Source organism: Macaca mulatta, chromosome 7 (assembly GCF_049350105.2).
Source record: "Macaca mulatta isolate MMU2019108-1 chromosome 7, T2T-MMU8v2.0, whole genome shotgun sequence".
NCBI classification, from domain to species: domain Eukaryota; kingdom Metazoa; phylum Chordata; class Mammalia; order Primates; family Cercopithecidae; genus Macaca; species Macaca mulatta.
Window position 1 is genome coordinate 143,868,933 of NC_133412.1, and position 144,179 is coordinate 144,013,111.

General features: G+C 44.2%; 2 protein-coding genes, 1 long non-coding RNA gene and 1 pseudogene across 7 annotated transcripts; 2 read left to right on the top strand and 2 right to left on the bottom strand.

Annotated features, from left to right (window-relative positions):
• Positions 1-3,254: 3,254 nt before the first annotated feature.
• Positions 3,255-89,253, bottom strand: MAP3K9 (mitogen-activated protein kinase kinase kinase 9). 5 transcript variants are annotated; one of them, XM_028851636.2, is made up of 13 exons: positions 88,231-88,687; positions 80,110-80,523; positions 38,635-38,815; positions 27,591-27,739; positions 26,486-26,661; positions 20,325-20,565; positions 18,030-18,152; positions 16,225-16,378; positions 14,301-14,369; positions 12,737-12,849; positions 11,604-11,645; positions 10,387-11,190; positions 3,255-8,421 (listed from the first exon to the last, which is right to left on the bottom strand). In XM_028851636.2, the coding sequence occupies exons 1-13, from the start codon at positions 88,631-88,633 to the stop codon at positions 7,937-7,939; spliced, it is 3,354 nt and encodes a 1,117-aa protein (XP_028707469.2). In that variant the 5' UTR covers positions 88,634-88,687; the 3' UTR covers positions 3,255-7,936. The 5 variants fall into 5 exon arrangements, with proteins under 5 accessions (XP_028707469.2, XP_077797457.1, XP_077797456.1 ...); XM_077941331.1 differs by lacking the exons at positions 14,301-14,369; positions 88,231-88,687 and adding an exon at positions 89,194-89,253; XM_077941330.1 differs by lacking the exon at positions 14,301-14,369.
• A 156-nt stretch (positions 89,254-89,409) lies between these two features.
• On the top strand, positions 89,410-94,939 carry LOC144330357 (uncharacterized). The gene is made up of 2 exons (XR_013396426.1): positions 89,410-92,915; positions 93,975-94,939. It is a non-coding gene; the product is annotated as an uncharacterized LOC144330357 (long non-coding RNA).
• A 4,554-nt stretch (positions 94,940-99,493) lies between these two features.
• Positions 99,494-104,055, top strand: LOC144329789 (uncharacterized). The gene is made up of 3 exons (XM_077938820.1): positions 99,494-99,728; positions 101,433-101,642; positions 101,806-104,055. The coding sequence occupies exons 1-3, from the start codon at positions 99,494-99,496 to the stop codon at positions 102,759-102,761; spliced, it is 1,401 nt and encodes a 466-aa protein (XP_077794946.1). The 3' UTR covers positions 102,762-104,055.
• Positions 104,056-135,712: 31,657 nt separating this feature from the next.
• LOC114679681 (transmembrane protein 183 pseudogene) lies at positions 135,713-138,453 on the bottom strand (annotated as a pseudogene).
• Between the last annotated feature and the right edge of the window lie 5,726 nt (positions 138,454-144,179).

Consider the following 144,179-nt stretch of genomic DNA (forward strand, 5'->3'; position numbering starts at 1 on the left):
GTGCCTGTAATCCCAGCTACTTGAGAGGCTGAGGCAGGATAACTGCTGGAACCTGGGAGGTGGAGGTTGCGGTGAGCTGAGATAGCACCACTGCACTCCAACCTGGGCAACAGAGAGAGACTCCGTCTCCAAAAAACAAAACAAAACAGGAAAGGATGCGTTTACAAAGAACCACAACAAACCAGAGGTAATTGTTATAACAGTTTTATTCAAGTCTCTGTGTGCTCTGGCGTTGAGACCAGGCTGAGATCAGCATTACACTGTAATACAATAAGAGGTTTAGCCATTGAACCAAGCCTGCTTGGCATCCCTAGTTAACAATTTACAGTACCTCGAAAGAAAAAAAAAGCCAAAGGAAAGAACCTGATAAGTTTCCTTCAGAACTTTTTCATCTTTAAATATTGTTGACAACATACAATAACTTAAATCCCAAAGCAAAGTGGGAATTCAAGGACACAGGGTCAGGACACATGGACAAGACATTGGAGCAGAGAAGGTCTAGGGATAAAAACTAGTAGCTAATTACAGAGGAACCAAACAAACACATACGTGAACTTTCACTTCACCTAGACTTAAAAGCCCTAAGGGGGAGGAAAAATCCCAAAGAAAGCTTTTCTGTGAACTAAGTAAAACCCACCTCCAACTCCTTTCCTTAATCCTCTAAAAGCCTTAGACTATAACATATCTGGGTTTCGGTGGGGAGTGGTTGTGGGCGAATGTGCAGGATGTATAGGGAGGGACATCAGAGAAGAAAGTAAGCAAGTTCATCACCTCCCTTCTTTGCTACAACTGGGTATCAAGGGCATGTGGCTCAATGCGACAAAGAGGCAAAAGCCTGACCTCAAGCGCCCAGGGAGGAGACACAAGCTATAGTAAGGCTTCCAAGCTTCAGAGACTGACAGAAAAGTGAGGAGAAGCTGGAATGAAGAGCAGCAACAGGGCACCTGCGGGCTGGAAACAGAGGAGAGAGGCTCATGGCCTTCAGTGGTGTTGGGAGAAGAGCTACAGAATTGACATGTCCAGCTCTTGTGTGCTTCAAACCCCTGGAGTCATGGAGAGGAAACAGGGAGAGGAAGGCAGCCAGCAGCATTGAGGATGTCAGCTGAGACCTGTGAGGGTGCAAGTCCGGTCACAGGCAGATGACAGGCGAGCCAAGGACACAGCTCCTCCTTGGCCAAAGGGCAATCTCAAAACCTAGGTGGACCTGAGCTAGGCCAACTTTATCTCAAGAGCTTCTAAGCAGTGGCTTAGAAATGTGCTCAGAGGAAAAAGACAGGTGACTTTGCAACCCAGCAGATTAGCAACTTGCTTCCTAGCAGTGTGACCCTGGGCAAATTACAGAGTCATCAGAGCCTTGGTTTCCACATCCTTAGATGGGGGTAACACCCACATCCCAGAATTATTGTAAGGAGTCAAAAATTACACATATATGTGAATCACTAGGACAGCACCACCCCTCCACATGGAAAAAAATTATCATGTATTATCAGTCTTCATAAGCAGGTCGGGATACATCTACGTCTCAGTCTGATGGTGATGAACAGCCACAGCCAGCATGGCATCTGAACTGGAGGTAGAGATAAACGATAAGAATGAAATAAAGACGACAGAAGATGAGGAGGGTGGTGGAAATGATACTAGCAGAGGATGCGATGGCCAAATTCTGAAGACTCACTGGGCAGGCACAGAGCTAGGGATCGTGGCTCTTGGCATGCCAGGGAGTGAAAAAGCCTCCATTCACTTCAGTCCCTTCTGAAATCTGGAGGAGAGAATGAATGAAGTTCATTCACTTCTGGAATTCAAACATGTTCCAAAGAGGTTTAAGATGAGAATCTAAAGGAGCCTCTCTGCCGTAATCACTTCCCTTCTCCAGGGAACATACACACACACAAGTGCCCTCAGGGCTGCAGACAGCCAGAAAGGCAGCCAGAGAACACCAAGGAACTGTCACACCCAGGTGTAGATCCAAAGTTAAAAGCTCCTAGATGTTTCATTGCTGTAAGTCTACACACTCCTATTTAAATGAGAGCACCCCCCAGAGAGCTGCTGCCTCACTCAGGACTTGAGGGGAAGGGCAAGAAAAAAAACATAAAACCTATTTCACAGTGGTACCTAAGCCCCCTCACAGAGGGCAGGCAGGGCTGCGTCTAGAGTGGAGTGAGGCCCTCGCCTTGGGTTAAAATTTAAGGGGGCGCCAAAAAACAAAGAACCTCAGTAATCAAGATAAATCATATTCCAATGCAATATTTTTTAAAAATCAGAGTTACTGAAAAATTCCACGATGAATACAGTATCAAAATTTTAAGTCAGGTTTTGTCTGGGTTGGTGTCCAGGTGTGAAGGATCTCAGGAACGGGCAGCATACTACTTCTGAAACCTGGCCTTGGACTTCAGTGAGTGTAGGGCAAGGAACACGACGTCCCCGGGGCCCTCGCTCCCCAAGGCTCTGCTTGTGACTACTCTGACCTCTAGGTTCAGAATGCCCAGACGTCTATCCCTCATGTCCCGGTAGGAGAGGCCTGTCTGTGCACCCCTGGAATTGTATTCTGCTGTCCAATCCTGAGACACCTAGTTAGACACCTATCTCGATAGACTCCTATAATGTCCACACCTGCCAATCAGCCTAGTAAAACTAGGAGGGCAGGTCAGACCAGACAGGTAGGAAGATGGGTTAGGGCAAAGGTGGGTCTGTTTCCAAGGGTTAACAAAGAGTGGTGTGGAAAAACTCAGCTCCCACAACCAGCTGGACCCCAAGGCTCTTCTCCCTTTCCACCTCAAGGCCCAAAGCAGGCTCCCTGTAGGGGATGGGGAACCACAGGCAGTAAGAATCAGGGAGGACCAGTCCTACTGGCTCCTGATCATGGAGTGAGCCCAAAATGCTGAAGAGCAAAGCCAGGGTTCCCTAGGTAGCTTACGGAGGCCATGGTACTTCCAGGGCCCAAGACAGGAAATGGATGAGGAAGCGGGTGTACATGACTGTCAATATCTCATCAGGACAAAATGAGAAACAGCATTCTGAGAGGAAGTCCATAAGAGACTCACCTGGCCTGCACAGCTAACCAGAAGTCCCGGGCTGAGTCACACTAATTAGGCACCTAAGCCCTGTTCATTAGCCTTAATCGACAGGATTTCAGCTTCCTCCTCCTGCCTTCCAACATCAGCACCTGAAGTGGTGAGCACCCACCCAGGTAGCAATGCCAGGGAAAAGCCCAGCAATAGCAATGGATTTTCCTTTCACATGTGAATTTTCATTAATTTGAATTCCTAATCTAGGAATATGCTGATCCGAAAGAAGAGATGCATTTGGTAATGTCTTTCTAACAGTAGTATACCTTGACAAAGACAAGTCATTCTCAGACCTAAGGCCAAAGAGAGAGGCAGGTACATTAGGGTGAACCATATGTAACAGCTGACATTCGACTGTTTTTCACATAAAACCGTACATATATTTCATACACACGCACACTTTTCTGTACCAAGGGAAGTGATCTGGCAAGGCTGCAGTTTCTGTGCAGGACTCATGGTTCCAGGACCATACATTTTAAAGTTAGAAGGGCTTCAGGAGGGAAAGTAGATAGCATCGTTCCCAGTTCACAGTAGGCTTCTGAAGTCCAGATAGGGGAAAAGATGTGTGCAAATTCACACACCCAGGAAGTAGGCAGCTTGGATCACCAGGTTCCTGCCAACATGGTTTCAACCCCAAGGTGTGCCATTCACAGCCATCCAGTCTTCAGTGTCCTCTGCTCTTTGCTTTGTTGAAAGTGAGCTGGATGAGTTAGGATTGCTCAGGAGGTGTCTCCTTCACACAACGGAAGGAAGAGAGAGGGAGGACTATAATGTGAGGACCACAGAGGCAAAAGAGTTCATGAAAAGTCAGGTCTAGATGTCCTAGGGGTATCTCATTGTGTCCCTGAGCAACAGCAGCCTGAGGGAAAGGGGGCTTAGTGACCATGACACATATCCCAAGGGTAAGGGGACCCTTTTCCAAAGATTCTTCCAAGAACTGGGATGATTCCAGGCTCTAAACAAATCAGACTGATGACCCCAAGAAATGAGAGACAACCAACCGTCACTCCGATGTTGCTACCAACCTCCCTCTCCCATTTCCTTCTCTGTAAGACACAAATGGTGAGGATGACATTGGCAGACAGCGTCCAACAAGTTAAGTGGGGGAATTAGGAAAGAATGCTTGTCAATACCAGGTGCTACATAAATGTGGCAGAAGGGCATGGGCCTGACGGGGGCTCCCATTAGTCATGCTCAGCCACCTCCAAATCACTCCTCTTCCAGAAGCCAGAGGACGAAAGAAAAGGCAAGTTCCCTCAAGGCAAAGGTGACGAGAGCCACACTCTCAGCGATTCATCCTGTAGAGATGAAGGAGCTGGCAAGGAGCTACGGAGCTTCACTGACCTTCTGATACATACACCCAACCCCCTTGAGAGGAAAGCATGTGATGATTGCTTTTAAAGGAAGGAAATCTGAAAGGGGCTAAAGAGACAAGCCTATGACCACACAGCAAAAGCAGAATGGTGAATGCAGCCATTCTGCATTTTGTTCAGTTCTGAGCCCGGTGGCCTCACTCAGCAATTAGTCCAAGCCACTTTTTCATTTCTCTTCATTTGAATTTTCATCTTTAAGCATTTCCCCTTCTCTACTAGCAAGTGTATCAAATGTACAAGGAAAATGATGTCATTTTGCAAAGGTCAGGAGGAAAAGTTAGCACTGTTCTGAGTTGTCCAAATGTAAGGTATCATCGTGGCTATTGTTACCACCAGACCCTAGGGATGCCACAGGATGCCAAGTGAAGAAGATCTGCCAAAGCCTCTCAGAAATAACATACACATAACTGAGGTATCTACTCAGCCTCCTGGCAGCAGTCTGGATTCCCAAGGGGGTCAACAGGGGCTAATCCGAATCAGCGGAAGGAGCTGAAGAACCCAAGGAGCAGGGGCAGAGAACAGTAACTGCTCCTATTATCATCTTCCATGAAGTTGAGCACCTGCCAGGAGTAGAAGGAATGTGTCTTTGTGCAAAGGGAAGGCAGGGGAAAGGGGGACCGGCTACAGCCATTCAAGTGGCTTCATTCACAGCTTCAGGGCCTGCTCCTGACCAGGACCACAGAACAAGGGAACCCGAGTGAAGAGAAAGCCACTGAGACCTGCCACTACTATACAGATCCTTAGCCCATCTCCAGCCTTGCCCCACAGAGAGAGTGCAGCAGTCAGGGCCCATCAGAGACCAGGTGTGTAGGAGTTGAGAGATGGTAACTGTTCCTTCTTCATGGATGCTCACAGTAGCACCTTTAGATAACCCTGCTTTTGGCTTCTTTCAGGTACAATTATTTCCTCAGCAAAGACCTAGCCTTCCTTTATCTTTCCCCACAGTGGACAAGTAAGGATGGCATTCAACCTGTCACTCAATGGCAGGTGACCATCATTCAGTTTACACTACATCAGTTACACTACATCTAGAAAGATGGCCGCAACCTAACACAATGGCAAACGTTAAAAATGAGCAAAGGAAAAATCTCTGCCTCATACCACAGAGCATTGTGTACAGGCAGCATGGTTTGGAGGGCCATAAGAGTGCCATTTAGTGAAGCCAAGGATATACAGATGTGTTCATGGCTTAGCCTGAGGTGATGGAGGGCCCGGGGGAAGGAAGGCACAGAACAGACCTTTTTTTTTGAGATGGAGTTTCGCTTTTGTTGCCCAGGCTGGAGTGCAATGGCGCAATCTTGGCTCACTGCAACCTCTGCCTCCCAGGTTCAAGCGATTCTCCTGCCTCAGCCTACCGAGTAGCTGGGATTACAGGCATGTACCACCACGCTTGGGTAATTTTTTTGTATTTTTAGTAGAGACGGGGTATCTCCATGTTGGTCAGACTGGTCTTGAACTTCTGACCTCAGGTGATCCACCCGCCTCTGCCTCCCAAAGTGCTGGGATTACAGGCGTGAGCCACCGCGCCCGGTCAGAACAGACTTCGTATGTACTTCTCCCCATCAAGAATGAAGAACAATCATTTGGTTGCCTGGAACTGCTGGTAAGATTCACATTTTTTCCTCCTAGCCCAGGAGTAGGGGAATGGGGACAAAAACAGTATCTTACATACTGGCTTCACTGAACAAACAGGAGGACACAGAAGAAAAGCAATAACAAAATCTTGGGCAACAAAACCAGTAGTGCCTTCCTGTCCAAGACTTGGTGGGCCCCTTGAACCACAGTGCTAATGGGCTCACAAAGCAAGGAACAACTTGAAAACCAAGGTCACCCCTTTAGTGATCACCAAGGCAGGACATCTATCCTAGTTATGGAGAAAGAGCAGTGACCAACTCATCACTGTTGCCAGCTGCACATCCAGGCAGCAAATGCAAGGAACCTGCTGAGTGACCTCCAAGACAAAAGACAGTGGAGCAGCATTCAGAGAGTATCGAGGGAAAAGGGGAATGACCTCGAGACTACTCCCAATCAAGTCGCCATTCCCACATAAAGACAACTGTTCACACAGAACACAGGAGGCCTCAGAGTAGTGGCATGGAGAAGACATACATGAGAAAGCTTTAGACGAAGCTCAACATTCAAGCTAAGGAAATAACTTCCAGAAAGGTCAGGGTTGGCCTCTGCTATCCTTCCTACTCCACTCATGGTCCAGAGCCCAGCATGAGGGGCTCCCTGTGCATAGGCCTTGGTCAGTTTCCAGTATGGGGAACCTAAAGGTTATTGTACATCAGGGGCTCCCTGGGCACCCTATAAATAGCACTTTGCCACATGCATTTACAGAAGGTACTCCTGCTGGCTCCATTTTACTTCAAGGGCATCACAACATGGATGGCCCAGTTGAGAGTGAATTCCCAAGTCCCAGTGTTTAGGTGGCCATATGGTATTCTACTTCATATGCTGTTCTAGGGCATTGCGGTGATATCTACTAACTAAACATAACCAAAAGCCCACAAATTCCAGGGATTAGAGTGAAGACCAAACGAAGGGAGTAACACATAAAGTTCAGACAACAAAACGAACAGACAGTGGAATTTTGTTTCTGACTTAGAACTGGCACCAGTGAATGAGTCTCCCAAGAAACTATTCCTGGGATGAGCATATGATGTATCCAAACCTGGTCTGATGAGGTCCTGACCCCAAGTAGCTAGATGGGTACCCTCAACAGTTGCTGGTTTGCCCTTTGCCGAGTTTCCAAAAAGAACAAGGACATACTTCATGAACCTCTTCACTGCAACTTTACTATATTTTTCCTAACACCCCCGTCCCCCTGTTCTCACTGAGGCAGTTCCCCTTTCCACCTGTGGGCTCAAATAAATAGGTGGGGCACCTGGAAGTGCAGATAGGTAGTGCCAGGTCTATCAAGCCCTATGACCCCACACTGGGCCACCTTGCTTTCAGTCTTCCTGCTAGCATGAAAGGGCTTAGGACACAGAAAAGCTCCTATCTCGAACCAAGCCAGATTCCCATTCCTGGGTGTTGGGGTACAGTGGAGGAGGAGCAAAATCAATCACAGAATATCCAATACTGGTGTTTGGGAAGCTGAACTCGGGGCTGACAAAGGGACCCCAGGACAGCTCTGCACACACCCAATTGGCTGAGGAGAGGGAGCAGCAGACAGATTTGGCTGAGTGACTCTGCAGGGTCACTCTAAAGGCAAGGAAGACTGTGGAGGGTGGGGGACATGCATGCACCCCTCCCTCCCCTATACAGCCAGAGCTGATGGCCACAGCCCTTCCAGTGGACATGGGTAGAAAGGCCCTGCAGGGCAGGAGACCCTCTGAAGTGGCCCTGTTTCCATCCCTTCCATCTTCAAAGTGCATTATCAGTGCAAGAAGTAGGGCTGGATCTCAGGGGGTCCAACCCTGAGAAAGGGCTGTGCCCGCCAGCTCCCCTCATCTCCGCCAGCTGTCCCCCTTGCCCACCCCAATCCTTTTCATGTTAAGACCAGAACTCCTGCTGGATCTCATAAGGGGCAGGCCTGTGCGTGTTCAGTTCCGCTCTGCACAGCGGCACGGTGCTGTCCTGACTCTGCCCCTCTGCGTCCAGGTCCAGGAGCGTCCGCTCGGTGGGGGGCAGTGGCCCCGCCTGGAAGGGGAGCAGGGCTGGAAGTCCAGGCCGCTCCTCTACAGTGCTGCTACTGCTAGCGAAGCAGGAGTCCAGGTTGCTGGGCGTCTCTGTGCTAGAGCTGTTGGCTGGGGAGGTGCTGCGGGCATGGCTGGGGGACACAAACCACCAAGGGTCCAGTCGTTGCCGGTTGGCAGAAGGGCGTGGCCGAGGCAGAAACTCCAGGGTCTTGGGTCTCTCCAAGGTAGAGTCCTGCTGAGTGTTCCAGCGCCTTGGGGTTGGGGGGAAGACCACATTGGGGTCAGGGAGACGGGGGAATTCACCTGGGTCTCGGCTGGGACTGGGGGTTTTCAACATTCCTGGTCAAAAAGACAAAGGGAGAAGCATCAGATGATGTGCCATATTTCGGGGTTAGATATCCACTACTCTCCCACAACACTACCATATCCCTATGCACTCAGGAGAACATGAATCACCAAACGTTTGTGGAGCACCTACTGGGAGGCACTGGGGATACAGTAGTGAACTAGAAGGCCATGATCCCTGTATCTGGTAAGAATAATAGGACATATGGGGGTCATATCTGTAATGAAATAACTTAAGGCAGATGTTGGCAAATGACACACAAGCTAGCCACCTGTGTTTATAAACAAGGTTTTAGGTGGAGTGCAGTGGCTCATGCCTATAATCCCAGCACTTTGGGAGGACAAGGCAGGAGGATCACTTAACCCCAGGAGTTCAAGACCAGGCTGGGCAACATGATGAAACCCCATCTCTACAAAATTTTTTTGGGAAATTAGCCAGGCATGGTGGTCCATGCCTGTAGTCCCAGCTACTTGGGAAGCTGAGGCAAGAGGATCACTTGAACCCAGGAGGCTTCAGTGAGCTGTAATTACACCACTCCACTCCAGCCTGGGTGACAGAGTGAGACTCTGTCTCAAAAAAAAGAAAAAAAGGAATACGACAAAATTTTATTGAAACACAGCCACATCCAGTGTCTGCTTTCCCACTACGGCAGCGTAGCTGAGTAGTTACAACACAAACTGCACGGCCTACAAAGCCTAAAATATTTACCATCTGGCCCTTCACCAAAAAAGCTTGCTGCCTCCTGACTTAAGGGCATGTCTGTTCATTTACTGTTCATTCATGTAATAAACACGTGACAGGAACAGAGCTAGGTATCAGAAGTCCAAAGGTGAGTAATGTAGGGTTTCTGTTCCCAAATAGGTCACATATCTGAGTATAACAAAAAACGGGACGGCAGGTCACGTCAAACATTTAAATACAATTGTTGTTGACATTTAAATCTCATTGAAAGGGCATTACCATCCCCCCTTTCCCTATTGGATTAGAGGCTGTTTCCAAGTCAGACTTAGGTCTTCCAGGGAGCGAGAGACGGTGACAGGAAAGAGACAGGACAGGAAGAGTGTGTGCCCCCAGGTGTGTCAGGTGTTGAGGGCAGTCATATGCACAGGGATAGCAGTTTACCTGGACTCATCTCCATGCCTGAGGAGGCAAGTATGAGTCAGGGGTGAGTGACGAAGGGTGCGATGAATGGGTGGAAGCCTGCCTTCTGAGTGCGTGTGAACTAATGCTATAATGAGAGGCAAAATCCCAGCTATGTGGCAGAAAATACCCCTCCCACGTGCAGTGCAAGATTCCTGCCTGGAAAATGCATCCTCCTCCTCAGGGAATAACTAGAAGCCAGACTCCTTCCCTTCCTGTGCCCCGAAAACTACCCTAAGACTCAGGGCCGGACATTCCAAAGGAGTCCCAGGTGTTCTGATTCTTCCTAGAACCTGCCTGTCTTCTTTCAATCCTCAGGGAAGATCCCTGAGGCACAGGTCGGAGAGAAGTCGGCCAGCCCTGGCTGCCTCCCAGATACCAAATCTGTATTTCTTTTTTTTTTTTTTTTGAGACGGAGTCTTGCTCTGTCGCCCAGGCTGGAGTACAGTGGCGCGATCTCGGCTCACTGCAAGCTCCGCCTCCCGGGTTCACGCCATTCTCCTGCCTCAGCCTCCCGAGTAGCTGGGACTACAGGCGCCCACAACCGCGCCTGGCTAATTTTTTTTGTATTTTTAGTAGAGACGGGGTTTCACCGTGGTCTCGATCTCCTGACCTTGTGATCCGCCCGCCTTGGCCTCCCAAAGTGCTGGGATTACAGGCGTGAGCCACCGCGCCCGGCCAAATCTGTATTTCTTGATTGGCTAAGAGGAGGAATGATGTTCACGCAAGTCCAGAAGTGCAAAGAGAAAATGAGGCCTGCAAACATCTTCACTCCCTGAGGAGGCACAAAGGAAAGAGAAAAGAGGAAGAAGACTCACCTGCTCCAGGACTGGGGCTCAACCCATTGCTGGAGGGGCTCCTGCTGGCTAGGAGAGTCTCTGGCTTAAGGGCCCCATCAGAAGGAGTCCGCCGGTGACTGCTGGGCTGCGAGGGGGCGGTGAGGGTGACGTGGGTGGGAGTCAGAGATTGGTTAGGATCCCGTTTGAAGCGCTCCACTCGGACATTGACCAGGGGGTTGTGGGTACAAGGGGTCAGGGGAGGGGCCTCAATTGGGCTGACTGGCATCTCATACACGACAATTTCATCGCTGTCAGAGCGCAGCAGGGAGCGTGTGGAGTTGCACTCGGAGATGGAGGAGAGGGAGAGCAGTGTCAGGGAGGCAGCGGGGTCTCCTAGCAACAGCATGGGCTCTTCCTTCTTGAAGAGCTTTCGGGATGGGGGGCTGGTGCTCCGACGAGGACGGCTGGACCTCTGAAAAAGACCCTCCCGTCTTTTCTTCTCTTCCCGAGCTGGTGGCTCAGGCTCCTCCAGGGGAAGCAGCTGGCACTTGCCAGCTTCCAGCAAGTCAAACCCTAGGCCTGTGGCTGCCAGAACAGCCCCACAGCCGAGTAGAGCCACCTCGCAGCGGCGGTGGTGAGCACTGCCCCGCTTGAGGCTGTTGGTTGGCGTCAGCTGAGGGGTACTGGTGGCTGAGTTGACTGGGGTGGGCTCCTCATGGATTCCATCACTGGAGGGGCCATCCCCATCCTCTCCACGAGGGAATGGGATACAGAGGTAGGACTGGCTGGGTGAATGCTGTAGGCGACTCTCTCCACTCCCTGGGCCTTCACTGTCCTCATCTTCTGTGAAGATGACAAGAGCGGAAGAGAAAAAGGAAATGGAAGTGAGGTGACAGTAATAAGAATCTGGCCCTTTCCCCTAAACCCAGGCCTCCTGTCTCAGTCTCACGGACACAAAGGTTAAATGGTATGATGACCAGGACATGGAATTGAACACTGAACCAAGGGGGCTTTATCCAACCCCCAACACAGGGAAACCACTCTCTATTCCAGAGCCCATTTCCTTATAGCAGAAGAAAAGATCCGCTAATTTGCCATTTCTTTCATAAGGGACCTGTGATGGTGACTTGGGTATCCACTTGACTGGACTGAGGGATGCTTGCATGGCTGGTGAAGCACAGCTGCTGGGGGTGTCTGTGAGGCTGTTTCCAGGGGAGACTGAGATGGGAGTCGGGGGCAGGGAGAGGAAGACCCACCTTCAATGTCGGTGGGCACCACCCAATTGGCTGCCAGCAAGGCTAGAACAAAGCAGGCAGAAAAAGGGGGATGCTCAGCTTGCTTAGCTTGCTCTCTCTGTTTCTCCCTTCCGGACAGGGACACGTTTTCTCCTCTTGCCCTTGGAAATCAGAGTCCAGGTTCTTCATCCTTCGGACTCTCAGACCTATAACAGAGGCCTTTTGGGGGCTCTCAGGCCTCAGACTGGGGGCTGCACTGCTGGTTTCCCTGGTGTTAAGGCTTTCAAACTGGGACTGAGCCACTCTCCTGTCTTCCCTGGGAGCCACACTACAGGCTTTTCTCATTCTCCAGCTTGCAGACGGCCTATCATGAGGCTTTGCCTTTGTAATTGTGTGAGCCAATTCTCCCTAATAAGCTTCTTTTTGGTTCCTATTGGTTCTCTCCCTCTGGAGAACCCTGACTAATAACGGCCCCTTAACACAAAGTGCAGTATGAGTTTCTAGAACACTGAACATTCTAGAACAAAAACATTCCCAATGTTTTTGTACCTTAAAATTAAAAGGCCCTCTGGATTTCTAGGACAATGGCCTAGCAGCTTGTCTTAGGATCAGTCTCCCGCTAAGGATTGGAATCCCTAGTGCAGGACAGCCAATCTACTCTGTTGACTGATGTATTACGACCCTGGACATCTACAGAGACAGCATTATCTGAGAGACAGTGTGGAGAAGCACCTCCCTGTTCAGTCATTACTGGGTAACACGGGAAAAGCTTCCTGGGAGGAAGGCTGCAGTGTCCTTACTGCCATCCCCCACTTTGTGGACTCGCCACACTGGGGAACTAGATCCAGATAAGGTAAATGAATGATATAATGCCTCACCCATCTGCACTGCCCTAAGAAGACTATGACTGGTCCCTCGGGATAGAATTCCAAGGGCAGGCTCCATGGCAACAGCAGGAGGAAATGATAATTTGGGGAGACTCAATGAAACGGGAGTGGAGCAAACTAAGAAGGGATAGGGTGGGGGGCAGGAGTTGAGTAGAAGGGGAGATGGCCTCCATGAAGCAGTGATAGGGGTCCTTAAACAGTCCTAGAAGCTTCGGCAAGAATGCCCCAAGGGAGCAGGGAGAGAGCCAAGACAGGAGCTATGCTTACCCATCTCCATAAGGCTGGTGAACCCTGGCAGGGCCGGGCTACTCCTCGGGCCCTTCACCAGGTTGGGGGCACTGGACGACCACTGCTTATATCCATCTACCAGGGACTTGAGGCTGAATCAGACGAAAAGAGGAAACTGTCAGAACTGGTTACCTTCCTTACTCGACCCTCAGCTCCATGGGGCTATGGAGATGTCTCTCCCTGCCTGCTTTATTCTACCCAAGAGCCTTGGAGTACATACAGGCAATGACCCTGACCAAGCCCACCTGCTTCACAAACAGAAATGCACATGCTCCAGGGAAGAAAAGGGCAATGACATGACCCACCCCCCTCACATGCTGCTGTGGAACTGTAGAAAGAACTAGTGGGCAGGCTGGCAAGCAGACAGAAAGAATAAGGATGGCCCTGCTGGCGGGGGTCTTGCCTGAGCCCATCTTAAGAGAGAAGCACTCAAAGCAGACACTGGACACAACACATTCATGGCATTACAGTTACTGTGATGCAAAGACCTGCGAAGCCAGGCAAGCACCGGGCAGCCGAGCTAGCAGAGGTGGATCAGGCTACTCCACACACAGCGTTTCTCAGGCTCTTTCCACGCTTTATGGCATGCTTAGGCAACTTTCAAAGCCATCCCCTTTTCAAAAGGAAAGATCAACCAACAAAGCTGCACCAACCCAGTGCACTGTGGGACAGACCTATGTGGGTAGAGCACAGTGCTGAAGCAGAGCCCTTGGTTTGTCTGGGGGTGGAGAGACAGAGGACAGGGGCTCGCTTTCAAATCCCTGTAATCAGCTCATATGGAAAGCCAGAAACTCTCCGAGGATATAGCCTGGGCACCCCGCCAACCACTTTGTGGGAGGGGGGAACCAGAGGCCTAGAAGCACTGGTCTTTTCCCTAGAGGACAGCAAAAGGGAGGACTGAGGAATCTGTGGGATATGGTTGCCCTGGAAATATTGGGATTATGACCAGAGTTGCTCTTTTTTTTTTGGTTGTTTAAGGCTAGAAAGAATCATTAAACTAAAGACCACTTTCCCCAAAGTCCCAGCCATCTTGAGAGAGACAGAGGATCAACTTTTTCCCTGTTCAGAATTCTGTTTCAAGTGCTATCAGAAATACCAGCAAATTAAAGTACATCCCAACCACCACTGGTTTCAACCAAAATACAGAGACAGAGATAAGCCTGCTGCCAAACCCACAGCCTGGGGCTTCCAACTGAGACTCTCGTAACATTACTTCCAGCTCTGGATCCAGGAAAATCCAGACTAGTAAAGTCAAAACCAGTGCTGAAGACCAAAGGATAAATAGCCACATATCTAAGCCTCTCTAAAATCAAGCAGGAGTATCCTAATTGGAGTGGTCAGTGGAGTGAAGAATATGGTAAAATTAGATCAACACAGGAATTTTCCCAAGGTGCACAATGGTACTGCTTAAAACAAAAACAAAAAAGTCAGTTCAGCCCTGGCAATAATGAGGCTTGATTCTATGGGGTATGCTGTGAGAACAAGGAAATGGAAGGGACATTGTTACCAGGACAGTTGGTGAAAGGGTGAAGATGAGACTCACCCCAAGTGGAAATGTGGAGATTCTGACGGGGTACTTAAACCATTAGCTTTCTCACGTCTCTGAGGGGATCTTCAATGAATAAAGAGAATCAGTAGCAGGCAATGGAGGGCACATCCAGCTCAGCCTCTCCCACATCAAAGATGGACTCACACTACATCGCCAGCTGCCTTCCCACTGTGCAGCCGCAAAGTCCACACCATGAAAGAATCTTAACAAGATGATCCTGTTTAAGCCACCACAGGCCCAGGACAAAGATCCCTGGGCACCTGCAGCACAGTTGCAGGGGGCCTGTGAATCCATAGATACCCAGTCTATAGAGAGGTATGCATGTTTTGGACAAATACGTATTATTTTTTAAAAGGATGAGGATGCAAAACTCACTTAACATTACTGAATTCGAAATGGCTTTTGTTCATCACGTTTTCTTTAGTTAAAAGGTACTAAACCCAGAAATATTATCACATAGAAGTTCTCAAAATTTCTGACATTAAAGAGGTCTTCACTCAAGCCTGGATAGAATATACTTTTATTCCTTCAATAGGAACTGAGAATCATGAAAAAATTCAGTCATGTATTTTTTAATTCCTTCAAAAGTTTGAGAGGAAGAAGAAAATTCCAAAGTTAATATTTTGCAATGTGAAATAAAGTTAGTTTACTACCAAGACCAAAAAAAATTCTTTAAATGAAGCAGAACCATAGGAACTACTAAAATCCATAGCCAGTCTGGTAAACTCTATCTGGAATCACATTAATGGCAAGAAATATCAAGAGACTCAGGATGACTGAGTTTCTCAGTACCAGTTCAACCCTACTCTAGCTGAGAGCTCAAAGGACAAACTGGAGAGCTCTCGCCCCTACAAAACTTAGTAGAAGAATCTGCCATCCCCCAAGGATTCCATCGCTGGCTTCTTACCTAGCTGAGGTAGTTTGCGCTACATATCTAAACTTTCTGCTCAAAGGTATCTGGTGATTTCCAAAGCCTAGCCTCAGAGAGTCAATCCTTTATGAATCAAACTGTGATTTTTACCTTCAGCTCAGATCTGACATGGGAAAATCATAGATTTTGGACATGGAATCTTAGTATTTAAAGGATTACCAAGGCCATTTGCAGGTTCAGGGCACTTGTAAGCCTGATCCCATTTATAAATGAGAAAACATAAGGTTACACAGCTAGGTGTGGTGGTGCCAGGGTTCGTGCCCAGGCAGTTTGGTGCCAAAGTCAAAGATCTTCACTACTACGCTGTGAGTGCCTGGCCTGGGAAGAACCTAGGCTCAGGGGAGAATTTGAACCCCAGGCCTCAAGCCCATGAGTAAGAATACAAGCACACTCAAGGCTCTCAGCCCCCTTGTGCCCTGCCCAGAGGAGGCCATCATACATGGCAGCATGGCTATGGGGTGAGATGTGAAATCTGCTCTTTCTTCTCTTTCCTCTGCATGAATGCTTTAAGGACGAAGAGCCAGGTATAAGCAGAACAGTCTGGCAGAACTTTTTCCATTTGGTTAATGCTTGGGCTACTTGCTACTCTGAGAAGAATGCCTTCAGGGGTTGGCAAACTATAACTGGTGGGTTAAACCCTGCCTGCCACTTGCTTTTATAAGGTTTTACTGGAACACAGTCACGTTCGCTCATTTACATGTCGTCCATGGTCTCTGGCAGCTTCTATGTTCTAACAGTGGAGCTCAAGAGCCATAGGAATCACTAAAATATGTATTATCTGGCTCTTTATGGAAAAAGTTTTCCATGTCTGTCCTAGGAGGTTCCAGGAACATGGAGGTCGAAAAACTGTTGTAAAGATCAAGAAGCTTGCAATTTCTCAGAAAGCAATCAAACACACGACAGAGAAAAAAAGGTATTTCATATCCCATGTTTAAATGGTGCATCCATCTTCAAGTGAGAAAGAATTTCATGTCATCTGGCACTTACCCTTCATCTCCCGAGGCAAGCTCCTTCTGACCAAGCGTCCCTGGCCCCCACGTTCGCCCCTTCTTCTTTGGGGCCCTCTTCTCCTCCTCCTCCCCTTCCTCCTTTGGGACGACTGAGCTCCTGCCCCAAGTTTTGCTGCTTTCACCTGGTGTCACTGTGAATAACAAGGGTTGGACAGGATCTAGAACATGGACAGACAGGGCTCCCCCAAACTAGCCTCTACACCGCCAGACACACACACATACATTTGGAGCTGCAAGGAAGTTAGACCTTATCAAAAACTCTGTGCCCAAGTGGACCCTTCCAGGAAAGTAATGGAGTTCTCAGCCACCAATCATTTAGCTCTCTCAAAGTACTAAACGTGGAAACACTTCTTCAATTTTCACAAATCCAATGTAAAGCTAGAGCTCAGGCCAGCCAGACATCAGAGTTCCAAACAGATCTGACTTAACTTGTTTTGTTGGGTGGGATTGGGTAGTGAGCAAATAAGGAGGCAGGTGAGGGGGGAAAAAAAGACAAGGGGTAAGGAAGGCATGGAAATGCAGAAATCTTGAAAAGAAAGGGCTGGAAAGGAAGAAAATGAGGAGTTCAAGGTTATGGAAAAGGAAGTCAGGAGTAGGAGAGGGGGAAGGAACAGGCCTAGAGAAAGACAGATAAGAGAGTAGGAATATTTTTCTGACATGAATACCTCGGAGCAAGGGTTGAGACCCAAATGCCCCAGGGATTGTGTTTATATCATAAATGAGCGAAGTGAACTAGTTACCAAAAAACAAGTTGTTGAAGGGGCTGAGGCAAAATATGGAGTATATGGAAGCTGCTATTAGTGCCAGCCAACTGTAGCCACATGAAAAAAGAAACCCACTGATTTCACTTCATTTTTCAAGCTAGAAATCTTTCTCTTTTTTTTTTTTTTTTTTTTTTTTGAGACGGAGTCTTACCCATGCTGGAATGCAGTGGTGCAATCTTGGCTCACTGCAACCTCTGCCTCCCAGGTTCAAGCGATTCTCCTGCCTCAGCCTCCCGAGTAGCTGGGACTACAGGCGGGTGCCACCACACCCAGCTATTTTTTTTTTTTTTTTATTTTTAGTAGAGGTGGGGTTTCAGCATGTTGGTCAGGATGGTCTCCATCTCCTGACCTCATGATCTGCCTGCTTCCGCCTCCCAAAGTGCTGGGATTACAGACATGAGTCACCACGCCCGGCCGAAATCTTGGATTTTTAAATAAAATCTCTCTGTCTTTAAATCAGGGAAACTAATTCATTCACATATAGGTGTATATTCACACACACACTTATATGTACGTGTGAGTATATTTTTTAAAGCAAATACTGCAGCAAAGATAAAACCGGTCCAGATTTGGCTTATTATAAAGTATATGGCAAGTTTCTTTAGGACCTATACTTTGAAAAAAAACCCTTCCTTGGGACGCGTGGACGAAAGAAAAACAACAATGCCCCAAATATGGCAAAGAGTGTGCGAGGTTCTCAGGCCAGGTAGTAACCTGTATCTACATCACACACCAGTTTTCAAATTGCTTTGCGAACCACTGAAGATCCCATTAGTACCACGAACCCCTTTGCTGATATGTGACTAAAAGGTAGAGGGGGCAGTAGTAAGGTTAATGGAGAGAGACAAGGGAGAGGGCTAAGGGTTTGCGTACATATGTGCATGTATATACACATTGTCGAGGAGAGGTGGCAGAAGTTATGGATGGAGCAAGCCTGGACCAGTCGGTGGCTGGACAGAGCAGGGGACAGGTGCCCCTGGTGTGTTCTGGCCCCAGCTAATTTGGGAAACAGTCTCACACTGGATGGCTCGAAGACGAGGAATGATGGTGGGGCTTGCAGGAGGACTTGAGCGGCTGTTGATAAGACTCTTCCTTTTATCCATGGTGGGGGAGGCCTGCACCGTGAACTTGTGCTGGAAATCTGCTTGGGGAAAGACAAACACATGTATGCATTAACATTTCCCATAATCAAATTCATATAAGAAATCTGACATTTCTCAGCATCCTCGAGGGACAGGCCCCAGTTTCCTGAAAAGCTCTTTGTTCACCTGGGAAATGTTCTCTTTTAGAATCATCTCTTTTTCCCAAGGGACATGGGGAGATGAACGTATAAAAAGATGGGAAATTCACTGTGCAAGGAACTTCATTAGTGAGCTTCATAAAGTTGTCCATATAACGAATATAGTTTGAGCAATTATGTATTAAGAATAGCTGTTTAGCTCATGAGATATTGTTGATTATTCTAGGAAATTTAACTTAAAATTATTGGTTTCACATAATCTATTATCAGATAGATTTGGTCCTTTTTTCTCAGAGACTGAAGCAGGGACACTGATTCTTCTCACTAACTGCAGGCAGAGCAGGGTTTCAACGACTAGCCCTTGTGGGAACCTAGGGCAGTGAGGGAGAGGGAGCAAATGGCTCCAATTCAGACACATTCCAAAGGAAGTTACAGTACAGCATAAAGAATGTAAAACTTACAGCACTGAATTTCTCAGTTTCAGTCTCCTCATCTATCAAAGAGGTATAATAAACAGCTGCTTGCTTGCACCTATGTCTCCCCATTAGACTGTGATCTCCCTGCAGGTGGGAACTACAGCTTTTCTATCTGCATCCCAGCATGCAACAATATGCTGGCACATGCTAGATGCTCAAGGGGTGCTTAAAGACTCCATGCTGTCTGAAAAGGAAAAACAAATGTGCAGCAAGGAAACATGGCTTGCTGAGTTCCCTTATCTGTACTTAATCAAGCCACCATTCTAGTGCTTAACATCATCTACTCCTGCCCCTATTAGACCATTCTTTCTTTGTTCCTTACACTTTTTTTTTGAGACGCCGTTTCACTCTTGTTGCCCAGGCTGGAATGTAAGGGCGCAATCTCAGCTCACCACAACCTCCACCTCCTGGGTTCAAGCAATTCTCCTGCCTCAGCCTCCTGAGTAGCTGGGATTACAGGCATGCACCACCATGCCTGGCTAATTTTATACTTTTAGTAGAGACAGGGTATCTCCATGTTAGTCAGGCTGGTCTCAAACTCCTGGCCTTAGTTGATCCACCAGCCTCGGCCTCCCAAAGTGCTGGGATTATAGGCGTGAGCCATTGTGCCCAGCTTGTTCCTTACACTTCTAATAAGCCTGCTTTCTAGGGCCTTATAGACTTAGAACACAGTGAATACCTTTATCTACATCAACACACATTTTAGCATTCAGCTCCCTCCATGGATATATTATACACCACAAAGATTCTAATTCATAGTTTCATATTTCTTTATATTTTCCCCAAGGCTGAAGTACAAAAAATGCACCTCTATTCAACTGATGTATCTGTCTGAAAGGTCACATGTAAATCTTATCAGGTAAATTACCATACATTAAACCTAATCTCAACTGTACTCAGAGGACTAATTAAAGAAACCTCAGCCAGGTGTGGTGGCTCACACCTGTAATCCCAGCACTTTAGGAGGCCAAGGTGGGTGGATCACTTGAGGTCAGGAGTTTGAGACCAGCCTGGCCAACATGGTGAAATACAAAAATCAGCCGGGCGTGGTGGCACGCGCCTGCAATCCCAGCTACTCACGAGCCTGGGGCAGCAGAATCACTTGAACCGGGGAGGTGGAGGTTGCAGTGAGCCGAGATCACACCATTGCACTCCAGCCTGGGCAACAAAAGCAAAACTCTGTCTCAAAAAACAAAAAAAAAGAAACCTTGAGACAAGTTATTTTGCAGAGCCAAAACTTCTCATGCCTCACATATGCACACCCTGGAATGTTTTCCCCCAACTTCATGCTTCCTTCTCCAGGTTTGCCTAAAGTGAGATGTGCCCCTGTGAGCCACCAGGCTTCTAGCAGCCTGGACCTTGCCAGGTTGTCCTTACTTCATATTCTGTGTTCACTCACGTGCAACAATTTCCCTGGAGTCGGGTAGATTTTCAGCATGCCAGTCTTTCCACTGAACAGAATGGCCCATTTCAAACAGGCTGGAGTTTGAGCCCCAGGGTGTCATGTTTCCAAGCTCAGTCCCCGGCTCCCATAAACCCTCTGCCACACCAGCTGCTTGCCCTGCTCCCCCTTCCCAGCCGGTCCCCGGCCACTGACCGGAAGGGAGGCTGATGCGGTTGCCATCCTTGAGCTTCAGCCGGCTCTTCCTGAACTTGCCCTTGCGTTTCTTCACTCGGGGCTTCTCCTGGCACAGCTGGTGGATGATGATGTTGAGCTCCCGTTCCAGGATGTCAATCTCCCGCTCCGCCAGCTCTTGCTCCCGACGCCGCAGCAGTTCCTCCTGGTTCTTCTGCTGCAGCGCAGCCCGTGTCAGCTCCTCCTCCCATGTGCGAAGTTCCTGCAGGAAGAGCAGAACCATCAGAGAAAAGACTGGGGTGCTCAGTGCAGAGGGGCTCTGGGGTGAGGCCTGAGAGCCCTCAGAGGGCTCATGGTGACCTGGAGAGTTCTCCTATGATGCTCAGTGAAGAGAGAGGATTAGATAGCTGGTAAATGAACATCAGACCACCTTGAATGGTGGGGAAAGGAAGGCTCAGAACAGCCATACTGAGGGGACAGCCAGAGAAGCTAAAGCCACAGGCCAAGCCCTAGAGATGGGGGCTAAGAGTTCTAGTTGCTCCTTTCTTCTTCATTAAAATTGCCTGAGATTATATATATATATATATACATATATATATATATATATATATATATATAGGTTTGACTAGAAAATATAATCATGTATTTATTTACAGACTTGGTTCTACTTTACTTTCTATTTTTTGAGACAGAATCTCATTCTGTCACCCAGGCTGGAGTGCAGTGGTACGATCTCAGCCCACTGCAACCTCTGCATCCCTGGTTCAAGTGATTTTCATGTCTCAGTCACCAGAGTAGCTGGGATTATAGGCATGCGCCACCAAACCTAGCTAATTTTTTTGTATTTTTAGTAGAGATTAGGTTTTACCATGTTGGTCCCCTTCCCCTCCTGGCATCAAGTGATCCATCTGCCTCAGCCTCTCAAAGTGCTAGGATTACAGGCGTGAGCCACTGCGCCCAGCCAAATTTTTTCTATTATATAAAAGATGTTTTTTCACCAGAGGCAATGGCAACAAAAGCCAAAATTGACAAATGGGATCTAATTAAACTACAGAGCTTCTGCACAGCAAAAGAAACTATCATCAGAGTAAAGAGGCAACCTACAGAATGGGAGAAAACTTTGCAATCCATCCATCTGACAAAGGGCTAATATCCAGAATCTACAAAGAACTTAAACAAATTTACATGAAAAAAAACCCATCAAAAAGTGGGTGAAGGATATGAACAGACACTTCTCAAAAGAAGACATTTATGCAGCCAACAAACATATGAAAGAAAGCTCATCATCACTGGCCACTAGAGAATTGCAAGTCAAAACCACAATGAGATACTATCTCACATCAGTTAGAATGGTGATCAGTAAAAAGTCAGAAAACAACAGATGCTGGAGAGGATGTGGAGAAATAGGAAAGCTTTTACACTGTTGGTAGGAGTATAAATTAGTTCAACCATTGTGGAAGACAGTGTGGCAATTCCTCAAGGATCTAGAACTAGAAATACCATTTGACCCAGCAATCCCATTACTGGGTATATACCCAAAGGATTATAAATCATTCTACTATAAAGACACGTGCACACGTATGTTTATTGTGGCACTATTCACAATAGCAAAGACTTGGAACCAACCCAAATGTCCATCAATGATAGACTGGATAAAGAAAATGTGGCACATATACACCATGATACTATGCAGCCATAAAAAAGGATGAGTTCATGTCCTTTGTAGGGACATGGATGAAGCTGGAAACTATCCTTCTCAGCAAACTAACACAAGAACAGAAAACCAAACACCACATGTTCTCACTCTAAGTGGGAGTTGAACAATGAGAACACATGGATACAGGGAGGTGAACGTCACACACCCTGTGGGGGGTGGGGGGCTAAGGGAGGAAGAGCATTAGGAAAAATACCTAATGTAGGCAACGGGTTGATGGGGTGCAGTTAACCACATGGCACATGTATACCTATGTAACAAAACTGCACATTCTGCACATGTACCCCAGAATTTAAAGTATAATTTAAAATAATAAAACAAAAAACAAACAAAAAGATGTTTTTTATACCAGAGCCAACTTAATCCAGCTTAAAATGTGTCCACGGTACATAAATCATCCTCCAGGTAACACCTAACAATCAAATAAAAATATATTTCCAGGGTGGCTGCTCAAAAGCTATGTGAGGCATGTCCTCTGAATCTTTATGTTCACTTGAGGAATGAATCCACTGAGGTATGTGGTTTCAACTTTCACCTTATCTTAAAGGACAATGATTTGCTCTGGAAGAATCATGAAAGCATAGCAAGGAAAAAAGAGAACATTTCCTGAGGTCTTTTTCAGGTACTTGCTCTAGAACCAAATTTGGCTGCTGCTCTACACACTCCACTGAAATGAACTGTTCAATGAGCACAGGAGATGCCACCGCAGAGCAGGCTGTGCCCCTGCAAGTCTGAAGGACAGTCAGTCACACTGCTAGGGGGAGAGCTGAAGCCAGAAAGCTGGAGGGTGAAAGTGGGACAAAGTCCCATTTGGAATTTCATCTTGTGACCCAAGAATGGTCCCTTTTGTCCTGCGCTGAGAACAAAGGCGGGAGCCACATCAGATGGCAGAACCTCTTCCCTACCTCCCTTTTCTCCTTCCTCATGAGTTCAGAAGTGAGCCCAGCACTGAATTTCTGGAAAGAGGGGAGGGGATATCGAATCAGGAAACAGGAGAGAAAACAGGAAAGAAAACAAAACATGTCTACAAAAATTTTAAACCTACAATTAAAACTGTTAATGCTGGTTACCCTGGGCCTTGCATTAAAGTGGAGTGTGGGGTGGAACCTGGAAAGAGCCATGTCTGAAAAAGCAGGATATTTCTTCAATAAAGGAGCCACAGCAACACTTCTGTGGTTGAAACCTAATTTCTCAATGAAATACTCACTATAAGTAACCATTCTGGATTAAAACAAAATAGTGTAGAAAGAGAACCTAGAGCTAGAAAAAAGGCATGTGAACCCATGCTGGGGAAGCTGAGCAGAAGGTAAACAGTAGAAGAGAGGAAAGAGATCAAGAAATGAATATCATATTCTGATGCTACAAACTCTTCATTCAGCTTGTCTTCCATCCCCAGGAGAACGTCAACTTAGCCATAAAAGTGATCCCAGCACTTTGGGAGGCCTGTAACCCCAGCACTTTGGGAGGCCGAGGCGGGTGGATCACCTGAGATTGGGAATTTGAGACCAGCCTGGCCACCATAGTGAAACCCTGTCTACTAAAAACACAAAAATCAGCTGGGCATGGTGACGTGTACCTGTAATCCCAGCTACTTGGGAGGCTGAGGCGGAGAATTGCTTGAACCTGGGAGGCAGAGGTTGCAGTGAGCCGAGATCGTGCCACTGCACTCCAGCCTGGGTGACAGAGCAAGACTTTGTCTCAAAACAACAACAAAAAAGGAATAGAAAAGAAATGACAAAAGAATTAGCACATTGAAAAGCGTCTAGCATGTGGTAGGTGCTCAGTGGTTGAATTACTACTGAGTCAATAAATGAATGAAGAGAAATGATAATAGGAGATAGAGTGCAATTTTATGAATGAAATCCTTTATGGGAACATATATTTATCACAAGTTCCTGAGAGTTGAACTTGAACTACTTCTTCCTTGATGAAATAAACCTCAAATTAATTGCTGTGCACCCTCCAAATCTTTGTTTCTCTGTCTTGTGATTTTGTTTTCATTACCAAGAAAAGAAAAATTCATGGAAGATGCCGAAAAAATACTCCTGATTGGTTGATTTTGCTGTTAAGTGTAAAAGTTTAAAAGTCAAAGCGAATTTCAAGCTTCCTAAGTCCTCGTCTCCTCCATGCTCTTGTCTAAGGAATGGTTTGGCTCTAAGCCTCTCTCTTTAATGGAACACAAACCCCAGATGACACCAATGCATTCTCACAATAATACTTAGAAGCGGTAGGTTGATCCAACTTGAGGAATTAGCTGAATTATAGGGTAAATCAGGATATTTGGGGAATATACACCTATGACACCATTCACCTGGAGGACCCTTAAACATGTTGAATCTCCTACTTGTGTATCACCTATTTGTGTTGCACAGTTTGCAAATCACATCTTCCACAACAGAATGAGTTAAGAAGAATCTCTCCAGAGAGAAAGCACATCTTACTCTCACTTACCAAACAACAAGCCTTATAACAGACAGACATCATAGCATGGTGGCTAAGAGAAAGAACTCTGGAACAAACTGCCTATTCAGGTCCCAGCTTCACCACCATTAACTGTGTGGCCTTGAACAAGTTAATATGGGCATCACATGCAATATGGAGTTAACAGCACTGACATCATTGACACAGACAATTATTATCTCATTAAATACGATAATTCATGAATATGGCACATAGCACATGCTCTACAAATGTTAGCTATCATAAGAATGAGTTTGATTTCCTAGTAACTACTTACTGACAAAATCCAACCTTCATTTTTCTGACTGGTTGGTACCCTTATAATTTCATCAATTAAAAGAAAGTAACCAAGGGCCAAGGGTCAGTGATGCAGCAATAAAAAAAAAAAAAAGGCCAGCAACTCTTGGGATTCTTCTAGCTGGAACAGTATTTAGGGAGAGGAACAGTCTTTTGTAATCACTCTGCTCAACAGTCAGTGCAGGTCCACCCACCGGGGTCCCTAAAGAGTCACTGTAAGCTCACTCCATTCTTCTAGAGAATGCTCATTGACTTGGCAAACAGTAGTATGTTCAGAATTGCTATGTTCCATAAAAAGAGTTTAATATCTTCAGATCAGCTCCAGAAATTATTTGTAAGTCATTTGTGTAGAACAAAAATGACATTGATAAGGTTTGGCTGTATCCTCACCTAAATCTCATCCTGAATTGTAGTTTCCATAATCCCCATGGGTCATGGGAGGGACCAGGCGGAGATAATTGAATCATGGGGGTGGTTCCCCTATCCTGTTCTCGTGATAATGAGTTAGTTCTCACGAGATCTGATGGTTTTATAAGGGGCTTCTCTCTTTGCTGGGCACTTATTCTTCTTCCTGCCACCATGTGAAGAAGGACCTGTTTGCCACCATGATTGTAAGTTTCCTGAGGCCTCTCCAGCCCTGTGGAACTGTGAGTTGATTAAACCTCTTTCCTTTATAAATTAACCAGTCTTGGGTATGTCTTTATTAGCAGCATGAGAACAGACCAATATAATATTACAAAAAATATAGGTTTTTGGAATCAGAAGACCCACATTCAAGATTCTGCTTTCCCACTTACTAACTCTGTTACTTCAGGCAAGTTGCTGACCCTAAGCTCTGAGATGGAAACAATAGTAACACCTGGCCTACACACTGATGGCAGGAGCCATAGGACTCCTGGATAAAACAGACAAAAAGGTCTCATCAAATTTTTTAGTGGAAAAAGTGGGAAACCATAAAGCCACAAACAATTTTAGCTATCATTATTATCATGTGGCTATTAACTTCCCAAATTCCCATAGTGCAGAGTGAGAAAATAAAAAATAAATTAACAAAATCTATAAAGACTTCCCTCTTGCTCCTAGCTACATCCCTTAGATTTAGCCCTGCCCCTATATAAGCAAAATAACTGCATGTAACTGGTTTCACCTGTGTGTGTACACTGACTGCTAGGGACACAGCAAGGAGTCCAGAAAGGGGGAACAGAAAGGGCCATTTAGGGAATGGCCACCAAACAAAAAGGCAGATCTCTGGTAGACTAGGAGTCTCTGAACTCCCTGGTTGGTTTGGGCTTAAAATACTTTCCATAAAAACACAAAAAATGCCACACAATTTCAGACCTATGGTATTTTTAGCCCATATTCTATTTCTGATTCTGATGTCAAAAGACACTGGAAGGATGTTCTGATAACTATCCTCAAGGTTGAAGTATCCCTATATCAAGTTAACCTCCCTCTAGAAGTCTATTGTAGAATCAAGAAACATTTCCAGAACCTCTCATATTTCCAGCTGACAGGGTGAGACATCCCACTGGCAATTGCCCAACTGCATTCTTCTCTGGTTTGGATAATTAAGTAGATACCAAGCAGGAAGTTGGGCATGTTAGAATTAAGATGGTCAGTCAGACTTGGTCCAGAGGTCCCAGTGGGTGAGGTCTACTAATTCAATGCATATCTTTTTTCTTTTCGTTTTTTTTTTTTTTTTTTTTTTTACCTTCTCTTTGGCCCTGAGTTGGTCAAACATCTCCTGAATCTCGTGTTTCCAGTCATCCTGCAGGCAGTGGAAGGAGTCCTTGGGCATTTCAAAGAAACCAGACTCCTCTATGGTGGTTAGCTGGTCCAGGATATTCGTGAAAGATGGTCGTGAGTGGGGATCAGGATTCCAGCAGTCTGAATAGAACATGTGAATACTCAGACAGCATGAATGGTCAGAGGCAAACATATAAGACTTAGGCTATTACATGGCCTTACTTCCCAGAAAACTACCTCTTACTTCTTCCAGAAACAGAGATTAGAATTTAGGTAACCTCAAATAAGGCTCAGGAAGTGAAGCAAACTGCCCACCATTACAACCATAATGAGTGAAAACGGAAATGAAATGCAGCAGTTCTGTACTCATTCCATTCTGGCTGTTAATTAAGGGTAAGAAAAGTGAGCCCAAAGAGTTTTCTTATGCAAAGCACCACCACAACACAATTTACCATGTTACTACCTGATTCAAGAATAGACAAATGGGGAATGATGCCCTGGGCTTCAGTTTCCCATAAATAAATGAATTAGCCTTCCCCCACCCACAATAGGATGATGAGGAGGTGAGGATGAAAAGCATTCTAGTGGGAGTCAGAGAAAGTGAATTCTATCTAATCCCAGCTCAGCCACTCCCTAATGGGGCAGCCACCTATCTACTCAACTTCGCTTAGCTTTAGATTCCTTAGTTACAAAATTATGGGGTTTGACTAGATGACTTTTAGAGTTCTTTCTCCAAAGATGTTCTTCACATCTCTTGAGGTATTCAGAGGTCCCGACATAAAAGTTACTGTACTTTCTGATTTTGCATTACATAATAATATGCTAAATACTGGATAGCAGGCTTTTGTTACTAATTTCACTTCTACAGTCCCTGGAGATGTGACCTCCTTGCAGCAGGATGTGGACGTCATCTTGAAGAAGCCTTTCCAGTCGCCCATAGGATTCCTCCTTAGGTGACTGAAACTTTATCTCCTCTTTCAGTAACTGATCTCATAGAATTGGCCAAACTCTACCCAGTGCTTATAAGAGGCAAAGTGTCTCCAGTTTGGTTCAGGCCAGGGTTTACTTACCTTCCATGAGTTTGGCAAAAGGCTCTGGGCATGTAGAAGGAATAGGAAGGGCGAGTTTGTTCATGGCCACTCCATAAGCGACCGCTAAGCCATCAATGCCTCGAAAGGGCACTTCACCAGTCAGCAACTCCCAAAGTAGCACCCCGTAGCTAAGGAGAGGAAGAAGACAGAAGCCATGTAAAAAACTTCAGGTACAACTTCACTGCAATAGCTCATGAGTCTTTTCTGAGCATCCCACATTCTCCCCAACACATAGTGAGACTAATGAAACAGAAATACTAATGTGATATAAAAGGGAAACCATAAAGCCTACTAGCTAAAAGCAAAATCTCCGCAGTCAAGTATACTTGCTTGGTTTTCAAGTTTTCTTCCATAATTCCTTAGCTATATGACCTTGGGCAAGGCACTACACCTCTTTAAGCCTCTAATTCCTCATCTGTAAAGCACAAATAACACTATCAGTCTGGCAAGGCTATTGTTGAATTAAATGAGCTACTATAGTGTTTAAATAAGTGCCCAATGGCCATAGCTCTTTCGTTATCATTATTGTTTTGTTTTGTTTTTAAGATGGAGTTTCGCTCTGTCGCTGAGGCTGGAGTGCAGTGGTGCAATCTCGGCTCACTGCAACCTCCATTTCCTGGGTTCAAGAGATTCTCCTGCCTCCACCTCCTGAGTAGCTGGGATTATAGGCGTGTGCCACCATGCCTGGCTAATTTTTGTATTTTTTGTAGAGACAGGGTTTTACCACATTGGCCAGGCTGGTCTCTGAAACTCCTGACCTCCTGTGATCCTCCCGCCTCAGCCTCTCAAAGTGCTGAGATTATAGGCATGAGCCACCTCATCTGGCCTGTTATCATTATTATTAAAGAAATAAACTGGGAGAAGAGGCAGCCTCCCAAGTATAATTTTTTTTCTGTTTTAAGAAAACTTCAGCTTTTGTCACAGATACATTTTTTTCCCCAAAGTGCTAGGATTAACAGATTTTTTTTTTAGCTTTACAAAAAAGCAGAGTGCTAACCACTCAAAGCAGATTTTGTTCCTATAAAAGATTTCTTTAAATGCCCACTAGGTTGAATAGATTTCTGTCCCTAGATCAGTGTGAGTGGGTTCTTAACGGAGATCTTTGTCTAATTCAAAGAGAAAAGTTTCACAAGGGTAGACCACATCGGTAGAACAGAGCAGCGCATCAGCTGCGAGAACTTCAGTGTGCCCTCCCTATCTTTCAAGTCCACATAAAGAACTTCTTTTCTCATGTCCGATGAGTCAGTGAATGTGGAGTACAAAGATTAATAGAAGAATTATTCTGTGAATTCACGATCAGAACCAGACACAATCACACAGCACTCAGTCCTTCCAGGAATAAGTCAGGACGAGAAACCACAAGGCTATGAATAGTTAGAAGAATGGCTCTCCTTATGTTTTCAACACCAAACTCAACAATAAGTCTTGCAACCAGTAACAAAGGTCATATTCATTTAAACAATAATAATAGGACAGGCGTGGTGGCTCACGTCTGTAATCTCAGACTGTCAATTCAGCCTTTGGGAGGCCAAAGCAGGCAGATCACTTGAGGTCAGGAGTTCAAGACCAGCCTGGCCAACATGGCGGAACTCCATCTCCACTAAAAATACAAAAGTTAGCCAGGTGTGGTGGTGGTGCACGCCTGTAATCCCAGCTACTTGGGAGGCTAAGGTAGGATGGTCACTTGAATCTAGGAGGCGAACGTTGCAGTAAGCCAAGATCACACCACTGCACTCTAGCCTGGGTGACAGAGTGAGACTCTGTTTCAAAATAATCAATAATAATAATAATAATAAATCCAGTAGCTATTTATCACGAAACTTTATATGTGAAGACCACGAAGACACTTTACAAACATCACTGTGAATCTCTACAATTCTGATAGGTATTATCAACATTTTGCACATAAGGAAAGCAAGTTTTAGACATGTTTAGGAGCGTTTTACCAAGGGCATACACAGAGTAAGTACATCATGGTGGGCCCAGACCAATTGTCAATTTCTTCCCCCTAGAATACCTTCTACCATTTCTCTGCTTGGTAAACTCTAATCATCTTTCAAGATCCAACTCAAATGTCCCACCATTTATTCATTCATCAGATGATGGCTTTACCCCAGTGAGGACTTCAAATACTATCATTTTCTTTATGCATCTTACCAGGAAAAACCAAAACGCCTGGTAGCCAGTTGGTCTTGACTTGTCTAGACAGGAGATGGATTTTAGTTTGGAGGCTTATGGGAATAGCGTTGGACACTTTACAATGCCTTCCCGACATCCCCAGATGTTACTTAGTCTGTTTGGGCTGCCATACATTGTAGTTGTTTGTCTGCTAGCCTATGGGCTCCTAAAGACCAGGGAAAATTGTTTTTAATCTTTGCATTCTCAGGACCTAGCCCAAGCTCTGGTACACAGGAAGCACTCATAGATGTGTGAGTGAGTGGGTGTGTGGGTATGGGAGTGAGCGCATGGTCAGACAGTCCTGCAGGCTGCCCTGGGTCCTCTAGAGGAAAACCCAAACATCATTAAGAATTGTACTATTACACTTCCTGACAAACCTTTCATGTGACTTATCCAGGTAGTGGTCATGCTGGGGAGCTTCTACCAGGTGACCTCCAGGAACTCTCAGCACTGCCAACCAGATTCCTAGGTCAAAGCCACTGTTATCCTCCATTGCTTGCTCTTGGAATTAATGCCCACTTCCATCCTGGAGAATAAAAACCAAAGGTCCCACAGAACCCCTTTCTCCCAACCAGGCAAAGACAGTGGTATCTGGGCCCTAACTACCTGGAAAGATCACAGAGTGTTTCATGTTCTGTTTGTGTCCCTGCATCCCTTCTGTGACAGTTTTCACACTGAGCTCTAAGTGTCCTGTGAAGGTGTCTCAGACCTTCTGGAAGCAAGTGGGGGGGGGGATGAAGTGGTGGGGGGGAGTTAATGGGACTGGGACTGGCCCCGTTAGCTCCAGCCAGGGCAGCTCTGGGCTTGTTTCTTTGTTTGTCTGCATTCTATCCCACTTCAGAGGTTCTACAGCTAAAAGGAATGTTAGAACTACTGCCCAAATAGGCAGAATGCTACCAGAGAAAGATTTAGACAGACTCAGGTCAAATGCCTGTTTTATCACTTAACAGCTATGTGCCATTAGAAGCAAGGTCGCCTCTCCAAACCTAATTTCCTCATCCCTATAACAAAGACAGCAATACCGACCCTACAGAAGAGTTACAAGGAATCACTAACGATAGCAACTAACCCTCATCCAGAAATTACGATCTATGGCTAGTAGACCTGTGGTTTCTCCAAAAGGGCCTGAAATGAGAATGTGTCTGAGGAGGCTTATGTAGAGCTACAATGTTGGTGAGAGCTTTGCTGAGGGACACTGACATTCAGAGAAGAAGCCTTTCTGGGGCTGACTACACTAGTTTTCCTCTGCCAATGTCCCTCTTTATTTTTACAATGGAAGGTGGGTGATATAAATAAAGACTTGGTATTCTGTTGGCAGGAAAAAAGACTGGAGAAATTCAAGAGAAATACAAGTTTACATGGATCTGAGCTCCAGGGAGAGGTGGGCAGTAGAAGTGGATGCGATTTACCTCAGGTTTAGCCAACTTAGTTGCCCTCCCAAGGTTAAAAGGTCAAGAAGTCCTTTGAAGACCATTTGCAAGCAGCCTTGAAGAACTCATTCAGCTAAGTCACTGCTTCCGAGTGCCTCCCTGCAACACAGACTCACCAGCTCCCACAGTGCTGCCAGTAATTTCCTAAAAGTCCTCACTGCCTAACTAAACCCTCAGAAAATTTACTCTTAGTCAATAATTAATCACCTCCCGAGGCTTGGTAATCCCTTCAACCATTTCCTAGGATCAGAGGTGGAGGATGTTTGATGTTTTTTCAAAGTGAGGAAAAGTGGACAGCCACCTTTCTTGACAAAAGGCACAGCAACTCCATGCCTGTGCTGGGCCAGAGCTCTATTTTGTAGTAACCTGCATCATCTCGCCACTGTCAGGTCAGGGTCCATGCTCTGAAAGGAAATGACCAGTCTCCCTTGAATGAGGTGGGCTGGGGAATGTCTTGCACTTGGTAATTATCTGTGATTCCACATTCTAGGAACCATACTGACTATTAAATAATCTTTGACAAAGATAATTGTACTAACATATGTGAAAGCACTTTGTAAATTGAAAGTAGCATATAACTCTTCTTCTTAACTGAACCCTCATTCAAAACGATGATATATTAACATATATGTAATATATACATTGATAAACTTATTGACATAACATATTTATTAATGTGATTATATGTTCATGCTATATTACATTCAAAAAGCAACTTACAAAACAGAAAGATCCCACTAGGGATAGGCCCAAGAGCACGTGAATAGGAGTAAACACACCCAAACATCAATACACATTATCTCTATAAGTGGGTTCACGGTGATTTTCTTTTCCTGTCTTTTCTTATTTATCCATATTTTCAAAGTTTTTCTATAGAAAATGTTTTACTATTGTAATTTTGAGACAGAGTCTCGCTCTGTCGCCCAGGCTGGAGTGCAGTGGCGCTTTCTCGGCTCACTGCAAGCTCCACCTTCCGGTTCACGCCATTCTCCTGCCTCAGCCTCCTGAGTAGCTGGGACTACAGGCGCCCGCCACCACGCCCGGCTAATTTTCTGTACTTTTAGTAGAGACCGGGTTTCACCACATTAGCCAGGATGGTCTCGATCTCCTGACCTCGTGATCCGCCCGCCTCAGCCTCCCAAAGTGCTGGGATTACAGGCATGACCCACCATGCCTGGCCACTACTGTAATTTTTAAAATTTAAAATGATTAAGAAAATGCCTCCACCTCATCCCACATCCAACAGGCAAGAAGGCCTTGTGGGACGACGCCCTCTGACTGTAACCACTGCTCTACCCACACAGCGCAAAGAAAGGCAACAATTTCAGCAATAGCTTTCTTGAGGCAGTTCCCAATCCAAGCAGACTGGGGAACTTACACAGTTAAGGATCCAGCCCTTTATCATCTCACCCTCCATCACAACATTTGCAGGAGAACTTTAGAAGCACACTCAAAGAGCAGAAAGACAAACCAGTTGGCCCTGGGCACCTGGAATAGCAGAGGCACAGAGGCCCCCAGCTTTGGATGAGTTCCAGGAGGAGCGAGGTGTGGGGCACTCAGACTCAGGCAGTACCTGGCACAGGGCAAGCATTCCACAAACACTTCTTGAATGAGTCAGTGAGTTACAAGTCAGTTTGGGAAACAGCTTTGTACTAAGTTCCTAGGTATGCCCTGGCCTTCTCTGGGACACCCTGCTGGGCCCTAGGCACAGTGGGCTGATCATTCCGAAGAGGCTGCCTTAAGTGCAGGAACAAGACTGTACAGATGGTGGCATAACTATAAGCACAGATTGTCACTACACACATATCTAGTTATAATCATAGCTTTATGTCTGCCACCTGGGTGAACTTAGGCATGTGACTTCAATTGTCTGAGTCCAGTTACCTCATCTATAAAACGGAAATAATGATCCCTACTTTGGGGGATTCTTGTGAAGACTATAAAAGATGTATAACATTTACCACAGAGCCTAGCCCTTAAGCATTTGTAGGTGGTAACAACTGTCACCAGTATACAAGCATTGCTGTATGTATAGCAGTGGACACACATTTTCCTCTGCTAAAGGTGAGAGATCATTTGGAGCTACTTAGATGGGTAGGCTTGAGGAAGGAGGAATGAAAGGCCCATTTAATGGGTTATAAATTGTGCCTTGAAGGAAATCCTGCAGCATAGAAGCTAAGACAGCTGAAATGGAGCAGGGTGAATTATGTTTTCAAACCACAATCATCAACCAAACTGGGTCAGGAGGTCTAAGTCCTGGGAACAAGTCTAGACTAGAGCAACTAGAGACCTGCTGGCAGACCATGTGACAATATCCAAGACACACCATCCAAAGTACTTCTGATTTGAGGTTTACCTCCAAGCAATTTCCTCTAGAGATTAGAATAATTTCATCAGATTCCTCTCACCAGAGGCTCTTCCTTCAAGCCTGCTTTTAGGATCATGGTTATAGGACAAGACCTAGAGGTTAGTCTTAGAACAAGAATACTTAGGGTAAAAGTTGAAAGGTCCTGCCCTTGTTCTTTCGGTGGAGAAAAAAGTTCTGCGATAGCCTTGTCCTTCCCTGTCTACCATTTCTGTCATCCTGAGAAGACTCTACATGAGGCATTTGTGCTTTCCCTTCCCACTGGGAAGGTGCTTGGATACATGACACAACTCTGTCCAAATCATCACCAGCAGAAACCTCTGGAGTGTGCGACAATAAAACCTGAGCAATTTCAGGGTTAGGCTGGGAAAAGAAACATAGTGGGAATATTGGAGGTAGAAAACAATCATGCTACTGAGAAGTCACGGTTTTCCACTAAAAAAGGCAAGAGAAAGTTGAGTGTGAAAAGCGGCTGCTTGTCCCCTCAAATCCACCCTTCCTGTCTTCCATAGTGGGGCACACAGTTGTCTAGCTAGAACATATATTTTTCTGCCTCCCTTGGAGCCAGGTGTGCCAACATAACCAAGTGCAGGCAATGGGATGTGCAGAGATGTGTACAACTTCTGGATGGTCTCCAAATTAAAGATAAACTGTGCTTGCCATGAGTAAGTTCTCCTTCCTCTTTTATGAAAACTGTAATACACATGTAACAGTCACCCAATTTAACCATTCGGTCAAGGTCAATGCACTGAGGGAATCTAAAAGAACCTAGGTTCCTAAAAGATCTCATGGGGCACAGTTGCCCTGCTAGTGTGGGCTATCTAGACTAGTTTTTGAAAGAGAATATGCTTCTATCCTATTTAAGCCTCCATATCTGCAGGCCTCTTTGTAACAGCAGCTTAGCTTAATTAATGTATTAATTTATCTCATTAGCATACGGTCAAGCAATGAAAGTGTTAAACTGAAACATGAAATTGCTGATTTTATATATCAAAAATAGTTGAATATCAGCATACAACTCAACTTAATGAGATCAGGTCAGATATTTTAAGGAAAGTTAAACTCATTTCTTCTCATTAGCTACTTCACCCTGTAATTAATGCACGGTAAAATAAGGTTCAACACACAGATACTACAAAACATCACTGAAAGAAGTTAAAGGAGGTCTAAATAAATGGAAAGATATCCCATGATCATGAATTGGATGACTTATTAAGATGTCAATAGGGCCAGGCACAGTAGCTCACCCCTCTAATCCCAGTACTTTGGGAGACCAAGGCAGGTGAACAGCTTGAGCTCAGGAGTTCAAGACTAGCCTGGGCAACATGGCGAAACCCTGTCTCTACAAATAAAAATAAAAATAAAAGGGGGAAGCATGCCTGTAGCTCCAGCTACTTAGGAAGCTGAGGCAGGAGGATCACCTGAGCCCAAGAGGTCAAGGCTATGGTGAGCCATGATTACACCACTGCGCTCCAGCTCAAGCAATAGAGACCCTGTCTCGGGGGCGGAGGGGGGAAGATGTCAATAGTCCACAAAGCTACAGATTTGATGCAATTCGTATCAAAATCCCAGCTATCTATTTTATAGAAATTAACAAAATTATCCTAAGATTCATTAAATGCAAAGGACTCAGAATGGCCAAAACAATCTTCAAAAAGAAGAACAAAGTTGGAATCACATTTCCTAATTTCAAAACTGACCACAAAGTCATACTAATTAAGAAAGGGTGGTATTGGCATAAGGACAGACATAGATTAATGGAGTAGAACCGAGAATCTAGAAATAAACCTTTATATTTCTGGTAAATTGATAAAAGTGAACAGACAAATAATTTGATGGGAAAAAAATAGTCTTTCCAATAAATGGGGCCTGGATAACTGAATAGCCACATGAAAAATAATAAAGTTGGACCCCTACCTCACACCACATACAAAAATTAAGTCAAAATGGATCAGAGACATAAAAGTAAGAGCTAAGATTATAAAACTCTTAGAAAAAAATACAGGTGTGTAAGTCTTCATGACTTTGAACTAGGCAATGTTTTTTAGCTATGACATCAAAAGCACAATCCACAGATGACAAAATAAACTAGACATTATCAAAATTAAAAACACTGTTGCAAAGAACAGCCTTAAGAAAGTGGAAAAACAATCTACAGAATGTAAAAAAATTTGCTAATCATATATCTGACAACAGAATAGAAAGGACTCTTTTAGCTCAACAATAAAAAAACAAATACTCTAATTTTTTAATTGGCAAAGGATTTGAACAGATATTTCTTCAGGTTCAGAGATATAATTGGCCAATAAGTACATGAAAAGATACTCAACATCACAAGTCATTTAGTGAAATGCAAATCAAAATTATGATAAAATACTATTTCATATCCACAAGGATGGACATAACTTTTTTTAAAAAAAAGACAATAACAAGTATTGAAAAGATGTGGTGAAATTGTAACATTATTCATACATTGCTAAAGGGAATATAACAAAATGGTATAGCTATGATGAAAAAGTTTGGTGGTTCCTCAAAAAGTTAAACATAGAACTGCTATATGATTCAGCAATTTCACTCCTAGGAATAGACCCAAGAAAACTGACGTTTATACAAAAAACTTATGTTTAGACAAAAGCTTGTGTTGTACACAAGTGTCCATAGCAGCATTATTCATAACAGCCAAAAAGCAAAAACAACCCAAATGCCCATCAACTGATGAATGGATAAACAAATGTGGTCTATCCATACAATGGAATATTATTACACCTTAAAAAGGAATGAAATTCTGATATAAGTTACAACACGGATGAATATATATATATTTTTTTGAGATGGAGTTTCGCTCTTGTTTCCCAGGCTGGAGTGCAGTGGCATGATCCCAGCTCACTGCAACTCCTGCCCCCCGGGGTTCAAGACGGCCTCAGCCTCCTGAGTAGCTGGGATTACAGGCACACGCCCCACACGTGGCTAATTTTGTATTACAACATGGATGAACACTGAAAACATTATGCTAAATGAAAGAAGCCTAGTCACAAAAGACCACATATGGTATGATTCCATTTATGTGAAATATCCAGAATAGGCAAATTCATAAAGACAGAAAGTAAATTAGTGTTTGCTAGGGAGTAGAAGGAGGAAGGATTAGGGAAGGACTGATAATAGATATGGGGCTTCTTTTTTGGGTGGTAAAAATGTTCTGGAAATTGGCCGGGCATGGAACTTGCTTGCCTATAATCCCAGCACCTTAAGAGGCCAAGACAGATGGACTGCTTGAGATCAGGAGTTAAAGACCAGCCTGGTCAACATGGCGAAATCTCATCTCTACTAAAAATATAAAAATTAGCTGGATGTGGTGGTGCACGCCTATAATCCCAGCTACCTGGGAGGCTGAGGCAGGAGAATCGCTTGAACCCAGAAGGCAGAGGTGGCAGTGGGCCAAGATCATGCCACTGTACTCCAGCCTGGGCAACAGAGTGAGACTCCATCTAAAAAAAAAAAAAAAAAGTTCTGGAAATAGATAGTGGTTGTAATGGGTTGAATGGTGGCCCTGAAAAGGTATGTCCATGTCCTAATACCCAGAATCCTGATTTGAATCATTATCTCCACTAGAGTCTCTGGAGGGTGTGGCCCTGCCCACATCGCTTTCAGGCTTCTGGCCTCCAGAACTACAAAAGCATGCACTTCTGTTGCTTTAAGCCACTAGGAATAGTAATTTGCTACAGCAGCCCCAGGAAACTAATAACAATGGTGACCCATAAACACCTTTTAAATATACTAAAAACCATTGACTTACATGCTTATTTACTTCTTGAGACAGGGTCTCACTCTCTCACCCAGGCTGAAGTGCAGTGGTGCAATTACGGCTCACTGCAGCCTCAACCTCTCAGCCTTAAGTAATCCTTCCATCTCAGCCTCCCACGTAGCTGGGACTAGAGGTGCATGCCACCACACCTGGATAATTTTTCAATTTTTTGTAGAGATAGGGGTCTCACTATGCTGCTCCGGCTGGTCCCAAACTCCCGGGCCCAAGATATCTTTCCACCTTAGCCTCCCAAAGTCCTGGGATTACAGGTATTAGCCACTATCCAGCCAACTTCTATACTCTAAAGTGTACAAAGGGTTAGCTTTATGGTATGTGAATAATAGCTCAATAAAACTATTATTTAAAATATACATGTGCGCGCGCGCACACACACACACACACACACACACACACACACACACAGAAGCTCACTTTATAATACATCAGGATAATAACTCCATGGACTGATAAATAATGATAAACTACTGTCCTTTCTTTTGTATACCAAGGCGATGCTACTGTCCCACAGCCATGATGACTGAGTAGTTGCTCATCCTTCCTCAGCTGGGAAAATTTTTAGATCTATTTCCTTGCAACCTTTTGGGCTCACATTAACTAGGAGGATGGCTGGTCATTTCTAGTCTGTGGCTCTGCAGTTCTGGGTACATACTTGGGACCCATTTTTTTTTTTTCCGATTTCTGGATTAATGTCAACAGATAGAGCCTTGACTAAAAGATTAACTAGATAACTGGAAAAGATAATTTTTAGGCCATCAAGAAAAAAGAGACTGCACAAAGAATATTCATTGGCTTAGGAGCTTAGCGTGAAGACATTGGGTTAATCTTCTCCCAAGTTCAGCAATAACAGCCATGAAAGCCTAGCACTGTTGCTAAGCAAGCCAGGCTGATCCTCGCGAAGCTCTCCAGGAGGGACTGAGTGTCCTTCCCATCTTACAGGACAGAGATGGGAGTACATGTTGCCCCTGGAATCTACTGGCCTTTCCTAGGGAGCAATCACCAGCAAAAAGTGGCCTGCGTATAGCACTTGAGGGATTTTTTTGGTAGATGAAAGCATTAGAAACTGTCCCCTGGCAACATGTGAATTGGCATAGATGACTGTGTGGGGAGGTCACTTAGACCTATTTTGGGTGCCTGGGATCCTATGTAACCTCAATTCTCCAAGTCTTGAAATGTGTATGCCACCAAGATGGACCTGGGAAATGCTGTCCCTGGCCCTCTGGACCTTACCTCCACACGTCACTGCCTTTGGAAAACATGGAGGCCCGGATGACTTCGGGTGCCATCCAAGCATACGTCCCTGCTGCACTCATCTTGGTGGTTCGGTGCCATTCCCGAGCCAGGCCAAAATCAGTGATCTTCAGAATCTTGTTGCTCAGGTCTCCATTCTCCACCTTCTGGAGGATCAATACTGGGCAAGGAAATGAATACAGAAGAAACCAGAGTCTGCATTAATCACAGGAAAATCACAGAACAGAACTCTTCTGCCATCCTCCTGGCCTCTCCTGTGGGCTCCAGCGTTTAGCTGCCATAGATTGATGGTCAGAGCCATCATTTCTTAAACACCTATAGTGCATTCATTTTTGTACTACCCATTTTATAGTCACTATCTCTAATCCTCACAACAACTTACAAGGTAGGTACTATTGCCATCTCAGTTTTACTGATGAAGAAACTAAGATACACACATCACAATTAAATAAATTCCTGGCTGGGCACGGTGGCTCGCGCATGTAATCCCAGCATTTGGGGAGGCCAAGACGGGTGGATCACCTGAGATTAGGAGTTCGACACCTGCCTGGCCAACATGGTGAAACCTCGTCTCTAATAAAAATACAACAAATTAGCCGGGCATGGTGGTGCACGCCAGTGACTCTCAATAATCATGTCCTCAAATACTGGTATCTACCAAGCACCCATTGCTACTAATCATTAAAGCACCAAAGCTTGTGAAAGCCTTATTTTATTTTTTGTAGACCTTTTTTTTTGAGCTGAAATCCACATAACATAAAATTAACCATTTCAAAGTGAACAATTTAGTGATATTGAGTACATTCACAATGTTGTACCACTACTACCTCTGTCTAGTTCCAAAACATTTTCGCCACTCCAAAAGGAAACCCTGTACCCATTAAGCAATTATTCCCCATTCTCCCTCCTCCCAAACCCAAGGAACCACCAATCTCCTTTGTCTTTATGGATTTACCTGTTCTGAACACTTCATGTAAATGCAATCATACAATATGTGACACACCTGCTTATTTCACTGAACATGTTTTCAAGTCCATCCACATTATAACTTATATCAGCACTTCATTCCTCTTTATGGATGAATAATATTCCACTGTATGTACATACTACAGTTTCTCCTTTTATCCACTGATAGACACATGGGTTGTTTCCACTTTCTGGCTGCTGTGACTAGTGTGTATGAACATGTGTATACATATATTTGTATACTTGTCATTTGGGGCGTATATACCTAGGAGCATACTTGCTGGATCACATGGTAATTCATGTTTGTCTTTTTAAGGAACCACCAAATTGTTCTGCACAGCAGCTGGACCATTTTACGTTTCCACAAGCAGACTATGGGGGCTCCAAGTATTCTCCACATCCTCACGAATACTTGTTATTTTCCTTATTATTGGTATTCTTATTGCCAACCCAGTGCATGTGATATGGTAACTCACTGTGGTTTGGGTTTGCATTTCCCTGATGACTAATGATATTGAACATCTACCTTCTCATGAGCTTGTTGTCCATTTGCATATCTTCTTTGGAGAAATGTCCATTCAATCCTTTGTCCATTTTTAAAGTGGGTGGTTTGTCTTTTTATTATTGAGTTATAAGAGCTCTTCATATATTCTGATACTAGACCCTTATCAGATACATGACTTGCAAATATTTCTCCCATTCTATTGGCTGTCTTCTCACTTACTTGATACTTTTGATACACCAAAGTTTTTAATTTAGATGAAGTCCACTTTATTTTTTTATTTATTGCACATACTTTTGGTATAATATCTAAGAACCATTAACAAATTCAAGATCATGAAGATTTAATTCTATGTTTTCTTCCAAAAGTTTTATGGTTTCAGCTCTTACATTTAGGTCATTGATCCATTTTTAATTTCTGCATATAATATCAGATAGGGGCCCAACTTCACTCTTTTGCATGTGGCTATGCAGTTGTCCCAGCCCCATTTGTTTAAAGAGAAAAGCTTTAAAACAAAAACAGAGTGGACAGCGGTTATCTCCCAACATACTTTCCTGAGTGGAAGCGAAAGGTTATATTCACAGCAGTTTACATATTTGTACCACTGCAGTAAGCCCACTGTAAACTTCTACCACTGACAAACAGCTGTGGCAATAACAAATTCTCATGCTTTCACATCTTGAAAAATGTAAGAATGTTTTATCAAATTTTGGTGAAGTCCATGAGAGTGCATTGTGTAAACCTCACCTCTCCTGTCAGGCAATGGCAAAAACAGTCATGCACCACATAATGACGTTTCAGTCAGTGACAGACCAAATACATGACAGTGGTACCACAAGGTAAGAACAGGGCTAAAAACTTCCTATCGCCTAGTGATGATGGCAGCTGTCATAATGTCATAGCACCACATATTCTCATGTGTCTGTGGTGATGCTGCTGTAAACAAACCTACTGTGCGGCCAGTCGTATAATAGCACAGCATATACAATTATGTACCATACATAATACTTGATAATGCTAATAAGCGACTATGTTACTGATTTATGTATCTAGTTTTTTTTGTTTTTTTTTTTTGGACCCAAGGTCTCACTCTGTCACTCAGGCTGGTGTGCAGTGGTGCAATCATAGCTCACTGCAGCCTCGATCTCCTGGACTCCAGTGATTCTCCCACCTCGGCCTCCTGAGTAGCTGTGACTATAGGTATGTGCCACCACGCCCAGTTCATTATTTTAGTTTTTGTAGAGAAGGGGGTCTCACTTCATTGTCCAGGCTGGTCTCAAGCTCCTCGGCTCAAGCGATCCTCCCACCTCGGCCTCCCAAAGTGTTGGGATTACTGGTGGGAGCCATTGTGCCTGGCCAGCACACTATACTTTTTACCATTAGTTTAGAGTGCACTCCTTCTACTTATGTAAAAAAAAAAAAAAAAAGTTAACTGTCAAACGGCATCAGGCAGGTTCTTCAGGAAGCATTCCAGAAGAAGGCATTGTTATTATAGGAGATAACAGCTCCAGGTGTGTTTTGCCCCTTCCAGTGGAACAAGATGTAGAGGTGGAAGATTGTGATATTGATGATCTTGACCCTGTGTAGACCAAAGCTAAAGTGTGTGTTTGTGTCTTAATTTTTAACAAAAAAGTTTAAAATGTAAAAACAACAACAAAAAACGTATGTTTAAAAAAAAAATGTAGGCCAAGCATGGTGGCTTACGCCTGTAATCCCAGCACTTTTGGAGGGCAAGGTGGGAGGATTGTTTGAGCCCAGGAGCTGGAGAGCAGCCTGGAAAACATAGTGAAACCTTGTCTCTACAAAGAAATTGAAAAATTAGCCAGGTGTGGTGGTGCATGCCTGTAGCCCCAGTTACTCAGGAGGCTGAGGTAGGAGGATCACTTGAGCCTGGGAAGTCAAAGCTGCAGAGAGCCATGATCATACCGCTGTACTTCAGTTTGAGCGGCAGAGTGAGACCTCTCTCACTCTCAAAAAAAAAAAAAAGTAAATAGAAAAAAGCTCATAGAATAAGGATAAAAGAAAGGAAATGTTTTTGTACAGCTGTACAGTGTGTTTATGTTAAGCTCTATTGTTAAAAAAGAGTTACGAAGTAAACAATTTTTGTTTATAAAGTTAAAAAGTTACAGTAAGCTAAGATTAATTTATTATTGAAGAAAGAAAAATTTTCAGCTGGGCACGGTGGCGCAGGCCTGCAATCCCAGCACTTTGGGAGGCCAAGGCAGGAGGATCACTTGAGGTCAACAGTTCAAGACCAGCCTGGCCAACACAGCAAAAACCCATCTCTACTAAAAATACAAAAAATTAGCTGGGTGTGGTGGTGCGTGCTTGTACTCCCAGCTACTCAGGAGGTTGAGGAAGAAGAACTGCTTGAACCTGGGAGGCAGAGGTTGCAGTGAGCCATGATTGCACCACTGCACGCGAGCCTGGGTGACAGAGTGAGACTCCGTCTAAAAAAAAGTTTTATATATAAATTTAGTGTAGCCTAAGTGTACAGTGTTTAATATAAAGTCTATGGTGGTGTACAGTAATATCCTAGGTCTTCACATTCACTCACCATTCACTCACTTAGAGCAACTTCCAGTCCTATAAGCTCCATTCATGGTGAGTGTTCTCTAAAGATGTACCATTTTTTATTTTTATATCACATTTTTACTGTACCTTTTCTATTTATAGATACATTTAGATACACAAATTCTTACCACTGCATTACAATTGTCTACAATATTCAGTACAGTAACATGTACAGGTTTGTAGCCTGGAAACAATAGACTACACCAGGGGTGTCCAATCTTTTGGCTTGCCTGGGCCACATTGGAAGAAATGTCTTGGGCCACACATAAAATACACTAACAACAGCTGATAAGCTGAAGAAAAAAAAAAAAAAGGAAAAAGTTGTCCTGAGCCACAGCAGGACAGGTTTGGGCTACACCATATAGCCCAGGTGTGTAGTATAAGTACACTCTGATGTCTACACAATGATGAAATTGCCTAATGATGCATTTCTCAGAATGTATCCCTGCCATTAAGTGATGTGTGACCGTACTGAGAAGAACTAACGAGTCTAGGCGTAAGTCAATGGGGGCCTGGCCAGGCAGTGGAACAGAAAGGAAAGATACATTGGAACTAAAGACCTAGTGATTAACCAGATGTAGGGGCTTGATGGAGAAGGAAGACATCTCCAGCCTTTCAGGTTTGGGAGACAAGCAGAAGAATGGTGGTGCCCCTGATTGGGAAGTTCAGAGAAAAAGCCCATTTGAAGAAGCCAAGTTTAGTTTTGGAAATAATGGGTCTAGATTTACAGTAACAAGAGTCAGTATGGAACAGGAAAAGAGGAGATAATTTAACTCCTAGGCTTGACACTCTTAATGTGACCCTGGACAAATCTCTTACACTTTGTACCTCAATTCCTGCTTCTACAAAATGGGGATAAAGATTAAAGGTGATACAGTAATAAAGCAACTAGCAGAGTACCTGGCACTTGGAACACTATAGTTATTATTATAATTAGGTATTCTGTACATAAATGGAAACCATAGGCTTCAGTGCTCAAGGGACTGATATGGAAGGCCTGGCAGTCCCTGACACACAATAACCATGCAATACGTTTTTGCTGTAGAGATAAATGGAATGCTTGATTAATAATGACAGCCACTCATTATGGGTCACTTACTATGTAGCAGCACGATGCTGTTTATGTCCATCGCCTTTGTTAATCCTTAAATCAACCCTCAGAAGTAGGCTTAATTATTTTCCCCATTTTTTGCACTTCAAACCAGAAACAGAAAGGTCAAGCCAGTTGCCCAGTCGGTGAGGGACAGGGAAGGGAATCAAATCCAGATCTGTCTGACTTCAGAACCACATTCTTCACCTTTGTGCCATGCCGTACAGAGGCCAGAAAGAAATCCTATGTGTCTTTAAGCCCTGCCTCCAACTCTGCCTAATCCCTAAAACTGTCATTGATGAGTCTACCGTGCACTTCTTTTTCCTGAATTCTTCCTTCAGCATCCAAATACCACATAATCTAACATTATATGCACTTCTAATCATTTCTGACTGCTGCATATATATGAGGGTCATCATTTCCGCTAGCATGTGATACAGTATGACTCCTAGAAAGCAAAAACCTCATTCTTTTTCTTCTGGAACTTACGCCATATCCCCTTTAAGAACCAAGCACAGGACAAGGCTCTTTGAAAGAACTCATCCCAGCTGGGTGTGGTGGCTCATGCCTGTAATCTCAGCACTTTAGGAGGCAGAGGGCGGATCACCTGACGTCAGCAGTTCAAGACCAGCCTGGCCAACACAGCACAACCCTGTCTCTACTAAAAATACAAAAATTAGCTGGGCGGGGTGGCATACACTTGGAACTTGTAGTTCCAGCTACTTGGGAGGCTGAGGCAGGAGAATTTCTTGATCCCATGAGGCGGAGGTTGCAGGGAGCCAAGATTGCACCACTGTACTATAGCCTGGGTGACAGAATGAGACTCAATCTCAAAAAAAAAAAAAAAAAAAAGAACTCATCTCTTGCTGGTCATGTACTTGACCAATGGGATATCTGTGCATCTTCTCAAACTATCCACTTTCCCATGTTATTGTTGCCAGGTATTGGGACAGGAGGTGGAGGGGCATTGGGAGGAGACTAGAGAAAGAGTAATACCTCAGCCAGGGGTTCACCAATGACTAACACACCCAGCTATTGCCAGGTGGAGTAGGGAACACACAGGGAAAGATAACCTGAAGACTCTCAGCTTATCTCAATGGCCTTTCCCCTTCTATAAGGAAAGATAACGTGACAAAAGTGAACATCAGGTCAAGACAGGGTCTCACTCTGTTGCCCAGCATGGAGTGCAGTGGCGCAATCATAGCTCACTGTCACCTTGAACTACTGGGCTCAAGCGTTCTTCCAGCTCAGCATTCTGAGTAGCAAGGACTACAGGTGCACACCACCATGCTCAGCTAATTTTTTTATTTTTTATATAGACTGGTTGGTCTTGAACTCCTGGCCTCAAGCGATCTTCCTTCCTCAGCTTCCTAAACACTGGAATTACAGAAGTGAGCCACTGTGCCTGACACAAAGACATCATTCTTGATTATTTCCCAATTAGGACACCAACTATATATACCACTTAATATTATTATTTAAATAATAGTTAATGGGCATCAAAAACTAGAATAAGACCTAGTATTTGATAGCACAACAGTGTGACTACAGTCAAATTAACTTAATTGTACATTTAAAAATAACTAAAAGTATAATTGAGCTGCTTGTAACACAAAGGATAGACGCTTAAGGGGACAGATACCCCATTTTTCATGATGTGATTATTATGCATCACATGCCTCTATCAAAATATCTCATGTACCCCAAAAATATATACACCTACTATGTACCCACAAAAATTAAAAATTAAACAAAAATTTTAAAGAAATTTTATATCACTATTGTAAATGGGAAAGCCAAAAATTCTCCTAACATTGAGTAATCTGTACAAACATATAAAATGAAACGAAAATAAATGGTGTAGTAGCAGACCCACATATGGTCAAAGTGCTGAGCCTAAGGCCTGCCTTCTCTGATTGAGAAGAAAGATTTGAAGTGTTAGAGAGGAATTATAGACAAACAGCCCCAAAATGAATGTTGATCCTCCATTTATATAAAGAAGTTGAATGACTTTCTTTGGAATTCAATGTTGCTTAATGCACACCACTTAAAATGGTCTCAAGGCCATCCCATTAGGAGGTCAGCAGGAGAAATGGGAGGTGTCTTGCCACAAAGGGCTTTGTGAATCTGACCTAATATCATTTAGCCGAGGCCAGGCTCTCAAAACTTGGCATCACTGAGGCGACTCTCCCATTAGGTCCTAACGGTAAACTTAGCTTTGGTTGATGATCTATGTCATTTTCAGATTTCTTATTTATTATTCATCTCCATTAGTACAAGGGGCTCCAATCTGCTAAATGCTCCCCTTGGTGCCAAGGCTCACGTCCTCAGGCCTGCATTTGGTTCAGATGATTCGGCACCATCTCTCCCACATTAGGTAACTCAGCTAATTTGGTTTTGAGGGTTACGTTTTGTTTTATTTTTTAAAGTTTATTGTTAAATGTATTATACACATAGGAGAGTACACTAAAATGTATACATGTAACATGTACAAATGTATATATGGCTGGGAGTGGTGGAGCACACCTGTAGTCCCAGCTACTTGGGAGGCTGAGGCAGGAGAATGGCTTGAGCCCAGGAATTCAAGTCTGTAGTGCACTATGTTTGTGCCTGTGAACAGCCACTGCACTCCAATCTGGGCAACACAGTGAAACTCCATTTCTAAAATTAAAAAATATATATATGGTTTAAAGAACATAATGTGAAAACCCACATAACCCCATCCAGTCCCTTTAGAAGTTCCATGTGTCTCTCTCCACCACCCCCTTTCCTTTTTCCCCAAACATCTGACAACCTTGATTCGTTATTCATTTCTTTACTTCTCTTTATGATTTTACCAGTTATGTACACATCTCTAAATAAGATAATGTTTAGTTTTGAAAAAGTGAGTGGCAAACAAAAAATGAAGCTGTGTGTTGTAGCCTCCTAGGGCTGCCATAACAAATTAACACAAACTGGGTGGCTTAAAACAACAGAAATTATTCTCTCACAGTTCTGGAGGTTAGAAGTCCAAAATCAAGGTGTCAGCAGGGCCATCTCCCTTGAAGGTTCTTGGGAAGGATCCTTCTTTGACCCTTCTAGTTTCTGGTAGCTGCCAGTAGCTTTTGGTGTCCCTTGGCTTGCAGCAGCATAAGTCCAATCTCTGCCTGCATCTTCACGTGGCCATCTTCTCTCTGTGTGTCTATCTGCATCTTCACCTAATATTCTCCTCTCTGTTTGTCTGTGTCTCCTTATAAGGACACCCGTCATTGGATTAGGGCCCATCCTAATCCAGTATGACCTCATCTTAACTTGACTACATCTGCAAAGATGGTATTTCCAAATTTCACAGGTTAGGACTTCAACATATCATTTGTGTGGAGGGTTGCGGGGGACACTATTCTCCCCACAATACCACGGGGGAGTAAAAATACTGCCTTTGCTAAATGAAGCCTTCCCGAAGGGAATAAGCTAAACAGAGTCTCTGGTCACGGTCCCATGGAATTTACAAGAGCTCTTCCTGGGAAAGTTGATAGGCAAGATCATGAACAAGTCCTAGAAACACAGGAGAAACAGGGAGGGTAACCACAGTGGGGGCATCTGGCGGTAGGGGTCAAGGTAATTGGGAGAGTGGGACTCTTCTGTATTTTCTGTTTCTTTTCTTTGTTTGTTTGTTTTTGACTCTCAATCTGTCGCCCAGACTGGAGTGCAATGGCACAATCTCGGCTCACTGCAACCTCTACTTCCTAGGTTCAAGCAATTCTCCTGCCTCAGCCTCCTGTGTAGCTGGGATCACAGGCACACACCAGGATGCCCAGCTACTTTATTTTGTGTTTTTAGTAGAGATGGGTTTCACCATGTTGGCCAGGCTGGTCTTGAACTCCTGACATCAAGTAATCCGCCCGCTTCGGCTTCGCAAAGTGCTAGGATTACAGGCGTGAGCCACTGTGCCTGGCTCATATTTTCTATCTCTGAATTCACTTGGACCTATCTTTAGCACTGAGGGTTGGGCAAAGAAAACACTTCTGTTAATATAAAATGAGTCTATCCAGTCAGCAGGGCAAGGAGGGGCGACAGGAGCTTCCTCAGCACATGAGCGAGACAGCCAAGAGCAGATACAATCTGCCCCAAGCTTCCCCAGGTAGTCAGTCCTCCAGTTAAATCAATGGCACAATGATTGCAGGTAAGTTGGTGATGACATCCTGAGTCACGCTGCTCGGATCTAAGCTGCCCATCCTCTACGTCTGGTACGCTGTCCTCAGGGGTTCCCTTCATCTCCCTCCTGTGTTAATCCCCGTGTCCGATAACCCTCTCCCCTCTTTACTGATTCCTTCCCCTGCTTTGGTGGTGTGCACTCTCCAGCAGTTCCTTAGAAAGGATGTGTAGGAGGTATGTTTCATTTTATTTATTTTTTTCTGTGCTTGGTGTCTCCAGTCCAGTAACTCTTGTTTTACCCTTTCCAAGAAGAAAAGGCAGTCAAATGGCTGCATAAAGTGGAGGAGATTCTGTGGTATAAAGGGATTGCTGGGGTTTTTTTGGTTTTTGTTTTTTTTGCTTTCCCTACTGTCAGCTTAGAATTATCTTTCTCAAGTGTTCTAAGTCAATTACCACTTCTCCATCAGTTTTCCATCCCCCAGAACAAAACAGCTACCATCTCTTCTCCCATCCACCTTGTGGGTTTGCTGTGGTTTTCACTGGGTTTCAGGAGGGAGTAAAGGTAGCTGTAGCATTTGACATGTTCAATCTGCTACCCTAGCATAGAACCTTGCGTTCAGTTTTGTTTTCTTGGGGTAGGGAGAAGGAAACTAGCATAGCCTACAAAGGAAACTTTCAAAGGCTTCCAGCTTTCCATCACTTGGTTCTTCCTTCTCTCCTGATATGCAAAATCCATCCTGGGAGGGCGTAATAGAGAAAGGCATACATGTACTCCTGCCTGTTACTGCCAAAGCCCAGGGCTTAAACTCCAGATCTATGTCACAGCATCCTCTCTTACCTTAATAAAAACAGTCTCTGAGCTACACCAAGGCAGAAAGAAAAAAGCAACAGATGGAGACCCAGGGTGTCTGGGTTCTCGCTCCACCACTGTATGACCTTCACCAGGCCCCCATTTCCCTACCTCTGACATTCCTGGAGTCTATAACTCCCTGGAAGCTGTGCCAGTCCTTCCCAGGAGCCAGCCAAGCTCCACCATCCATCTGAGCTGAAGAACAGCTAAACGTAGGGGGAAAAGGAGTTAGGTGAAGTGATTCTACCCCAGAGAAAAGCCCTATTCATTAGACACAGCCAGCCATTAGAGCGCCTGAGTGGCACTTGAGACATTTGCTTCCTACAGCACGTTGCCTCCAGTGGAGGAAGGAAGATGATCTCAGACCCAGCACAGAGCAGGCTCCCTGTTGTGCTGACGCAGCAAGATCTGCATGGGAGGCCTGACTCATGGACCACTACCAGGCAGCCAGGGCACGGCCAGTGTGCATCCCCCAGCTTCTCCTGGCCCCTGGTGCTGTGCCCGCTCTGTCTCTCCAGGCAAGGCCAAGAGAAGCCAGACTTGCTTACCAAGGCAAATGATTCACCACCTAGACTCCTTGACTCGACCTCGGCAGTTGTGGTGCTGGCTAGAGATGGAAGGGAGATGCCAGCAGCAACGGTGGCCCCAGCAGCTTCCACATCGTCAGCAGAGCTGCACCGGGTTCCACTGGCACAACCAGCAAAGCTATGCTTTCCGACCAGGACTCAGGCACAGCGGCCAAAAGTCCCTGCCACAGTAACTACAGGAAGGTGGAGAGAATCGGGTCCTTGGGGACTTAGGAGTCACTCCCTTTTGTTATAAAAGAGGAAACCAAAGCAAATGAATGGGTCCAAAACACCCCTGATAGAGAGAGAAAGCATTCACTACAGTGACCTTTTCCTGAGCTAGAGTAAGGCCGAACTACAGTGGTCTCCCTTCTATGCCTGTAACCTGAAGAGGAATAATAAGTGCTCAATAAACATTCTTCTGGAATTAATAAATGAATGCAAATCATCCCAAAAGGTGTCTGCTTACATCAGTTTAGGTACTGGTCCCCAGCTACCTGTTCCAGGGCTGGCTATATTGGAGTCCCCTGAGAAGCTACAGTAATGATTTCCAACCTTTCAAAATATGTCCTTTCAGCTGAAAAAAAAAAAAAAAAGCCATTATGATGCTATTTGTACTTTCAGTGTGTGTTAAGAAGAAAATAATAGCCACAGCTAATGTTTATGGAGTCCTTAGCACATACCAGATGCTAAGCTAAGTGATTTACACCTATAATCTTATTTAATCCTCTCATCAATACTGGAAAATAGGTATAACTATGCCCACTTTCAGATATGGAGACTGAAATTCATGGAGACTGAAATTCACGCAGGCTGGTCCACAAATGGGAAGAGGCGGAGCCAGGACATTTCATTTAGCTCAGGCCTGAATGAAATCAGTCAGGACCCCAGACCACCATGCCATATTAAACACTAAGAAAATACTAAACACCCTAAGAAAAGGCTTTTAAGTGAATTCGTATTTTAGCAACACAACAGCACCCATGCACATGTGAAAAACAGAAATATTTACACTTTATACAAACACTGTTAGATTCAAAGACACCTTTCAGTAACCCCCTCCCAAGGGAACCACTGATCTCAATGCTGCAACTATAAGCACATTATGCAGAAAGCAGGAGGTCATTGCCCCCAAGGAAGGAATTACCTGTCTGCTTCCATCACACATCCACGCAAGTGTTTCAAGGCCTCCAGCTCTGAAGGGGTGAATGGGAGAGAAATCTCCAAGTAAGGGTTAAAGCAGAAGGACAGAGTCAGCAGCAGAAAAAGAAAACAAACTGAAAACACAGCAGAAAGGGATTGCTACATTAGCAATCCTGGCAGCACATCAGGGAAGGACTAACAAGGGATTAATGATAGGAAAAGAGCCTGAAATCTGTGACCCAGACTGCTAGTCGCCCTTCAGTGGTTATTCTCCCCTCCTCCCATAGTAATGGAACCCACAACTGTAACATGGGCACCAGGCCACTCAGAACATTCACTACATTTTCCAGCTCCTTGTTCCAAGATGTAGCCAGGTAACGAAAAAGTGTCATTGTAGGTGCTTTCTGTAACCTGTCTTAAAAGATTCCAGCTCTAGATCTTTGGACGTTGTTCTTCATCCCTTTCTACGCTGTGCTACCTGGAAAATGCATGTGATAGCTGGAAGTCTAACTACCATCTTGGACCATGAGGACACGACCATGCCCCAAGAGTTGGCAGAGCTGTGAACGAGGAGGTAAGGCTCATGAAACAGAGATGTCTTGCCAATCACAGGCCATCTCCTGCCAAACTTTTACATACAAGAGAGACACTTGTTTCAGCTACTGTACTTTAAGTGTCTATTTCTCATAGCTAACCTAACTGAATTAATACAAAGTTCAACTCCTACAAAATATCTTGCTCATTAATTACTACAGCAAAACAGACACAGATTAAAATTGCAAATCTAAACCAAAACCAAGATCCCAGTCAACAGAGCCTCAGTATGATATCATGAAAGCTTTGGATAGCCTCTCCAAACTGCCGTAAAATGAATCAACCTGAAATCTGTGTTCTATACTAAGTACTGACTTAAACCTTTCAAAAACAATGTAACAACCCACATGTACTGAAAGCCCATAAGTATCAGGCACTGTGCTAATAGGCACCAGGTGTTCAAATACTGTATAAATTAAACCAATATCTCCCCTCAAGAAGAGCACCAGCCAGGAGGAAGAGACAGTGAGTGAGAAAGAATAAAGCAGGAGAACTTCGTTATTTAATACAAGACTTGTAATATATTTCAGCTTTTTAAACTAGATTATGTACACATGTCACTTCCAGAATTTTACATCAGGCCAGGCGTGGTGGCTCACGCCTATAGTCTCAGCACTTTGGGAGGCTGAGGTGGATGGATCACCTGAGGTGAGTTCGAGACCAGCCTGGCCAACACGGTGAAACCCCATCTCTACTAAAAATACAAAAATTAGCCAGGTGTGGTGGCGGGCGCCTGTAATCCCAGCTACTCAGGAGGCTGAGGCAGGAGAATCGTTAGAACCCGAGAGGCAGAAGTTGCCTCTGCAGTGAGCCAAGATTGCGCCACTGTGCTCTTGCCTGGGTGACAGAGAAAGACTCCGTCTCAAAAACAAACAACAACAAAAAAATTTATATCAGAAAGACAGGCCAGGCGTGCTGGCTCACGCCTGTCATCCCAGCACTTTGGGAGGCTGAGGCAGATGGATCATGAGGTCAAGAGATCAAGACCATCCTGGCTAACATGGTGAAACCCCATCTCTACCAAAAATATAAAAATTAGCTGGGCATGGTGGCGGGCATCTGTAGTCCCAGCTACTAGGGAAGCTGAGGAAGAGAATCGCTTGAATCCAGGAGGCGGAGGTTGCAGTGAGCCAAGATCGCACCACTGCACTCCAGCCTGGCGACAGAGTGACTCCGTCCCAAAAAAAAAAAAAAAAGATATAGTAGGCAGCTTAACATATGTAACTATATTATAATAAAACATTAGTATATAAGTGAAACACTTTTCTTCACTTTCATCATTGTCAAAATCATCTACGATAAACACGTATGTTTGTTACTTTCATAAATAATTTAATAATAATAATAGCAGCTAGTATTTTTTTGCATACCTACTATGTCCCAGGTACATACAATACTAGACACTTCACATCCACGTTACCTCATGCAGTTTTCACGGCAATCCCGCAAGTTGGGTAGCATCCTCATTTTATAGTTGAGGAAGCTGGGACTCAAAGGACAAGTAACTTTTCCACATCTAGGAAGCGAAAGAGTCAAGATTTGAATCCTGCTCTGGATTCTAGGCCTATGCTCCTTCCACTATACCCTGCTGCCCCTCCATTTGGGGATCAAATGTTGAGAAGATACATCTCTACAATGCCAGTCTCTCATAGGCCACAGTGTATGATCCACAACTTACTTTTCTTTGCCTGGGGACAGTCTCATAAATCCACTGGGCATAACCTTGCTGAATCCGATATCCTGAATGGACCAATGCCCTTAACACTACTGAACACAGAGCCTAGCACTAGGAGTGGGTCTCTACACAGCACTATCAAACTGATGGCTACTTCTCACTGGCAGGAACAAGGAGAGAAACCTGTGTTTAGAACAGAAGCGAACTGGCAGAGAAGCCACCAAAGCTAGCAGTCAAACCTAATTCTACCTCTAAGACCACTGCCCTTTCCAGTAGAACCCAGGAGGGCCTGGACTAAAACCAAACCACCTGAGTCTTATTTCATCTGAGTCTTATATCCTTCTAGGGAAGGGAACCAGGCTTTTATATTTAAATGAGAGTGCTTAAGAAGTTAAGAGTAAATATTTGGGGCCGGGTGTGGTGGCTCAAGCCTGTAATTCCAAAACTTTGGGAGGCCGAGGCAGGTGGATCACCTGAGGTCAAGAGTTGGAGACCAGCCTGACCAAAATGGTGAAACCCTATCTCTACTAAAAATACAAAAATTAGCTGAGCATGATGGTGGGCGCCTGTAATCCCAGCTTCTCGGGAGGCTGAGGCAGGAGACTGGCTTGAACCCGGGAGGCAGAGGTTGCAGTGAGCCAAGAATGCGCCATTACACTACAGCCTGGGCGACAGAGTGAGACTCCGTCTCAAAATAAATAAATAAATAAATAAATAAAATATTTGGGAAGCTCACAGACACTCAGGATCAAACTCTAATAGCTTGGCAAGGTGTGGTGGCAAAAGCTTACTGGCAGGCAGCATCTCCCCAGGCATAAGTTAGGACAAATATGTGCTAAAAGCACTATGGCTGAGACAGTATATTAGCTTGTGGCTTGTGGGGAGGGTGTTGATGGGCAGGAGAAGAAACCCTCCTACACTAGGTCTGAAACCATTTCAGAAGTTTTGAGTTTTGCTTTTAGTAGTACAGGCTGGACCCTGCAAACTCAATACCACCCCTTATCCTCTACATGGTATATCCAGATAAACTATAAGGAAGGTCAGCGGGAGAGCTAGGAACCAAAAATATAAATGTTCACAAGTGTGAGAAAAAAACTAATAAAGGAATCCTTACGCTCTTTTTTTTTTTTTTAATTTTTTAAAATTATACTTTAAGTTCTAGGGTACATGTGCATAACATGCAGGTTTGTTACATATGTATACTTGTGCCATGTTGGTGTGCTGCACCCATCAACTCGTCAGCACCCATCAGCTCATCATTTACCTCAGGTATAACTCCCAATGTAATCCCTCCCCCCTCCCCCCTCCCCCCTCCCCAAAATAGGCCCCGGTGTGTGATGTTCCCCTTCCCGAGTCCAAGTGATCTCACTGTTCAGTTCCCACCTATGAGTTAGAACATGCGGTGTTTGGTTTTCTGTTCTTGCGAGTTTGCTGAGAATGATGGTTTCCAGCTGCATCCATGTCCCTACAAAGGACACAAACTCATCCTTTTTTATGGCTGCATAGTATTCCATGGTGTATATGTGCCACATTTTCTTAAACCAGTCTGTCACTGATGGACATTTGGGTTGATTCCAAGTCTTTGCTATTGTGAATAGTGCTGCAATGAACATACGTGTGCATGTGTCTTTATAGCAGCATGATTTAAAATTCTTTGGCTTTATACCCAGTAATGGGATGGCTGGGTCATATGGTACTTCTAGTTCTAGATCCTTGAGGAATCGCCATACTGTTTTCCATAATGGTTGAACTAGTTTACAATCCCACCAACAGTGTAAAAGTGTTCCTATTTCTCCACATCCTCTCCAGCACCCGTTGTTTCTTGACTTTTTAATGATTGCCATTCTAACTGGTGTGAGATGGTATCTCATTGTGGTTTTGATTTGCATTTCTCTGATGGCCAGTGATGACGAGCATTTTTTCATTTGTCTGTTGGCTGTATGCATGTCTTCTTTTGAGAAATGTCTGTTCATATCCCTTGCCCACTTTTTGATGGGGTTGTTTTTTTCTTGTAAATTTGTTTGAGTTCTTTGTAGGTTCTGGATATTAGCCCTTTGTCAGATGAGTAGATTGCAAAAATTTTCTCCCATTCTGTAGGTTGCCTGTTCACTCTGATGGTAGTTTCTTTTGCTGTGCAGAAGCTCTTTAGTTTAATTAGATCCCATTTGTCAATTTTGGCTTTTGTTGCCATTGCTTTTGGTGTTTTAGACATGAAGTCCCTGCCCATGCCTATGTCCTGAATAGTATTACCTAGGTTTTCTTCTAGGGTTTTTATGGTATTAGGTCTAACATTTAAGTCTCTAATCCATCTTGAATTAACTTTCGTATAAGGAGTAAGGAAAGGATCCAGTTTCAGCTTTCTACTTATGGCTAGCCAGTTTTCCCAGCACCATTTATTAAATAGGGAATCCTTTCCCCATTTCTTGTTTTTCTCAGGTTTGTCAAAGATCAGATGGCTGTAGATGTGTGGTATTATTTCTGAGGACTCTGTTCTGTTCCATTGGTCTATATCTCGGTTTTGATACCAGTACCATGCTGTTTTGGTTACTGTAGCCTTGTAGTATAGTTTGAAGTCAGGTAGTGTGATGCCTCCAGCTTTGTTGTTTTGACTTAGGATTGTCTTGGCAATGTGGGCTCTTTTTTGGTTCCATATGAACTTTAAAGCAGTTTTTTCCAATTCTGTGAAGAAACTCATTGGTAGCTTGATGGGGATGGTATTGAATCTATAAATTACCTTGGGCAGTATGGCCATTTTCACGATATTGATTCTTCCTATCCATGAGCATGGTATGTTCTTCCATTTGTTTGTGTCCTCTTTTATTTCACTGAGCAGTGGTTTGTAGTTCTCCTTGAAGAGGTCCTTTACATCCCTTGTAAGCTGAGGAATCCTTACGCTCTTAAAGCTCTGCTCTCTCCGTTAGAGATTCACCCTCAAAATAGATTTATATTCGGTGCTAGCAGTAGCAGGTAGGTCCCATATAGCTGTTCACTAGGGCCCCAAATAAAGCATTCTCAACCTAGAACCTCCACTTTGATTTTTTAAAAATCCTCTCCTTGGCCAGGCACAGTGGTTCACGCCTGTAATCCCAGCACTTTGGGAGGCTGAGGTGGGCGGATCACAAGGTCAGAAGATCACGACCATCCTGGCTAACACGGTGAAACCTCGTCTCTACTAAAAATACAAAAATTAACCGGCTGTGGCGGTGGGCGCCTGTAGTCCCAGCTACTCGGGAGGCTGAGGCAGGAGAATGACGTGAATCCAAGATGTGGAGCTTGCAATGAGCCGAGATTGTGCCACTGCACTCCAGCCTGGGCGAAAGAGCGAGAATCCATATCAAAAAAAAAAAAACAAAACAAAAAAAACCCCTCTCCCATCAGCCCTTAATACACTAGGCTATAAAAACTATGAAACACTCTGAACTAAAAGATCTCTCGTTTTTTTTTTTTTTTTTTTTTTTTGAGACAAGTATCGCTCTCGTTGTCCCCCAGGTTTGAGTAAAATGGCTTGATCTCGGCTCACTGCAACCTCTGCCTCCTGGGTTCAAACAATTCTCCTGCCTCTGCCTCCCAAGTAGCTGGGATTCAGGCGCCTACTACTTTTTCTACTTTTAGTAGAGACAGGACTTCACCTTGTTGGCCAGGCTGGTCTCGAACTCCTAACCTCGAGTGATCCACCTGCCTCGGCGTCCCAAAGTGCTGGGATTACAGGTGTGAGCCACCACGCCCAGCCAAAGATCTCTCACTTTCTACCCATCCCTAGGGCCCTGTTGCTTCAACCAATGCCCACCTCAAAGGGGTAGCCATTTCTCAGGGGACTCTCCAGTCCCTGCCCCCATCCACATCAAATCACCATCCACTTATCTTTTTTCCTTTCTAAACTGTGTGCCCTATCCAATGACCCATCCCCAGAGCAGCAGAAAGCACTCTTAGACAGTGGTAAGAAAGGCTGAGACTCACATATCAGAAAGGCAAAGAATAAGTGTCCACTTCAAAACCTCTGGACCCCAGCTCCACTATTCACCAGCAACCAGCCAGCCAAGGGAGAAGCATTACCCACTGCTCATTCATCCCAGGAAGGACCCTCCTGACATATTCGAAAGCAGAGGGAATGGTTATTTTACAGAAGGAGGGTCTTCTTGCTCCATCATGGCCCAGGGTTCAGAAAGTCTTCCCCATCAGGCCAGTCTGATGCTATTAAGAGTAGTCAGGGGATACTGACTGGATGGAGCCCCCAAGTATAAGGACCACTGATCACCAGAGGGTTACACACCCTGGCAAGTCAACTCTTGAGGCACTAGACCCTTGGCTATGAAGAGATATATCAGGACCATGAGGCCCCACCCTGACTAATGCAGTGTCCAACCAGTTCTCTGGGAAGAGACACCAGCACCATGGTGGAAAGGGCTAAAGCCTCTAAGACATAAACAACATCCAAGACCAGAATTATAACCAGGAAAGAATCCAAGATTTTACTCCAAAAAATCAAGATTCCTCCCAGTCAACATGCATGCCTGACAATCTACCTACTTTGGCAGAAACTGGTAAAAGATACCAACCGTTGTGGTTATTAGAAAAGGTCAGCAGTTACCTACACAGAAAAAAGGAGAGGAAAAGAGAGGGATGAATAGATGATCCTATAAAGGAAACTAGGATGGAACTTCTCTCTCTCCCTTTTATTTTTTGTTGTTTGTTGCTGTTGTTTTGAGACAAGGTATCACTCTGTCACCCAGGCTGGAGTGCAGTGGTGTAATCTCAGCTCACTGCAACCTCTGGCCCCTGCTACTTTGGGCTCAAGCAATCCTCCCACCTCAGCCTCCCAAGTAGCCTAAACCACAGGCACACACCCACCATGCCCAGCTATCTTTTTTTTTTTTTTTTTTTTTTTTGAGATGGAGTCCCCCTTTATCACCCAGGTTGGAGTGCAACGGCGTGATCTCTGCTCACTGCAACTCTGCCTCCCAGGTTCAAGCAATTCTTATGCTTCAGCCTCCTGAGTAGCTGGGATTACAGGCATGCGCCACCACACCCGGCTAATTTTTGTGTTTTTAGCAGAGATGGGGTTTCGCCATGTTGGCCAGGCTGGTCTCGAACCCCTGACCTCAGGTGATCCACCGTCCCTGGCCTCCCGAAGTGCAGGGATTACAGGCATGAGCCACTGCACTTCTCTCGTTCTCACATCTCATACTGGCCGTAAGTCTACACCTATAACATTGTCATCATCATTGCTAGCATTTACTGAGCACTTACCACATGGCAGGCACCTTGCTAAGCATTTTACATGCAGTATCTTATATGAAAACATATGTACTGTTTTAATCTCTATTTACAGATACGTACTGTTTTAATCTCTATTTACAGATGAAGAAGCTGTGGCTGAGAAGTGAGGATATTCCCCTGAGCTACCCAGCCAGCAAGTGGTAAAGTGGGGACCACTGGCTGCTCTCATGCTCTTGATGATGCCTTACTCTACCCCGTCCACCCATCTTGTTTGAACACCTAACACGGAGGATGCCTGAAACAAGCATGTACAGAGGAAGGGGTTCCTTAGAAGGGGCTCACAGAATAAACAGCTGCTCTCTGTGCTGTTAACGAGAGGAGAGGGTTTGGTCCAGGGGGAGAATCAGGAGAAAGCCACTCCCAGCAGAGGGAATAACATGAGTCCAGGTCCAAGAGGGCTGAGGGGCCTTGACATATCTAAGAAATAGTCCCTTGTAGCTGGAGCAGAACTTTCATGAGGAGGAAAGGGAGAAGAAGGAACTGCAGTGAAGGGCTTGGGCAGGACTGGAAGACTGCAGACCCTGCCAAGGAGTTTGGAAATGACCCTGGAGTCACAAGTAGTTTTTAAGCAGAAAAGTGTTGTGACAAGGTTTGAATTTCAGCAAAACAACTATGGTTGCAGTGAGACAAATTCAACTGAAAAAGCAACAGACTGGCAGTGAGGCACAGTAAATAATCTATTACAATTGTCCAGGGGACAATGGTGAACGACAAACTCAAGTACTGGGGGTGGGAAGGATGGGACAGTCAGAGTAATTAATTTCACATACATGGAGAAAGAATGGTCCATGAGTCCTAAGAAATCTCTCTGGCATCACATCACTTATTTGATCCAGCTAAGTCCCTGTATGTCACCAATCTTACAGGAATACACTAGCATTTAGTGAGTTCAGGGGGGTTTAGTGGTCCCACCCCTCCTACCTCTAGGCTAACATTCACCCACCCACTCTTCCCTTCCAACAGGAACTGAAGCTTCCCACTCTTCTGCAGCCCCAAGCACTTAGAAACAGGGTTCCTTCATTTTCAGTTGTAGCCACCAACTCATATATTATTGACTACTACTGACTAGACCAGATAGATGCAGTTCCATAGTTCTGGCATGCTGAGAACAGCCACTCTTTGCCAATGTGGCTCAGTCCTGCATTCATCTGGGACATCTCTGGCAAGCCCCCGGATTTCAGTGCAATACACTTTACAATGTCAGTCAAGGACCTGCAGTGAGGAACTCAGGGAATGGCACAAGCTAGGAATGACGTCAGAGAAGACAGAATGGATAGATGAGCTTTCTGGGGCTGGCTAATGTCTTGATCCTTCAGACAGGCACCCGGGCCCTATGCAAAGTTTTCAGACAGGCTGGTTAGTTAACAGGATTGGGATACTGGGGTGATAGTCTGAACCTGGAGGGTGTCCAGGGTTCCAAGCCACTCCCAAACAACTCTGGCTGGCCATAACGTGAATATGTTTCCTGGGGAACAAGGGAAAAAATCAGATGTATTCCTGTGGACCAGCACTTGAGAAACAACCCAAAGCACCAACCTTCCCCGTGATGTGCCCACATCCGTGCCTGCCACATGACTTAACAACATGAGGTGTGGATTTCTGCTGCCTTGTTGGGCTGGAGGATAGAAGGAGACATGATAGGGAACTAATATATTTATAGGCCTCCTGTAGGCACAGCACAACTCATCAGCCTTGAAAAATGACTCCTTTAACCAGCTCCAATTTTCTATGGGAACTTCATTTTCATCTCTTTCTTGGAGGCCGTACCCACTTCCCACATCTCCCATGCCGCTGAGTGAAAGATTCTCATGATTAAAACAGAAGAATAAGCACTGTCTCCCTGACCAAACCTCCCACATGCGTCTGCAGGACACCTAGCTCTCTCTAACATCCTAAAATACAACTGCTTCAAAAGGCGTCAACTTGGACACCTACAGCCCTTGCCATCTTGTGCAAATTAAGCCCGGAAAACACAGCTGGGACTCCGTTCCTCACCTCATCCAGACAGAGATCACCAGCAGGTAACAGCCAGAGGCTTTTGTGCAGCCACTTTCCTTACTAAAGAACATCTCCTTAAACACCTGCCTGCCCTGAATTTTCCCATCGTACCAGCTCAAACTGACTGAGAAGAGCTGCCAGATCTCCGTCAAGCCTCTGAAGAACCCAGCTACATACCAGATAAAAATAACCAAAAAAGAGGAAGCCTATCAGATGCTTGACGGTTTTGTCAACAGAAAGCAGTTCTTTCTTGGCATGTGGCCATGGGATGCAGCTGCCGCACAGGCTCTCCAGGGCCTTGTATCCCCAAGCTCTGCTAGCAGAGTTCCCTTGGCAGGCATGGAAGGTTGCATTTTCAAAGTGGTCCATCATCTCCCATCCTCTATGCTTTTCCCCAGTGTGATCTTGACACTTTTCCCATTGAGAAGTGGGTCTATGTCCTCTCTACTTGAAGCTGGGTGGTCTTGAGACTCACTTTAACTAACAGAATGCAGAAGAAATGACAATGCCTGACTTCCAAGCTAGATCAGAAAAGATGCTACAGTTTCCCCATGTTCACTGGAACACTTGGGCCTGTAGCTTTGAGCCACCACGTAAGGCCAAGAGCCCTAAGAGAGTCATGCTCATGGATGGATTGCACATGGGCACCCCCATCAGCAGTCCTGGCCTCCAGCTCCTCCCAGCTCAGGCACTGAGCATGTGGGTGAACAACCTTCAGATGGTTCCTGCTCCATCTGCAACTTCCCCCAGCCTTCGAGTCTTCCCAGGTGAGGACCCAGACATTGATAAGCCATCCCTAATGAGCTCTTTCCAAATTCCCGACCCAAGTTTCCATGAGCTTAATAAAAAGGTTCTTGTTTGGGGTGGTTTGCTCTGAAGAAATAGTAATGGAAACAGGAGGTGACACACTGTGAGTCTAGTCTCATATCTGCTGCTGCTCTTGAATTTTTTAAAAAGGAAAAACTATCTTTTACTGAGCATTTAGTTCGTGCCAGGCATTATGCTAAGGGCTTACACACATAACTTCATTTAATCCTCATTACAATACCATGAGGAAATACTAGAATTATCTCCATTTTACAGAGGAGGAAAATGGTTCAGGGTCGAGGACTTTGCCCAAAGCCAGGTCTGCCTGATTCAGAGCCCACAACTGTATCAGCCTAGGCTCTCCGGCCACTTAGAAAGAGGAGCTGTTTCTACATGGAAGACTCAACTTCTTGGGAGCATGGCTTTCCTAGTCAACATTCCAGGTCTGGGAATTGCCTAAAGAACCCAGGTGATGGGATGCAGCATCAATGAACACTTGATTCTGTCTGAGCTGGGGCAGGCTGCCTTCCCTGGGAGGTCATAGCTACGGCCTACCTGCCCTATTACCAACTCTCGAATCCTACCCATTCTTTAAAGCCTAATTGTTCCAGCGAGGCCTCCCAGGGAATTCTCCCTTCTCCAGACTCCCATCTGATGTATCTTGACACGCAGTCCCCTACTGCATCACACTGTTCTGGTTGTTTGGGATGTCTTTACATAGTATGACTCTTAAGGATGGAAAGAATGCAGTGGAAGTGACCTCTATGTTATGCATATACCAAATTGTTCATATTTCCTACAGCATGTATACAATAGCAGGCACGTCATTTTCTTATGAGGACATTTTGGGTAATAAAACTACCCAAATTGGTTGAGAATCATAATCTACACACAAAGAAAACATTCCAGGCTCTGAGACCTGGACTTCACCCCAGGCATCACAGAGGAGAAACGATTTGAGGGCAGAGGAGGAAGTGGTACAACCCACCACAGATACCACCTTCATCCCATCACCCTGCAGGCAAGGAAGTCCCAACCACAAAGGCTCAAAACACCGGGAGTTGCCATTTTGAACCACAAGTCCTTAATAGCCCTGGAAAGCTATGAAACACCAATTAAAGTGTCCGATGAATCACTTTTCAACCTCTCCATGTAAGAGCAGGGAGGAACCAACCTCAAGTACCTCCTCAGGCCAAGACTAGCTTTGCTCTGACTCACTGTCTTGCAGTCTATGATATGGATGCTTTTGTAATTCCTTCCTCCCACCTCCATGTCCATTGGATGGGGAAGATGAGACTTCCTAGCATCTTCCTAGTCTATCTCCGAAAATTACTCTACAATCCCGTTCCCCATGAGACAGAGTTGAGGATCTCACCATGGTAGGGAAAATTCAAAACCATACAAATTCTCAAGATGTTATACCTCAGTTTCCAGGTGAAAGCTGGTCCTTTCCTTCCTTCCCTGCTACCTGGAAGGTGGGCATAACAGGCACACCCAGAAACTGCTGGGAAAATGCTCAAACGCCTTATTCCCTGCCTTCAGTGAACGCCCATGTGAGGAAAAGTCTTAGAATATCTTCTTTTTCCTGAGTGGGGTCACTTTTACTCTTCCTGGACGGTCATTATCCAGTCTTTCCACCAGTATACTACACATCAAATCAAGCACCAAAATGCTTGTAAGAAACCTAAAATTGGCCAGATTCATGGTCCATGCAACTAGAGTCAAGCGTATAAAGCCACAGACTCACATGTTAGAATCCCAGGACAGTACTGTGCCCAAATAAGGGTAAGGTGGGAAGGAAGACAGCATCCTAAAGTAAATTCAAATTAGTCTGACTCTTATCTTTCTTGAGCATCCAAAGGATTTATATGATCCACAGCAACGCTTCCTCAAATACCCCTTTTTAATTCCATCCACTGTCCTTACACAAAGAAGCTCCCTCATTTCCTGCTCAAAATTCCTCCCAAAAGAGCACCTGAAGGATTCTACTCTTTCTCCCCTCCCCTTCCTCCCACCACAAAGTTCTAAAGTTCAGGAGCAGCTAAGTCAAAATTCTCTTTGTGAGGTGGGAGAAGGATATAGCCAGGAGGCGTCGCGCATTGATAGTCCAGGTGTTATTCCACCAGCAATCAATCCAAATTGGAGCATCAAGGAATGAACAGTGAAGTCACATTTGTCTTTCATAATATTCATCTAAAAGTGTTAAGTGGGCACCACAAAGCCTGCTCAGCACTCCTCCATGAGGAATGGAACTGCCCTCTTGCTCACGCATGGTCCATTTGGCCATAAAATCAGCTGCAAAGAAACTCCCCAGAAGGGCCCATTCACCTCCCAGACTACACAGAACTGAAAGACGTGGCATGTGAATAACCACACAGGGCTCTGCAATTAACAGATGTTAGTCTAAACCCTTTTTGAATGTTTATATTACTTTTCTAGTTAAATTTTTTTAAATTCCATAAACAATCATCTGTGAATGTATCTGAAATCTATATATACTTCTTTTGTTTAAACAAAAACAAAATCATGGCCAGGCACGGTGGCTCACGCCTGTAATCCCAGCACTTTGGGAGGCCGAGGCAGGCAGACAACCTGAAGTCAAGAGTTTAAGACCAGCCTGACCAACATGGTGAAATTGCGTCTCCACTAAAAATACAAAATTAGCCAGGCATGGTGGTGCATGCCTGTAATCCCAGGTACTTGGGAGGCTGAGGCAGGAGAATCACTTGAACCCGGGAGGTGGAGGCTGCAGAGAGCCGAGATCGCGCCACTGCACTCCAGCCTGGGAAACAAGAGCAAAACTCCATCTCAAAAGAAAAAATAATAAAGTAAATAAAATAAAATAAAATAAAAAACCACAACACAAACACAAGTAAGAACAAGAGCCCAATAACGTGGAAGCTTTTGTGATGGCCCAACTTCTGGGGAGCTGTATGCAAGCACAATTTTGGTTCAGGACAAACACTAACAAGAAGCAAAGCTGAAGCCGGGCACGGTGGCTCACGCCTGTAAACCCAGCACTTTGGGAGTCCGAGGTGGGCAGATCACTTGAGGTCTGGAGTTCAAGACCAGCCTGGCCAATATGGTAAAACCCCATCTCTACTGAAAATACAAAAAATAGCCAGGTGAGGTGGCAGGCGCCAGTAATCCCAGCTACTCAGGAGGCTGAGGCAGGAGAATTGCTTGAACCCGGGAGGTAGAGGCCACTGTACTCCAGCCTGGGTGACAGAGTGAAATTTTTTTTTTTCCAAAAAAAAAAAAAAAAAAAAAAAGCAGCAGCAGCAAAGCTGAGGCTACAGAAGGATGGCTGAGGTTCAAATTGTGCTTTCAGAGGGGCCCTGGGGAAAAGAGAAATGAGGTCTCAGGTCTTGTGCATTTTAGTTCCACTAGGTTTGGAGGTGCCAGAGGCCCTGGGTTGGAGAAGTGAAGGATCCCCTACCTGTAGTTCCAAATGTGGGGATGATCTACCCCACAAAGGCCCCAAGACCAGGTTTAATGTCCAGGTCTAGCCCCGCTGCACCCTCTGGTGAGTCACAGCGTCTGTCCTGCAGAACAAGGTGCTAGAGGAGGATCTCCTATTGCAGTCTGTTCCCAACGAGCAGAGCAGAAAGAAAACCATGCAAGCATTCAAGAGCCTGGTATTTGAGTCCAGGCCCTATCATTCTCTAGCTATGTGTTCTTGGGCAAGACATTGTTAAACCTCCCTGAGCCTCAGCTTCCTCTGTTATAAAATGGGGATACTACCACCTCTTCCTGGAGCACCTCAGGTAGATACTATTTCAAATAAAATTCTAAAGGACCAAATACAAAGCATGATTACAGTAGTTCCTCCTTATCTTCAGGGGACACATTCCAGGGTCCCCAGTGGATGCCCTAATCCATGGACAGAATACGTATATACTGTATATACTGTTTTTTCCTATACATTCATATCTATGATAAAGTTTAATTTATAAATTAGGCACAATAAGAGATTAACACTAACAATAAAATAGAACAACTATTAAGAAAAGCTTTATTAATGTGGTTTCTCTCTCTCTCTCTCTCTCTCTCTGAAACTCTCAGAGTCAAAACTTTCAAGGTCAAAGTTTGGGGTGAAGTCAGTGTTTTTCCTGACTTCTTGTTTTCCTTCCCTTGTTGTACTGTATTCGCCCTTCTTGTGAGGTTATGAGATGAAAAAATGCGTATATGATGAGGTGAAGTGAGGGAGATGATACAGGCGTTGTGACACAGTGACACAGTGACACAGTGTTTGGTACTTCCGACCTTCTGATGTGTAGTCAGAGGATCGTCTGCTTTGGATGACCCTGGATCATTGCGTTGTGACAATGTCAATGGTTGGATGTCAGGACAGACCATGTGGATGGGCACATAGTACGCCCAGCGTGGACATGCTGGACAGGGTGTGATTCACATCCCAGGCAGGATGGGGTGGGAAGGCATGAGACGTCATCACGCTACTCAGAATGGTGTGCAATTTAAAACTTATGAATCATTATTTCTAGAATGTTCCATGTAATATTTCTGGCTCACAGCTGACTACGAGTAACTAAAAACAGGGCGAGTGAAACGGCAGGTAAGAGGAGCCTACCATACTCTTTCTCCTACCTCTAGGACTATCTGGGGGATGAAGGACATGAGGGCCACGTATTACTGTCACCATGAATAATAAGCCAAGGAGAGTATCAAATAATGTCGGGTTACACTAATAATCTTAAATCATCTGAAGTTTATGTGGGAAAATTTTAAGTCCTGTGTTGATTTTCCATTGCCATCCATGGGATGTGATGTGGCATTTCTCCTTGTCACTAGCAGCTGTGCGTTTGGGCAAAGCAAGCTATTTTATTATTAATTTAATCCAAATACTTAGTAAGGGCAGGTCTCCTAAGGCAGGGGAGAGAGGAAATCAACTCTCTATCACACAACTGTGCCAACTGCAGGGAGATTATTAACAATCTACTCCAGGATTCCCATCTATCTCTAAGCAGGGATTCCTATCTCTAAGCACAGGGAGCCAGGAGTCCACTACTTAAGAAATAAAAAATGCTTTGATTATTCTTTTCTTCCTAAAAATTGTACCACCTAGCAGAATACTGAACACTGTTATCCTTCTACATAACATACCAAAGAAAATGACCGAGTTCATGTTAGTAAACAGGAAAAACACTGACTTCACTCCTAACTTTGACCTTGGGACCGTATAAGCAAGTTGTCCCCCTGGTTCCTTCAATGGGGTACAGCAGATCCTCTTTCCACTATTGTCCAAAATACTTTGGTCCTAGCTGGAAAGCCTGGCAGAGTAACAGAGTCCCACTGTAGGGCTAAAAGAAAGAACACTGTCATGAGTATCAGGATGACCTTGGGCAAGTCCCCCAGCTTCTCTGGGTCACAGCTGTAAGGTTCCTGTAAGCTCTAATCATATCAATAAGCAAAAAAGAAAGTCAAGAATGACCAGAATCCAAAAACTATCGCTATTTTCCCTAACCACAGTCCTTTCCTCCTTCCTCTTATTTATTGTTTTTATTTTAGTTTTTTGGTTTTTCTTGGTACTCCCTGATTAAGGTATCCTCCTTCCTCTTGGACCCTGAAGGTTAACAGAATGCAGAAACAAACAAACAAAAATTTTTAAGTGTCCAGATGGCATGTACACCGTGACTTAAATGGCAGAAGGAAATGAGGTATATAGATAAGAATAGGAAAGCCAAATATAAAGATGAAAACAGTTGTATCTGCACACTGGAATCTAGCATAACTCTTTTTTTTTTCCCCCTTTTCAATGATACTTTTTCCTGTTACATTGCCTCATCAGCCCACATCAGCCTGCAGTCACAAGCATTTGCAGAGAAAGGTCTTAACTATAAGATCAGTCACTGGCCGGGTGCAGTGGCTCACACCTGTAATCCTAGCACTTTGGGAGGCCAAGACGGGCGGATCACAAGGTCAGGAGTTCGAGACCAGCCTGGCCAACAGAGTGAAACCCCGTCTGTACTAAAAATACAAAAAACTAGCTGGGCATGGTGGCAGGAGACTGAGGCAAGAGAATCACTTGAAAACCTCAGAGGCGGAGGTTGCAGCGAGTCAAGATGGCACCACTGTACACCAGCTCAGGTGACAGTACAAGACTCTGTCTCAAGAAAAAAAAAAAAAAGATCAGTCACTGCCAGCATCCTGATGCCCCCCTGCTGCAATGGGCCCCACTCCCAAACCTGCTCCAAGGGATAGATGGACAATCAATACCTTCACAGCTGGGCAATTCCAGAGACACACATTGGGCTTCCGACTTTACAAACTACTCCAAGGAACACCTTCCTCTAGGGTCCCAAGCCCCTGAAAAGTTTATGAAATAGATATATAAAAGCAAAGGCTTGAAGAGAACAAACAAAGCTCATTCAGTAAAAGGGTTTGAGTCCATCCAGAAAGGAACTAGGGACCAAAAAAAAAAAACAAGATTTTTTTGGTTGGCCACATTGGAACTGCCATCGAACACCTGGGCTGCTACATGCGACGTCCTGTACTAGCCATGATGTGAGGGGAGAGGGAGACGGGGGGGAGCAAGGCAAGATGAAGGAAAGAAAAACAGCAACACCTCTGCTGTCAAGAATTCTATTGGGATTTCCATGTTTTCATAGAAAAAAGTTATCAGAGACAAAAAAAAACTTAATTGCATTTGCCTCTAAGAAGTAAACTTAGGGTTTAGGGTGGGAAGGACACAGACTTTTCTTTTTTCTCTCTCTTTTTCTGGAGACACTTTTCTTTGTATTTCAGTTTTGTCCTATTTTTACCCATGTGTATCCATTACATTTTGAATTTTTTAAATTCTACAGTACAACTGGAAAGATTACGACTCAAACATAGAAAATGCAAGTACAAGACAAAAGATACCACCCAAAAATATAATCACCAATTGTGATCTAAATACTAAGGGAATAAGGGTAGCAGATGGAATTATAATTAAAATGGTCAATATATTGGGTGCTTATGACGTGCCAGGCACTCCTAAGAACTTCACCTAGATGATCTTATTTAATCCTCACTTCTACCCCGTAAGATGAGATCGGTGGTATTATAATTATTCCCACTTTATATCTGCAAAAGCTAAGCCACAGAGGTTATGTCATTTGCTCAAGGTCCTTAGCTAGCAAGTAACAGCCAGGTAGGACTCAAATCCAGTTTCACCCACAGTTCACATGGGCTCATCTCCAAAAGAAGAGAGGGTTCATATCCTAAATGAGGGCTCTAAAGAAGAAGAGGTATGGTGTTGTTTGGAGAATGTCTACACGGGAAGGAGGTATGTATGGGAAAGACAGTGCTAGAATCTGTTATTATCAAAACTATAAACACTTCTTGAGGACCTACTAAGTGCTGGACACAACCAGATTTAGACAGTAGCTGTAGAAACAAAGCTCTTACACAGAGATGAAAAAGGGCCAAACATGCTCCATTTACCTTCCAAAACAAGACCACAAAACTCAAAATCTCTTCAATCCACCCTGAATACACCAAAGTCTTAAATGACACTGTGTAAAAAGAAAGCTAAGTTGACACAGGGAGGCCAGGAGAGGATGTGAAAAAAAGCAGACTAATGCAGCAGAGAAGGGAGGGAAAGAAATATATTGCCTTCCTCCTGGGGCAAAAGCATTTTAATTATCAACTGAGAGTCCAGCAGAGCCATAAAACTGGCCAGCTGTCCCATTCAATCAAGCCAAAGGCTGTAACAGACAGGACAAGGCAGCATTTTTCAGAGGACCGAGCACTTCGAGTTAAGGCTGAGTCTAGAGGGTGCAAGACGCATGGGCCGTTTCCACAAGAGGCTTTTGCGCAGTTAGAAGGGGCTGGTGGGGCTCAGTCCCTTTCAGGGGCTTCAGCAGAATTAAATCTGCCTGTTTCCGTGGGAATAGTAAAACTATGCCTGGCTGGCTTAGGAGAGGGCTACTCGGGGCTGCCTAAAATCCTCATGCACCACTTTTGAAAGGGAAATTCAGCCATATCCTGTGTGCAACTAAAATAACAAGGAATGGAAAGAAGTTTCTCCTACTCCTTAGAAAGGAAAAAAAGCACAGTGCCATTTACTGAATCCAGTGCCTGTGAGATACTGACACATAATAGCTCATATCATCTTAAAACAGTATCGCTCATTTCTGTGTTGTTCATATTTTACAGATGAGATTTCCTGCAACTCCAAGAGGTTAGCCACGTGCCCAATGTCAAGTGCTCAAGAAGTAGCTTAAATCCAAGTCTATCTAACTCCCAAGCCAGTGTTTCTTCCATTAGACCACAGTGGTTCCCAAAACCAATCTTAAGGGTAAAATGCTTTCTTCTCAGATCAAAACCTTCAAGTTTCCTACAGAGAGCAAAAACTTTAGGGAAGTTAGGAAGGAAAGGGACATGCAATCCACAGCTTTTCATATGTCTAGTTTGTATGTCTCACTTTTACAGTATAGTGGACCACACAGGGGACATGTCTGCCTGTTACTCTGCTGGTGAGTGGGATATATGAGGCACAATTAAAGTTGCCTAAGTGACCCTGAGCCCCATCTGGAAAAGCCCTATGTTGTTTCAAAAAAGTGAGCAGGAAGCAAGTGTAAATCAAAGCAGCAGCAAAGCTCTGAGATACCAGGATGCCCCTTGCTTAGCTCCAAGGACAGAGTAGCGGGCGACTAACTGTGTCCCGCTTCTAGCAGGAAAGCTGTCCTTGGATTATTGTGAATCCCCAGGATGGTTCATGTGACCAGAGCATCTTTTCTCAGCAAGGCCATCTGTCATGCCCTGAGCAACAGAGGGGGAAGGGGAGCACTTGTGGGCTCCTGTCAACTGTTTTCTCCACTAAACCACTCAGCAAAGATTCCGTTTCAGGAGATTCAGCCCCAGCCAGAACAAGCCCCGAAATGAGGAACCTGAGCACACTGTAGCCTGACACACAGAGGCAGACAAAGTGTGTAGTCACTAGCATTCCCAAACACACAGACATTCATGCTTTAAAGTCCTGGGCGGGACCTCAGAGGCCACTTGTCCAAACCTCTCATTTTCCAGATGAAGAATCTGAGGTCCAGAGAGATCACAGATACGCCCAAGGCCACCCGGCCGGTCAGTGTCAAGGACAGCCCTGGGGCCCATGTTCCTTCCACTGCACCAGAACACCTCTTACACAGATGCCCACTTTAAGTTCTCTGTAATGATACTGATTCATAACCTTCACTGACTCTTACAATAATAAGAGCCCTGACCTTTTCCCTCCAAAATGAATGTATCCACATTTTGCATAGATTCCAGGTGGCTCCCTGGCCCTATGTTAATCTTTATGTTACAAGAGGAACAAAGTGCGGTTCTAAAGGAGGCTGTCAGGGGTCTTGAAGGAGACTCCACAGTAAGGACCTGGACTCCTTGGACATGGGACGGAAGCTCATTTTTCTCCTGACTCAACCAGACCACTGACATCACTGCTTTGTGTGCCATCCATCAGTGACCCTGAGCTACCTCATTGAAACGAGGTGAAGAACCAGGTTAAGGAACGGAAAACTTTCCAAGAGATGCGGAGGAAAGCAGAGATAGGCAGGCTCTTCTCTCATCTCCTTAGAGATCCTGAAGGACAAATCTTGAACCTGAGCAATGACGGTGCCACAGGCCACCTGCAAACTGTGGTCAATACCTAGCTCTTACCAGGTTTGCTTGGGAAGGGATGTGGGGAAGGGAAGACACAATAAAATTTATTATTTACTATCAAGGCAACAGTGGCTCGAATCAGAGGAAACAGATCAAAGACGAAGAGACTAAATATTCATCTGGAAATCAGAACCCACAGGCCTTTCAAAGCCTTTCTTGCCCTGAACTCAACCCCTCACCAAGGCTGTTTTCTGCAACTAAAAGCTCATAGTCCAGAAACTCCAACTTAAGACCCTTCATACAGCACAAGCTTCTGCTCCAAATCCAGCACAGCATTATGAGAGCTTAAAAGTTGCCGGGCATGGTGGCTCACACCTGTAATCTCAGCACCTTGGGAGGCCGAGGTGAGTGGATCACAAGGTCAAAAGATCGAGACCATTCTGGCCAACATGGTGAAACCCCATCTCTACTAAAAATACAGAAATTAGCCGGGCGTGGTGGCACGTGCCTGTAATCTCAGCTACTCAGGAGGCTGAGGCAGGAGAATTGCTTGAACCCGGGAGGCGGAGGTTGCAGTGAGCCAGGATTATGCAACTGCACTCCAGCCTGGCAACAGAGTGAGACTGTGTCTCACAAAAAAAAAAAAAAAAAAAAACAAAACAGTTGCCAGGTGTCCTGAGCTACTTCCTGCCCCACTGAGTAAGCTGCAGAGAACCTCCATGGTGATGAAATAGGAAGAGGCAGGCAGGACTCTAGAGCAACCACTGGGAAATGAAGGCATGTGGCCCACAAAGGGATCCACTCCCCTTAAGAATCCTTCTCCACCAACCACAGGAAAGGACGGAGGCAAGAGAATCCAAGCGTGCAATTTGCCTCCCAGGAGGCCACACTGTACAGGGCACTGGGCCTGCTGGCCTCCCTGCCTGGTACCTCCATGCCCCACCTTCCCTTTCCACTTTGTCTCCACTCTTCACTCTCTCAGATCACATCGAAAACAAAACTTCCTCAGAGAATTCTCCAGCACTCCTCTTGAGGCATGTCCCATTATCCGCCATGCTCATGGTACTCACCACAGTCTTGACTTTACATGTTGTGCAACTTTATTTTGATCAAGGTCCTTCTCCCTACCTCCACAGTGAGCTCCTGGAGGGGAGGGCCCGTGAATGTTTTTGTTTGCTGCTGAATTCTTAACACCAGGCACTTAGACTGGCCCATAAAAGAAAACCAACTTTGCGCAGGAGATGGCCACAAAGGCACAGGACAAAAGGGAAAGGCAAGGTTCCCAAACCACGTTCAAGAAGCCGAGATGCAACCAGACTTGCAAGTCAGATCTCTGGCCTCACTGGTTTCTTCTGCTGAGTCCTGCTCACCCGGCTGGTTATTTGCTTCATTTCAGCTTTATTCACTTACGTATTTATTTTGGCTCGCAGAACATGTCTCTGTATTCATGGGAAATGCTACCCATCAACTGAACAGGATGCTCTGAGACATGCCAGGTGGCTGCTAGCTAACCTCTGGCATAGCCTCCTGCAACCAAAAGATAACTTCAATTCTTTGAGTGCTTGTACACTTTTGCCTGGATATACTTTTGCCTGGGAAAATCCTCAAAACACATCCATCATCCTCCAACTCCCTGTTAAGAAACACGTAGCAAAAACCACCAAAGGACCTGACTAAGGGAAAAAACAGGGAGAGAAATTCAGAAGTACCTGAGCCAGGTAATGCCAGAAGTATTTCATTTGGAGAGGCCTCCATGAAGCATACAAAAAGTCACTTACTTACCTACCTCTCAAAAAGGACCAAGACTTGGGTTTTCCAGCTGATACTTCACTGCTTTCCAGGTCCACTCTGGGAATGCTTTATTGCCTATTTCATTCTCCTGTAGGAAAAAACTGCTTTTACGGCCACTCCTCATCCTTTTTAGAGGCAAGTCTAATGCCACATCATCCCTGGCCAGGGTGCCTAAGCCTTAGCTGCTTCCTCCATCAGGCAGAATGGGCTCTTCCACGCGTGCAGGACAAGGACACTAGAGACTGGGATCCAGCGGGTCACAGGGTGCCACACATCTGGCAGCCAGCAAACTCACCAGCCATGAGAAATCCTACACAGGAAAAGCAGCCAGGAGCTTTGGCCAGTGTGTGGTCCAGGTATACTCCAGGGCTTAGAATGTTAGAGCCTGCTGAGCTGAGGCCAAGGGGAAGACAAAAGCTCTGTCATCCTCACACTGGTGAAAGTATGTCTTCAGCTTCCTGACCTTGTGAACTCCAAGAAAGGCTGGAGATGAGAACAAGGTCAAGTGAACAGAACTGGGAGGGGGAGATGCTACATGGACCTCCAGTTACAAGAGGAGCAGCCAATCCAACAACTCAACAAAATTGGAACGGGCACTATGAGGAGCATGACAGGCAGTCCCCAAGTTGGGAACAAAGGGAGTACTGAGGCTGGACAGAACAGACTGGGAGTGGACCCGACAGCACCGGGCAGTGGTCTGCTCCAGCAGCTCCTAGCAGCCGGCAACTGGCTACAGTGGAGACATGGGCCGGTGAGTTAGCCGGGGCTGGTGATCAGGAAAAGTGTGAAGAGGGGAGGAGGCAGAGGCGTTTGGGATGAATAACGAATGCACTGTCACACCACCACACTCCAGCATCCAAAACAGGTGGTTGGGCTCAGACAATTAGGATGGATCAAGGGCCAGGGGATTCTAATGAGGATGAAAAGCAAATTCCATGTGGCCGGGGCTGGTGGCTCACACCTGTAATCCCAACATTTTGAGAGACCAAGGCAGGTGGATTGCTTGAGCCCAGGAGTTCAAGACCAGGCTGGGCAACATGGCGAGACCATCTCTACTAAATAAAAAATAAAATAAATAAATAAATAATTCCACACAAGTGAGGTCTGAACGACATCCACAGATAAGAGAAAGGGAATGTTTACACTTTGGGATCCCATAAGTAAACCAGTTCATGTGATATTTTATTCATTCATTCATTCATTCATTCATTCCTTTTATCTGTACATTTATTGAGGACCCTACTATGCACCTGGAACTATGATGGGAGCTAAAGACACAAAACCTATTTGGAGATGTAAGGGATGCTCCTGAAATCTTAGCCAACAAAAAGAGGCCAGGTTGTATAACTCGGCAGGTTGGCCTGCAGGCCAGCACGGTGTTTTGTTTTGTTATGGCCTGTGAATGCCTACCAGCGCTTTAGACTGACTCACCCTGGCTGGGTGGCAGTTGAACTCCCAGCCATTAGACCAGGGGTTCTAGTCTTTTGTCATGAATTCTTCTACGAATTACCAGGTAATACACATTTATCAAATGATGACTTAGCACTGACTATAGCAAGTATATGTGATGGGCTACCAGAAGCAGTCAGGTTTGAGCTGAGCACAGAAAACTACAGAGACGTTGGATAGGCAGAGAGACGAGGCGAGGGCACCCCTGCCAGCAAGGGCGAAAGGGGAGACCAGCTTGGCTAAAGAAGAAAGTGCCTCTAGAAGAAGAAAAGGCAGCAAAGATCTCATAAGCATTTAAGCTGACATCTGAAAAGAGGAAGGCAGGTGTGCCTAGTCCCAACCCAAATACAGTTCACCACTAACCTCTGCTCTTTCAGCTATAAAGTTAAGAATGAGTTGGTTGAAACTCAAAAAAGGTACAGGCAGGGGATAAATCAAACATTAATGCAATGTGGATGCTGTGGCCTTGTGAGCAGAATGACATTATTCTCAATTATATGAAACTAAAGCACTAGGCCACACAGAACAACAATGAAATACCCCAGCTGTCCAACAGGAGTGTGCAGGCAATAGTGTAGTGATTAGGGCCACAGGCTGACAATACACTCACAGGGGGAAGAGAAACGCATGCTACAAGCAATATTTTTGTTAGGATATTATCTAGGGGTAAAAATAAACACGCAAAAATGCACAAAAAAACTGGAAAAACACACAGTGTTTCTACCTGTTTTTCTGTTTTCTTTTTCTTTTCTTTTTTTCTGAGATGTCTCACTCTGTCACCCAGGCTGGAGTGCAGTGGCGTGATCTCGGCTCACTGCAGCTTCTGCCTCCTGGGCTCAAACGATTCTCCTGTTTCAGCCTCCCCAGTAGCTGGGACTACAGGCATGTGCCACCAGGCCTGGCTAATTTTTTATATTTTTAGTAGAGATGGGGTTTCACTGTGTTAGCCAGGATCTCCTGACCTCATGATCCACCTGTCTCGGCCTCCCAAAGTGCTGGGATTACAAGAGTGAGCCACTGTGACCGGCCTCTTCCTCTTCTTTTTTTTTTGAAATGGGGTCTCGCTCTGTTGCCCAGGCTGGAGTGCAGTGGCTTGATCTTGGCTCCCACAACCTCCATGTCCTGGGTTCAAGCGATTCTCCTGCCTAGCTTCCCGAGTAGCTGGGACTATAGGCGCATGCCACCATGTTCAGCTAATTTTTTTGTTTTTAGTAGAGATGGGGTTTCACGATGTTGGCCAGGCTGGTCTCGAACTCCTGACCTCGTGATCCACCCACCTCAGCCTCCCAAAATGCTGGGATTACAGGCGTGAGCCACCACACCCGGCCTCTCTTTTTCTTTTATTTATTTATTTATTTTGAGACAGAGTCACTCAGTTGCCGAGGTTGGAGTGCAATATTACAATCACTGCTCACTGCAGCCTCAACTTTCCGGGCTTAAGCGATCCTCCCACCTCAGCCTCCCAAGTAGTTGGGTCCACAGGCATGCACCACCACACCCACCTAGATTTTATTGTATTTTTTGCAGAGATGGGATTTCACTATGTTGCCTAGGCTGGTCTCAAACTCCTAGGCTCAAGAGATCCGCCCACCTCGGCCTCCCAAAGTGCTGGGATTACAGGCTTAAGCCACTGTGCCCAGCCCTTTTCTATATTTTCTAAGAGAAGGAAAGAAATTATTTAATATGAATAGAAAAATAATGAGACTACCTTCAACGTTTTTAGTTTGCAAAGCTTTTTCATATTACTTGAATATTCATATTTTTACTTATTTAACTTTTTTCTTTTTTTCTTTTTTTTTTTTTGAGACAGAGTCTGGCTCTGTCACCCAGACTGGAGTGCAGTGGTGCAATCTCGGCTCACTGCAACCTCCGCCTCCTGGGTTCAAGTGATTCTGCCTCAGTCTCCCAATAGCTGGGATTACAGATGCCCACCACCACACCCGGCTAATTTTTGTATTTTAGTAGAGATGGGTTTCACCATGTTGGCCAGTCTGGTCTTGAACTCCTGACCTCGGGTGATCCTCCTCCCTCAACCTCCCAAAGTGCTGGGATTACAGGCATGAGCCACCACGCCTGGCCATTTTAACTTTAACTTTTAATGGCCACTATTAAACTGCTCTTCCACCAAATGCCATTATGCCAAGCCATTTACTATACAAAATCCTGAAGTCCATCTATCTGCCCCCAAAAGGACAACCTTTCAATTTAAGACCATCTTTCAACAAGTGTTTGCTAACAATCACATAACTGTTTTTCCCCAGTCTGATGGAGCAGAGACACATAAATCCATTTTTATAGCCAGAGGCTTTTTACAAGTAGTTTTAGGGTGTGATGCTTAAGTTAATGATGTAATGTGGTAAAGTAGTACAAACCAGTAGTTAAGCCAGGGGTCTGAGCCACACGTCCCAGGGCCTGGCTAAACTTGTTTGGCTGTGTGATGCTAGCCATCTGAGGTAATAGTTCATACCAATACGTGTCCTGCATTAAGATTCCATGGTAAGACTGCTAGCTGCCAATTCCTCAGTGGCAATGCTCTTCCTTGGTAACGGACCCTGATTCTCAGCTGGGCTCACTGACACCCAGCATAAAAGCCTCCATCTCCCTGGTCTCCTCTGCAGTTAGCGATGGCCAGGCGACCACAGTCAGGCCAATTAACGCAAGCACATACGGCACGCTGGACTTCTGGGAAATTAATAGGAGCCAACTCAGCCACATGGGGCACCTTTTCTGTACTTCTGCTTCCTCTCCTCCTTCAGGCCTCATAACTGGACCTCATAACTGGCACTCCAGCAGCCATCTGGACTACAGGGTGACAATGAGGATGGAAGCCAAGTACTGGGATGAGGGAGTAAAAAATAGGAGCCTGGGTCCCAGACGACAATACGGAGCTGCCCTAAAATCCTCCAGACTTCTTTTCAAAGACAAGTAAATGTAGACCTTGTTCAGCCACTGTTATTCTGTTTGGCTTTTCAGGTTACGTACGGTCAATCTAAACTCAATGCAGATTCTTTATCAACATAGGATACTATATGCCATACATGTTTCACTGCCAAAAAATGGCAAATGACTTTTTAAAGCAGATGACCAGGATAATAAAACATTTTAATAAGTCACTTTTTACTGAACCTTTCTAACAGCTAGGCGTTTGTCATCAACTGCTTTCTCTTTCCCACAAAGACAGCTCCCGTGTATACATACTCTTTTCTCTAATGGTCAAAGACAACTAACACATATAATTCCTAGTATTTCGCCCTCCCATGACAATGACCAAAATCCAATTCTCCAGAACCCTTAACAAAGCAAGGAAAACAAGCCAGTGTTCCCAAGTCTACGAAATACAAAGAAGTTATGGCTCCCGAGCTGGAGGCAATGGGCAAAGAAGTGGCATAGCACTTCTAAGATAATTTTCAGCCTGGGCCACAGAGGAAGACTCCTGTCTCTATTTAAAAAATAATAAAAAAAAAAAAAAAAAAAAAAAAGGCTGGGCACAGTGGCTCACGCCTGTAATCCCAGAATTTTGGGAGACTGAGGCAGGCGGATCACCTGAGGTCAGGAGTTCCAGACCAGCCTGACCAACATGGCAAAACCCTGTCTCTACTAAAAATACAAAAATTAGCTGGTTGGGGTGGCGGGCGCCTGTAATCCCAGCTACTCAGGAGGCTGAGGCAGGGGAATTACTTGAACCCGGGAGGCGGAGGTTGCAGCAAAGCCGAGATCGCACCACTGCACTCCAGCCTGGGCGACAGAGTGAGACCCCTGTCTCTAAAATAAATAAATAAATAAAATAAAAATAAAATACAATCATTTTTAAGTCATGCACACATTGCAATGGAATAAGAACGGTGGTATCATCAAGGCTCATATTAGATGTACACAATCCTTGGCAAACATCCACCCACAGACAAATGTCAAAGTGCTACCCCAACACACATGTAAGATTTACAACTGACATCAACATCAGCACCAACCATGCAGTCCAGTGGACCAGAAACATTACTGGGCATCAACTATATTGAGAAGGTCCTTTAAAATACTGCCAAATGTTTAAGTATTATACAACTCCTGCAATCCTGATGGCTCCCCCGTGGCAATCCTAAAACCCACGTAAGGAAAAAGAAAGGACCAGAGTTTTGTCTCCTGAATAACAGAATGACACTCAGGTCTCTTGCCCTCTCCTACAAACAGCAGAACCTTAACAGGGTAACTTTTCCTGCATAAGAGCCTCCATTCCTAAATACAAATCTCTTAAGAGGCAAAAACGTGTACGCAGAGCTTAAAATTACACTCAAATTCAAAATTTCATCAAGTAAACTATTAACTTTTACAACTTTGTTATCCTAGCCCAACTTTCTAAATGGGCGCAATTATGTAACATTACAGTACTTTGCCTAGTTCTCTCAACATGATAAAAATATTAGAAAAAGTAAAATAAACAAAATTCAGCTTCTCCATCACATTTTCACATTTTCCAGCAATACATCTGCTTTTTACCCCATCACTTAAAGCAATCTCTAGGTAGAAATTACTTTGAAAAGAGGTCATCAAAAGTTTTAATTTATTTAAAGAAGAGAATTTGAGTCAGGGGGCGGGGGGAGATGAAAATCATCATATGATAAAGAGACAGGAAAATGGCAAAGGGAAAAAGAGAAATCTGATTTTTATGTAACTTAAATACTTCACATGCATCATATCTAAACACATATCTAATGTTCCATATCCTTACAAGAAGGAATTTTTCTATTATTAAGGGGGGAAAGAATACAGGTAGAAAAGATAAATGTATATTTGCATATATATAAACCAGATACGCTTTAAAAATGTCGGGAAGGATATGCCAAATGTAATAGTTCTTCTCTCAGAAGGGAAACATTATAGGTTAACTTCCTCTTCTTTTTAGCTGCACTTTCTAATTTTCTACAACAGACACTTACTACTTACATAATTTTTCTTTAAGAGCTGAGGTCTCACTATGTTGCCCAGGCTGGTCTCAAATTCCTGGGCTCAAGCAATCCTCTTGCCTCAGCTTCCCAAAGTGCTGGGATTACAGATGTGAGCCACTGCGCCCCGCCACTACTTACATAATTTCAAAATGTAGTGTTTTTTTGTTTTTGTTTTTGTTTTGTTTTGTTTTTTTGAGACAGTCTCACTCTGTCATCCAGGCTGGAGTGCAGTGGTGCAATCTTGGCTCACTGCAGGCTCCGCCTCCTGGGTTCACGTCATTCTCCTGCCTCAGCCTCCCAAGTAGCTAGGACTACAGGTGCCCACCACCACGCCTGGCTAATTTTTTGTATTTTTAGTGGAGATGGGGTTTCACCATGTTAGCCAGGATGGTCTCGATCTCCTGACCTCGTGATCTGCCCGCCTCGGCCTCCCAAAGTGCCGGGATTACAGGCGTGAGCCACCGCGCCCGGCCTTAAAATGTAGTTTTTAAAGTACACAGATTCACAACAGCATCAACAGAAAAATAAACCACATCTGGAACAGCCTGGAACAAAACAAAGTCTGAAGGATTTCTAGGCTCAAAGCTGAAGGATACAGAGAGAGTGAAGTCCCTGTGGGCCCATGCTACCCCCAAAGTCCTTCCACTCAAATGCCCTCCTCTTTGGGACAGGATGCTCCAAGTGATTTTAAGTACATACCATTATGCAATTGTGTCCTCTTTGCCACCCAGTTTAGGCGAGAGAGAGCACAAACTACCACAGAAAAGCAGTGTATTCCTAACCCTGCTGAGTCAGCCAACGTGAAGGACTGGAGCTTCTACCAACTCACCATTTAATATTTAACACTTGCTTTAAATCCAGTTTATGGATTCTGGATGTTTAATAAACAGTTGCTTCTCAGTTCCCTGCTATTAAATACTAGGTTATCATGGCATTTAATTAATACCACCCTTGGGCCACCAGGAGGTCGGTAATAGTACCAGCAAGTCATGCTCTCCAGATGGACATCGCCACCTGAATCAGCTCAGTTTAAACAATAGGATTCTCTTCTTATAGTCCCTTCTGGGATGGGTACCTCAAGTTGAGGTGTTTAGGTAAACATTCAAACAGATAATAAAGGCTTGCTCTACCTCTTGTTCCACAAAAAGGAAAACCCCTTTAGTGATAATATTCACACTTCCCACAAGTTTTGTGCACAGCATTGTCAGAATTACACATTCTGATATGTGGAAAAATAGTAGGCAAGGCCACTCTTGACTGCTAAAAAAAAAAAAGCTCAAAATTATCCCAAACTCCTCAGGCGCCTCTTTCCTCTCTTTCTAAACCAATCTTTCTCGGCACTCATCTCACCTCCTACATCTCCATTCAAGGATGGAATGTGTTTAAGCAAGGAGTTTCACTGTCCTCTAAGGTTCCATTAGGAGGTCACTCCTACTGACATCATGGAGTGCATCTGCAACTGCTCTGAGCCCCTCCAGCCCCATCTCTTCATACTCACTGTTGCTGGACTTAAGGTCGCGGTGGATGATGGGGACAATTGCCTCATCATGTAAGTAGTTCATCCCTCTGGCAATCTGCACAGCCCAGTTCACCAGGATGTCTGGGGGAATCCTTTTCCCAGATAACACTCTATTCAAAGGTCCTCCACGAGCAAACTCCATGACCAAGCAGAGGTTGGGCTCCTTCAGACATACCCCTCTTAGGGCAATGATGTTGGGGTGCTTCAGCATGGTGAAGAGTTTGGCCTCTTGGCGAACATTCTCTATAGTCTGGCTGATGTCCTCATCGGGGTCATGGCGAGCTGCTTTCACAGCAACCTCATCCCCTATCCAGAAAGCACGATAGACCTTGCCAAAGCCCCCGATGCCAATAATCTCTTCCAAGGTTAGCTCCGCAAAATCAATTTCTAACACTGAGAAAGGGAAGAAAAAAAGAAGCAAGTCAAAAACATCTTGAAAACATCGTATTTAACCTTTCATTTACCTGGATGGGTAAACACGGCAAGTTGTCTGTTTACTGGGCCTTTCTGTCACCCCATTATAAAGCAAATTCCATAAGGGCAGGAGCTGCAATTAATCTATTTTCCTTTGCATTTTCCTTAGTGACAGTCAGCACACGGTAGGCATTCTATAAATATTCATGAAAAAAATCCCACCTGGAAAATCATGCAGAATCCTGTACCAAAATCAACTATTGTAACTAAAGGGAATATGGGGGAGGTCCTTTTTTCCGTTCTTTCTTCCTTTAAAATACATTTAAATATAGAGATGGGGTTTTGCCATGTTGCCCAGGCTGGTCTCGAATGCAATCCTCCCGCCTCGGCCTCCCAAATTGCTGGGATTACAGGCATGAACCACTGCACCTGGCCGAGATCCTTTCTTTGAGACTTACTCAGCTTTACTGTGTGCTCAGTGGTGAGAAGCACCCAAATCAGTGCCAAGGCAGACACCCAACAACCAAACCATAGAATGAGAAGAGCTCCTGCAGAAGTATGATTAGAGGCTTAGGAAAATCACTAGCTTCCACAGCAGCACACAGCACTAAGGTGAGTGGGGAAAGGATTCTCAGGGAAGGCAACATTTGAAATGGGCCCTAAAGAGTGAGTGGGAGAGATCTCAGGCAATGAAGGAAATCAGGGTAGGGAAGGACAATCAGGCAGAGGGAAGGACAGGAGCCAAGAACATGGAGTAGGAAGTATACGGTATATTAGGATCTCCAGGGAGTCTGCTGTGCCTGGGTCATGTGCATCAGGACTGGAGACAAGGCTCAAAGCCTTGTTGAGGGTAACCAGGCCAGGAAATGTCTTTAAAGCCATTCTGAGGGGCTTGAACTTCACATTGTAAACAAGAGGAGTCATGTATCTTTCAGAAAAGGAATGTTGTTAGACCTGTAATTTAGAAAGGAAACCAACTCTGGCAGCCGCTGGAAACTAACCTGGAAGACAGAGACCCAACAGCAAAAGGACCCTCTAAGGAGGCCTTGCAGCTCTGAGGTCTAACCTCAGCAGCAGGGAATATGGGGAGTACGCAGTCAATTCGAGAGACTTTCAGAACTTGGGTTCTACCTGGACCTGGTGACTGAAACATGGGAAAGGAGCCTCATAAGAGATATCTTATTCCAGCAGTCATCTGTGCCTCAGTTCAAGCCCTGATGGTCCCAGTATCCCACCCAGTATCCCAACCAATCATTCTCCTTCCCAAATCCAGAGTTTGAACCTAAGGTACTTGATTATATATTTCATTGTGTGTGGAAAGGCTTTCATGGGTAGATAATAATAGCTGCCAGTGATTATAAATCGAGCTACATATGGTGCTAAGTGCTATATGAGCAAAGTATGTTTTGTTTCTTGCATGAAACCCTGTTCTGTATCTTCTCTTTTCTTTTGTCTTTACCTGGCTGATTCATACTCATACCTCAGGTCTTAAATATCAGTTTCATAGTGGAATTTCTCCATCCCCAAGACCAAATGAAGTCAGGCCCCTATCAAACACTTCCATGGCAGTTTCCATTCCACAAGAGGCATCAAAGTTATAATTACTTAATTACTTGTTCAATGCCCATTGTCCAGGCCAGATTATGAGACCCACGAGGGCAGAGATTCTGCCTGCTCTATTCACCACTGCACTTACCATGCCAAACATTTTGTAGGTGACCAACAGATCCTTGAAATAAAATGGAAAAAAAAAATCTACTTGATATGGTTTGGATATTTGCCCCCTCTGATTTTCATGTCGAAATGGAATCCCCAGTGCTGGTGGTGGGGCCTGGTGGGAATATTTGGGTCATGAGGGCTGATCCCCCATGAATGGCTTGGCATAGTAATGAGTGAGTTTTTGCTCGAATTCACACAAGATCTGGTTGTTTAAAAGAGTGTGGCACCTCCCCGGTTTTTCTCTCTTACTCCTGGCTCCCACCATGTGACATGCCTGCTCCCACTTCACCTTCCACCATGAAAAAAAGCTCCCTGAGGCCTCACCAGAGCCAAGCAGATGCTGGTGCCATGCTTCCCATACAGGTTGCAGAACCGTGAGCCAATAAAACTTTTTTTCTGTATAAATTACCCAGCCTCAGGTATTCCTTCAAAGCAATGCAAGAATGGACTAACACACTATCTCAATAGGAAATAAACCAAATTCAGATCTTAAAAAAAAAAAAAACTAAACTGGAACTGGACCTTCTGAAACAAATACAGAAAATAGTCACCCTTTACTAAAAAAAACCTAAGAAAACAAAGATACATTTCTGAACTTTTGGCAAGACCAAAAGAGGAACTGCCACTGCTGACTACTCCCTTCCTTACTCAGCCAGCCCTGTAACGCCTCCGTTCTCCACTCAGATGCTGGTGGTGCTAAAAAATCTGTTCTTGCTTAATTATAGCACCTCTATCCCATCTGGAGCTAATATTCATTTGTATTTTGTAATGCAACTGGCAGTCTGCACAAAGGAAACTCTTAGGTGGATAAGTTAGGTGGATAGTCTTTAGATATACAAAAAGTATGGCCCATCCTGACCCCAAAATTCCAACTGTTTAAAGAGGTTATCACCTTATCCAGCAGTCTTCCTGAAGAATGAATGTCATGGAAGAATATTGTAGACTAGCAATCGGTATCCATTCCAAAATCCTTCTAGCATAAATTTCAATACTACAGAGGCTAGGAAGCTAAAAACTACATTTCCCAGACTCCTTTACAGCTAAAGTTCTGAATGCAAATTAAGTTCTGCCAATTAGATGCACAAGATTTGAAAGACAGAAGTGAGATGAAGACCATCTTGCTGCGGGGATTTTTTGCAACAGCATGTTGGTGTCCAATCACTAAGTCTGTAGATGTGGAGAGGAATGTTTCGTAGCCAAGTTGTTGCCAAATCTCTGGGCTGCAGACACAACAGGGTGTTTTTGAAGCCAACAGCTTCAATGGCAGCTCCTGATTCTGTATGTTCCCAATTAGAGAGGTAGCAGCTGACCTGGTGGGCCAGTTCTGCTATGTTCTGGGAGTTGTTCACACAGGTCCAGCTGAGAGCCTCTTCTCTCAGCCCTTCCAACAATTCTGCAAGCACCGAATTTCCTGTGCTAAATCTCTTTCTTGCTTAAAATAGCTTGAGCATTTCTGAGCCCCAAAATGAATCCTGACTGATTACTAATTTGTGCCTGATGTCATCTCTATGAATGAGGAAAATATGCCTATGTTATAAAGAAAGATTAGAAACCCTCTTGAAGAAATACATGTTAGTCTTCCTGGTCATGAAGGGAAGGAACATTCAAGTTTTTCTAGCAGCTTTTACACATATGAAAAGACGTGCGATTATTTAACAAATTTGTATCTGTTTTCTTATTTCCTCAACTGAGTATCTGAATTCTCCTTAAGGAATTTTAACTATTGTACTTTCTCTTGTACCCTCCCTTCTTTCCTCCAGTCTTAAGCACAGTTGTAAACACACAGTAGGTGTTAAATATTTATTTAAACGCAGGAGGGATTGAAAAAATAAATGCAAGGAGGTTTAAAAGATATGATTCAGTACTAGGGTGCTGAAAGGACAGCTCCTCTAAAAACCTCTGCAGGGAAGGGAAAGCAATAACCTCTCTTTGGGTAGAACATAAAAATCCCAGGTTCTTGTTATTTAGTTAAAAAAAATTATGACCTGACTCCAAGAAAAGTACAGAACACAGCTTTCAAACTGATAAAAGACAGAACCCAGGAAGAACGAGGGGAGGAAGGACCATCTTTTTCCTTCCCTGCTCAGTCCCGTTGGATAGGAACGAAGGAACTAGACCTCCAGGTGCAGCAGAGTATGTGGGGCTCTCCTTCCCTTCCCTGCTCCAGTCAAGACCTGGTTTTAAGTAAGAATCAGGTCAAGCTGCATTCAGTACATTTTTCAGTTTCTGTAGAAGGATATTTCCAAGAATATCAGGAATAAATCCTTAGTTCTTCCATTTTTAAAGTCAAGATGTTATTCCCTCTCAATCATATGCTTGGAAACTGAATGTTTAGGCACATTTTGGTGGGTTTTGAGTAAGTGAATGGTATATACTTCACTCACTTAAAAATCTTAGGTACATCTGAAAGTATGTCCTTCTATTTCTAGTGGATGTAGATAATAAAAAGTATAAACTAATAACCTTAATGTATGCCCTGTTTGAAAACGGAAACAACTCTCTTGTAAGAGAAACTTTCATATTTCTCTTGGGAGGACTGCACCTCCCAAGATAGTGAGTTTGGAACTGTACACTTTTCATCTTTCACTAAAATAAAGAAGATGGGTGAGCTCCTGGGTTATTTATATTTGTCATCCATAGGCAGCTAAACGCTAACAAGTACCTACAATGGAGAGGATTAAAGCACTATAAGAATGTAAAATGACTTATACTAACATTTTTATGTGTTTTCTTTGCCATGATATTTAGTAATTTTCCCCTTCTGTTTTGAATAAAGTTTGAGGCCAGATACAGTGGCTTACACCTGTAATCCTAACACTTTGGAAGGCTGAGGTGGGAGGAATGACTGAAGTCAAGAGTTCGAAACTAGCCTGGGCAACAAAGCAAAAGCTCATCTCTATTAAAACGTAAATAAAAATAATTGGCTGGGTATGGTGGCATGCGCCTCTGGTCCCAGCTTCTTTAGGAGGCTGGGGTGGGAGGATCCCTCGAGCCCAGGAGTTCAAGGTTGCAGTGAGCTATGATTTCGCCACTGCACTTCAGCCTGGGCGAGAGAGTGAAACCCTGTCTCTAAAAATTAAAAAAACAAAAAAAGCTTTTAAATAAAGTTTGAAGCTAAATTTTCACTTAAGAAACAATAATATGAAACTAAAACTAAACACTATTGCTTGACTTAACATCTTCTATTCATGGTCCAGAACGCAACGTCACAACACATCCTTAGAGGGGAAGTTCAAAAGGGTAACTCTGGTGATGAGGTGTCAGTGGCTCAATTTCATTCCAAGTCTTTGGAGACAAGGTTTGTCAATTGTCTTCACTTTCCAAGTGACACGAACTGATCTGGTAGAGCACACAGATGAGAGATGCACCTGTCAGTAACAGCCCATGTTCACCCTCTGATGAACCAAGGCACTGCATCTTTACCAAGACACTGCACTGAAGTTTTATATTTACATCGTTAATCTCCCTCATGTAACTTAAAAGCACTTTCTGATCTTATCACTTCTTTATGTCCTGGTACTTAACACAATGTACAGTATCTATCATTCACTAGGTACTCAATGATTAGTTTTTGACTGAAACTAAATTTTCTGAATTATCAAAAATTAATTCCAGTCAAGATCAGAACTTCCAGTGAGGCCAAATAAAAGAATGTGCCAGGTCTTACAAATGCCATATTCTTCGAGTCAATTCTTTCCATTAGAACAAATTACTTCCTACTGTCTCAACATCTGGGTTCCAGATTTAGGAATCTACTCTATCCACAGTAAATTGTATGATAATGAAGATAAGTCCTGGTCACCTAATGAAGAAGTAGCACATTGCTGTCATGCCTGGCTCTGTGGACAGTTTTTCAGCCTAAGTCATACTGACTCTTGACTGCTCCAGCAGCCAGAGCACAAGATATTAAAGAAACTGAGTTTCTGATCATGAACCTCATCTAGCTCTTCTACTCTGACATTAGCTGTCCCTGAAAACAAAATCACAAAACTTCACCCACAGAATCAAAATCTGACTTATGTTTAAAATGACACTATGTTTTCTAACATGCCAGGCTATTCATATTTCTTCCAATATATGCCCAAGTTCATTTTCAACACTTTCAAAACACTATGCCAGGATGCTTAGCCTTAAGCCTACCAAACTAGTCCCAAAAAGATGTAGTATCTGGAAACAATTTAAAGTAATTTGCTACCTCCAAGCATTTTAAAGATTAAAATGAAGAAAAATGAAGTTTTAAACTGAATGAGAGGGAGAGGGGGAACCTAAAGATTTGAACGTCAATTTGATAGTCAAAACACCAACAGAAAAGGAAGAGCAGAAAAACAAGTGAAGAGGCTATGACTTTGATATTACGTGCTAGTTTTTAAAAAACATCTTAAGATAGACCAGACACGGTGGCTCACGCCTGTAATCTAACACTTTGGGAGGCCGAGGCATGCGGATCACTTGAGGTCAGCAGTTCGAGCAGTTCGAGACCAGTTTGGCCGATATGGTGAACCTCATCTCTACTAAAAATGCAAAAATTAGCCAGGCATGGTGCGGGCACCTGTAATCCCAGCTACTCAGGAGACTGAGGCAGGAGAATTGCTTGAACCCGGGAGGCAGAGGTTGCAGTGAGCTGAGATTGCGCCACTGCACTCCAGCCTGGGAGACAGAGACACTCTATCTCAAAAAAAAAAAAAAACCCTCAAGATTAAAGTAACACAATGTGGGGGTAAAAAATAAGTTACAGAGCCAGAAACGTAACTGTCACAAAGGAAATTTTAAAACTAAATATTTAAAGTTGGTCCTTGCTAATGACGTTTTAAAAAATCAACTAAGATGAAAGTATACAAAATAAGGAATAAACAGTAATTAATACATATTAACAATACCTTTTTAACAAATAAGAGATTATGGAAACTCTCAAATACAAAATAGTGTAAACTGCACTAAAGAGATATTTAAGTGTTTTTTCTGAAACAAACTAATATGATTAAGGGATTCTGATGGCAATTTAACTCCCTTGAAAAAACAAAGAAGATTTCATTATAGGGTATGAAATATGGGGCTCCTGGAAAATTGACGGAAACCAGGACACTGGGAGAAAGGCCCTGGGAGGGACCCCTGAGCATGGTCCCCGTGAGATTTGACCAGTTCCAAATATAGGCAAGGATCTAGGGTGAGAAGAAAGAAGAAAATGTATTTCCCAAACAGCCTCACTGTCAAAGGGCTGGGATTCAGCCACTGTACCTTGCAATCCTGATCTCCCATGGGGCAACGACATACTTTTTCCTCTCTAATCATCACTTGTCCCACTCCCACTCCCAACACACACATCCCTCTTAGCACGTTAATCAGTGAGACTCCTAAAGGTACAACTTCTGAGATATAAGGATTAGGATCCAAGAAATCAACCCGACATTTTACAGGCACATGCTTGAGTTCACACATGCTTCCGGGACTTGTGAGCCAGCCCAGCCCTAAGGAGACACCCCCATCTCTTTGAAAGCAAATGCTTTTAAGAGGTGGGGACAGGCGTTAGAAGAGGTGGTGGCAAGGTCCCTGATTTGGGGACTAAGGTTTGGACACTAACCACCAGCTTGCCCTAAATACTTCCAGATTGGGAATGCGGGCGGGGGGGTGGGCGCGGTAAGGGAGGAAGGGAGTGGGAAACGGGCAAATTCTCAGGCTGGGACTTCAGGATAAGGAATTTGGGAGCCACTGCTGAGGTGGCCAAATGAAGGTGAAGAAGCTCAAGCGCCTGAAGTGCGGGCAGGGCCTGCGGCGTCTCGAGCTTATCCAGCGCACCAAGCGAAGCCCGGGCAGCCCAAGCGCGCGCCACCCACACCCAGGTCAATCTTCCTCCCCATCCCCCCGCCTTCATCCTGGCCCTTGCGCAGGGCTCCCCCGTTCCCCGACCGCCCCCCAGGCCTCTATCATTCCCCTTCCCCGCCCGGCTCCCGGGCCCCGCCTTCGCCTTACACTGAATGGGCGGGTAGCAGCTGGGGTCCTCGCCGCCGGGCTGGCAGCGGCTGGAGAAGGCGCTGCGCGGGGTCACGTAGTTGCTGGGGAAGATGCCCACCCGCTGGTTCAGCTGCCCAGTCCACCAGCCCTCGTCGCCGGACACCTGCGAGTCCTTGGACAGCACCTCCACCACGTCGCCCAGCCGCAGAGTCAGCTCGTCCTCGCCCGCCGCCTCGTACTCGAACACGGCCGTCCAGTAGGGCAGCGGCGCGTCGCAGCCCAGCTCCCCGGGGCCCGCCGCCGCCGCCTCCTCCTCCTCCTCCTCCTCCTCCTCGGCCCCGGCCCCGGCTCCATCCTCCCCCGGCGGGGCGGCAGCGGCGGCGCTCGCTAGGCAGCCGAGAAGCGCTCTGGAGGGCTCCATGGAGCGGCCGATCCATAGGGTGCGGGGCCGCCGCTGCCCGCAGGAGCCGCCGCCGCCTATTGTTCATGCGCCTCCGCAGAGCTGGGAGGACCCCCCCCCACGACGGCGGCCGCAGGTAGGGCCCGGGCTGGCGGGGCTGGGAGAGCTGGCTCGCCGGCGCTGTTGCCGCGGTACTAGAAGAGCGCCGAGCGCGAGCGCTCCGCGCAGCCTAGGGGCGCAGCGGGCCAAGTCCCCGCCTGCCCGCTCGCCCCCCGGGGGCGGCCTCGTCACCTCCGCCGCCGGTACCTGCTCGCGCAGCCGGTGCCGCCGCCGCCGCCCGCCGGCCGCAGCTCTCCTCTCCGCGCCGCGCCGCGCCGTGCCCCGCCCCCCGCACCGCCAGCTCGCCGGGACCACCTGACGCAGGCCTGGCCCCGCCCCAGCCCTGCGGACCCAAGGGGGCCCCGCCCCACGCCCGCCCCGCCCCGCGCCCGCCGCCTTCCCATTGGCTGTGGCCGCCCAGTCCCCGGTTCCTCCGCCGTAGTTGGGGTAGCCTAGCTGGCAGCCTCGCAGGTTCCTCTTACCCACTGCGCCGCCGTCGCATCGTGCCCTCCCCCTTTGTGGGCTCTCTGGTTCTCAAACCCAGGTGGACCCACTCCTCCCGCCCACTGGCCCGCCGCAGCTCCCACCATTGGCCCGCGGCACTTGTCCGTTTCCTGGGGAGAGTTCAGCTCCTCCCGGCAGGAAGAGGCGCTGGCCTCATTGGGTGCGTTAGGAGGGAAGGGTGGATCCTAAAAGGTAATACTGAGCCTTCGTTCAAACTAAAAGGCTGGAAAGGAGGCCGCTGCCTTTGTTTGCCATGGATGGGTAGGGGCTGCACTGAGCAGCACTGGTGTTCTTCATCCGGCTGCACCCCCAAAAGAGCTCTTTCTTCCCCAGGTCATTTTACAGTTGGATTCTCCCTTTTGGATCTGGCTCTGCCTTAGTCCAACCTAAAGGGATCAGCTTCGCCCACGCCCATTCTCACCCCGAAACCTTTCATCTGCTATTGAAGCCCTTTAGGCCCATTGAGATGTTCATTAGAAGAACTCTGAAAACTACGGTTCTCCCCTTTAGGAAGACTGCACCACAGCTCTCCCTCTCCTGGGTTCTGGTAAGAAGAGATTCCAATACCACTCTTTTTTCAGAATTCAGAAAGGCAAGAGACCACCTTACTGGGCTTCAACCTGGGGCTGGGAACGCTGCCATGAATTGGGCTTTGTCTGTCTGAAGGGACCCAACTGTTCGACAATCCTTAGGCTTCTTTTGCCTGTTGGAATTACACCTTGGATCGTGGTGAAGTCTACAGAGGTCAGATTAAGAAGAACCAAAGCAGAATAAACGTAGAAAGTGATGTTGAGTTCATGAGTCAGGACGACCTCTTCCTATATGCTTTTGCTATACCCTGCATTTTGAACATTAAGAACGAGATAGGAGGCCCATAATGTTTGTTCTTGCTTTAATCCTATCGTGGCAACGTTGACTTCCAGTAAGAAAGGTTCTCTGATCTTTCTTTCTTTCTTTTTTTTTTTTAGACAGGGTCTCAGTTTGTTGCCCAGGCTGGAGTGCAGTGGCGCAATCTTGGCTCATTGCAGCCTCAATATCCCAGGATCAAGCAATCCACCCACCTCACCCTCCCGAGTAGCTGGGAGTACAGGCATGTGCCACCACGCTTGGCTAATTTTGTTTATTTTTTGTAGAGAGATGTCACTGTGTCACCCAGGCTCTTCTCGAACTCTGGGCTCAAGTCATCCACCTGCCTCGGCCTCCTGAAGTGCTAGGATTACAGGCCTTGACCACCTCACCTAGTCCTCTGAAATTTCTAAATAAGCCAGTGCAGATCTAGCCCAATCTCTACCAAGCTTTGTTACCTTTTCCCCTTCAGTGGTAGGAATAGACATTATTTATTTAGCAAGGGTGAGTGCTTTTGTTGCATTTTAGTTTGGGTTTATTATTACACAAACTAAAGACAGTGGGACAATTTGGAAAGATAACTAGGCAGCTACATGACTTTGGGCAGGTGTCCTAACACTGTACTCTTAAAGTGAGGGGAGTGAACTGGAAGATATCATATGTCCTCATAGTTTGGACATTCTGTGGTTTGCGCATCAATATGACTACACTGTATATAGCACACATTTAAGGTCTTGAAGAAGAGACATGAGGCTTGTTCTAAAAAGCATCCAGAGTAGGTCTTGAGAAAGAATTTCTGTTTAAGTAAAGACCCTAAAACAATGCTCAGGTTCTTATACATAGAATCCACGAACTGGAAAAGATATGGATGAGTCTGAGTAAATTCTCTAAGTTTTGTTTTAGACAAAACCATTCCACCCTCAAGCGGAAGAGAGCAAGGGAGTGGGGGCGGAGGTATTTTGTGCTTTTTTAAAGGCCATAAAATAATTGTCTTGATAAAATTTTAACTTGGGGCTGGGTATGGTGGCTTGCACCTGAAATCTCAGCAGTTTGGGAGGCTGAGGCAGGAGGATCACTTGAGCCCAGGAAGGAGACCAGCCTGAGCCACATGGTGAGACCCCTATCTCTACAAAAAATTTTAAAATTTGCCAGGCATGGTGGTGCGAACCTGTAGTCCCAGCTATTTGAGAGGCTGAGGCAAGAAGATTGCTTGAGCCTAGGAGGTCAAGGCTGTAGTGTTTGCTATACCGCACTCCAATCTAGGTGACAAAGCAAGACCCTGTCTCAAAAAAAAAAAAATTTTTTTTTTTAACTGGAGGGAAAAAGAGTTTTACAAACTGTAGACACACAGCAAAACAGAAACAGGGAAAAAAAGTACTAAAAAGAGAAAAATGTCAGTGGTGGGTCTCTAAGTAGTCGGATTATGAGTAATTGGGTAACTTTGTTGTCATTTTACTTCTCCATAATTTTGTATGTTCTATTATTTAGTTTCATGGATTCCTTCCCACTCCCTGGGAAGAGGGGAAGAGAGGAGAAAAATCATTGATCCTTCTCAATAGGAAAACTCTAATTCCCTGCACAACTTAAACCTTTAATACCATAGCGTATATTTAGAATCTCATAAAGAGTAATTCATCAAACATTTCAACAAGTCATTCAGTTAATATTTGTTGAATGGATAAGTGCTAGGGATTCAAATGAGGGTAGATCTTTCAGACTAAACTTGTCTGGCAGGGTTGCATGGAAGAAGCAGAAGCAGAACTGGTCCTGGAGGGGACTGGGGTGGAGCAGGGAAATGTGTGTTCAGGAAAGAAGGGTGGGAATAGGCACAGCAACAGAGGTAGGAAAGCATGGAGTGGGGGACCGTTTGGATGGAATAGAAGGATGAGAAAGAACTCTGAAAAGATAGGTTGAGACCAGATTGTAAAGGGCCCTGTAATTACTTGATTCACACTAGTAATTAAGTAATTGATTATTTGTAATTATTTAATGTCTAGTGCATTCACCATAAGGGCAGGAACCAGTCTGTCTGGTTCTCCACAGCTCTCCCAGCACCTAGAGAGTACTTAGCACATAATTGAGTCTCAGTACTTATTTGCAACTGGATGGCTGACTTGAATCCGAGGCGAAGAAGCCTTGGTTTTGTTCAGCGTGTAAAAGATTATCACTGAAAGGTTTTCAGTAGGACTGTGGGGTGATCAAATATTGCCTTCTCTGAGGACTAGAATGGATAAGGAGATGCTTAAGTTGGACATTGAAAGATATATACAATTTGATTACTACAGAATAAAAGATGTGGAAATAGAAATTAATGTAGTGGGTAGCAATAATAGAAATTTCAGCCAGAGAAGAGGAGAGAATGTGAAAAGGGAGTGATGGGGAAATAAAATTGCTGAAATAAAAGAAGGGCAGATTGTAAAAGACTTTGAAAATGAGGTGGAATTACCAAGATTTTACCACGAGGAAGTTTTTGAGGAGGGGGTTGGCAGATGTCACCCCAAAAAAGAAACATTTTCTCTACCATGCTGAAAAGCATAGCATAAGGAAGGGAGAAAATAGCCATCAGTGATGCAAGTTGACATTAGACTTAAGTCAATAGATCATAGTTTCTCCTGGCTTTGTCCTCTAAAAATGCTGTGACTTTGGGCAAGACACCTGTTTGAACCTCAGTTTTCTCATTTTTAAGTAGGTGTAATAATAATATCTGGTTATAATGGATGTTTATAGGATTAAATGAGACAGGACATGCAGAAGCTCTTAGCATTCTGCTCACACCCAACAAATAGTCAACATATTTTTTTTCCTTCTTTCACCTGCCTATTACCCCCCAGAAACACTCTTTAATTACACCCAGGCCTCTTGATTGGAAATTGAACCCAGGGTTTTCCCTAAAGGAAAGAGACAGAAGGAAGGAAGGAAAAAGGAACAGAGGCCTCTGGGAGGCCGAGGTGGGTGGAGCACTTGAGCTGAGGAGTTCAAGATCAGCCTGGGCAACATGGTGAAACCCCATCTCTACAAAATAGAAAAATTAGCCAGGCATGGTGGTGCCTGTGGTCCTAGCTTTTGGGAGGCTGAGATGGGAGGATCGCTTGAGCAGAGATGTTGAGGCTGTGGTGAGCCGAGATTGCTCCACTGCACTCCAGCCTGGGTGACAAAGCGAGACCCTGTCTCAAAAAAAAAAAGAACAGATAGGAGAGGAGAGGAGAGGAAGGCGTGAAGGAAGGAGGGAAGACAGGAGGGGAACGAAAGAAAGGACAAAAAAGAGATAAACAGGAAGGAAGCAGGGAGGGGAGAAAAGGAAGGAAGCAAAGGAGGGAAGGGAAGAAAGAAGGCAGGAAAGGAGGGCAGGTTTCACAGACTAATGAAGAATTTGGGGTCTTGGCTTCTGACTGAATTTGAATCTATGCTTACTGCACACCATTAGGCAAGTTAACCCTGCTGTGCCCCAGATCCCTCACCTGGAAATTAAGAATAATTGTACCTATCTTATATATGTTATGTGCTTAACACATAATCTAGCATGTAGTTACTGTTATTTGAGCCTAAACTGTGACTTAGTTAATGAATGTCACCCTTTCCTTGATTCTTTTGGGAAATATTTAAAATTAGTACTTTGATGCAAAAAAAAAAAAAAAAAAAAAAAAAAAAAAAAATCCCTCAAGCAGACTTTTACCTTTGTTTTTTTTTTTTTTTGTTTTTTTTTTTTTTGAGAAACAAGGTCTCACTGTGTCACCCGGGCTGGAGAGCAGTGGCACGATCATAGCTGGCTGATCACATGGCAGCCTCAGACTCCTGGACTCAGTGGGTCCTCCTGCCTCAGCATCCTGAGTAGCTGGGTCTGCGGGTTCATGCCACCACGCCTGGCTAATTTTGTTAATTTTTGGTAGAGATAAGGACTCACTGTGTTGCCCAGGCTGGCTTCAAACTCTTGGCCTCGCCTCAAGGGATCCTCCTGCCTCCATCTCTTCAAATGCTGGGATTACAGGTTTGAGCCACCGTGCCTGGCCCCTTTGACCTTTTCTAAAAAAGCCAGCCCACCACTTTCACCTCTCATGTTATACTATTTCAGGAAAGAAGCCCTAGTTTCTGATTCATAAACTCTATTTGCATTAAACATGATTTTAAGCAAATGGTTTGGGCAGATGTGTGGCAGGGCTGATGGAACAGACCTTTGGAGTCAGACCTGGGTTTGAATTCTTGATCAACTTGTCACGAGTGTGGGAGGCCTTTCACCTCTCGGAGCCTCTGTTTCATTGTTGGTAACATGAGATTGTGTAAAATGGGGTTGCTGTGAGGGTTAGATGAAGTAAGAGGTCCTCCTGGCAGTGCTTAATACATAATAATAAGTGCTTAATAAATTGTAAATGTTATTACAATTGATAGTATTTAATTCTTCTCTGAGGAATTATGAGTTAATGCAGCTTGAACCGCTAAAAAGGTAAGAAATCTTTCCTCTTTTCTTCTATCTCCTAGGAAAACCTCAGTTCAGAAAAGCAATAAACTATGGGGGGCTGTTTAGAATGTTGCATCTCTGGAGAGCAAGTTGCATTTTAACAGTGATCAGAGCCTTTAATTAAGGCATGAAGGTCAAATCATTTCTGCTTCATCCAGCCTGGTTGCAGAGTGAGCCCATGGGACATCCCTCTGAAATTATACTGCTTACAACCATGCTGAGTCTGCAAGGACTTCATCCAAGCCTTTCCGTCCAGGACCTCAAACAGCTCTAATCACAAGAAGAGAGATTTCAGGAAAGAGAAAATTATTCCTATCATTGATGTTTTTGAAGAACATGGAATGACTGGGAAAATAATCTTGTTAAGTAGAAAAAGAAATCTGTTGTAATTTTCAAATAATTTTTAAATAAATTTGAAAAATTAAGAGAACTATATACGTAATATATTCCTAATCTTATGAAAAAATATATATGCATTAATATTATTGAAAGAAATATATCAAAAGGTGAACAGCAATTATCACCAGTCTAGATTATGAGATTAGGAGTGATTTTTTTTCTTTGTCCTGTACTATTTAGTATTTTCTACCATTAAAATATTCTGATTTTCAATTAGAATAGTATGTTAGACAGAGAAGGACAAATATCACATGAACTCTCACTCTCTTATAGAATAGATCTTGTGGAATCTAAAAAAGTTGAACTCTGCCAGGCGCAGTGGCTCACGCCTGTAATCCTAGCACTTTGGGAGGCCGGGGCGGGCGGATCACGAGGTCAGGAGATCGAGACCATCCTGGCTAACACGGTGAAACCCCATCTCTACTAAAAATACAAAAAAATTAGCTGCGCGTGATGGCAGGTGCCTGTAGTCCCAGTTGCTCGGGAGGCTGAGGCAGGAGAATGGCGTGAACCCAGGAGGCGGAGCTTGCAGTGAGCCGAGACTGCGCCACTGCACTCCAGCCTGGGCGACAGAGCAAGACTCCATCTCAAAAAAAAAAAAAAAGTTGAACCCATAGAAAAAGAGAGGAAATGATGGTTACCAGTTAGAAAAAAGGAATAAGTTCAAGAGATCTATTATACACTGTGGTGAATATAGTTAATAACAATATATTTTATACTGTGAAATTGCTAAGATAGTAGATTTTAAGTGTTCTCACCACAAAAACGATAAGTATGTGAGGCAAAGCATCTGGTAATTAGCTTGATTTCACCACGCTACAGTGTATACATATGTCAAAACGTCATGTTGTATGCTATAAATATATACACTTTTTGTCAATTTTAAACAGGTTATTAAAAAAACAGTATGCTATTGTTGATAATTATGAAAAATTTTAGTGATGTGGAAATGTGTACAGTATAATGATAAATGAAAGAGTAGTAAAAAAATCCTTATAAAATATAATTACAAATGTGTTGGGTGGATAATATAAAAATCTTAACAGCTATTTCTGAGCTAAGTGGTGGAGCATGGGTCATTTTTAGTGCCTTCTGTGTCAGGCTGTTCTTGCATTGCTATGAAGAAATACCTGGCCAGATAATAGGTGGCTCATGCCTATAATCCCGGCACTTTGGGAGGCCAAGGCGGGTGGATCACATGAGTTCAGGAGTTCGAGACCAGCCTGGCCAACATGGTGAAACCCCATCTTTACTAAAAATACAAAAATTAGTCAGGTGAGGTGGTGCATGCCTGTAGTCCCAGCTACTGGGGAAGCTGAGGCAGGAGAATCGTTTGAACCTGGGAGGCAGAGGTTGCAGTGAGCTGAAATAGCCTGGGTAACAGACCAAGATTCTGTCTCAAAAAGAAAAAAAAAAAAAAAAGAAATACCTGAGAAAAGGTAATTTATAAAGGAAAGAGGTTTAATTGGCTCACGATTCTACAGGTTTTACAGGAAGCATAGCAGCATCTGATTTTAGGGAGGCCTTGGGAAGCTTCCAGTCCTGGCAGAAGGCAATGAGGAGCAGGCACGTCACATGGCGAAAGCAGGAACAAGAGAGAGTTGACAGGGGAGGTGCCACACACTTTTAAACAATCAGATCTCATGAGAACTCACTATCCTGAAGACAGCACCAAGGGGATGGTGCTAAACCATTCATGAAAAATCCGCCCCCATGATCCAATTGCCTCCCACCAGGCCCCACCTCCCGCATTGGGGATTACAATTCAACAAGAGATTGGGGCAGGGACAGATGGCCCAACTATGATTTCCACATCATTACTGTACACGTTTCCAAACTTTATTTTACTTCTTTATTTTTCCTACAACAAAAATAACCATGTGATATTTGTGTAATTGTAATAAAGAACTACGAAATCATTTTTATCTTTTTAAATACAAAATTCAAACTAAAACCTTTATTGTTAGTTGGAGAGATGGTGGAGGAAGGAAAACAGAAGCTGAGGATGACACTATTAATAAGTAACAACGACAGTGACTCCTGTTAAGGGCTTACTTAGGTTCACAGTCGTCTATTTGCTAGAGGCTTTAACAGCTTCTTCCAAGCAAACAAAAGGTCTTGGAATCCAAACAGTTTCTTTATTCCCCACCCCTCCTACCTCATGGAGAGAAATTCTTGGTTATGTGCAGACAGATATGTGGACTAAGTTAGCATGGCTGTGGCACCCCTCACCTGACACGGATTTAGACTTCTTTAGCTTTTCAAACGTTTTGGTATGTATGTATGTATGTATGTATTGAGACGGAGGCTCACACTGTCATCCAGGCTGGAGTGCAGTGGCACCATCTCGGCTCACTGCAACCTCCGCCTCCCAGGTTTGAGCGATTCTCCTGCCTCAGCCTCCCAAGTAGCTGGGATTACAGGCGCCCTCCACCACACCCGGCTAATTTTTCTATTTTTAGTAGAGATGGGGTTTCACCATGTTGGCCAGGCTGGTCTCGAACTCTTGACCTCAGGTGATCTGCCCGCCTTGGCCTCCCAAAGTGCTGGGATTACAGGCGTGAGCCACTGCGCCCGGCAAACCTTGGTCTTTAAATCACGTTGGCAAGACTGAGCTCAAATTTGTGCCTTCTTATCTAAAACAGTAACAATTTAAATATTTTTGTTATTTGAACAAACCAATAAGATCTGAGGAATGAGCAACCGTCACAGTTGTCTGAATAATACATTGCACGGTAGTGGGGGCTGTTTCGTACAGGACTTGGCACAGCATTGCCCTCTTAGAGACAAAGGTGGACCATTGCGCCGCCGTGTGGTATTGAGAGGTATGGCGCCTTCCTTTTTTAATTACGCTTTTTCTAGTTTAAGAGCTAGACTACCCTTCGCGGTCGCTGGGTGGAGCCCTTTCAATTTGTTTGTGTGGAAACTAAGACTCAGGCAAGTGATGTTACTGGGGCTTGAACCCAAATCTTCAGACCCTTTTCAAGGTCCCAGCTTTTCAAGTTAACTCACAGATGTCTGCACATAGCTGGAGGGAAACTGGGAGCTGTCTTAATGCAAAACTCAATTTCACATTCAAAGAAACTGAAGTGTAGAGAGGATAAGTGACTTGCTAAAAGGTCCGCGCTAATTTGGGGTCCTTCGTCTTTTATTCTACTCATTCGTTTATTCAGCAAATATTTATACATGTGTCTACCACGTGTCAGACACCATTCAAGGCACTAGAGATAAAATAGTGAACAAAGCAAACAAAAATCCCTTCCTGCAAAAATCCCTTCATCTCTTCCCTTCATAAAGCTCATGTTCTAATAGGGGAAACAAAGTAAGCAATTAAACACATAATATCAGATTAGAGAGGGGTAAATGCAAAGAAGAAAAGAAAGGGAAGGGGGGATGTGAAACATTAGGAGGGGCTACTTTTTGGAGTGGCCAGAGAAAAACTCATTGACAAGGTAACTGGTGACTTTTTTTTTTTTTTTTTTGAGATGGAGTCTCACTCTGTGGCCCAGGCTGGAGTGCAGCGGCACGATCTCAGCTCACTGCAGCCTCCACCTCCCAGTTCAAGTGATTTTCCTTCCTCAACCTCCCAAGTAGCTGAGACTACAGGCGTGTGCAACCATGCCCAGCTAATTTTTGTATTTTTAGTAGAGACGGGGTTTCACCTTGTTGGCCAGGCTGGTCTCGAACTCCTGACCTCAGGTGATCCACCTACCTCGGCCTCCCAAAGTGCTGGGATTACAGGGGTTAGCCATGGCACCCGGCCAACAAGGTGACTTTTGAATAAAGACACCTGAAAGAATTTAGGAAACCAGCCATACAGATACAGGGGAAGAGCATTCAGGCAAACTGCACTGTAGTGCAAAGCCCTAAGACAGGAAAATGCCTGTGTATTCACGAAAAGATAGCAAACTCAAGGGTGGTAAGAGCTACAAGAGGTAGGGTGTCCTATTCACATGGGGTCCTTCAGGTCAAAGGAGGACTTTGGTTTTACTTTAAATGAGACAGCCTATTGAAGAGGTTTGTTTTTGTTTTTTGTTTTTTTCTGAGACAGGGTCTCACTTTGTTGCCCAGACTGGAGTGCAATGGTGTGATCTCGGCCCATTACAGCCTCAACCTGCTGGGCTCAAGCGATTCTCCCACCTCGGCCTCCTGAGTAGCTGGGACTACATGCATGTGCCATCACACCCAGCTAATTTTTGTTGTTGTTTTGTTTTGTTTTTCGTAGAGACAAGGTCTCACTATGTTGCCCAAACTGTCTCGAACTCTTGGGCTCAAGCAATTCTCCTGCCGTGGCCTCCCAAAGTACTGGGATTACACATGTGAGCTACCATGCCCTGCCACACTGACGATTTTAATGAGCAGAGGAGTGGTGTGGTCTGCCTTTTCAACAAGATCACTCTGGCTACTGGGTTTGCAACAGGCTTCAGAAATCAAGTGCGGGGACTGTGAGAAGGAAGGGGCTATTCAATAAGCCTGTCACGGGATAACAGCAAATTAGAAAAGGGAGGTGACAATGGGTATGGTGAAAAGTAGTCAGAATTTAGAAATACATTTTGAGGCTAGACCAACCAGGTTTGCTGATGAATCAGAAAGGGAACAAAAGAAAGAGAGGAGTCAAGGATGACATCAAAGTTTTTGGTTTGAGCGACTGGAAGGCTAGCATTGCCATTTATGGAGAATGTGGGAAAAGCTGGTTTGGGGGCAAATCTCAGCAGTTTAATGTTAGACATGATAAGTTTGAGATCACTGTTCTATACCCAAGTGGAGATGTCAAGTGGGCAGTTGATTACGTCGTCTGGAGTTCTTTCAAGAACTGTTAGACGACAACAGTCTAGTCCCTGAGAACCTTAACTCTATAAAATGACTAAGGGCGCAATAATGAGTAGAAAACATTAAGACTCAAATGATAAAATACTTTCTACTTTAACATGTGGTTTTCCACATTTCTACTCAATGAGACATTTTAAATGGCTCTGCCTTTCCTAGTTGAAGGCTGTGAATCTTTTGCTCACAAACACGAGTCTCCTGACACTGATGAGACCTCTAAGACACTTGCCTGTTCTCTGGGTTACTGGGTGGAACCCTTTGTGAAGTCAGTGGGAGCCCCAGAGAGCAGCCTGTTGGGCCGGTGGAACATCAGGGAAACTCTCCCGTGCTTTGTGTTTTATGAAAAGTAGGGGACATTCCAATCCGAAGCCTTTCTATCTTTGCTTCCTTGGGTTTTGTTGATGTCAGGTGCAATTGCTTGCAGCTTCATGATCTGTCTCCTCAGTATTTTATAGTCTGCCCTCTTCCCCTGCTCTGTACGTGATGGAATTGCCATTCTTTTGCATGGATACACTCCTTCTTGGGATGTGGGCAAGGGATGGCAGAGTGACTGAGAGCTTATTGAGTACTAGGGAGTAGGTTAGGCACTGATAGATATACCATCCATTAGTACGCAAAGACGAACCCACCGACCTACCAGCTGTACCACTCACTGTAATCACAGCCAACATTTATATAATATTTTAGAGTTCAGAAAACACTTTTACAGACAGGTGCCGGTATACTGACTAAGAGTACATACAGACTCTGAGGCCAGGCTCAGTGACTCATGTCTATAATCCCAATGCTTTGGTAGGCCAAAGCAGGAGGATCTCTTGAGGACAGAAGTTCAAGACCAACCTGGGCCACAAAGTGAGTCCCTCCCTGTCTCTATAAAAATTAAAAACTTTGCCAGATATAGTGGTGCACACCTGTGGTCCCAGCGACCAAGAATTCAAAGTTACAGTGAGCTATGGCAACACTGCGCCACTGCACTTCAGCCTGGGAGATAGAGTAAGACCTTGTCTATTAAAAAATATACATATACAGACTCTGGAACCAGGTTGCCTGAGTTGAATCTCAGTTCTCTCCAGTTCTGCTGTGACTCACTGTGTGGTCTAGGACAATTTACTTAGCCTCTCTGTTAAGTCTCAGTTTCTTCAAGTGCAAAATGGAGATTTTAAATAATCCTAACTACTTCCTAAACTAGCTTAGAGATTAACTGAGATAATCCAGAGGCAGCTCTAAGAGCAGCGCCTAGAACATAGCGAGCCCTCAATAAAGGCAGAAGGGATGGTACTACCTGGTTGGGACCTTTGTAGCCAATTTCACTGATCAGGAAACGGAAGCCCAGGGTGGTTATTCAATGTAGCTAAGTACTAAGGAACAGTACTAAGCAACAGAAGCCCAAGACCACAGGGGTTCCTGCTCCTGACTCCAAAGCTTTTCCCACTCAGAATCCACTTTCTCAGCGAGTGTGGGTTTTCTATTAAAACAAGCCAAACTTTCGCACCGGCTCTTCTGGTGTCAACCACCTTGCTTCTGTGAAAGGACAGCTGGGGTTGGAGGGAATAACAGCAGAAATAATTGACATTCTTGGGTCCATCGGTCGGTGTGCTGGGCCTGTGCCAAGGACTTCACCTGCCCTTCCCATTCAATCTTCACCAAAAACCTATGTGCTAGGTACTTTGAATAACCACTTTATATAAAAAGTGGGGTGCAGAGCCACTAAGCAAGCAGGGGTGGCGTGTGTCGGAGCCAGAATCCATTCTCGGCTCTCTGATCAGTTTACCCACAGGAGGACCTTCCCCCGACCCCTCACGCCGCCTGGAGCAGCCTATCTTCATGCAAAATGCACGGAGCCACAGAGGCTGCCTTCCGGGACTCAGCGCGGAGGGTTAGGCTGCCTCGAACCCCTTTCTGGTAACTCCATCCCAGCTGGGACGCCGGGCCCTCTCTGCCCCTTGCGCCCCGCCCCTCCCCTTCTGCCCCCCCCCCCCCCACGGGCACCGGGCGGGCTCTGGGTCGGCGCCACCGCGCCCCCGCATCAGGATCCCCGGCGCTGACGTTCTCTCCGCCCGGGGAGGAGGGGCCCAGGACGGGCTAGGTCCTCAGCCAGTGCGGAGAAAGGGCCCTGGGCTGGGCTCCCACGCTCGGGCCGGCCTCCCGCCGCGGGGTCGGAGCTGCGGTCACTCGCCGATTCCAGGCCGTGGCGTCCCGCGCTCAGCTTCTGCGCCTCTGGAAGGCGGTGAGTCGTTTCTTCCCGGTATAGGAGGGACAGTTTCCCCACGTGGACGCAGGGCTGGCAGCGGGAGGGGGAAGAGCGCTGGCGGAGCTCAGGGTTTCGCTGGTGCAACCAGCGCGCGCGCCTCTCTCTCTCCCCTCGCCGCGCTCGCGCTCGCTCTGCCCCTCCCCCGTCTCTCCCCTCGCTCTCTCTCGCTTTCCTCCCACTCTCTTGCTTCCCCCCCTTTCTCTGTCTCTCTCTTCCCCTCTCCCCTCGCTCACTCCCCCTCTCCCCTCACTCTCTCGCTCTCCCCTCTCCCCCTGTCTCCCCTCGCTCTGTCTCGCTCTCCCCCGTCTCTCTCCCTCCCCCTCTCCCCCCGCTCTCTCTCGCTCTCCTCTCTCTTCTCCCCGACCTCCTCGCGTTCTCTTTCTCTCTCCCCTCGCTCTCCCCTCCCCTGCCCAGTCCCTCTCCTCTCCCCTCTCTCCCTACATCTCTCTGGTTCGCCCCCCTCTCCCCTTTTCGCCCTCTCTCTCTCCTTCCTTCTTCCCACCCTCTCTTCCTCCGTCTCTCCCTCCCCGCCTCCTTCCCTACCCCCTTCCTTCTTCCCTTCTTCTCTCCTCCCCTCCTCCCCTCTTCCGCCCCCTCCTCTCAAAGGGAAGGATGCCCTCGGTTTTGCGGCGCTCTCCCAGGAGCGAACTCCCGCAGCCGCCCAGGCCAGCGCCAGAGACCTTGTCCCTACGAAGGCGGGCCGCGCCCCTGGGTGGACTGGGCTCAGGGAGCGCGCTTTGCACACTTCAGATGTCTTTGTGGGAAGCTAGTTGTGAATGTGCTGCCCTTGATTTAAGCCACCAGTTGTAAATATGTGTTCTAGTGCCTATTAATAACCCTCCCTCGACCCACTCGCCTCCTGCCAATCCAGTTACTCCAACAGGGACCCCCTCTTCCCTTCCCTCGGGCCCGCAGCTCTTCCTGTACAGGAGAAGCGATCTGGGTAGCTCAGGAGCTGCCTGTGGGTCTGGTCTGCGTATGGCCTGTTTCTCTTTCTTCCCCTCTGTCCCATACTCCCCGCTCACTCCTGTCTCCCTGCTGTCACTCTGCGGCTGTAACACTAGATCACTAATAAGGGTAGGTGAGAAGGAAAGGGAAGAGGAAAAGAAAATAACAGCCATTTATTCTGATAAACCCTCAACATGCGACACCTGGGTTCCTTCCAGTCATTTGCTGTGAAAATAGGTGGTCCTGGTTCTCAGCAGTCCCAAAGCCTCTGGTTTGGATGAGGGTAGAATTGCCGCAGATGCGGAATCCACTAACAGTCGAGGAAGCTTATCTTCCTGGAAGCCTTCAGCCTCCCACTCCCACCTCTGCCCCATTCTGTTTGCTTCCTCCCTGTCTCAGCTTCTGCTTCTCTCCTTTTTATAACCTGCTGCTAAGAAAAGTCTGAAAACTTGAATTATAAATACGTAATATATCAAGTATTGCCTGAAATAGAGATTTGAAACTTAAAAGGGAGGAAAGAAAAGAAACATCTTGAATTCCAGGAGAAGCAGTCCCAGGGGCCATGTCCCCAAGGATGGCTGCAGCTTCTCTCGGCCACGTTTGCCTCGTTTATAACATGGGGCTACCCATCCATACCAACCATGGTGCAGAGGATTGCACCAGATCATTCTCAGATCTCTTCCAGCTCTGAAGAAATGGAGATGAACAGAGGAACAGCCACTGCCAGCAAGCAAGGGAAGAAAAATCTTGAAAGCCTGTGATTTCCTGGAGACTTCTTGGTTGATGCCCCTGAAATCAGCCAGCCAAGTGTGGCCTCTGCAGCGTAAATACAAGGAGTCCGACGGCATCTGACAATAGTTCTGTCACCCTTGGCCATATTGTAATTCCATGTCCTCAAAGTCACCCTGTCACAATCCCACCATTTCCTACAAACACAGCTTCTCCTGCCTGATAAAGTCTTATCTATCCTTTAAGACCTAGCTCGGACCAGGCACAGTGGCTCATGCCTGTAATCCCTGCACTTTGGGAGGCCGAGGCAAGTGAATCACTTGAGCCCAACGAGTTCGAGACCAGTATAGGTAACATGGCAAAACCTCAGCTCTACAGAAGAGAAAATTATCTGGGCATGGTGGTGCACACCTGGGGTCCCAACTACTTGGGAGGCTGAGGTGGGAGGATTGCTTGAGCCTAGGAGGTCAAGACTGCAGTGAGCTGAGATCATGCCACTGCACTCCAGCCTGGGTGACACAGTGAGACACCACCTAAAAAAAAAAAGCCTAGCTCTAAAGTTCCACACTCTTGGGAGCCTTTCCTGACTATCCTGAGGATATAGGGGATGCTTCCTCTGTGGGCTCCCACAGGATCGATGCACACTTAGAACCCTCACCACTTTACTCTGCCATTTGCTCCCCTCCCTTGACCATTAGTCTTTGAGGAAAGGGACTTTGCCTTCTTCATCGTTGCCTGGCACAATTCTTGATTTTGCTACCTTGAATGAAAAGAGATGATAATCCTTACATAATGACATATGACTTAGATTTTTCTCATTTAACCCTCACACAACTCGGGGAGAATGAACACAGCCAAAGTGGTTTGTCCAGGTCACTTTGTAAGTGGTGGAACTGTACGATCTTGCCCACTTCAGAGACCATAAGCTCTAGCTTGCAGCTGTCCCTGACTGCCTTCTGCCAGGTGGTGGGGAGCTTCTCACAAAGGCAGTATCTACCTCAGCTGCTTTCTCCTTTCTCTCCCATCAAACTCAAATGTCAGGCAGCTAAGAGAGTTGAGTCAACTCCTGAGAAAACTCAGGTTTTGGCCGGGCGCAGTGGCTCAAGACTGTAATCCCAGCACTTTGGGAGGTTGAGACGGGCGGATCATGAGGTCAGGAGATCGAGACCATCCTGGCTAACACGGTGAAACCCCGTCTCTACTAAAAAATACAAAAAAACTAGCCGGACACGGTGGTGGGTGCCTGTAGTCCCAGCTACTCAGGAGGCTGAGGCAGGAGAATGGCGTAAATCCAGGAGGCGGAGCTTGCAGTGAGCTGAGATCACGCCACTGTACTCCAGCCTGGGCGGCAGAGGGGGACTCTGTCTCAAAAAAAAAAAAAAAAGAAAGAAAGAAAACTCAGGTTTTAATAACCTGTCTTCCTTATGTGCTTGTCCAACTCCTCTGGCAAGGACCCTTCTTGGAGGGCTGAGATTGTTTTCCTGGAGGCCACCAGACTTCAGGCTTCTAACCTCAGAGCCTGGGCGCTTTGTCTTACAGCATGGGCTTTCTGAGCTGCTGGAGACCTCTCAGGTGGGAACCTAGTCTAAGCCACCATATAACTGGGGGTCCACAGGCTTATCTGTGTTGTTATGAATCATCCACTGGGATACATAGAGGGATGATAACTGGCTGCAGATCATTAGGTTCTTGTCCCTGGAGCTGTGTGTCCCAAAGCAAGCCACTCAGCATTCTGGACCTGAGGTTTCTTTCCTTCCTTCCTTCCTTCCTTCCTTCCTTCCTTCCTTCCTTCCTTCCTTCCTTCCTTCCTTCTCTCTCTCTCTCCCTCCCTCCCTCCCTCCCTCCCTCCTTCCTTCCCTCCCTCCTTCCTTCCTTTCTTCCTTCCTTCCTATTCTCTCTGTCTTCCAGGCTGGAGTACAGTGGCATGATCACAGATCACTGCAGCCTCAATCTCCCAGGCTCAAGGTATCCTCTTGGCTTAGCCTCCTAAGTAGCTGGGACTACAGGCATGCACCACTACGCCAAGCTATTTTTCTTTTTTAGTAGACACAAGGTCTCACACATGTTTCCCAGGCTGGTCTCAAAGTCCTGGGCTCAAGTGATCCTCCCTTCTCGGCCTCCCAAAGTGTTGGGATTACAGGCGTGAGCCACCTCGCCCAGCCCAGACCTCAGTTTTCTCATCTGGAAAACAGAAATTCAATTTAAGAAATATCAACTAAGGGAGGCTGAGGCGGGAGAATTGCTTGAACCTGGGAGGTGGAGGTTGCAGTGAGCCAAGATTGCGCCACTGCACACCAGCCTGGGCAACACAGTGAGACTCCGTCTCAAAAAAAAAAAAAGAAATATCAATTAAATGCCCATCATGTACAGAGCCCAGAGCTAGATACTAGAGATCTAAGTGCAAAGGTGAAAAGGATATAATCTATGCCCTCAATAAATGTAAAGGCAAATAGAAGAGATAACTTTTTTTTTTTTTTGAGACATAGTGTTGCTCTGTCACCAGGCTGGAGTACAGTGGCACAATCTCGACTCACTGCAACCTCTGCCTCCCAGGTTCAAGCGATTCTCCTGCCTCAGCCTCCTGAGTAGCTGAGACTACAGGCACATGCCACCACACCCAGCTAATTTTTGTATATTTAGTAGAGACGGGTTTCATCATGTTGGTCAGGATGGTCTCAATCTCTTGACCTCGTGATTTGCCCACCTCAGCCTCCCAAAGTGCTGGGATTACAGGCGTGAGCCACCATGCCCAGCCCTGTTTTAAAACAGACCCACAGCAAGGTGAAATAAAGTAGATCTGAGGTAAGAATATTAATACCTGTTTTGCCTACCTCATAAGGTTGTGCCAGTAATCAAACGAGATCATGGATAGCAAGTATTCTCAAAGTACTATGCAAATGTAAGCAAGTAGTAAGTTATTATTTGGCTTTGTCGGAGATACCAATTGGGTCGTTTGCCTGAATCTCCCTTTTTTCCCAAGAACTGATCCTATAGCCAAATCCACATGATAACAGCGGTGCCATTTTGGTTGACTGAGCCAGGTGCAGACCCCAGGAATGGGAATGAAGGCGGCTCAGTCTTAGTCACTCTGGGCTCTTGAGCAGAGGAAATACAAATACTAGAGGCTTAGAAAGCTATTTTCTGACTAGGTGGACTGAAAATTAAAAAATACCAAATTGGGCCAGGTGCGGTGGCCCATGCCTGTAATCCCACCACTTTGGGAGGCCGAGGCGGGTGGATTACCTGAGGTCAGGAGTTCGAGACCAGCCTGGCCAACATGGTGAAACCCCATCTCTACTAAAAACACAAAAAATTAGCCGGGCATGATCCCAGCTACTCAGGAGGCTGAGGCAGGAGAAGCTCTTGAACCCTGGGAGGTGGAGGTTTCAGTGAGCTGAGATCATGCCACTGCACACCACCCTGGGCAACAAGAGCAAAACTCCATCAAAAAAAACAAAAACAAAAAAACCCAAACTGTATCCAGAGAAAGCATGTAGACATTCAGAGAGGAATGAAAACAAGAGGTTCCCTGTCATTCAGGCCTTGGTTCCCATCTGTCCCTGCCTGCTGTAAACAGTATCCCACCAAGGGCCAGCTTTTGCTAAAGATAGCTCTGGTGGGTTTCAGTCACCATTAAACAGTTCCTAAACTAATTCTGCTTAGGCTAATATAGAGCAGAAGACTCCCTTGGCCCATGTAACAGCTGTGTCATCATTCATTTACTCGTTCCATCAGTCAATGAATATCATTGAATGCCAGCTGTTTACAAGCTTGTAAGAATAAGCAGAAAAAACATTGGCTGCAATCTTTAGAATATAAACCAGCCACTGGATGTCAGCCTTCTGGCCAACTGGCTCTCAATGCTCCTAAAATTACCCACTTGTGCCCTGAGAGCATTTTGGGGGCATCTGACATAGCTGCCACTCACAGCTCTTTCTGAGAAGTTCTAGAGCCTTGGACACCATGGTGTTTTCCCATCAGCCCTCCTCCTCTGGTATAGCCACTAAATCCCACTCACACACACACTTTTGAGGAGCTGCCTCAGCCGCTTCCATGTTCTTCTGGTGAGACTTTAATCACATGACCCCTCCCCTGAGCATAGACAGGGTGGACTTATGTCCTAAACTGGGCAACAGAATTGCTTTCTGGGGACTTTGTACTTTGAACTGAGACAAATTCAGAAGGTAGCTGGAGCCGGGCCATGCCACGGCAGCACCACATAGAAAAGCTTCAGCCCTGCTGAGATCGCAGTGCCTGGCCCCTGGATTCAGTTGTTCAGTTGTTCCTTTAAATCTGTAGCCACCCTGGATTTTCATCTCTTACAAAATAAATATCTTTTGAGCCAAATTAGCTAATCAAGTATTTGTAACCAAAGGGTTCGGGCACATCTGCTCTCTGCTTTTTCAGATAAAAGCTCATGAATGAGTAAAGAAAAAGAAGAAAAGGGTAGAAGAGGAAAGTTATGTTGTGTCCCCTGCCCAAGCCTACAGCCCAGCCTAGCTCCTATTTTAAGACCCTTTAATGAATCTATATTTACCATCGGGTTTTTATTTATGGAAATCTACACAAGGCATTTGGATGAAGGCTGATGCTTATTTCAGGAAAGCAAGTCTGTGGTTTCAACAAAACCTCTGTTAGCTCCCTCCACACCTGTTCACTCTTCTGCCAAGCTACCTATTGCTCATTTCCAAAGCAAAATATAAAATAAAATCAGGAATCAGATTCCAAAGCAAGACAAAAGTGGTGATTAAAGAGACAGGCTAGAGCCAAGTGGGTCATGCCTATAGTCCCAGCATTTTGGGAGACCGAGGGAGGAGGATTGCTTGAGGCCAGGCGTTTGAGACCAGCCTGGCAACATAATAAGACCCCATCCCTATTTTTAAAAAATAAAAATAAAGAGGCCTGTATTTTTTGTTATAAATTTTCTCCTTCCTTCCTTCCTTCCTTCCTTCCTTCCTTCCTTTCTTTCTTCCTTTCTTTCTTTCTTTCTCTCTCTCTCTCTCTTTCTTTCTTTCTTTCTTTCTTTCTTTCTTCTTTCCTTCCTTCCTTCCTTCCTTCCTTCCTTCCTTCCTTCCTTCCTTCCTTCTTTCCTTCTTTCCTTCTTTCCTTCTTTCTTTCTTTCTTCTTTTTTTTTTTTGTTAGGCTGTATCTCACTCGGTCACCCAGGCTGGAGTGCCTGTGGCATGATCTCAGCTCACTGCAACCTCTGGCTCCTGGGTTCAAGTAATTCTCCTGCCTCAGCCTCCCGAGTAGCTGGGATTACATTATAAATTTTCTTAATGAGCATTATGTATTTCTAGTCAACACAGGTCCCTTGTGAAAATATCTTCCTAATATCATAGAAGTTGCCCCCCAAAGTAATACTCATAGAATCATAAATAATAGACCAGTAATACAGCTAACTAATAGCAGATCTAGGACCAGAATTCAGGTCTTAGTGCCACTAAATCAGAGTTCTTTCCACCATTCCATGCCTCCTTTCACAAGAGCATTTGCCTAAATATTATTTCAAAATGTCTTCATTATAAGAATTTTATTTATCTACATATATCAGTGTTTCTTTGAACAATAAATATTTGACAAAGAATCTAGATACAGAAACTTTCAGTATTCATTTCCACTACTAGTCAAGATCTATAAATTATGCAGATTATATATCACTAGGGATAGAGAATCCAAATAACACAATTTAGTGCACATCCAAATATTAACTAAGTATTATTCATCAGAGAGAAAAGAGTCAGGAAATGAGAGATGGAGAATGAGGTTGTCTCTCCCCCACTGTTACATTATGCCAGAGTTTTAGCCCCTAGGCATTATAATAGTCTTACCACACCTATACGGGCCTCAGCTTCTAAAGTTTCATCAGGCCAAATGTCATGGCTCACGCCTGTAATCCCAGCACTTTTGGGAGGCCGAGGCACGTGGATCACTTGAGGCCAGGAGTTCAAGACCAGTCTGGCTAACATGGCAAAACCCTGTCTCTACGAAAAATACAAAAAGTAGCCAGGCATGGTGGTGCACACCTATCCCAGCTATTCGGGAGGCTGAGGCATGAGAATTGCTTGAACCCGGGAGGCAGAGGCTACAGTGAGCCGAGATCCCACCACTGCACTCCAGGCAGGGTGGCAGAGTGAGACCCTGTCTCAAAAAATTTAAAAAAAATTTCATCAGTGTCTCACACTCATATACAGGTATTGTTTCCAAAGCTCATTCAAAAAGTGCTAGGTAACTAGGCCAGGAAAGGTTTCCAGCCTAACACTCTGCCCATTCCATCCTTTCCAATATGATAACCTTAGTGCCGGTGTTCAGACGAATTGCCATTCCAATTAACTCTTGTCAACAAGTTAAATTGCCCCTTGGGGAGCCTTGATGTCCCTTTCTGCCTGCTGGACTTGGTTGGGATCATCTTAGGCATTGAAAGTATCAAATAATGTTAAACCTTGAGAGATGTAGCCTGGGTATTAGGCCCCTTTCATTTAAGTAGGGTCCTTGGGCCCCAAAACATATTTCTCCAGCCTCTTTTTAAGTCAGTTGCATACCAGGGATTAGACCAAACCTTAGCCATGAAACTGGCCCTGTTTGCTTCATTCGTCCAGGAAGATGGGCCACCACTTGCTTTAACTTTGCATAGCTAAAGAGCCAACTCGGACAATTCTTGCAAAACGAAATCTGCCCTCAAGATCTTTTGCTGTACACATCCTAGACGCTGCCTTCAGCGGTGTCAGAACCTCGAACCTCTTTCAAAGGGCGGTTTCTCTCTCTAATGAAATAGTTAATTTTTTGACCTTGTTTTACCTTGTTTGGGCCTTTCTACCCAAGAATCAGCAGTTTAATAGTTTCCTCATTCATCATACCTGTAGAGCACTGCACTAGGAGAAAAAGAAATAAGACATAGGATTTCCCAAATGAAAAGGATAAAGGCCAAGGCAAGGCTGCAGCAGCAATCCCAGCTGTCCTGTGCCAAAGATGACAGGAGCACTGGGAGAGAAGAAGACGAACTGGGATGGACAAGAGAGAAGAGGCAGTAATCGGTAGTCTGAAGACTGCTGGAGAACAGCCTGACATTGTGTATTTAAGGACAGTCTCAACAGAGAAACCTTATTAGCCAGAGCTATCAAAATAGACCCACTTACTAAATATGTTTCCAGACTCTTGACTCCCACTCAACTGCATAGAGAAACATCCTACAAAAATAATTTTTCCAACACACCCCTTTGAAATACATGGTAACATTCCTGTTTGAAGAGCAAAATGATTGCGGTGCAGATGGTAAGTGATTTGCCCATTATTACAGGGCAAGGTGGTGAAAACATCAGAAATGGGTTCTTAGGTGCTTACTGGGAACTGCCTTAGATTTCATAAATGCCTTAGACTTTCACACACTTACGTGAGTGTTGCCGTTATCTATGACTACCTAACAAGCCCCTCCAGAACTCAGCCACTTAAAACAACAACCATTTATTTGTTCATGATCCTGCAGTCAGGGCTGTGCTTACCTGGGCAGTTCTTCTGCTGGTCTCACCTGGAGTTACTCATAAGTTTGAAGTCATCTGGTGAATTAACTGGAGCAGGATGATCTAAGATGATGTCATTAACAGGACTGGGGCCTCAGTGCTAGCTGTCAGCGCTTCCTCTCAGCTGATGTCATTCAGTAGCCTGGTGCTGCAGGAGCATGCTATGAGAGCCCTGGTGGAAGCTGCAAGGTTTCTCAGGCCTAGTTTCCTTTTCTCCTTCCACTCCCCGTCTCCTTCTTCCTCCTGCTCTCCTTTTATCCCTGGAGCACACTCAGAGGAAAGGCCACATGAAGACAAAGTGGCCATCTGCAAGCCAGGAAGAGGGCCCTCACCAGAGCCAGAACCTGATCAGAACCTTGATGTTGGACTTTCTGACCTCCAGAACTGTGAAAATATATATTCCTGTTGTTTAAGCCACAGACTCTGTGGCATTTTGTTGTGGCACCTGAGCAAACTAACAGAGGTTGTTTACAGTTCTGGGGCTACTGCCAATGAAACTGCAATGAACGTTTGTATACAAGTCTCTTGTGTGGAGATATACTTTCATTTCTCTTGAGTAAATACCTAGAAATGAAATGGCTGGGTTACATAGCACATGTACGTTTCCCTTTTAAAGAAACTGTCAAAACTGTTTTCCAAAGTGGCTGTACCATTTTGCACTCCCATCAGCATTGTGTGTGACTTCCAGTTGCTTTACATCACAGGGTCTGGTCAATGTTTTTAATTTTAACCACTCTGGTGAATGCATAATGGTATCTCATTATGGGTTTAATTTGCATTGCGCTAATGACTAATTTTTTGTTGTTGTTGAGACAAGGTCTCGCTCTGTTGCCCAGGCTTGAGTGAAATGGTGCCATCACAGTTCACTGCAGACTCAACCTCCTGGGCTCAGGTGATCCTCCCACCTCAGCCTCCTGAGTAGCTGGTACTGCAGGTGCACGCCACCACACTCAGCTAATTTTTTGTATCTTTTGTAGAGACAGGGTTTCAACATGTTGCCCAGGCTGGTTTCAAACTCCTGGGCTCAAGCAATCCACTCACCTCAGCCTCCCAAAATGTTGGGATTACAGGTGTGAACCACTGCATCTATTGGCTAATGTTGTTGGTCATCTTTTCATGTACTTATTTGCCATCTCTGTATCTTCTTTGGTGAAGGATTGTTTCAAATCATTTTGCCCTTTTGTTATTGGCTGAGAACTAATTAAATGTACATTCGAATAAGTGTAAACATAGAGAGCTAGACACAGAATCTTACTGGCTGTCCAGATTGGGCAGGTCTGGGAAAGAAGACCAGAACTTCCAGAGGCATCTGTAGACATTGAAAACTTGGACAGGAGGGCTCGTAAGGGCGGAAGGAAAAATGGTCAGCCTGAAAATACATTCTGCCAGCTTCACAGTTTGTCTAAGTTTAGCCTGAGGCCCCCCTAACAGTTTTCTCACCATTAGCACTGAATTCCAGCCCCCAGATGCTCTGAGAGCCCCAATTTCACCACGCTTTCTGTGGGAGTTTCCTGGTTCAGGAGTGCACCACCATATGTCACTCTGGCCTGAAGAAGTTTGCCAAGTTTGTCGACAAATACAGAGACACCCACTAGAAGTGCTTAGATAAGATTTGGCCCAGAGTCTTGTCTGGGGGCAGAGCTGAGAAGAAAGCGATGTCAAATGCGTTTCACTAACAGGAGGACTTTGGAAAGGAAGGATGGAGAGAAAGGACTGAGGAGAGATAGGAGAGAGGATGTGAGGGAACAGTCGTGCTCTGATCAAGGACACTGTGTTCAGCCATGGATAACTCCACGCCGCAAAGAGATAAGTGGGAGAGAGTCCAGGAAAGAGCAGGATAAATGATTAAGGAACAGAGAAGCTGATTTATGAAGCTGATTTAATAGAACTCACCGAAGCCTGTTCATTTAACAAAATGTAACAGAAGCAAAATTTCCATCTGAACCTGAAAGGCAATGGGAGTGCACGTATAAAAGATGAGGAAAATAGCAAATGTACGAGTCAGCTTGTCTAGCAAACCCATTAAGTAAAATGAGCATAATTTCTGCATGAAGCAGGCCAGTTCTTGATCTAAACTTGTTTCTCTGTGTCGTGACAAGCCTGTTGTTGACATTTTCTCATTCTCTTCCACATTTCTCCTCATTCCTTCCCTCTTCCTTTTTTGCTTGGTGAATGTTATAATTATAGGTAAAACTCCAAGCCAGGTGCAGTGGCTCACACCTGTAATCCCAGCACTTTGGGAGGCTGAGGCAGGTGGATCACTTATCAGGAGTTTGAGACCAGCCTGGCCGATATGGTGAAACCCTGTCCCTACTAAAAATATAAAAATTAGCCAGGTGTGGTGGCGCATGCCTGTAGTCCCAGCTACTCGGGAGGCTGAGGCACAAGAATTGCCTGAATCAGGGAGGTGGAGGTTGCCGTGAGCCGAGATCATGCACTGCACTCCAGCCTGGGTACCAGAGCAAGACTCTGTCTCTAAATAAAGAAATAAGTAAATGAATAAATAATACCTAAAATGAAACTGCGGCTCTGAGCGTTCTTCTTTCTTTACCTTTTCAAGGAATCTTTCTGGTTGGGTCCTGTCCATGGGTTCGCCATCCATGGTTATATCTGTATTCCTCGGGCTACACCCAGTTGTCCTAGGCTGAGGTTTATCCTAATATGCCTAATTCCTCTTCGAACTAGGCCTTTCCTCAAGCCAGGAGCTCAGGAAAAAATAACAAATGATTCTGCTTTGACTCTCTTAACACAGTTGCACAGAGTATTTTGGAGTGCTTCGTCTGATCGTTGTTTGTATCCGTTGAAAGCACTCGAGTCATGTCATATCACCTCAGCGCATAGATCAGAGATAATCATTCTGTGATGATTTATTTTCTGTGTCAACTTGACTGCACCACAGTGCCCAGATATTCGGCCAGAAGTTATTTGGGATGTTTTTGTGGGAGTGTTTTGGATGAGATTTGCTTTTTAAATCAATGGACTCTGAGTAAAGCTGGCTGCTCCAAATGGTGTGGTGGGCCACGCCGAATCAGTTGAAGGCCTGAATAGCACAAAAGGCTCACCTCCCCTGAGCAAGAGGGAACTCTGCCAGCAGACTGCCTTCAAACTTCCTCTGAAACATCAGCTCTTCCTGGTTCACTAGCAGACTGTCTTTGGACTTGAATTGAAACCCTTTCCTATGTCTCTAGCCAGCTAGCCTCCCCTGTCGGATTTTGGACTTACCAGGCTTCCACAATTGGGTAAGGCAATTCCTTTAGAATAAATCTCTTTATACACACACACACACACACGCACACACACACATACACACACACATGCACCCACACACACGTGCATATGCACACACACACATCCATCCTATTGCTTCTGTTTCTGTGGAGAACCCTAATACAAATTTGCATGTCATTAAATATCACTAGTGATATAGCTAAGCATTCAAAATACTAAGAATGTGGTCATGGGCTTCCTCAAATAAGAATTCAGAACTGGGAGCTCTTAAGTTCACTGAAATTACTGTATATTAAAGTAGGAGCTTACACCTATAATAGGGCAAATAGGGCAAACATTTTTGGAGTTATCTCCAATGGCACAAAAGGCCATTTGTATGCACATATATATTTCAACCCCCTTTGAACTCTGTGAGTCAAAAATAAAAAATTAATATGTATCAGTATCAACATAATCAATAATGTTGGCCTCTTTCCATTTTATTTATTTATTTTTTATTTTTATTTTTTTTTTGAAACGGAGTCTCGCTCTGTCACCCAGGCTGGAGTGCAGTGGCCGGATCTCAGCTCACTACAAACTCCACCTCCCGGGTTTACGCCATTCTCCTGCCTCAGCCTCCCGAGTAGCTGGGACTACAGGCCTCTTTCCATTTAATCCCTTCTGTCTCACAACTAAAAGATCTGCTAATGGGGTTTTATTTTGAAAAGAGCGCTTGGTACTAATTTCACATGGAAGTGGCATCCTTAGTAAAAAGAGATTTTATAATACAACAGAGTAATTCCTTCATCATCAAAATGCCTTATTAAGTGTCCTTTTACATGCAATACTCTGTAGGTGTTACACAAAGAAAAACCTTTCCTTAATAGTTTGTAATATGAGCTATCACATATTAATAGCTAATAATGATCATTTATTAAGTACCTGCTATGTATCATTGTATCATACTGTTTTAAATGCATTATGTGTATAAATTTTTAGTATTGTGACAAATCTGCTAGATAGTGTTATGTAATAAAGAATTTGTCTGGTCTTTTTCCTGGTTCCTGGGAAAGAGACTAAATTCTTGGAATTCCCTGAGTAATAAGAGTGCCTTGTTATTCACGGTGGGTCCCTTGAACCACACTTGAGTTTATGCTAATGAGGTGGCACAGGATAGGGTTTGTTCACACCAGAAAGACCAACCATATGATTACAGGGTTGGGGCTTTGAGCCACGTGATATCACATAACCTCCATGGAAGGAAAAGGAGAAGGGCGGGAAATCGAGCTTAATCATAGGGCCAGTGATTCTATCAATCATGGCTATTTAATGAAATCCCAGTAAAAACCCTGGACACTGAAGCTCAATCAAAGTTCCTGGTTGACTACAAACACTGCTATGGACTGAATATATCTTCCCAAAATTCCTATGTTGAATCCCAGGTCTCCAATGTAATGGTATTAAGAGGGGAGGCCTTGTAATACATGTAATACAATGTAACTGTATTAAGAGGGGAGGTATTAAGAGGGATAAAAAGCAATGCTGGCTCTGGCTCTACCTGCATGAATGAAATTAGTGCCCTTATAAGAAGAGATGCAGAGAGATGATCTCTTTCTCTGCCATGTGAGGATACAGCAAGAAGGTGTGTGTCTACAAACCGGGAAGAAGGCCCTCACCAGAACCTGGACTCACCAGCCTCTAGAACTATAAGAAACAAATTTCTGTTGTTTAAACCACTCAATCTATGGTAATTTTTTATAGCAGCCAGAACTGACTAAGACACACACTGACATGCTGGGAAGGGTATGTGTCCAGAGGACATGAGAGCTCCTGCATTTGGGAATCTCTTCATTTAGCTGGTCCTGATTTGTATCCTTTAGAATAAAGCTGCAATCATTAATATAGTGCTTTCCTGAGTTCTGTAAGTTTTTCTAGTGAATTATCAAACCTGAGGCAGTAGTAAGAACCCCTAAATTTGTAGCCAGTTGGTCAAAAGTGCAGGTGGCCTGGGGGTCCCAGAGCTTGTGGTGGGTGTCTGAAATGAGGGAAGTATTATAGAGGACTGTGCCTTCAACCTGTGAAATTTGTCTTCACTCTGGGTAGCTAGCATCAGAATTGCACCAGAGGTAGTGATTCTTATCCCCATTTAACAGATAAGGAAAATAATGCTCAAAGTGCTGAAGTACTGTGCTCAGAGACACACAGCTCATGATGGGTAATACCAGGTTTCAAAGCATATTTGTCTAATTCCAAAACCTACATTCTTTCCACCACTCTCGGAAGAGATGGGATCTCTGGGTTAGTCTGATAGATTTGCTACCAGGTTCTCTGTCATTTGGAATAAAAAGTATTTATTCAGTCTACAATGAATCATTTGACCTGCAATGATTAGCTTGTTTACTTGGAGAATGATGGTAACAAGCAGTGCTGGCTCTGGCTTCAGGTGAAGAAGTCCCTACAATCACTGTCAGGAGGTTGTGCTGGAATGGGATGCAGGATTTTGACACACAAAACTCCAGGCTCGAAAATCAAAAGTATTGGCTTACCTGACTTAAAAAGAGAGCAAGGGAGCTGAACATAGCCTTCACCAAAGAAAATGTACAGATAACAAATAATCACATGAAAAGACACACAACATCATTAGTCATTAGCAAAATGCAAATTAAAACTACAATGAGATGCCACTCCACACCAACTAAAATGGGTAATAACTGATAAAATTACTGACAATATCAAGTGCTAACAGGGGTGTGGAGCAACTGGAGTGCTCATATTTTGCTGGTAGGCATGCAAAATAATACAGCTACTTTGGAAAACTGCTTTGGCACTTATAAAGTTGAACATATCTGTACCATATGACCCAGCAATCCCACTCCTTGGTATTTATAAATGTAAACATTTATAAACACAAACATTTACAGTGGCTTTATTCACACTCACCCAATACAGGAAACAACCCAATGTCCCTCAACAGGTCAGTAAATAAGCAAATTGGGGTACATCCATAAAATGCGATACAGTACTTCTCAGCAATAAAAAGGAACAAACATACCAGTATGTATAGCAGCATTATTGACAATAGCCCAAAGGCAGAAGCAATGCAAATGTCCATCAACAGATGAATGATTCACAAAACGTGGCATATGCATACAATGGAATATTATCCAGCCTTAAGAAAGAATGAAATTCTGATACATGCTACAGCATGGATCAACCTTAAAAACACTATGTTAAGTGAGATAAGCTAGAGACAAAAGGACAAATATTGCATAATTCCCTTATGTGAGATAATTAACATAGACAAATTGATGGAGCCAAAAAGTAGAATCCAGTTTACCCAGGGTGGGAGAGGGAAGAATGGTGGGGTGGGGGGGGGGTGGTTTATTTAATGGATACAGAGTTTCATTTTAGGAAAAAGTTCTGGAGATGGATGGTGGTGATGGTTGCCAACAATGTGCATGTAGTTAGTGTCACTGAATTGTACACTTAAAATGGTTAAAATTGTAAATTTTGTGTTACATATTTTTTACACAATTTTTAAAAAGAACCAAACTACTGATACACACAACATGGATGAAATCTCAAATGGGTTATGCTAAGTGAAAGAAGACAGAGCCAAAAGGCTACATACAGTGGGATTCCATAAGTGTGATATTCTTGCAAAGGCAAAACAATGGCAGCAGAAAACATCTGCAGTTGTTGGGGCTGAGGTCAGGGAAAGGGCCAACTACAAAGAGATACTGGAGACTTTGCGGGGAATGGTGGAACTTGATTGTGGTGCTGGTTCCATTGCTATATACTTTTGTTAAAATTCACAGAACTGCATGCTAAATTCGATAAATTTTACTGTCAAATTATACTTTAATAAAAATAAAGGGGGGAGGCCGGGCGCGGTGGCTCACGCCTGTAATCCCAGCACTTTGGGAGGCCGAGGCGGGCGGATCACAAGGTCAGGAGATCGAGACCACGGTGAAACCCCGTCTCTACTAAAAATACAAAAAATTAGCCGGGCGCGGTTGTGGGCGCCTGTAGTCCCAGCTACTCGGGAGGCTGAGGCAGGAGAATGGCGTGAACCCGGGAGGCGGAGCTTGCAGTGAGCCGAGATCGCGCCACTGCACTCCAGCCTGGGCGACAGAGCGAGACTCCATCTCAAAAAAACAAAATAAAAATAAAAATAAAAAAAAAAAAATAAAAATAAAGGGGGGAGTATTGGCTTTTGAAACTCTATACATCTCTATCCTAATGTTTGTCCTTTGAAGCAATAAATGCTAGTTAACATCAGAGAAGGGTGAAGATAAAAGGACTTGCAGGAGGAAAATGCCTTGAATAATATCTCAAAATAAGAAAACCGCAGCGTGTCACCACAGTCATCATGAATTCTCCATCCTGATTGTCCTCTTCTGCTTTAGTTCCCACTCGATCATGTGTGTTGGTCTTAGAACCACTTAGGGCAGCCTTATCTGTGCCACCATCCATCACATGAATGCCAAAGTCCGTGCCACAGGTGCTATCTCTGGAGCTTCCTGAGGCTTTTTATCATGAGGATATCAGAGTAAACCTGAATTTCATGCAGAAGCTGAAAGCAGGGCCTCCTCTCTAACTCACTCTATGCCACACTTTGTTGCCAGGGTCACAAGGGCTGACTTAACCATTGGCACGGTAGGCACAGCACCTAGGACCCACAATACTATTAGGATCTCATGAAATAGTTTTAATTTATTTTAAAATCAGAAGAACAAATGAACTTTAGGGTCAAAGAATGTTTTAATATATAATATTAGTATATTCACCTTTATACCAGTGTAGTATTGTAAAATACCTTTTTTTTTTTTTTTAATGGAAAAAAGGGCCCAAGAAGGTAAAAGTACATAGGGCCTTTGAAAGTCACAATGCAGCCCTTTGTGAAGAAGTTCTGTGTGTTGCCAGAATCTCACCAAACCTCTCTTAAACAGTTGGGTCAGCTTTTTGCTGATGTTTATTTAGCCATAGGAGTTCAGATTGGATCAGATGGAGATCACACAGCTCTTTTCTCTGCTTCCCTACTTTTCTAACTCCCTGCTTCACTAAAATTTCTCTACACTTCTCAAGTTACAAGACCAAAACTAGGAGAGCAAACAAATTCCAATCTTCTCTAGGAACTTGTTTCTTTCAGTTATTATGTTGGTAATTTATGTCCTTTTGGCCCAAAGTCTTGTACATAAATTGAACATTGTAGTGTGTGGTGTTTCCCAATAATTCTCAAAATCAGATAATGATGGCATAAAGGTTAATTCCTGAAACCTTTCTCTCACAGTTCAAATCCAATTACAGTAGGCCTTCCGTATACAAGGGTTCCACATCCATGGATTCAACCAACTGTAGATCAAACATATTAGAGAATTTATTATTTTTATTTATTATTATTATTATTATTATGAGACGGAGTCTTGCTCTGTCGCCAGGCTGGAGTACAGTGGTGTGATCTCGGCTCACTGCAACCTCCACCTCCCAGGTTCAAGCAATTCTCCTGCCTCAGCCTCCCCGGTAGCTGGGACTACAGGCACCTGCCACCACACCCAGCTAATTTTTGTATTTTTAGTAGAGACGAGGTTTTACCATGTTGGCCAGGATGGTCTTGATCTCTTGATCTCATGATCCATCTGTCTTGGTTCCCCCAAAGTGCTAGGATTACAGATGTGAACCACCATGCCCAGCCCTAGAGAATTTTTTAAATGGATGGTTGTGTTCATATCGACATGTGCAGACTTTTTCCTTTTCGTTATTCTCTAAACAATACAGTACAACAATTTACATAGCACTTACATTGTATAAGCTATTACAAGTATTCTAGAGATGATTTAAGGTATGCAGGAGTGGTTAGGGGTGGTTGCTCACACCTGTAATCCCAGCATTTTGGGAGGCCGAGATGGGTGGATTACCTGAGGTTGGGAGTTTGAGACCAGCCTGGCCAACATGGTGAAACCCCATCTCTACTAAAAATACAAAAAATTAGCTGGGCGTGATGGCACATGCCTATAGTCCCAGCTACTTGGGAGGCTGAGGCACGAGAATCACTTGAACCTGGAAGATGGAGGTTGCAGTGAGCTCTCAAAACAAAAGACAAAAAACAAAGTATAAGGAGGATGTGCATAGGTTATATGCAAGGACTTGCCACTTTAGATCAGGGACTTGAGCATCTGTGAATTTTGGTATTCACAGGGGGTCCTGGAACCAATCCCCCATGAATACTGAGGAATGACTGTACTAATCACTCCTCCAAGTAGCATGGAGCAGCTACTTGGCAGCAGTGAGCAGAGAAACCTATAGGAAATGTGTGTGAAGTGTGAGCCCTGCTAGCATCCAAAGAAAGAGAGGAAGCAAAAGGACTGACTTCCCAGCCCTGCCTCCCCCGCCATATCAGATGGAAGCTTGGAGACTGACCCTTGAAAACGCCAGCTAAGGATCGAAAGGGAGTCGGGTGTGGAGAGCTTAGCGGGCCCTAACATGTCCACCGCACTGAAAGGGCAGTGCCAGGCAGTGTGTTCGGCCCCAGGAGAAGCCGGAGAAAAATGAGGCAATATTTTAGTCTGTTTTGTGTTGCTATGACAGAATACCTAAGACTGGGTAATTTATAAAGAAGAGAAATTTGTTTCTTACAATTCTGGAGGCTGGGAAGTCCAAGGTCAAGGCACCAGCAGGTCAGACCCAGTCTCTGGTTCCAAGATGGCACCTTGAATGCTGCATTCTCTGGGGAATGGGGTGGGGGACTTGTTGTTGGCAGAAGAGCGCTAGAGCAAAAAGAGAGAGAACCCACTCCCAAAACCCTTTTAGAAAGGCATTAAACCCACCCATGGCCTGATTACCTCTTAGAGGCCCCACTTCCCAATATCATTACATTGGCAATTGAATTTCCACATGAGTTTTGGAGAGGACAAATATTCAAACCGTAGCAGGCAGGCAGGCTGAGTTCTTTCCTTCTCCAAAAATAACAACCAGTTATTTTATAGCTGTGAAGACACAGGAGCAGAGAAGCTCTCTGTCACCAACAGCTTGCAAATAGGACACATACTCTGTACCTCTCACCTGTCACAACTTTGCCTGGCCCAGGGAGCTCCAATAGCTTCACCAGAACTTTAGATTTTTGTAAGAGAAATGACCAATGTAGATGAAATTGTCCTTGACTTTCCCAATAAGTGCCCCAGCTCTTTTTACATATAAGGTGTAACTTGGCTACGTAACCTGACTAGCAATCTCTTCAAGCTCCTATGGCTTTTTAAAAGATAAGCCAGTGAGGCTGGGCGCAGTGGCTCAAGTTTGTAATCCCAGTACTTTGGGAGGCCGAAGTGGGGTGGGTCACCTTAGGTCAGGAGTTCAAGACCAGTCTGGCCAACATGGCAAAACCCTGTCTCTACTAAAAATACAAAAATTAACCAGGCATGGTGGCATGTGCCTGTAGTTCCAGCTACTCGGGAGGCTGAGACAGAGAATTGCTTGAACCTGGGAGGCGGAGGTTGCAGTGAGCTGAGATCGCATCACTGCACTCCACCCTGGGTAACACAGCTAGACTCTAAAAAAACAAAAACAAAACAAAGCAAAAAGATGAGCCAGAGAGTGTAAGCAAAGCCCATTGACACTGAAAGTACAGGAGAAGCATACCCACTTAACGTTAATAATGCCAAAGTCTTGCCTTAAACCGTTAAAGTCTATATTTCAAGATAGGAACGTGGCTGGCGCCTATAGTCCCAGCTACTCGGGAGGCTGAGGCAGGAGAATGGCGTAAACCGGAGAGGTGGAGCTTGCAGTGAGCTGAGATCCAGCCACTGCACTCCAACCTGGGTGACAGAGAGAGACTCCATCTCAAAAAAAAAAAAAAAAAAAAAAAAAAAAAAAAAAGATAGAAACGAAGCTGCTCCATCCTCTTGATCTAATGGTAGAAGCCTGATGTTGTGATTTATCCAAATCACACCAGTTATAGCAATAGACAGAGGAATGACCTGGGAATTTCGAGTCCTGTCCACCAACTTTCTCCACAACTGCATAAGTCATTTTATTTGTTGAACTTCAGTTTCGTGGTTAGAGAAATAAGATTGTACCAGAAGATTTTTATCAAACGTAACTGTATTTGTTTCCTGAGACTGCCAAAACACAGTACCACAAACCGGTGGCTTAAACAACAGAAATGTGCTTCACAGTTCTGGAGGCTGAAAGTCTGAAATCAGAGTGTTGGCAGGGTTGGTCTCTTTTGAGGACTGTGAGGGAGAAGCTGTTCCTCGTCTCTCTCCTTGCTGCTGTAGCCTCAGGTATTCCTTGGTTTGTAGATGGCGTCTTTTCCCTATGTTTTCATGTTGTACTCTCTCCGTGCATGTCTGTCTGTGTCTAAATTTCCTCTTTTTATCAGGGCATCAGTCACACTGAGTTAGAGCCTGACCTAGTGACCCCATCTTAACTTCATCATCTGCAAAGGCCCCATTTTCAAATAAGGTCACCTTTACAGGTACTGGGGGTTGGTATGTCAACATCTTTTGGCAGGGACAGCTTTCAAGTCATACACTAACTTTCTTAAAAAAAATAATAATAAGGAAGAATATATGTGAGCCTAAAAGTAAAGAGGAACACCTACCAAGAGGAGCTGGAATGAGCATTGGTAGGTGTGTAGGAGACCGCAGTTACCCACCTAGCCTGATCTCTGCCTAACTGCAGGTGTTCTACAGGCTCCTTCCATAGGGATGACAGGATGCATGGCAGGAAGAGCACCCTGGAAAGAAAACACACAGTTCCAGAGGCCTCTTCAAACAGTATCATTAATGCATACATAGGAGTGCAAAGGTGTGTACAGATTTATTTGTTCCATGTAGATATGGAGCCAGCAGTACTCAGGCACATAAATCCAGCTTTTCATCAATGAGAAGCCAAATGAGTCTCTCATTCATTTATTACTGGATCCACCTGTCTATATAAAGCCCATCTTCATTTTGCCTGCTTGGTAAAAAAGGAAAATCTCATTGGCTCACCTAGCCCTTAGACTATAAGAAATAAAGGTTGAATCTTTCATGAACTGCACGTCTAGGCCAGAACCCAGAAAATGGTCTGTGTCCTGACCAAAGGTCAGTTATTTTTCTGACTTTACCTTTCACCAGCATTTTACGTTGGCCTTTTTTTTCTCGCATCCTATGTGAATTTCCCAAGCCTCTCCTCAGACACACATTCTCTGTAGAGAGATGCAAAATCTTTGTGGAGTAGCAACCTTTGTAACAATGAAAAAATTCCTCCCCAGATGACTTGGACAGATTGGAGCCAAACCATTTCCTTCAGTCCCTGAGCACATTGTTTCCCTCCAGTGACTTCTGCAATCCAGAAACAGCTGCAAATTCCAGTAAAACAATGTTCTGATCCAATCCCTCAAGCCATCTTTACCCTTTTGTTTTTCTCTCTGGAGGGAGGAAAGAAAAAATATTTGAAAACCTGCCATAGTGCATTATTTCCAAGCGTCTGTTGATGGAGGTGTGAGCCAAGAAGCCCTTTTTATTGGAGGAAAGAAGGAGAGAGTAAAAATGGAAGAAAGGGAGATATGAAAACATGATGGAAAAAGGCGTGGAGAAAAATCTGAGGGAGTGGAATAAAGTTACGCAATGGAAAAAAAATGAGCAAAAACGTTGCTTATACAATGCAACTGAAATGTGCTCAATTCAGAAGATTTTAGCTCACTTCACCTCTCACTCTGGGTAAGCCAGGAAGCCAGTCTATCTCAACATTTAATTTGGGCAAATTTTACATGAAACTAACCCATAAGACAACATCAGGATATATTAAAATGATGCTGTGGCCAGGCATAGTGGCACATGCCTGTAGTCCTAGCTACTTGGAAGACTGAGGCAGGAGGATTCCTTGGACCCAGGAGTTTAAGTATGCAGTGAACTGTAATTACACCTGTGAATAGACACTGTACTCTACTCTGAGCAACAGAGCGAGGCTCCATCTCTTAAAAAAATAAAAAATAAAACAAAATAAAGGATACCATGAATTGAAAATGCATGAAGGTATATTTCACAAAATGATTTACAGGAATACTCTTGTAATTTGCAACCTTCACAATACACTTAAATGGTGTATCAATTTATAAAGCTACCTTTTAATTTATTCTATAAATTAAAGTTTATAAAATTGCCCTTTCAGATTCATTTTTACTTTTTCTCATTTTTTGCTGTAACTAGGGGGCTGGTCTTTTCGGGTGGAATCAATGCTTGCCTCTAGCTTCTGGTTGGGGTTAGCTAACGGGAAGCATCACCAGGAGACTGAAGAGTGGAGACGGTGAGATTGAGGTATTTATTACTATGGCTCCCTCCTTGATGTGTCACCATGGGTTGGTTGCTTCTCTTTACTGAAGATCACAGCCCCTGAAAGAGGAGTGTGTCCCTCCCTCTTCATGCAGCTGTGCTCTGTTCCTTCCCCTTTCCCCTGCATGTTTTGGAGGCATGGGTAACCAAACCCTACTGTTGCTAGAACCCAGGGTACTGCATTTTTCTTTTCCAATTCCCTAAACCTCACCCACATCCTTTTTTTTTTTTTTTTTTTTTTTGTTTGTGAGACGGAGTCTTGCTCTGTCGCCCAGGCTGGAGTGCAGTGGCACGATCTTGGCTCACTGCAACCTCCACTTCCTGGGTTCAAGCGATTCTCCTGCCTCAGTCTCCCGAGTAGCTGGGAGTACAGGAGCCAGCCACCACGCCTGGCTAATTTTTGTATTTTTACAAAAAATACAAAAATTATTGTATTTTTGTATTTTTACAAAAAATACAATAATTATTGTATTTTTGTATTTTTACAAAAAATACAAAAATTATTGTATTTTGTATTTTTATAAAAAATACAAAAATTATTGTATTTTTGTATTTTTACAAAAAATACAATAATTATTGTATTTTTGTATTTTTACAAAAAATACAAAAATTATTGTATTTTTGTATTTACAAAATACAAAAAGAGAAGGGGTTTCACCATATTGGCCAGGCTTGTCTCGAACTCCTGACCTTGTGATCCACCCACCTCAGCCTCCTGAAGTGCTGCGATTATAGGCGTGAGCCACTGTGCCCGGCCCACCCGCATCTTTATAAGTAAATTAGTCCCTTAAACTCACCTTAATTATCTAGTTTGAGTGTGCTCGATGCCTGATTTTTTCCTTCACCTAGACTCTAAGTCCCTTGAGTGCAGTCTTACAGGATGCTTTGTGTGTTCTTCAAAACATCTAGCATGGTCCCACAATGTCCAGCATGATACAGAGCAAAGCTTTGTCATTCACAGTGTTGATGATCTGAAGAAAGTCCTTCATTTAGTCTGCCTTCTTTCCAAAGTCACACATGCAGACCTATTTAGTGAATTCCTTATGATTCCATCTATTCATGCAAAGTCAGCCCATCATTGTTACCCAATACCTGCGTTTAATGGGATTTTGCTGCTTATGGAAAGTAGTGTGATGTAATGGAAACAGTAGGGGATTTGGAGCTTCACTGACCCAGGCTCAACTTCTAGCTCTGCTACCTTCTAGTTGGGTAACAGGAAAAGCTGCTTAAGTTCCCAAGAACTACTGTCATTATATATAAATGTAAGATGCAGAATTATCACATCTCTGCCTCCTTCTCCCTCTTGCTTCTTCCTCATCTTTACCAGAGTGGCCAACTTGAGTCTTTAGTCCTTAATTTAAATCCAGTGACCAGTGGTACAATGAAGCCAGGTTCCTGAGGAAGAGGGAATAGAAAAGAAAGGAAAGGAAAATGTTAGAAGGTTTAGACATTGGCAGCATGGACCAGGCCTATGATCAATATTTAAATATGATTTTTGAAGACATGAAAGAAATTATGATACTTAAAGAAGCTGATGAGGAAACACATGAGGAAGTGTAAAAAAATGAGCAAGAGACCAGCACAGTGGCTCACACCTGTAATCCCAGCACTTTGAGAGGCTGAGGCAGGAGAATCGCTTGAGGCCAGTAGTTATAGACCAGCCTGGGCAACATAGGGATCTTGTGCTACAAAAAAATGAAATATTAACCACACGTGCTCAGGTGCACATGTGGTTCCAGCTACTTGTGAAGCTGAGGAGGAGGATCACTTGAACCTGGGAGAGTGAGCCATGATTATACCACTGCATTCCAGCATGGGTAACAGAGTGAAACTCTGTCTCTTAAAAAAAAAAGAACAAGCTGGACTATTCCGGTGCTGCTTGTCTGAAGCAATGGTGCTGTAGTCATAGTTCTTTCATTGAGAGCTGGCTGAAACAAAGAATTTGTCCAATGTAGAAACTAGGACACTAAGAAGAGAACATGTTCAAAAGAGAAATGTAGTAGGCTAGGTGCAGTTGCTCAGGCCTGTAATCCCAGCACTGTAGGAGGCTAAGTCGGGTGGATCACTTGAGGCCAGGAGTTCAACACCAGCCTGGCCAACATGGTGAAACCCCATCTCTACTAAAAATACAAAAATTAGCTAGGCATGGTGGTGTGCACCTGTAATCCCAGCTACTTGGGAGGCAGAGGTGGGAGAATCAGTTGAACCCAAGAGGCAGAGGTTGCAGTGGGCAGATATCATGCCACTGCACTCTAGCCTGGGCAACAGAGTGAGTCTCTGTCTCAAAATAGATAAATAAGTAAATAAAAGAAAAAAATAAAAGAAACATAGTGAATGATCATGATTCAAACATAGTAAATGATCAGCCTCCCGGGTTCAAGTGATTCTCATGCCTCTGCCTCCCGAGCAGCTGGGATTACAGGTGCCTGCCACGACACTGGGCTAATTTTTGTATTTTTAGTAGAGATGGGATTTCACCATGTTGGTCAGGCTGGTCTCAAACTCCTGGCCTCAAGTGATCTGCCCACCTCAGCCTCCCAAAGTGTTGGGATTACAGGCTTGAGCCACTGCACCCAGCTGAAAGGATTTTTTCTAATTTGGAAAATCATTATGGTTAACATTCTTCTAATTGGTCATGCCAACTATGCAGAGACCCCACAGGGTTATTTTCAACACCGTTCCGCTTACCAGGCCTTGGATCCATAATAAGCAAAGAAAAGGATTTGACAACGCTGAAGATCAAATGGTACAATGGAGTTACAGTACACAAACATTTAAGTTGCTGGAATTCAACTATATGCTTAGCAAAAGGAAATAATACAGATGAATATATACATAGATATGTAATTTCCCCCCCTACAATATGGCTCTTAAATTCAAGCCAACTACTTCATCTGGTACTCAACCAAAGAAACAGCCATGGCCATCTGTTCCAACTCTGGAGGGAAAACTGACTATGTTGAATTTACTGAGAGATGGCGCAGAATACATAAAACTCTGTTATCTGTTGTATGTGGGTGATGAAAGGGACTTTTTTAATGGTAATTTTTTTCCATACATGAGTTTTATCACACATGTTGACTTTAGAACTCAAACTCCAAGCACATGCAACACCACTGCTACACACTATTGTGTGTTATTTCAAGTTGTCAGGCCCTAAGCATGTATGAAAAATGACTCCTAACAAAATCCATACTACTCTAAGACTAATTTGGGGACTGTTTAGGCAGCCTCCTAGCTACAACAGCTGCATTACCATGTTCCCTTGAATAAATTCCTTCTGTCAATACTGGCATTGTTGACATCTTGAATTATTTATTTTAAAACATACTTATTTACTGAGCGTCTACTAATCCACTAGGCCTTGTGCTCAGTTCTAGGGATACAGGAGTGAATAAAACAGGCTTGCTCTCTGGTCTCAAGGAGCTCACATTCCAGGAGAATTATCAGATGCATTGATCAATTAATCACACAAATTTATGATGTTTAGGAAGTTTTTCAACAAATATTTATTAAGAGCTAACTATGTGCCAGGCATTGTACTAAGCATTGGAGCTGATACTCTCAATAAAACAAATAAAATGAGAGAGATCAAAACCTCTCTTGTAGGAAGGTTACATTCTATTATGGAAGATAGAAAATAAACAAGACAACTATGTAAACTCTATGGTATGGAAGTTCTTTATACAACCTGACAAGGAAAAAACAAAAAAGCAAGAAAGGGGATTTTAAACTGGGGAGGAGGCCAGGCCCAGTGATTCACGCCTGTAATCCCAGCACTTTGGGAGGCCAAGATGGGTGGATCACTTGAGACTGGGAGTTCAAGATCAGCTTGGCCAACATGGCAAAACCCCATCTCTACTAAAAATACAAAAAATTAGCCACGCGTGGTGGCACATGCCTGTAATCCCAGCTACCCAGGAGGCTGAGGCAGGAGAATCACTTGAACCTGGGAGGTAGAGGTTGCAGTGAGCCAAGATTGCGCCACTGCACTCCAGCCTGGGCGACAAGGGCGAGACTCCATCTCAAAAAAAAAAAAAAAGAAAAGAAAATGTAACAGACCAGATGATGTAAGGCTTAGTAAATCAGAGTAAGGACTGGCTTCTCCTGGATGTGTCAAAGGAGACCATTGAGGGATTTTGAGCAGAGGAGCAACATGATCTGTCATATATACTAAGAGAAACATTCTGACCTGTGATGAAAATAGGCTGCAGACAGCCAAGGGCAGAAGTAAAGAATCTGATGAGGAGACCATTGCAATTATTTAGGCAAAATACCATGGGGGCTTAGACAAATAGGGGTGGTAAAAAGTGGTTGAATTCTAGATATATTTTGAAGGTAGAGCAGACAGGATTTGCTGGCAAACTGAAAGTGGTTACGGAGAAAAAGAAAAGAAGCAAGGATAATACCCAGGTCTTTGCCCTGAGCAATTGGAAAGATATAATTGCCATTAACTTACACAGAGAAGGAGCTTGTTTCAGAGGGAGGGGTGAATTAGTCTGGGCCTTAATTGAGTGCGAGTTGCCTATTTGAGACATCCTAATAGAGATGTCCTATAGGGTATAAATGAGTCTGAAATTCAGAGGAGATATACTTTAGAAAGATATGAGAATAGAGATGGTATTTAATGCCATGAATCTGCATGAAACCCCCAAGGCATTAAGCATGGAGGGAAGAGATCCAGTTCTGGGGACTCCAACATTTAGAGGTCAGGGATATGAGAAGAAACCAGCAAAAAGAACTGAAAAGGATCAGCCAGAATAGCAGCAAGATAACCAGTTAGTGTGGTTTCTTGGAGGCCAAGAGAAGAAAGTGTATCACAAAAGAGTGGTAGATAAACTGTCAAATTTTGATTGCTATTATTTGGCAAAGGTATAGAATTCGTCCATGAAAGTGGATAAAAGGACACAATTTAGATTGAGTACTCAGGAAAGTGGCATTTATGTTGAAGATTATAAAGAAAGAAGGCCAGTAACAATCACCGATGCAGTTTTCTTCCTTCCTGAAGTCATCCTTGCTTCATCCCAATGATGTCTCTGCTCAGCTGCAGGTGCAATCCATTTTTGGACCTATAAGGGACTTTATCTGTCACAGCCACCATCCTGACAGCTGAGCAAGGAGGAGACATGGAGGATGGGAGTAAGGATGGAGGAAGAGAAGAGCTCAAAATGGCTTCCCCAAAAGAGACACAAGAAACAGCCAACTCCCTTCTCAATATGGCAGTTGCTTGGATATGATTTGTGGCAGTGAGTGCCCATTTGGCCCCACAAGTAAGACATTGTCTCCTATGCCCATGCAGGGGTTCCTGGGGCTGGGAAGAGGAGAAAATGGAAAGTTCTTTAATGGGTACAGAGTTTCAGTTCTGCAAGATGGAAAAGTTCTGGAAATCTATTGCAAACTATGTGCAGACACTTAACACTAATGAACTCTACACTTATAAATTATAGAGATGGTACATTTTATGTGTGCTTTTTTAACCACAGTTGAAAAATTTTTTAAAAGAGGCTCAAGTTTTCTGATTTTCTTTGAGACTTACTACATCACCCAGTATCAGAAAATCTAAAAACAAGGGGACTGTGCAACTGATGAAACCAAATCCCTCATTACGGTGTGCTGCTGTAATAGACGCCATAATCCCAAACTGCACAAGGTCTGCCTTTCCTTAAAGGATGTAATTGGCTTGACTAAGATGTGTAGGAATCCAATTAGAAAAATAAACCAATACTATTACCTATCTGAAAATCAGGGAAAAAATGTGGCGTATGTATTACAGGGTTTGGATTACTAAAGCACCCAGTGGATAAATCGAAGGCAGGTAAACTCCAAGGGAGAACCCAGAAGGATGAGCTTTGCTTTTTTTTTTTTTTTTTAATCTGTTTTACATATTAAGCTCACATGATTTCTTTTTTTAAAAGAGTGTTCCTGGTCAGAAAACCACTGCTCTGGAGGCCATCCATAGGGAGGGAGATTCCTGGAGACTTTCCTTCTAGTTTATAAATGGATTAAAAATTTTTCATTTTTACAAGTTGGTATTACTCTTGTAGTCAGATATAATAATAAATTAAATTTTTTTTTTTGAGATGGAATTTCACTCTTGTTGCCCAGGCAGGTTGCAATGGCATGATCTTAGCTCATTGCACACTCCGCATCGCAGGTTCAAGTGATTCTCCTTCCTCAGCTTCCCGAGTAGCTGGGATTACAGGCATCTGCCACCACACCCAGTGAATTTTTTTGTATTTTTACTAGAGATGGGGTTTCACCATGTTGGCCAGGCTGGTCTTGAACTCCTGACCTCAAGTGATGCGCCTGCCTCGGCCTCCCAAAGTGCTGGGATTACAGGCATGAGCCACCACATCAAACCTGGAATGATTTTTTAAAAATTTCAACTTTTATTTTATATGCAGGGGCTACATGTGCAGATCTGTGAGAGTGGAGCTAATTTCAGAGATCAGCGCTGGGGAATAAATAGAGAGGTAAATGGAACATGGAAATATTGCATGATGCTGACTTTTGTAGAATGGATATTGTTACCCTGGTAATGAGTAAACCCAATAGGTAGTTGTTTAACCCAACCCCTCCATCTCCCCGCTCTAGTAGTCCACAGTGTCTATTATTCCCATATTTATGATTATGTGTGCTTAATGCTTAGCTCCCACTTATAAGTGAGAACAGATCTATTTGGTTTTCTGTTTTTGCATTAATTTGCTTAGGATTATGGTTTCCAGCTCCACCCAAGTTGCTGCAAAGGACATAATTTTATTCTTTTTTATGGCTGTGTAGGATTCCATGATATATATGTACCACATTTTCTTTATCTAATCTACCATTGATGGGCACCTGGGTTGATTCCATGTCTTTGCAGTGATGAACATGTGTCTTTTTGTTAGGATGATTTATTTTCTTTAGGGTATGTAGCCAGTAATGGGACTGCTGGGACAAATGGTCAAACAGTCAAACGGTAACTCTGTTTTAAGCTCTTTGGGAAATCTCCAGTCTGCTCTCCACAGTGACTGGACTAATTTACACTCCTGTCAACAGTGCATAAGCATTCTCTTTTCTCCACAGCCTCACCAGCATGTTGTGTTTTGGTTTTTTAATAATAGCCATTCTGACTGGTGTGAGCTGATATCTAGCTGTGGTTTTGATTTGCATTTCTTTAATGACTAATGATGCTGAACATTTCTTCATATGTTTGTTGGCCACTTGTATGTCTTCTTTTGAGACATAGCCTTTGCCCATTTTTAATGGGGTTATTTGTGTTTTACTTGTTGATTTGTTAGATTAGGCCTTTGTCAGACACATGGTTTGTGAATATCTTCTCCCATTCTATAGGTTGTCTGATTTGAAATGATTTTTAAGATAAGAGATCTACTTTCTAGGCAGTGTAATGCTGAGGGCATATTGCTTCCTATTTTTTTGTGTTTACAGTCCTTGGCCTGCGTTCTTGCACATTGTAGACTACAATTCCTAAAAAACCTTGCATTCAGCATGAATACATTTATTTTCTAAAAGGACGAAAAATTAGAATAACGATTTTGAATAACCATTATTAGAAATCAGGTATAAAACACATGTGATTGTTAAATTTGAATTAGAAATTGAAGATCTGTCTTCTGTATCCAGGATTATTCTCAAGGGGTGCCTTGCTGATCCAAGTGTGACAGGCTGAATAGGTCACCAGGTCCTCAATTCACAAGTTGAAGTCCTAATCCCCAGTACCTCAGAATGTGACTGTACTTGGAGACAGAGTCTTTAAAAAGGTAATGAGGCTAAAATGAGGTCATTAGTGTGAGACCTAATCTAATATGACTGGCGTCATAAGAAGAGGTTAGGACACAGAGGAAAGTCCATGTGAAGACATGGGAAGAAGACAGCCATCTGCAAGCCAAGGAGAAAGACCTCAGAAAAAAACAATCCTGCCAGCATCTTGATCTAGGACGTCTAGCCTCCATAACTGTAAAAAACATATTTTTGCTGTTTAGGCCATCTAGTCTATGGTCGTTTGTTATGAAAACCCTAGCAAACTAATATACCAAGTATTTTCAAGTTTTGCTTTGTTTTGTTTTTTGAGATGGAGTCTCACTCTGTGGCCCAGGCTGGAGTGCAGTGGCATGACTTCGGCTCACTGCAACCTCCACCTCCCACGTTCAAGTGATTCTCCTGCCTCAGCCTCCCAAGTAGCTGGGATTACAGGTGCCCTCCACCATGCCCGGCTAATTTTTAGTAGAGACAGGGTTTCACCATGTTGGCCGGGCTGGTCTCAAACTCCTGATCTCAAGTGATCCACTCACCTTGGCCTCCCAAAATGCTGGTATTACAGGTGTGAGCCACCACACCCAACCCCAAGTATTTTTTTTAAACTGCACAGAATGGGCCTATTTTCATGTCATTTGTGCAAAAAAAAATTGCAAAATTAGTATTCAAAAGAAAGACTTGTAATGTATTGTTGGGTGGCTATAAAGCCTTAGGTAGAAGTGTGGATTAAAACAGTACACCCTAAAGAGGCTCATCCATAACTTCAGAGAAAACACCTGAACTGACTTAGGCTTTGTTTCAGTGTCTGCCCAAATTCTACCCCCACTGGTGGATGTTCAAAATCCATCCTACAGGGTAGCAGAGAATAGAGTGCTAATGACTAGAATGAGATAGACTTGGATTTGAATGCCAGCTCCATGCCTTTACTGGCTACATGATCTTGGGCAAGTTAATGTAATTGTATAAGCCTCCACTCCCTTACCTATAAAATCAGAGTTGGTCAAAGTGTCAGAGGCATTTGAACCAGAGCAACTCCATCTTGAATAGGAACTGGGTAAAATAAGGCTGAAACCTACTGGCCTGCATTCCCAGATGGTTAGGCATGCTAAGTCACAGGTTGAGATAGGAGGTCGGCACAAGATACGGGTCTTTCCCTTGCTGATAAAACAGCTTGCAGTAGATAAGCTGGCTTAAACCCACCAAAACCAAGATGGCCATGAGAGTGACCTCTGGTCATCCTTACTGCTACACTCCCACCAGCACCATGATTCCAAGATTCCAGTCCTCTTATTCCTGCTGTGCTGGGGCCACTACACCAGCCTTAAACTCATCAGTGAGGAAGGGAATGTGGTGAAGAATGAGTTTGGGTGGGGATGTGGGTGCATGATCTACTTGTCTGTGGTTCCTGCAGGCAGTAGAGATGGGTGCATAATGATGAGTCAGTGATCATTCATTTAACAGGCATATACAAAAGGCACTGATGATATTAGACCAATAAGGCACAACCCTTGTTCTCAAATTCACAGTCTATTCCAAGACTCTGCTGTTCAAATGTAGTTCTTAGATGAGTAGCATGGACATTGATTGGAAGTTTTTTAGAAATGCACAATCTCAGGCCCCACCCCGACCTACTGAATCAAAATCTACATTTTAGAAATAACTCCAGGTGATTCATATGCATAGTAAAGTCTCAGACATACTGTTCCAGGACACATAAACAAGCACAGGTATTTCTGGTGTAACATCTTTCTGGTGTAACATCTTATATGCATTCCTACAAAACTCACATATTGCAAGACTGTGCACTAAAATAACAGAGTCTATGGTGGAAATTGGTTAGGGGCAGACATCTGAAAACCTACAAAATTTTGAATCCAGAGCACTAACAAAAACAATCACAATTCTAATAAAAACAATAGTTAAATCTACTGGTATTTGTATTAGTATCAGTCAATCATTTGCTGTCTTCAACCTGGGGGATTCAGACTTCCTTCTTTGAGACATAATGACAGAGGCATTTGAACCAGAGAAACTCCATCTTGAGTAGGGACTGGGTAAAATGAAACTAAAACCCTATGGGGCTGCATTCCCAGACTGTTAGGCATTCTAAGTCACAGGATGAGATAAGAGATCAGCACAAGATACAGGTCATAAAGACCTTGCTGATAAAACAGGTTGCAGTAAAGAAGCCAGCCAAAACCCAACAAAACTAAGATGGCAATAACAGTGACCTCTGGTCGTCCTCACTGGTATGTTCCCATCAATGCCATGACAGTGTACAAATGCCATCACACTGTCAGGAAGTTACCCTATATAGTCTAAAAGGGGAGGCATGAATAATCCATCCCTTGTTTAGCATGTAATCAAGAAATAACCATAAAAATGGGCAACCAGCAGCCCTTAGGGCTGCTCTATCTAAGGAGTAGCCATTCTTTTATTCCTTTACTTTTTAAATTTGTGATGGAGTTTCACTCTTTTTGCCCAGGCCGGAGTGCAATAGCATGATCTCGGCTCACCGCAACCTCCGCCTCCAAAGTTCTAGCGATTCTCCTGCCTCCGCCTCCTGAATACCTGGGATTACAGGTATGTTCCACCACGTCTGGCTAATTTTGTATTTTTAGCAGAGACGGGGTTTCTCCATGTTGGTCAGGCTGGTCTCAAACTTCCGATCTCAGGTGATCCGCCCGCCTAGGCCTCCCAAAGTGCTGGGATTACAGGTGTGAGCCACCGCGCCCGGCCTTATTCCTTTACTTTCTTAATAAACTTGCTTTCATTTTATGCTATGGGCTTCCCTGAATTCTTTCTTGTGCAAGATCCAAGAACCCTCTCTTGGGGTCTAAATCAGGACCCTTTCCTGTAACAATAAGACCTAGATACTAGTATTCTATTTGTTAAAAGAAAATTTTTAGGGGGGAAACTTCAAGAGTTTAATTTTTTCCTAGAACAAGATCAACAGTTTTCACTGAGATAAAAGAATAAAGAACAACAAACTCAATAACGCCAAATGGGTTTTTGACACAGAAAACAGGACTGCTCCATTCAAATGCAAATTTTTACATTAAAATATGTTTATAAACCAGAGTTGTTCTTCCTCCTGATTCAACACTTCTCCCTCCTCTAAAGGGAGCCCCAGGAATCTGAAGAGCATGTGCACTACTAACCAAATATACAATCCAGCCGCCCCTTCCAAGCTGGAATCTGATTACCACTGGACTAGACTCAGGGCTGCCCCCAAGGGATGAAAAGCAGTAACTATGGTCTCAGAGAGGATGGCTACTGAGGATCCCACCAAAGAGTCAAATGCTGTGCACTGGGTCCAGGATGACTGGCCCACCCTGTTCACTGTGCAGTTTCCCATCACCATGAACAGGAAAACCTTGGAATACCAGTCTTGATGATGCTGACTGGCCTTGCCCACACTGATAGTAAACAGGGTAAATATTATTCTCATGGCAATTGGAATAAAAATGAAATTGAGGATGGTGACCTGCAGTGGGCAGCAGTCCTGGTCTGGGTTGGTACGAACATGTTCATGCTGAAAAGGAGGCTGCAATCCCGCATACACTTGCTCTGTAACCTAGGGGACTGCTTTTTGAACTTGAAGTTGAATTCTTACATTGATTCCTGTCTGTTTCCAACTAGAAGTGCTTTCTGGAATGGTTGAATTCTCAGGGACTCGAGCAGGAAATGGCCCATACATTTGCTACAGAGATCAGATCACACAAGCTTGAAGACAGTGTAGCTTCTCCATTGACTCTGGTGGCAGGTGCAAAGGCAGGAAGCATACAGAGTGGAATGCCTTGGGTACAACCTGGTCCAGAAACCAGCTGTGCAAGTGACAGGAGCTCAATGCAAAACAATACATTTATTTAACAATTCCCTTCTTTTGCTTGGGTTCTCTCCTAGGTCAGAGCATGACCAAAATCTAAGGTTTTAGAGCACCACTTTCAATTACCATCATTTGGGTTTCTTGTCTCAGCATGTCATTCATAGGTTATGGTATCCTCATGATCACGCATTTCTTTGAGTTTTGTCATTCTAGTCAAAGAGTAACAATCTGACATTCTACAAATGACTGCATGTTAACAAACATTTAAAACTTTTGAGAGAATACAGTGCACCAAGGAGACCACTGTCATCGGGAGGATAATACCAACAGTTTGCAGTACACTCCTTAGCTAGGGTCTCCATGAACTAAACAAGCAAAAATCAAATAGATCAAAGAATAAGCCAGATGAAGAGTATACCTATTTTAACCCAGCAGCCTGTTCATTAATCCTCTGCAAATACGTCTCTATAATACCCAGTATATTCATCCATGTGCAAAAAGTGTCAGCAACTGCACAATTTCTCCCTATTCAGCCAGTAGCGAATCTAGAGCAATTCTATTATCTAGTACAACCTTAGCAAGAGAATTTAAAGAAATCTGTTATGCAACCATAGCCTTTGCAATAGAATCTGCTATAGAGATGATTATAAGGAATTAATTTCTTTCTTTCTTTCTTTCTTTCTTTCTTTCTTTCTTTCTTTCTTTCTTTCTTTCTTTCTTCTTTCTTTCAAGACAGGGTCTTGCTCAACCTCCCAGGCTCAAACAATCCTCCCTACCTCAGTCTCCCAAGTGGCTGGGAGTACAGACATGCACCACCATGCCCAGCTAAGATTTTAAAATATTTTTGTAGAGACAGGGTCTCGATACAATGATCTCGAACTCCTAGGCTCAAGTGATCCTCCCACCTCGGCCTCCCAAAGTGTTGGAATTACAGATGTGAGCCAACATGCTCAGTCAGGAATATATTTCAAATTATTGCCTCATTTATATTTACTCCAAGCCTTGGAAAATAAATCTAACATTGGCCCTTCATGCTCAATCCATCAAAGGCATAAGGTTGCCCATGTGTAAAGTTGGCTGCAAAATCCTCCATAAATAAAAGTATACTCCACGGATAGACACAAGGCCCCTTTTCCAGTTCTATTGTTCATGGATACATTACCTGGAATGGTGAAATTAGGAATTTCAAACCAAGGGCCTGAGGCAGAGTTATGGGTTGAAAGAGTGTTATAATATCCTGACACACAAGTCAGTTTGCAAGAAACTCCATTTGGGCTTTGGTGCAAACCTGTCTTGTGATATACTCATTGGTCATTGTTCTTGTATCCCATTACTGGATTAAATTAAAACAGGGAGTGAGAGGAAGTGGGTTTAGAAGTTTTACTACTAGTACAGTTTGAACAACAGTTATGTTAGGAATGTTGCTAACATTATCCACCAGGTTAACTAAAGGATCCCTTAGGTCATGTAAAGATCTATCCTGCCAAGTTCAAGAGGTAGGCATACGTAAGGAAAGATTAAGAAAAGTAAGAGTTTCATGATGATAGAGAAAGTTTGATTTGTGATCTTGGGGAAGCTGCTTATGTCTAGGATACCATCTGCTTCTGGGGAGAAACTTCCCTGGTTAGCTTTACCTTAAGGTTTCTAATGGGTATACAGTTCCAAGAGTCTGGAGGGACCCTTTTTAAGTTGTGAGATATGGATTCAAGTATCAAAGTCCCAAAGTTTGGCTGCAGATTGAGTGGCAAAGGCAGTCTTTCTTTACTACCATTTCCAGAAAACCAAATCTCTGGATTCTAGATCATGAAGGATTTGATTGCTCTTGGCCAGTGCATTCTGAAAAGCTTCCTTCACCTGGTGAAAACACACTTTGACATGATGCATCAAAGGCTTGCATCATTTAGTCATATGCGAGTTTAGGACTCTTTTATAAGGGGGTCAACTTACATTCTCCACTGTAAATGCATCTTACTTTTATTAATCTGCAATACCTTTAATCAATCTGCAATATCAAGGCAATCCAGTCAATTCATTGGCTTCACCTAAGGCTACTAAATCTGTAATAATTTAACTGTTTTACAACTTGTCCAATGAAACAAGTACCTTCATCCCTAGAGATCTCTCCGAGAATCCCCCATGAGGAAAACACATTTTCTAATAACATTTTAGCTACTGTTATAGAATTGGCTTCCTGCATGGGAAAACTTCTAAACAACCAGAAAACAGGCACTGAAAATGGCAACTGAGGGTAGGCGCAGTGGCTCACGCCTGTAATCCCAGCACTTTGGGAGGCTGCGGTGGGCAGATCACTTGAGAACAGGAGTTCAAGACCAACCTGGCCAACATCACAAAATCCTGTCTCTACTAAAAATGCCAACATTATTCAGGTGTGGTGGTACACACCTATAGTTCCAGCTACCCAGAAGGCTGAGGCATAAAAATCATTTGAACCCGGAAGGCAGAGGTTGCAGTAAGCCAAGACCATTGCACTTCAACCTGAACAACAGAATGAGACAGATGAAAGAAAGAGAGAAAGAAAAAGAGAAAGAGGGAGGAAGGAAGAAAGGAAGGAAGGAAGGAAGGAAGGAAGGAAGGAAGGAAGGAAGGAAGGAAGGAAGGAAGGGAAAGATAAAGAAGACCACTATAAATGTCCAAACAGCCCATACCTAAAGTTTTGATTGTCTTCCCAGGATTCTAAATTTGATAAACCAAACATTGGTCATAAACTATTTTAGCAATTTTAGAACAGTCACCACACCAATGTATATATTTTTTCATTATTTGAATTATTTTATCTCTTCCATCATGAGCCATGGAGTGCAGTGCTTTTTATAATGAAAACATTAAGGACTCAGGAAGGACCAGGCAGCCACCCAGGCTCTCCATGAGTCCATGCTTAAAATTTGATTTATAGTCTTTTATTTTTATTTTATTTTTTGAGACAGGGTCTCATTCTGTCGCCCAGGCTGGAGTGTAGTGGCACGATCTCGGCTCACTGCAACCTCTTCCTCCTGGATTCAAGCAATTCTCCTGCCTCAGCCTCCCAAGTAATTGGGATTACAGGTGTGTGTCACCACACCCAGCTAAATTTTGTATTTTTTGGTAGAGACAGGGTTTCACCAAGTTGACCAGGCTGGTCTTGAACTCCTGACCTCTGGTGATCTGCTGCCTCGGCCTCCCAAAGTGGTTGGATTATAGGCGTGAGCCACTGCACCCAGCCATTTATAGTCTTTTAAATACAAATTTTATTTCTTTAATTCAGGTACACAGCACCGTTTACTATAGTATTATAGCAATGCGCTATCATATGTTGACTTGGATCATGGAGTTCCTTTAAACTGCATATCTTAACAATTTCGGTACTGGCTGACTTGTACCTTCTTGGTATTTAATTAATTCTTGTCTCAATACCAGGAAATCCAAGTTGTTGTCTCAATACCAGGAAAAATTAGGCATACGAGCACATTGAAGAGTGAGGAGGGAGGAATTTATTAAGTGAAAGGAAAGCTCTCAGCAAAGAGAGGGGTTCTCCAAGCAGGTTTCTCCCTCATAATTGAATACCAGGACCACCACACATGAGCTTATGAGGCCAGGCTTCTCCCCTGAATAAGGCATGAATTCCTGGTGGCCCCACCTCATCCCCCAACGTACATGCAGGAATGCCCAGGCAAGCCAAAGGTAGTATTGGAAAAGGCAGCATTCGATTGATTAAAAGGCATTCTTCAGAAAGAATCAATTGGGAAAGGGTGGGCAAACAGGGGCAGAAGTTTTCCCTCTGGGTCACAGGTTTCATCTGGGACTCGCAGTCCAGTTTTTCAGCCTTCAGGCTGTTTTAGACTTGAAGGTGAGGTTTTAGGCCAGGGGCCCTTCCCTGTCTGCCTAGACGTTTGTCTGCCTTCTGCTTCTATCAATCATTCCACCCTCTGGAGAAGTATGACTAACTGCCCTTAGAATAGGAATGAAGATCGATCTTAACTGCTTCCTGCTGACAGGGAGCACTGTTTTCAGAAGATGGCAGTCAGATTTCCCTCAGAAGTTTGTCTAAGGATCTCCAGTAAAAAAATGGGCCATCAACTGAGCCTCCAGTTGCATGAACTTTTGATGGTCTGAAAACGAGAAGAGACAAACTGGGTTATTAGAAGACATGTATCAAAATGAGACAAAAGGCTGGGGGGTAAAGGTAGCTCAAAAATTCCAAGGCTCCCAGCATGTCCAGATAACAGGTGGCTATAGTTATCTGCTAAGATTTGGGTGCATGGGGTTTGGCTTTTGTTAGCTCCCTTGGTCTTATTTTCCCAAAAAGGAAACCTCCAGGTTATGGGCACCCTATTTACTCCTATCACTTGGCAGGATTTGCAGGATAATTGCCCAGAACTGGAATATTGATCTAGATTTTTACATTATCCATCCCTTTTTTTTCTTCTGAGCTGCAGAAGGAGATCACTAGTTGATTCACAGGAATAAGCAGGGTTAGTCTAAAATGTAGGCAAAAAAAACCTTTGAAACAACTAATTGGTCTAGAATTTAATGACAGATGTATGATAAGGTTTGAGACATAATTTCTCTCCATTCCTCATTTTTGTTAAAAACAAATCAAGATAGGACTGAGTTGTTTGCAAAATAAACTTTAGTCTTATATTTGGCCTTCTTATTTGCATAAAGTACAGCAAGAATTATTATTTTTACATACAATTTTTCAAATTGGCTTTGATGGAACTCTGTTCCACAAGGAATCTCAGATAAGACCTTTTAAAGTCGAGCCTAGCCACGGGTTTGTACCCCAAATACCTATGAGTTGGGTAAAAAAAAATCCTTTATTCTTGAGGTCCCAAGAATATGGGGTTCCTGGGCCTGTTAGAAAGTGACATTCTTTACTTGCCATACAAGGTGGGAACCCTGTATGGGGACTGTGTAGACAAGGTATGAGGCCAGTTTTCCCAAGGAGCTTTTATCAGCTCTGCAAGTTGAGCTTGATTCCTTAAAAGAAAGCATACCCTTCCAGCCAATGTCTTGGTAAAACAACCAGCTTCTCCAATTGCATCCTGTTGCAAAAGAAAATGGACTCTTATTGCCCTGATGCAAATAACCATATTGCTATAAGTTAAGAATACTCACAAATAGTTTCCAAATTCTAGAGGAACCAGGCAGAGAGAAACAGACATGCTCCAAATTTTGTTCACAGGAGTATAACTTACTCAATTATTAAAGACTGTAAATAGCTCAAAATAAAAGTTTCTTTAACTCTGAAAAACAAAACAAGGATCAGCAATGTTTTAAGCAATAGTTAATAAAAGGTTACTTCAGCTTTCTATTAGTTCAGTCCATTCCATTAACTCTTGTTCTGCTTGATATTCATGAACATTTTAACTCTCCATGAGTCCTATACATTTTTCCACCATTCAAATGTCACAATCTCCAAAGTCATCAGAAACCTGCATTTGAGAGCACCTGTCAAAGTTCTATAACTGATAATAAACCATCTTTTGAAGAGGATCAAAACAAGACAATTGTCTTTGAATAACAAAATGCCCAGGGTAGTTACAGTTAAAAACACAATTGATAAAGAAATTTGATTATCTCTGTGGTTTATAATAACTTACCATAATAATCTTAATTATGATTGATAGCATATGCTCAGACATTAGAATTTTAGAAATCCCATACAATTTTAAAACATATATTAATACTATTCACTGAAATATAACCTGATGAAGATGAAGCATCATTTTGGCAATCCCACATACTTAAATATGTCAAATAATCCTATTTACCTCTCTTTTGGATGCAATAGGGGCCCTCTGTAACATGCAAAAGCTAGTGGTCAGGAAATATAATTCTGAAACTGAAATTTGATTTTGGGAAACCTGTTAAATATGTTAGAGGTTTGAAGCACTTGATATTATGAAACAGAACTCCAGATTACCATAAATTATTTATTTTGCCAAAATGATGATTCAAAAATTTCAAAACAAGGCAAAAACCTTTACTCATTAAGAGGGAAGACTTAGCTTTCCGGTTTGTCTCCTGTCTTCTCTTTTCCTTGGCAGTCTATTCACAAGGCAAACAAAAATCTTTCATTTCCCTTTGTTATCACATGAAAATCTTGTACAAGGGCAAGAAAGCCAAATTTTACCCTTACATTAGTTTACTCTTAATGCCAACCCGAATTTTCTAATGAAAACTTATAAACAATTCTGTCATTCTATCTAATCTTAACCAGTTTGACCATGAGGTGAGATTCTTACAAACTTTTTTTTTTTTTTTTTTTGAGACGGAGTCTTGCTCGGTCACCCAGGCTGGAGTGCAGTGGCTGGATCTCATCTCACTGCAAGCTCCGCCTCCCAGGTTTATGCCATTCTCCTGCCTCAGCCTCCTGAGTAGCTGGGACTACAGGCGCCCGCCACCTCGCCCGGCTAGTTTTTTGTATTTTTTTTTTTTAGTAGAGACGGGGTTTCACTGTGTTAGCCAGGATGGTCTCGATCTCCCGACCTCGTGATTCGCCCGTCTCGGCCTCCCAAAGTGCTGGGATTACAGGCTTGAGCCACCGTGCCCAGCCGATTCTTACAAACTTTTACAACCCTTTACAACTTCTGCTAAAGAGCAGATTAGCACCTTAAGGAAACCTTCTTGTCCTTTTATTTCAATGCTCAATTTACATAAAAAACATATAATATCATTTCAAATTTATTCTGTTCTATGTTCACACACAGAATTTCTTTTGCAAGATTAATTTTTAGAAACCTTCCACAACTTGTTTAAGCCTTTAACTTTATCTTATCTAATTTAAAACAATCCTTTAATCTTAAGCAAAAATTTACATTTCCATGCATTCTTATAATCTTTTACTAAAAATGCATTTTACTATTCTTACATATCTTGCAGGTGAATCCATTTTCAGTGGTCTCAATTACATGTCATAATGATAACTCTTAGCAATTTTTAACTTTAATGTAAAATCTGGTAAGTTGTTTTAATTATGCACTAGGTGCCAATGAAATGTGACTCCTTCCAGCATAGTTAAGGGTGTTGTTAACTCCATACCTCCCCAGGCCTTACCAATTGTGAAGCAGCCAAGGTGCAGAATAGTTCTCAAAAGCTAAAGAAGCAGTTTATAACCTTAAAACATTTAGCAAACTTACTATCTGACCTGCGTAACTTAGACCACATATTTACATTTTAACAATATTTGCATTTTTGGCCAGGTGCAGTGGCTCATGCCTATAATCCCAGCACTTTGGGAGGCTGAGGTGGGCGGATCATGAGGTCAGAAGATCGAGACCCTCCTGGCCAACATGGTGAAACCTTGTATCTACTAAAATACAAAAAATTAGCCAGGCATGGTGGCATGTGCCTAGAGTCCCAGCTACTTGGGAGGCTGAGGCAGGGAATCCCTTGAACCTGGGAGGCGGAGGTTTCAGTGAGCCAAGATCGTGCCACTGCATTCCAGCCTGGAGACAGAGCCAGACTCTGTCTTAAGAAAAAAAACAAAAAACAAACAATATTTGCATTTTTTACCAATAATCCTTAAGATCGTTTTTATTTCTCGAAGATTAAAGTCACAGGAACTAAAAAATATTATAGCTTTTACTTTTCCTTAAAACATATTTTATCTAAGTGCTTATTTTTTCTTTAATCCAATTAATTAGAGCACTTTTATATAAACATCACATACACAATACATATATAAGTACACAGACAGACAAAAGAAGATCCAGTATTTGAAAGATTTTTCATTTGCCAGTTTCTTAATTGGATTATTGGTCTCAGGGTGGAACCCTTAAAGAAACAGGGCCCAATACACAAGTATAGCTGGAAGACAAAAAATAAATTTTGATACAGATTGATCAGTTTCTAATTCCTAGGGTTCCAGGAAGGAAAGAGAGGTTTCTC

Bases quoted from the DNA above. Each gene is read 5' to 3' on its own strand.
- LOC144329789 (XM_077938820.1), top strand. From the start codon at position 99,494: ATGAATCAGAAAGGGAACAAAAGAAAGAGAGGAGTCAAGGATGACATC. The intron at 99,729-101,432 runs GTTAGACGACAA...TTATATAAAAAG, and splicing joins CTGGAGTTCTTTCAAGAACT to TGGGGTGCAGAGCCACTAAG. The intron at 101,643-101,805 runs GTAACTCCATCC...CCGCCCGGGGAG, and splicing joins CTGCCTCGAACCCCTTTCTG to GAGGGGCCCAGGACGGGCTA.
- MAP3K9 (XM_028851636.2), bottom strand. From the start codon at position 88,633: ATGGAGCCCTCCAGAGCGCTTCTCGGCTGCCTAGCGAGCGCCGCCGCT. The intron at 18,153-20,324 runs GTCAGTGGCCGG...TTCCCCAAGCAG, and splicing joins CCGCATCAGCCTCCCTTCCG to ATTTCCAGCACAAGTTCACG. The intron at 8,422-10,386 runs GTGAGTCTTCTT...CTTTTTGACCAG, and splicing joins GAGCCCCAGTCCTGGAGCAG to GAATGTTGAAAACCCCCAGT.